This window comes from Petaurus breviceps, unplaced genomic scaffold (genome assembly GCF_028583685.1).
Source record: "Petaurus breviceps papuanus isolate PSGF00001 unplaced genomic scaffold, PetGlider_PUasm1.0 90696, whole genome shotgun sequence".
NCBI classification, from domain to species: domain Eukaryota; kingdom Metazoa; phylum Chordata; class Mammalia; order Diprotodontia; family Petauridae; genus Petaurus; species Petaurus breviceps.
In genome coordinates this window covers 9,594,561-9,738,739 of record NW_027187314.1, presented here as the reverse complement: position 1 = coordinate 9,738,739, position 144,179 = coordinate 9,594,561, and the positions used below count along the sequence as shown (strand labels likewise).

The window sequence follows — 144,179 nt, the reverse complement described above, 5'->3', positions numbered from 1 at the left end:
GAGTCAAGAGAGATTTTCATTCTAAAGCTATGTTTTGACACTAACTGTATGTGACCTTGAGCTATCCAGTATCCTAAGCTTTTGTTTCCTCTTCTGTAAAATGGAGATAACTATAACTGTACTACCTACCTTATACAAAGACTATGAGAAATTTGTAAACCAAAAAAGCACATCACAGAAACAAAAATACAAACCTGTCAGTTCAATATTCATGACCTTGGGGGAGAGGGGAAGAGCACAAATAACTGGTAGTGATGGGTAGGAAGGAATGAGGAAGTAAGAGGTGGCACTTGAGCAGAACCTTGAAGGGAGATAGGAATTCCAAGAGACATAGGTAAGGAAAGATAAAGCATTGAAGACAGAAGGATAACCTGGTGCAAAGACACAGACGTGAGAGATGAAATACATATGGAGTGAGAAAAGCAAGTAGACCAGTTTGGCTGGAATAAAAAGCATATGAAGGGGAGTTACATGAAATCAGTCTAGAAATGTGGGTCAAAGTCAACCCGTGAAGAACTTGGAATTGCTCCAGTCATATTTTATCCAATAAGGAAGTAGAAACCATTGAAGCTTCCTTAGGAGGGAGGTATAGTCAGGATTGTATTTTAAGAATATCATTTTTGCAGCTATATGAAAGATGCATAGGAGAGGTGGGAGCAGACCACTTAGGAGATTATTTCAGCAGGAAAATGAGAGATGATGAGGATCTGAATTGGCTAAGGGTGGCCCTGTAAATAGAGAAAAAAGGGGGACTGATAAGGCAGACTTTGTAGAGATAGAATCAGCACCTGGAAGGATAATGGTATTATATCACTGGGTTTGAATCCTTGCTCTGATTCTTGCTATTTTCAGATGTTCCCTATGGTCTCAAGGATAAAATGCAAACTTAGCCTGGCATTTCTGACCCTTCAGAATCTGGGTCCAATTTACCTTTCCAGATGTATTTCATATAACTGTCTTTAATGCCTTCTACCTTCTAGTCATTCAGCATCACACATTTCACATCACGCATTTGCTGCGTCTCAGACCTAGAATGCCTTCTCATCTCTATCTCTCAGAACCTTTTCCTTCCTTCAAGGTCACCTCATATACCACCTTCATAATTTTCCCCAGTTATTATTCACTCTCCCTCTTTAAATTATCTTGTATTTATTTATCTATGTATCCCCTTCAACAGAATATAAGGTACTTTAAAAAAAAATTTCATTTTGCCTTTGTATGCATGTCACCTAGAACCATGGATCTCATAGAGTAAGCATTTAATAAATGTTTGTAGAACTAAAGTTGAATTAACATGATCCATTTAACTGAACATAGAAACCACATATTTATTCATTCACACAAACATTTGTTGAATAGCTATTTTAACAGTATTTTCTAGAGGTTGTAGGAAATACAGATAAAAATTTCTGAAAAGAAATTGTTCTTGCCCTGAAAGGGGTCTAATGTTAGGGATAATGTTGGAGATAAGATGTGTATCTACATAAATAACTGAAATAATAAAAAATGAAAATCTTAGTATTCAGGATTCAATGTTACACATATACTAATGAAATACAATTCTAATTATATAGTGCTACTTGCACTGACTCTGTAGATTATGCAAAATTCCACAGTATTTAGAAATGGTAATTCTACATTTATGATTATTATACTCCTTGTACTTTTCAATGTGCTTTAACATATATTCTCTAACATTGCTAAGCTATAAAATATCTTTTATTGAATAAAAATGGGTAACTAACAAATGGTCTCGTCTTTCTCCCTAGGGACTTAAAACCTCCTCATACTGTGGTTATAAATACATGTGACAAGATATATATATACCCAGTTAATATTGCAAAAATGATTATAAAAAATGAAAATTTCATGACCATTAAATTAGAGACATACCCTTCTTTAGGGAACTTCTGTTTTAGTTCCACTTGATGATGACTAAGTAGTTCAGCTGTTTTTGAATTGAAAACCTGAAAAACACATTAAAAAATTAGGAAGAAGATGTGAATAAATACCAAAATATAAAGTTAATCACAAACAAGATGAACTGTTAAAATTCTTTCCAGTTCTAAATCTACGGTTCTATGAAAACATATTATTCAGAGATGAGAGTCGAGTAGGTCAAAATTTTATGCTAGATACAATTGCTTTGCTGTGGAGAGAGGGTGAAGGGGGAAATATTGATGAACTTATACAGCACTATCATTAAAGAAAACCAAATATATCAAGTTAAAATATGGTGAACTTTCAGAAATACTACTGTTTGTAAACTCATGACTTAATAACATTTGGAATATCTTTAAAACATTTTTTAAAGATAGGACTAAATCTGGCCTCAGAAATAACTGCTTAGAGGCAGTTAGGTGTCACAGTGAATAGAACACCAGTCCTGGAGTCAGGAGGACCTGAGTTCAAATCCAGGCTCAGACACTTAACACTTACTGGCTGTGTGACCTTGGGCAAGTCGCTTAACCCCAATTGCCCTGCCTTCCCCCCTCCAAAAAGACAAAAAAAAAAAAAGAGTAACTGCTTAATTACAACCATTTAAAATGGGCCAAAATTAAGAACAGGAATATGTAGCAAATAGGGGATTTTTTCCCCCTTTTCCTTTCTCCCTAGAACTGGGACCAAATATGGTCTGTTCAAATGACAGGGATAAAAGTAATATTTAATTTTAAGTTTTGAGATGGGAAAGATTTTTTTTTTCTGATCATTAGTTCCTTTTAAAATTTACTAGACAGCATTAAAGAGTGTTGTGCTGTAAGGGTCATAAATTTAACTTCTACATTGCTATAACACCTCAGTCACCAAAACACTTAATCTTCTTGCCAAGGAGAGAGATACAGTATCCAAAGGAAACAATTTAGAGTAAAAGTTTATTTGTAAAAATATTACAGAAAACAATGGTACAAGATTATGATGGATATTGCCTTACAAAATATACAAAATCAGTTGAGGGTGAAAAAGAGCCCACAAAACCTTGTTACAACTGAGCTAAGTGGATCACCTCAAGGGCATTTGCAGATGAAACTGTTAAAACTGAGAACAGACATAAAATGGAAGTTTTACCTGACCAAATGCATATAATGAAGATATTTATTCTTAAGCAAGAACAATTTTAAAAGCATTCAGGAAACACATGATACCTCAAGAAAAGGAGGATTTCAAAAGAATAGGGAAAATCTTAAATGGTTCAATAACTCAACCATTACAACACTGCCAGCCAGGAACACAAACACCTATTTTCTCATGTCTAAAAGACCTATCTGTATGCAGTCATTAAGGATATTCTTCATTAAAACCTAAACTGGGAACAGGCAGGTTTATGCATATTAAATTCTAAAGAAGACTACATATTCATAGTCATACAATTAACTAAGGAGTATAGAGAATAAGAGTTCATTGCATTTATGTCATATACACATGTCTATCTATACATGCAAATATACACATATACATACATACAGTAGATAGATAGATAGATAGATAGCAATTTGCATCACTAGAGGGAATATCCACATTGATGAAATCACAGATTTTAGCATTTATAACTTTACCTCTTTCATAAGATATCAAAGGGCATCCAAAAAAGACCCAATTTAACTGATACAGAGATACTGAAAACAAATGTACTAATCTGTAAACGTAATTATTTTATGAAAAATTGTAATGTATTGACAATGGAAAGGGCACTCAACTTGGATATCAAAGGACCTGGTTTCAAATCCTGTCTCAACTATTTAATCCATATGTGACCAAGTCAAGTTTCTTAACTTCTGTAGGCACCTTAGTTTCCTCATCTTTATTGTGGATGGGTTAAATTAAAGCTCTGCTGACTCCTTTAGATCTAAACTAAGATCCTAAAATTTGGTTAACAAATACACAAATACACACATATGATGGGGTACCTGGGGTCTAGGTCAAACCAACTTGTAAAACCAGTCTGTGAAGTTGTAACTGCAATTTGTCCTTTCCCACCCTTGAGCTCTGCCCCTTCTCCCTATCCCACAGTCCACCTAGGCAACACCCTGTGACTCCTTTTGTTCTTACTTAATCTCTTCATTTCTTCTCAGGCCTGGCCCACACCCTCCTTTGTCCTTGCCTTTTATCTCCTTCAACCTGGCCCAAATCTTATCTAAACTATCTATTCACATGCTCCTCTTGGTCAGCTCTGACCTTTGTCTATGCACTGAGGCCCCTCCTGTCTGGTCAGCCCTACCCTTTAAAGGTAAAAGCATGTACCCCTCTCACTTGCAGGTCCCCTAAAGGACTCTTGCTGCTTCTCATAAACTTCTACAACTCTCACTCCAATTAAGCCTGAGACCTTGAAATCTTTCCAGACGATATTGCAGGTTTTCTGGTCTTAGATAGGATCAGAATTCCTGCTGAACCTATTGGGATCCCGTCCTCCATCACATACACACACACACACACACAGCTACTATATGAAAATGATACAATAGCAAAGTATATGTGTCATCTACTGCAGATACTGTTGCTCTACTTCCTTAAGGGTCTCAGATTCAGAATCTAAAGATTTTGGTCCATACATTTGACCCTATACTCATCCTAATCATTTGTCTTAAGGAGTAACAACAGTAGCATCACCACCTCCACCCCAACCTACTATTTACATAGCTTTAAGTGCAAAACACTTTAAATATAATCTCACTTGAAAAACCCTTGCCATCTATCCCTTTGCAGCTAGCAACTCAGACTCCTCTTTTTCTTCATTAATTACACTGTGATGAACCAAGGTCAACAGGAATAATTGGAATCATCATAATTATAGTTTTTGTGAATACTTGAGTCTTCTTAAAATCTAGCAATATTTTCTGTACATTTTCTGTAACAACACTGATCGCAACTACCAAAATCTTTCTTTCCCCCAAAATACAGACAAACCTTACACAGCTCTTTTAGATGAGGTATACAAAAAAGTATACAAACATCACTCCAAGACAGCAATCCTATAAAGTCACTTTTAACACATATGCTATACATAGGTGATATCTAGAACTGTATTTCTCAAGTTCATCACGTAAAATCTGGATTGTTATGGTAGTTTTCTGGTTGGACTTCCTACCTCTCCTCAATCCAGTCCATCTTCCATTCAGCTATAAAATGATCTTTCTAAAACACAGGTCTAAATAAGCCACTCTCTCCCTACTCCCCCATACTCAACAAACTCCAATGGCTCCCTATTACTTCTAAGATCAAATATTTAAGTGAGAGAGGGCTATACAAAATCACCAGCCTCACTCTCTGGGCTCCAGAACTATAACTCTCCTTCCCCTCCCTCTGTCCACATAGGGTACCATACCCTTACCTGCAGATGCTCTGCCTAAAGGAACATAAATTTTGATCACTGAAACCTCAAGATGCCTTGATGTTTCCAGGCGAGTTTTCTTTCACAAGGACTATGCCTTAAACCCAAATTACTCTGGCTTTCATAGACTGGCCAACAACAAGTCCCAGCCCAAGCCTCACTTGGGGTCCTGAAGGCTCAGTTGAGTGTCAGCAGCAATTGTTTCTGTTTTGGCCAGAAACCCTGAGGGCCCTCCCTTCCCAGAATGATTTATGTTTAACTAGGTGAAAGAGGTTATTCTTTACCTCATTTCTTGCCTAGCCTTAATCACTGAATGAGGCCTTGCCTCAAAGTGAGACCTAGGGAAGACCTTAACTTGAAAAAGGCTAACATCTCCCACTGCATCCAGATCCATCTCTAGTCATCCTGATCTACATCTTGTCACTGGACCCAGATGGCTCTGGAGGGGAAAAGTAAGGCTGGTGACTTTGCATAGCCCTCCCTCACTTAAATACAATTCACTTGTATGTCATGGTATCACATCCCTGATGTCATAGTCCTCTTTGAGAACAAAGGACAAACAAGAAGATCAAATATAAAATTCTATTCTTGTCTTTTAAAGCCCTTCGGAACCTACCCCCTTCTTAGTCTTACTTTTCCTTTCTGACACCTTACTCTCCTCTCCACATACTTTGAGATCTAGTAACAATAGGCCTCTTTACTGTTCCTCCTCCTAAAGGACACTCCCCTTTCCCAATATATATTTTCACTAGCTATTCCTCATGTGTGAATTTTCTCCTTCATCATCTTCATCTCTTTGGATTTCTTAGCTTAGAAATTTTGAAAAACGTAGGAAAGATTAACAGAAACAAAAGCAAAAAGAAAACAAATCTGCTGGAAGTGAATAAAATTAGAATTTTTTGGAGAAAGAAAAAAATAATATATATTATCTTATCATTTATAACAAATGAAGAGGAAAAAGGGAACTATCAGAAACAATTTTGCCTAAACATATTTAAACAAAACTGATGATAACCTACAGAATTAGAAATAGTCCAATCTCAGATAAAATATCAGCTGAGAGGCTACAGCACTACATACACAATGAGAATATTTTACACTATGACCAGATTGGATTTATACAGTAAGTGCAGGAGTTGTACAAGTGTAGGTTGTTCAATATTATAAAGAATATAAACATAATGAATATTAATGCAAAGTAATAAAAATCACATGACTTTATCCAAAGACACATAAAAAGGCTTTTTACAAACCTCAACCCCCATATTTCCATTCATAACATTAATAAAAAGGATCTTTATTTAATACCTTGAACCAAGAAATAGCATTATTTGTAATGAATGAATGCTAGAAATCTTTCCAATAAGATCCATAGTAAAACCCTTCATTACCAACCCATTAGTTGAAAAAAATCTAAAAAAGTTAACTTTAGCAATAAAATAAGAAAAAGATATTAGAGCAATAAACAAAAAAAGAAAATTATCACTTTTTTGCAGATAATACAATGGTCTACTCAGTAATTCAGCTAAAAACTAACTGAAATTATTACTGACTTCAGCAACCTCCCAGGATATAAAATACTGCCCAAAAAGTTTGGCAAAAAGAGGTAGAAAGGGGCGGCCAGGTAGCACAGCGAATAAGAGCACCGGCTCCAGTGTCGGGATGACCTGGTGATTGAATCCCGGGCTCAGACACTTAGCACCCACCCAGAAACACCTGGCCGTGTAACCTTAAGCAAGTTACTTAACCCCAATTGCTTAAAAAAAAAAAAAAAAAGAGGTAGAAAGAGAATTTCCATTTAAAAGAACTACAGAATTTTTTTAAAAATAGGAATCTAGCTACTGAGACACAAAATAAACAGGAATTACATGAATACATCTATAAAACATTCTTTACAGAAACAAGGAGCCCTAAAATAATTGGAGATATTAATTGCTCATGACTGGACAATGCTTATATAATAAAAATGGCACTACCTAAATTTACTTATTTATTCAGTGAACTACCAAACTACCAAAGTTTACTATCTGGAGTCAGAAAAAAATAACAAAATTCAATTAAAGGGGAAAAATAGGTCAAAATTCTCAAGGATAATATTTTTTCTTTAAAATTGAGAAGGAAGAGACCCTAATAGGATCAAATCTCAAACCATACTACAAATTAGTGATCAAAATTATTTTGTACTAGATTAAAAAACAGTAGAATAGATTCTGTACATAAGATTTTTGGAGGAAACAATGCTAGGAACATTCAACAAACCCAAAGAATCCAGTTAGTCTTTCAAGTAAGGAATCAGAAAGAAAAAAAAAAACTAAAGTGAAAACTGGAAAATTAATTAGGTCACAATCTATTATCACTATACATACATATATATATATATATATATATATATATATATATATATAATAAGCTCTAAATAGATACATAAACTAGCTATTTAAACAAATAGAGAACTGGGGAAGGTGATATTTTTCACACTACAGAGAAGGGAGGAGTTCTTACAGAAAATAAAATGGGCAATTTTGATTATTTAAAATTGAACATTTTTTTGCACAAAATCATGCAGTTAAACAGAAGGAAAACAGTTAATTCAGGGGAAAAAAATCTTTGTAGCAAGTTTCTCTGATGAAAGTCCAATAAAAGGAACTGGCTTGAAAGGATTCTGGGAAGATAGCAGAATAAGTTTTGAAAATTCCAAGTTCCCCAGATTTTCCCCCACAAACAAGACAAAATAGTGCTTCAGGGCAAATGTAGAGCAGTAAAAATAAATAAGAGGCGGGGCAGAACAGCAGTCCTCCTGGACAACTTGAGAAGATTGGAAGAAAGATCCCAGGACCTAAGTTTGGTCCCCTTGAAGTGTAATTACCTCCATGCTACCGTGTTTCCCCGATAATAAGACCTATCCCAAAAATAAGCCCTCCCCTTACTGTGTAAGATTCCTCTAAAATAAGCCCTCCCCCGAAAATAAGCCCTATTGAGATTGCTACTGTAGTGAAGGTGATCCCCTGCGCTACACGCTACATTACGGTACCCTCTGTATGCACCGTTCCCCCCCACGGTGAAACGCACGCCGCGCTCCGAGCTGCATCCAATCAGAGCTGCAGCAGTGAGCGCGTCATCCTGTTCTTCCCCAGTGATTTGCTTGCTGGCGCCATTGAGAGCAGTGCCGCGGAGGAGAGCTGAGGCAGGACAACATAAGCCCTCCCCTGAAAATAAGCCCTCTGGTGTTTTTCTTTCCAAAAAAAAAAAAAAATAATAAGACAGTGTCTTATTATCGGGGAAACACGGTAGTTACACTGAAACAGCAAGCAGTGAAGCCTGGGGGTAGCTGGGTTGGGAGGTAGCCTTAGAACCTTGCTACAGAAATTCTTACCTCTAGGTGTGGTGATTCAGTGTCTGAATGGGTAAGATTGAGTGGACAACAGGCCCAGCTGTGCTTCTGAGACAAGACACAGGCTTGGGTGAGAAGGAATGAGCACATGATCCAGTGAATGCAGAAGCAGTAGGATGGGGTTGCCACTGGCTGTAAACACTTACAGGAGGATGGAGTTCTTGTTTCTGTTCCAGGCCAGAGGGGAGAACTAAGGGAGAATCTAAGGTCAGAGGTACCATGCTCCATACCACACCACTAGGTAATTACAGTAATGAGTTGCTACAAATAAAAAGAAAATGAGCAGGCAAAGGAGAAAGAACCCACTTTAGAAAGTTACTATGGGAATAGAGGATACTGGGGTTCATCTTCAAAGGAGGATACTAAAGCAAAAAAAAAAGTCCCTCCTACCCCAAAAAATAAGGTCAATTGGTCACCAAAAAAAATTCATAGATGAACTTTAAAAAGACTTTAAAAACTAAATGAGGGGAAGTTAGGTGGCACGGTCAGACACCTGAAGTCAGAAGAACCTAAGTTCAAATATGGCTTCGGGAACTTTACACTTACTAGCTGTGTGACCTTAGGCAAGTCACGTAACCATGACTACCTCCTCCCCCCGCCAAAAAAAAAATCCTATGACAGAGATTGAGGAATTTTTTTTAATAAGAACAATCCAAGACAGATTATAAAAAGACAGTTAACCAACTGGAAAAGGGGAGATCAAGAGTCTTAAGGAAGAAAAACACTCTTTAAAAATCAGAACTGGGCAACAAGAAGCCTGCAAAGTTAGAGAGACCAAGAAATAATAAAACAAAATATAAAGAATGGAAAAAATAGACGTGAACGTGAAATATCTCGTAAGAAAAACAACTGATTTAGAGAACAAATCAAGAAGAGAAAACATAAGAATAACTGGACTACACTAATTGGGCTACAATAAAAAAAGAATCTTGTTACAATAATACAAGAAAAAAATGAATACTCTTAAGATCTACTGTGTACATGGCAATAATTTTCTCTTTTCTTATTTTGTATTTAATTTTAAAATAAAAAAAGGAACTGGTTCAAATATATCCTCAATAAAAATTCTCTAACAGATAAATGGTTAATGGATATGAACAAGCCATTTTCAAAAGATGAAAAGCAACCAACCAACAATCATATTAAAAGATTTTAATCACTAATGACAATAAGAGAAATACAAATTAAAAACAAATCTGAGGATCGATTTCAACCCTATCAACCTGGGAAAAGATGACTATTATTGAGACAGGAGAAAGGCTATACAGCTGAAGAAGCACAGAATACACTGTTGATAGAGCTACAAAATGGCCCAGTCATTTTGGAAAGCAATTTGGAACAACACCTTTAAATTAAAAATTTATGAAAACTAAATTCATTAAAATGTACATACCCTTTGAATTTTTCATTCCTCTAATAACATCATGGACACTGGATTTTCCCAGATCAAAAACTTGAAATCAAAATAATATTTGACCGATGAAGAGTTCAAGAACTCGCAAAACACTCAAATGCATTCAATATGTACCTGGCTTGCAGTAAGTCTTATATGAAGGCCTACTTCTGTATTCTAGAAAAGTAAAGTAGATATGGAGTCCAACAACAAGTTTTCTTTGAATAAACATGGATGTTATGAAAATAAAAAGTCAGAGGTAGAGTTGGTAACTTTATACATACACACACACATATTAAACACAGACATACTAAGTGTATATACTTGGAATATAAAAAATACTGTGGCATTTGGGTTATTATTATATTAAAAGGGATGTTTTGTAAAGGGATGTATGTAAAAGGAATGTTCAAAGCAATAGTTATTTCTTTCTTTCCCCATAAATATACTCTCACATAAAATAAGTGGGTTATACCCATCTAAGAAAAAATTTTATCAGAATATTCTTAGACAGCAGTTTTAATCAGCTAGCTAACTTTACTAATAGAGAACACTGCTTCCTCTTCTTTCATGCCTTTAAGAGCTTTTGGACATCATTCATTCATTCATTGCAAGTTCTTATGTTCCTTCAGAAAAGATCTAAGAGGAGAGAAAATTATTTTTAGAGTTCTCTAATTCTAGTGTAATGAATTTTTTCAAAGTAAGACAAAGCATATGTATAGAGACAATAAGCTGGAATTGGAGAAAAAAAAGTCCATTAACAAAATTTACATTGCATAAGGAAGGTCCTGAATTTTTCCAAGCCATGGTAAAGGTGAAAGAGATGTTTTTAATATTCAGCATTCTATATGCACTGTTCAATATGCTATAGAAGCCCAAACAACAGAACCTAAAAATAATAAACTATCAATCTTTTCATTAGTACATAACAGTTATACTGTTAAGGCAAGAGTTAACATAGTTATACTTCTATTTAGTACAAAAAGCCAGGACCAAATGAAATAGGAAGTAATAAAAACAAGGTATGAGTGATGTTTTGAGAAATTATATAATGTACTGGTTTCATACCATCAATAAGTAGGGTATGTCAGGAATATACACATTTACATGCTTGGCAAATGCTTTTGCTCACAGTTACCTGCTAATCAGAAGGTTGCTTAGAAGTAATATCTTAGCATTAAGTTGATGAGGAAAGAGATCACTACATGCTTGACACACACCAAATGCTTAATAAAAACTTTCTGATTAACATGATAAACTTTGGAAATGATATAAGTAGTTGGATTCTTCTGAGTTTTGATTTAATCAGAAAACTGACATTTATTTACCTGTTTTTATTTCCATGGCTATCCCTTGGGATAGAGTAGGGGGAGGGAGGTTCCAAGAGTTAATAAAATAAATGATAATATATTAATATGGATACCATTTGATTAAGAAGTTTCCCAATTGAATCTAGAATTTAAAAGAATGAAGAATTAAGTTTGATCTAGAGAACACAGATAAGCAAATCCCAAAATTAGTATGGAAGGAGGAATAGTGCTGAAAGTGATTATAACTTGACAAAAACAGTGCCTTCCACCCTTGAGAGGACCATAAATCAGCTAAGGCTAGAGAACTTCAGCTAAATTCCCCTGGGTCTGGGATTGGACAGTTTATTCTTTTATCTTGATGTACAGTCAGAAAAAAAGAAATCTCTTTGTTTGCATAAAAAGGAAAAATGAAGGTTTTCATTCTAGAGTATATGAAAGACAAGGTATAAAAGGAAAAGTGGAAAAGAGATGCTTAAATCTAGATATGGTAGCAAGAACAGAAGAAGAGGGTCAGTTAATTAGGATTTGCTCTCTGACTCAGAGCCAAATCAGATCAAGAATCAGGACAAGGCCCAAGAGGCAAGATGCTTCAAGCTGGAGTTCAGTATCAAGGAAGCTTAGAAAGTCAGCCAAGGTGAAAAGCTAGGGGCCAAAAGGCAAATATCACCTGATCATCTACAAGAAAGGTTGCCACTCTTGCAAAACTGACCTTAGGTCAGTGATGCCAAAGGCCCAGGGCTGGATTCTTTACAGGAATAACAGTGCAAAGTCTAATTCTAGGCTATCAGCCTCAGGAGCAGGTGTGGTTTGCTATTATTGCCATCACTTAAAAGATTTTGGGATTTAGATGGCATTTGGGATCACCTAGTGCACGTTCCTCCTTTTTAGAACTGGAAATTTTCACTAGTTGACTTAAGTATAAACTGGTTCTAAGTAAACTCTAAACCTACTCCTACCCATCTTATCTAGATCATGTGGCTAACTTATAGAAAATAAAAGAAAGACTTTATGTCACTTAGGTGACAACCCAAAAAAGAACAACAACAAAAAAATAGATAATCCATAAAGTCTACATCTGCCTACAACCCAGAAAGCTGTAAATATATCTGATACACAGAGATAACTCCTAACTTGATATTTTGGTCAATGTGTGATTTCCTCAGATTTGGTATTTACAACAAAATTACCTATCATAACCTTTCCATGACTTTCTTTGTTGGGGGAGGGGGGAAGGCAATCAGGGTTAAGTGATTTGCCTAGGGTGATAAAACTAGGTAAGTGTCAAGTGTCAGAAGTTAAATTTGAACTCAGGTCCTCCTGACTCCAGGGTAGGTGCTCCATCCATAGTACCAACTAACTGCCCCCTTTCCAGAACTTCTAGTCATTCTTTTCCATAGATCCTCCAGAAAAATATAATAGGGTGGAGGCCTCCCTCCAGTGAAGTGGGGGGAGAGTACCATTGTAGCATTTAGTCTGCTTCTGTCATTTTTCATGTTCACAACATGAGTAGCCCAACTCTTTTTCAGGTCAAAATGTCCTTGATAACATCTCATATCATTCTATGGACCACTTACACAAATTATGCACCTCTTCATATTGTTTTTAAGATTTCCTATAGTAATAACTATTTCAAGACCATGATATTCTCTAAGTCACAGCCAAGTAGTATCATCACATCTACAGAGATCATACTCGAAGCCTCAACACGGCATGGAGGTGACTCTGGATTCCGCAAACCTATGACAATGGAACTTATGTTTCAACAGATTCTCATACTGAGGGAAAAATAGTTAACCCATCATCATTGTTCACTGTGATTATAATGCCTGTGCTTTGTATGACCTACTACAGCAGTGTGACTCATTGATTTGTCAAGAGTAATGATTAGAATTAATAATTAGAAGATTTGGAGCTGGAAAGGACATTAAATGTCTGGTTCAACTTCACAATTCTACTTATAAGGAAAGTAAGGCCTAAAGAAAGTTAAATGCCTGACCCTTGATAACACAGGTAATTAATATATAGAGCCGAGATTGGAATCTATATCCTCCTATTCCTCATCTAGTGCTCTTGCCATGCCACCAAATAAATTCATCAATGTGTATAATCCCTCTATTATAACACACCCATGCCTTTTCACCCCCTGCTTTGGTCCTCCCAGATACTTCATAGTATCTTCAAGCAAAAACAAAAAAATCCCCATAAAAGAGAGGGATTCTGGTTAGAGAGAGCTTTTCTTCATGTTAAAGATTCACTAGACACAAGCTACATCTAAAAATAATATATTTATATTGCTCTTTACAATTTATATACAGTATCCAATTTCAGAAAAATCCCATATGGTAGAATTATTGTATTATTGCCATTTTTCTGAAAAGGAAATAGAAATGAAATCTTACACAAAATCATCTAGCTATTAAGTAGTGGCAGGAACAAGGCTCCAGTTCTAGATAGCCTGACTCCTAAGCCAGTATTCCTTCTTTTGCACCAAACCACATTATTAACAGGTAGATCTAGGCAAAATTGCAAAGCAGGCTTTTGTTCCTGTCAAATTTGGCACAATTCTCCTCCCTACCCAATCTCACTAAGTAAGTATCCTCCTACTGCAACAATCTCTCTGCCTCTCTATATATAGTTAAAATACTACCTCTAACCTCCCCCCCCCCAAAAAAAAAGGAAAACTCATCTTCCCAGTATGCTACTCTAGGAAAGTAAAGGACAATGGTAGGAACAATGTAATACCATGATGAGTATGATGGACCTCCATGCTAATAATGTGTTAATCCTAGTTCTGATGGCCCTCCCAAGTAACAGATACTCTGTAACTGTGGCCTGTTATAATTCTAGATACTTTAATCTAGAATCCATACTCTTTAATTATGACAACATATACCATAGAATGGGACAGTGAGGATTTTAATTTTTTTTAAATGAAGCTCTGACTACACTTTGCACAAAAGCTCCAGTCCTGAAGAGAAGGTTCATGGAAATAGAATGCTTAAGAAATATGGAATAAGAAAGGAAAGAGTAACAACGACCAGAATAGAAAAAAAGTACCATTATACAAAACAGCAACTAGAAAAACTTGTAGACAACTTTAGTCTACAGAGTGGTTAAAAAAGAATACTACAAAGCCACAAAATGCCACCAAAAACAAATGACTCCATACAAACAGTCCCATCTGTTAATGCTTAAAGCTTCAAACTATAATAAAACTGACTAATATTTTCAGCAAAGCTCAACACAAGTAATATTTATACATCAAAATTACAAGCACATGTAATTTAGTGTATTTCCTTTAACAATGCAGCAAAACCTTAGGACTTTTACATAAGACATCTTCAAGAATTGCTTTGACTGAAAAAAAAAAATTTCCTCACCCTGAAGTCAACCTGCTGAAGGGATTCAATAAACTAAGATATGCAGATCTTCAAATGATAGGCACACACTTTGGAGGCTGGTAAGCCATGCCAGAATTTTAAAGCACAAAAATGTAACCCATAAGTAATTTACTGGAAGAACTTGGTTAATAACAACAACAAAAACCCCACACAATTAAGTGACCAAAGTGAATTGAGGAAGTTGCTAAAACAATGATCTATGTCAACTGAACCCATTGGTCCCAACAACAACAAAATAGTCCCTCCCTAAAACCTATACCACTAAATTCTTTTCCAAGAAGTTTATACTTTACATACCAAACAGATGTGTGCCAATGCTAACTCTAAAGATAAAAGAATAGAATAATAGAATAGAACAAACTGAAGATGAGAACTTACTGATATTATCAATTTTTACATTTCTCTTTAGTAATTCAGCTTTAACACATCTAATTAGAGAGTACAAAAAGATTTCCTGAGGTGATATAAAAGAAATAGAACTCGGCCTACATGTGAAATTTATTTGACCCATAAGAAAAATTAAACTACCTTACAGTTACCACCATGTTTTCAGTCTTCACTAGTACAAAAACTCAAAAAAACTGAATCCAAAAAGTAGATGGAATAAAAATTATAATCTTTGATTGGCAAATACCTGAAATTTAAAAGCTTCCTTACACATGATTGTTATTACTCATTTCATTCTTAACAGGGGAATAGATTAACAATTATACTTTGAGTTATGATTGCATCACAGGACACTGAATGCAATAACTTCTGGGAATTAGCTCAAGATTCAATATGTGTTAAGAAAACAATTCAGCATATAGAACTTTGTCATAGTTGTACTGGTAGGATCTTGTTTAGGGGACTGCATATCACTTTTTAAGCACCATCCTCACCTACTTAAAAATTATTCTACAAGGGCTCTAAATCTTCTCATTAACTATATCAAAAACATATTGAGATTACAGGACTGCAAAGCACTATACAAATGGCATCTTATAGTTAAGCTAGGAATTTTGAATCCATCTTCCTCTCTGAAAACCACTTGCTATATTTGTGAAGACACAAGTCTTCCTCATGTACCTAAAAATTTCATCTTCAATAGATCAGATGAAAAGAATTAGAATGTTCCCTTCTACAAAAATACTCAAAAATGACAGTTACTCTGAGAAACAGAATGATTTTTTAATCAATTAAATATAGAAAGTGATTCAGGTTTTCTTCTAACAATATGGTAAACATTGGGAAGTTTAGTTAATACAAATGATGAATCTAAATTTATGCATCACTGAAATGCTGCACCTGATTAACATAAACTTAGTAATCATTCATCAGAGAAGATAAACATCAGGTTCTGACCAACAATTTCAATTCAATATACATTTGACTGTAAAAGTATATCTTATTTAAAGTATGAATTAGGATTGTATCTGTATATGTAAAAATGAAAAATTAAGTTTATCTTACCCAAAGATTAGATTACCCAAAAGATACTGGAGAAAGCTGGAAAGCATTACAACTATTTATTGGTAGTTTCAACATGTCAAACAAAAACTGGACTGAAATTCACTATTAGGATCAAACTAGAGATTAGGGCATGAGGCTGATCTTTGAATCAAGAAACTAACTGCAAATTCCAATAACAAAGCAAATAGTAATGTACAAAAACTTTTGCTAATACTTATCTGTTGCAAAAATCACCTGTGGTAGAGGAGGAAATCAACTAAATGGGGAGGTTAAAAAATAAAAGATATTGAATATCCACACTTTAACTTGCAGGTTTTCAGACAGTTATCACTGAAAGCAATTTCAAACAACTCATCTGTATAATAAACTTAATAACATGGATACTAGTTCAGTTTTAAGGCATTTAAGACATGTTACCTTACTGCATAAAACTTAGGTTAACCTCAGAGTGGGTAGGACCATAAAAATATCATAAACGCTAAATAAAATATTTATTTATTTGCGTTGTGCTGTCCTGAGTAGAGGGAAATCATCTGTTCCTAGCAGTCAAACTAAAGGAACTTAAGTGTCAAGAGTTTTCTTAAAAAGTCAGACATAAATAACGCACAGTAATAACCACTGACCAAATTCGTATTTTATTCTCTCTTCACATCCCTTCTTATCGTTAAGGATGACAATGCAATAATGATTCTTTCTACTGCTCTTAGGGGAGCACCGTATTAGGCTATCACAGTCAATGACACAGTTTTCATTCACCCCCAACCCAAGGACATCCAGAGACCAAGAAGCCAAATTTCCCTTATGCAAATCTCTTTCAGGACAACCCGCAGGTCATACATTGGGGCCCAGGCAGTGCAGAAACTCGGGATCCGGGTGCAAAGTTCCCTTACACGCCACCCTGAGAGATTCCCTCCCCCCCTCCCACACATTCATACAGCCTTTCCACACTCCGGGGTTCCCCGTAATTCTGTGTTTCCCGGAGCCAACAATGCAGCATGGGGGCATAGGGGTGGGGGGCGCGCGGGGGTGGTGGTGAGAAAGTCTTATTTCACAAGGCCCCTTTCGTACACAAGCGTGCCCAGGCGGGAAGGGTGTCCTATACAAGTCATGCCCGTGCAGGAAAGGCACAGAGGTGGTGAAGGGGGTGGGGTGGAGGGGAGTGATAGGGTACGAGAGCACGAGGTGCGGGAGCAGTGAGAGTCCCAAAGGGTCAACTCCTCCTTGCCCAAGGGTAACCGCCTGTCTCTTGGCCCAGCTGGCGCGGACCCAGGCTCGGGGTCAAGGGTGGGATGGGGGAGGCTGGCGGTGAGCAGGAGGTCAGCTGCCCCTGCGCCCTCGCCCTTCCTCCCCCGCGTCCCTGTCATTCTTCCCGGCCTCCAAGGCCACCTCGCCCCCACCGCCCGCTTCCTCCCCCAGCCCGGGCATCCTCTTAATGTCATCCCTGGGTGCCGGGGCTCACCAGAAAGCGCGTGGAGCTGGTGCCCTGATCAACGGCCCCGACCAACGGCCCCAAGACCGCCTTCTTCGCGGCTGCCATGAAGCCGGCTCCGACTCGGCCGGCGCTCGCGGCGTCTCCCGGGCGACAGGGGTGGCGGGCGAGAGGAGGGGGAGGTGGAACGCGAGAGTAGGCGGCGGCCGCGGCGGTGGTGAGCTCTCAGCCTCTCCCGCGCCGGGCGGAATCCTGGGCCGCGGCCGGGACCTCCCCCTTTATCCACGAGGTCCACTCCCACCCGTCTGCCCCCTCCCCGCCCCCCGTGGGCGCCGGGCTACCCCCTTTCCCTCCCCCTGCCCCAACCTCCCGCTCCCTGAGGTGGCTCTCCGCTCTCGCCCCACCCCTCGCCGCCCCGCATTCGCCCGGCTGGAGGCGTGACTGGGGGCGCTGTCAGCGCGGTTGGCCAATCGCGTGGCGGGGCGTGAGGGAGAGGGGCGGGGACGAGGGGAAGCTCCTGCGTTCCAGTAAGACGTCATGGGGGCGGAAGGATTTTGTGGAGGAGGCGTGGGAGGGCGGGGGAAGCGCCTGAGCGACTGGGGTGGCGTGGCGGGGGAAATACGAGTGGCTTAGAAGAGGTGTTTCTTTGAACTGTAGGTGAGGGGTCGTTTGGCCTAGGGGATATGGCTTCGAGGATAGGAACATGTTCCCCGCCCCCCCACCCCGAGGCACCCGCTGTACTAGGAGCTGCAGGCATCATCCACAGCTTGACTTCCAAAGTTCAGAACGAGTCGTTCCCGCCGCCACGCTGTGCGAGTCCACGCGTGGGAAACCGCTTTGGTGGCCCGGAGCACAAAGCAGAGACCTCCCAGCCACCTTCCCTCTCCCCTAAATCAATTCTGTGAACTCTGAATTAGATCAGGGCGGCTGGTCGCCAGCTGCATCCTTCCCACTTGCACACTTGTGATGTTTAAGCAACAGAAATGATTTTTAAAAAAACCTCATTTATGTATCACTCTATGTTTTGCAAAGTGTTACATATAATCTCATTTATGAGCCCTTATCTTTTCACACACTCAGTTTAGCCGTCTTCTCAGAGACAACATTTTCCAGTGTTTTCAAGTCAAGAGGGAAGTGCACAAAGATAAGTCCTTTCCCCAAGAACCAATAAAGGTCACAGAAAACAGGTAATAAAACATACTTTAACACCACCACCACCACCCCCACTATCCCCAAGAAGAGAGATTGGGAGCTATTAAGATAGAATATCATATACATTGATAGATTTTGCTAAATTACTTTTCTTCCTCACAACAATGTAGAGAGTGTGTTCTAAATGCCTTTGGTGTAAAAGAAGTTAAGCCCTTTCAGACCCCACCCCAACCTGTGCAAAAACCTTTTATTAACTGAAAAACTGTTTGGGCAACTTCTTATTCCACAGGTTTCCTTCTCTAATTCTTCCATCCAAAAGACCTGAATCTTAGTACTTAATAAATGTTTATTGACTGACAGTTCAAATAAGGCCTCCAACACTTCCTAGGTGTATGACCCTGGGAAAGTCACTTGCCCTTATAAGTTAGGTCTTAAAGTTTTCACAGCTGTAAAATGGGGATTGTAATAATTGTGAAGACCAAATGAGATAATATTTATAAGGTGCTCAGCCTTTATTAATACTTATCAATATCACCCTCTACCCCCCCCCCCCCCCCTTATTACTATGGTTTTCAAGTTAGTGGAGGCAGAAGAGATTCTCATTTTGCATTCATCCAATGGTTTAATCTCCCTTCTTGGAGCAGCTAGGTGGCACAGTGGATACAGTACCAGGCCTAAAGTCAGGGATTTAGGAATCTTCCTAAATTCTGGGCAAGTCAATTAACCCTGTTTGCCTTAATTTCCTTTTTTGTAAAATGAGCTGGAGAAAGAAATGGCCAACCACTCCAGTATCTTTGCTAAGAAAACCCCAAAGGGGTCATGAAGTTGGACGTGACTGAAATGATTGAATGACAAAAGCAGTAAAATTAATGTTTATAGATGGTTTAAAAACTGTGTGATCCTTAACAACCTGTATCCCTTTTCTGCCAGATATTTCTGCCAAAACTATAAAAGAAAACACAGAATTAAAGACAAAGACTTGGACATGACTGAACGACTAAACAACAAGCACATCCTTTGTTTATCCTCATCTCCTTAATCTCATTTAATACCATTTGTTACCAAATCTTGTCTTCATCTATTTCCTATGAATCCCTTTTTCTCTCCATTCATATAGCCACCACCCTCATGAAGAAGGTCCTCATTATCTCTTGCCAGGACTATTATAATAGCCTCCTAGTCTTCATATTAGTGCCCCCTGTTTACTCTCTTTCCATTCCAATCCATCCTGCATTTATCTTCTAAAGTGATTCTCCTAAATAGGCCTATCCATACCACTCTTTTCCACCCCCACTCAGTAATCTACACAGTTTCCCTATTACCTCTAGGATCAAATATAAAGTTCTTTGACATTTAAAACACTTCACAATCTGGACCCTGTCTTCCTACCTTTCCAGTCTTCTTATATTTTATTCCTAAAATACAGGTAATCTATAATCCACTGACTCTGACCTACTTGCATTCCTAGTAAAGGATGCTTCATCTCTGCTTTGGGAACCTTTGCATTGCATTCCACATCTCAACATTTTGGAATCTCTATTCTATTGGGCTCAAGTAGAATCTTCTGCAAGAGGGCAGCTACTACTGTTTTCCTTTCTAATGTTATTTTATATTTACTATATGTATCCTGTATATGTTCATGTATATACGTACATATATGTTTGTATATGTATGTATATGTGTGTATTAAGTCTTCTCACTTACAATGTGAGCCCCTGGAGGGCAGGAACTGTTTGTGCCTTCTTTTCTATCCCTATCATTTGGCAAAATTGTTGTTCAGTCATGTCTGACTCTACATGACTCCTTGATCTTTGTCCATGGGGTTTTCTTGGCAAAGATATTGGAGTAGTTTGCCATTTCTTTCTCCATTTTACAGATGAAGAACTGAGGTTCACATCTTCCTGATTTTAGGCTCTTTCCATTGCACCACCTCTTTGTCACATTATTTACTGCTTCCAGACTCTGACCCCAAAAGAAGGAAAAAAAAAAGCTTATTTCTTCTTCCTCCATTGATTGGCAGCTTTTTTCTCTTGCTTTTCCAGTTCACTGAATATAATAGATGCTTGGCCAATGTTTTATTTAATTAAAGGTCCTGTTTCTTATTGCTTACCCCCCTTGTTCTCTTAACTAATTTTCTTGAACAGTGTGCTCTATGGGAATTTCATTCCACATTCCATGTGCAATTGCAGAATGTACCTTTAGAGATGGCAGATTTGGTATGATATTGAAATGATGGGTCCCACATTTCTCTATTTCCAGTTTTGTGCTCCAAATGGGAGAGAGTTAACCAAAAACATTAGATTGACTTGACCCTTCAAACTTCAAAAGATCTTAATCGTAAAATTTACATAGAAAAAGATTACTTGGTCCTGGGAAATACTGGAAGAAAAAAAAATGTTAAATCCAGTACATTAATGTGGTGTGCTATAAAGCACTCTGGATTTGGAGTCATAGAACTCGGGTTGAAATCTCAGCTTTAGTACTTCTCTAGAACATGATAGTCTATCTCCCCTCTGTGATTTTTCATAGGCTGTCTCCATACCTACTCTTTGCCTCCTCAAATCCCTTGCTCCCTGAAAACTCTCTGTTCAAATGCTGCTTCCTACAAGATGCTTCTCCTGATCCATCCCACACTTTCCCAATTGTGACTGCCATCACCGCACAGTAGAAAAGATTTTGTATCTACTTTTTATGTATTTTGCTTTTAAGTATCTTTGTGACTTTGAGAAAGCCCTTTAAAGAGTTTGACCTCCATTTCCTTATTTGTAAATTGAAGGGAACCATTAATTTGAAATTGAAAGGGACCTTTATAAATCATCCAGCCCAACTCCCACGTTTTAGAGATAAGGAAAACTGAGACCCAAGGAGGTTCAGTGACTTTCTAAGGTCACCAGTAGCAAAACTGGGATTCAAATACAGATCCTTTCACTCTTACAGTCTTCTTTCCACTACACTATGCCCCATATAGTATTAGGATCCCAACAGTATTATAAAGCTCAGTGAGTTCAAACAGACCCTATTACTTTGTTCTTGACAATAATACATTTAAATTTTCAGTGAAGGGAAGTTATTCCCTGTATAGCAGATCACAGTACTTAGAAAGGAATTGTAGAACCTGTAAGGATAGAAATTGTAGCATTTGTGAGAAATTAGTTGGTGAATATTTCTCAAATTTGATCTTTTGCAATTTTTACAACCCTGGGCAAGTCATTTAACCCTGTTGGCCTCAGTTTCCTCATCTATAAAATGAGTTGGAGAAGGAAATGGCAAACCCCTGCAGTATCTTTGTCAAGAAAACCCCAAATGGGGTCGTGCAGAATCAGAGACAACTGAACAGCTTCTGACTTTAGATCCATTGGTGTTACCACAACAGCATGGTGACAATCCATATTTTTTCAATCGTTTATATTCTGTTTCACATAGTAGAATATGAACTTCTTGAAGGCAAGTATTGTTTTAGGATAGATACTAACAGGAAAATATTAACTAAACATAGGTATAGAAGTAGAAGCAATTATATAGCTAAGTATTGCCTGTATTATTAAGCAGTATGGCACAGAGGATTGATTGGTTGTTGAACTTGGAATCAGGAAGGGTTGAATCTTTTCTTGGATACTTAATAATTGTATGACTCAGAGTCAATCATTTAACCCTTTGGGCATCATCTCAGTGTTCTCATTTGTAAAATGAATGGGTTGGACTCTATAATGTCTAAGGTCCCCTCTGACTTGAAATCTATGCTCTTACAACATTCATTTTCATTCTCAACTGTGTGGCAGACAAGATTATCTTTTTTTTTTTTCTAAGTATAAGCTAAGGAAAGACTATCAATGACAAATTTATCAGTGATAGGGAACCAGGAATTATACGAATTATTATTATTTTTAAAAAGATAAAAGTGATTTTCCCCAAACTCCAGTACCTTCAACACCTCCCTCACACATACACACACACACATACACACATACACATTTCAAAGTTTGTATGGTTTTCTTTTATTCAGTTTGGGTAATCTTTTCCAGAGTTAATTCTGCTTTAGTTGGTAGATGATTAAATGAAATGTATAAATATTCACTGTGGGTATCTCTTAATTTAAGGAACTAAAATTTAACTAACAAGTAATCTAATGCCACACAATAACCTCTATGGGAATCCTTGAGGGACAGCTTAAGAAACATTAGAATAAAATGAATACTTTCAAATGGATTTAAATTAATTTTATTTTACACAATGTACATACTTTTTCAAAACAATACCTCTACTTCAGATAAGCCAAGATTAAAAGAATAAATTAGAGAAGGCATCAATCCAGGTTTGTCTAAGTGCTGATTATTTATAGATGACAAAAACAGCAGATGGTAACGATTGCTGATCCAAAGTTTATCAGCCAAAATTGAATCCATTATTCCCCTTCCCATCTCTCCCTATTTCAGGCTTCCCTCTTACTGTTGAGGGCACCACCATCTTCCAAATCCCTCAGCTCACAACCTAAATGTCATATGCAACTCTTTACTCCCTCTCACCCCCCATATCTAATCAGTTACCAATTCCTATTGATTCTACCTTCTCAGCATGTCTTATACATGTTCCCTTCTCTTCTCTGATATTGCCACCACCATCTTGCAGGCCCTCATCACTCAGGCCTAGACTATTACAGTATCCTGCTGGTTGGCCCATCCTCCACTCAGTTGTCAAGTTGGTCTTCCTAGAGCTCAGGTCTGCATGACAACTCCCCTCCCCATTCAAATAAACTCCCATCCCTCCTTTATCACTTCCAGAATCAAATAGAAACTCTTTACTTTGGCATTTAAACCTTTCACAACCTGCCTCCCTCCTACTTTTCCAGTCTTTTTAAACCTTATTTACCAATCCCACGTTTACTCTGTGATCCAGTAATATTAGCCTTCGTGCCATTATTTGTGCATGACCATTCATCTCCTGATCTTATGTATCTTCACTGGTTGTTTCTCATGTCTGCAACTCTCTCCCTCCTCATCTCCATCGCCTTGTATTCCTTGGCTTCCTTCAAATCATATCTAAAATCCCACATTCTAAAGAAGCCTCTTCCTGGTTCCCTTTAATGCTAAACCCTTCCTTCTGAGATTCTTTCTAACTTATCCTTTGTATATCTTGTTTGTATATATTTGTTTGCATGTTTTCTCTTACATTAAATTCTAAGCTCCTTGAAGGCAGGGTCTGTTTTTGTCTTTCTTTGTATCCTCAGTACTTAGCACACAGTTCCTAGAAAACAGCAGTTGTTTAATAAATGCTTGTTGATTTGACTTAATGTTTCTTCATTTCTAAACCGTCCTTAAAATCATGAATGGTTGTCACAGCATTCTCCCAAACAAGCAGGAATGAGAAGGCTTCTACACTTGCTGTGACATTATGGGGCTTGAATCCCTACCAAGATCCCTCCTAGGAAAAAGTCACAATCTTCCCTAGGCATGTCAGATTCCATTCCAGAAAACTGTCAGATGCTCCAAAGGCATTTGAACGTAAAAATACTTATTCAGAAGGGCAATGAACAACAATGGGGCTTCTCCTCTGAGTAAATCAATAGAGAACAGTAATAGCCCAGGAGTCCTGTAATTAGTACAATAAATCTTCATCTCCCAAGCTATTCCTGAATTTTCTGGGTAAGCAATAACAAAACATGAAAATAAAAGTAACAATTCATACCTGCATAGCACTTTAAGGTTCATAAAGTACTTTCTTCACAACAACCCTGTGAGGTACAAGTATCTATACATAAAGGAACTGGGACTCTGAGGAGTTAAGTGACTTACTGTTAAGTGTCTGGGTGAGATTTAAAAATAAACACAATGCCAATAAGGGAAATTAATGCATTGACAGCTCTTGAGGCAGCGTCTCTGTCTCACTTCCTCTAGTAGATCACAGTAAGATAGCACATCTGAGCTCCCTTGGTTCTGAAAGAAAAGTCAGATTGTCTTTTTCAGTTTGCTTATCTGCCCCCAAATCCAGAGTTCCCAGCTAGGAATCTCAATTTTACTTTTAATTTTAATTAAAATGAATTAATTTGACCATTTTTATTAATTTGAAAGTGTTCAACATATTGTCTGTACAAATGTTTGCTGAATTTTTAAACCAAAAGTTTCCTACTGTGTTTCCCCGATAATAAGACCTATCCCGAAAATAAGCCCTCCCCTTACTGTGTAAGATTCCTCTAAAATAAGCCCTCCCCCAAAAATAAGCCCTACTGAGATTGCTACTGTAGTGAAGGTGATCCCCTGCGCTACACGCTACATTACGGTACCCTCTGTATGCACCGTCCCCCCCCATTCCTCCCACCCGTGAAACGCACGCCGCGCTCCGAGCTGCATCCAATCAGAGCTGCAGCAGTGAGCGCGTCATTCTGTTCTTCCCCAGTGATTTGCTTATTGAATAAAGGTACATTTTTTTGTTCACATTTACCTGTTTATTAAAATTGCTGTCAATGTTCATTAAAATAAGCCCTCCCCTGAAAATAAGCCCTCTGGTGTTTTTCTGTCCAAAAAAAATTAATAAGACAGTGTCTTATTATCGGGGAAACACGGTATTGCATGAGACTGGGAGAATGGAAAGCAAATGTCCTACATTTCTTATAATGTAGTTCTTTTAGTTTTCTATGTCTCATTAAAATCCTATCTATATAATTCTCTTTAAATTTCATATTTGTTTAAGTTCCTCTTATTCTAACTCACCAAGAATCTACTTTTTAACTTAAATATTTTATTCTAATTATATTATTCTTTAGTCAGAGGATATCAGCAAACATTTCCCAAAAGGAGAATTGAAAATGTTTAACAACTGCAAAAGAAGATTGCTCGAAATCACTAATAATAATAGAAATTCAAATCAAAATAACTCTCAGGTTTTAACTCACACATAGCATATTGGATAAAATGATAGAAGATAGAAAGAATACATATTGTGAGACTGTTGGAAAACAAGTACATTAAGGTACAGCTGCAAATTGATCAGCCACTATAGAAAGTTATTTGGAATTACACTTAAAAAAAAAACAACTAAAATGTCCAAATGTTTGACCCAGAGATCCTTTTATTAGACATACACCCCAAAAAGGTCACCTTAACTTTTGAAGTGGCAAGTATTTCCTCTAATTAAGGCTTTTTGTTTAGCTAGGCTTTTTTTTTTTTGTTCATTCTCATTAACAGAATGAAGACTTAGAAACATTAACAGAAAGAAGGGATTAAGGGATCAGCATTTTAACTAGACTGAATGACCATGACTTTGCTCAGGATGCCATACCTCAGGATACTCTGTCTTTCCCCTCTCTCCATTTGTGGTTCTGTGGTACAACTGTTTCCATTCCTTTTCTCTGGCTTTTTGTTTACCTCCCCAACTCCCATCCTTTACCCTATTATATCTGTTTTCCAAGGTCCAATGAGTTATTGTCATATGCGCAACACATTCTTTTTTTAAGATTTATGTTTTTAGTTTTTACCATTCACTTTTTTAAAGATTTGAGTTCTAAAGTTTTTCCCCTCCTTTCTCACCCCCCACCCCAAGATGGCATGCAATCTGATATAGGCTATTAGGTATTAAATGATATTAAACATATTTCCACTTAGTTATATTGTGAAAGAAGAATCAGAACAAAAAGGAAAAACCATGAGAAAGAAAAAAAAGACAAAATAGCATGCTTCTATCTGTATTTAGTGTCCACAATTCTTTTTCTGGATATGGATAGCATTTTCCATCATTAATCTTTTGGAATTGTGTTAGAGATCATTGCATTGTTCAGGAAAATGTTCTTCTGGTTCTGCTCATTTCACTCAGTATCAGTTCCTGTAAGTCTTTCTAGGTTTCTCTGAAATCTACCTACTCATCACTTCTTAAGGAACAGTAGTATTTCATTACATTTATATATTTTATATTCCATCCCTGCTAAACTCTAGGATGTAAGGGCCACCTTTACCTTCCCCAACTTCTGCCTGCTTTTAGGATCATACATTCTAGAGAATTGGCTTCCCCTTTTCTAGGGGCAACTTCACCTGACCATATGATTTTGGTGAAGGTTGATACCTCAAAGCTACAGGAGGCCACTGGATAGAGCTACAGACCTAGAATCAGGAAGACTTCAAATCTGGCTTCATACACTTGCTAACTGTGTGACTCTGGGCAAGTCATAATACTATTTGCTTCAGTTTCCTCATCTGTAAAATGAGCTGGAGAAAGAAATGGCAAACTACTCCAGTATTTTTGCCAAGAAAACTCCAAATTGAGTCACACAAAGTTGGACATGACTGAAATAACTGAATAACAACAAAACAGGAGGCCAGGGATTTTCTGCACCCTAGTCAATAGTAGGCTCTCAGTTATTCACCAGGTCTCTTCCACAACCTTGCTTCTGGCCAAAACACTGGAATTCCTCTTTGTGGTCTTGGGAAGAATGAGTCCCTTAATTTCAGTAGGATGGTGATAACTTTGTATTTGATTAGTCTCCTTGCATTTTTTTGTCTTTTTTCCCTAGCATCCTGGTTTGCTGGGCTCAGATACCATCCCTCTGGCCCAGGAGGGGCAGGCATTATGGAAACTCTTTCCCCCAATGCTCTTCTTGGCAATGTTCCCTTTCTTCTCCTCACTGGACTCTGACCTCCCATCTTTTCCTGGATCTCTCTCTACTTCCCAACAGTGGTGGACTGGATGTATGTGGTCATTCACTTCCTTTGGATATATAAGCACTGAGTCATCAACTAAATGCTTCCTATAAAATGGAAAATAACTAGATCTTACCCTCTGCTCTTTCTTCCTCTGTGTCCTAAGGTCTACTGGGCCTTAACATATGTCCTACCAATTCATCCTCTAGAACCCCAGGCACCTTTCTCTGACCTGCTGGCACATCCTAGTGTTCCCTGGATCTTGTCACTGTCCTTGTGGCTGTGCTCTTACACCCACCAGGCCTTTCCATATACCCTGCAGCTTAACTCTCCTAAATGTCTCCTTGTCTCCTCCAGAAAGAATGTGAATTCTTTCAAATCAGGCTTTGATTTTTATTGATTTTCATTTTCTTGATTTTTATTTCTCTTATTTTTAAAGTAAATATTTATTGATATCTTTTAAATCTGCATTGCCTAAAGTTATCCTTGCACCCCTCCCTTCCCTTTCCCAGAGAGCCATTTCATACATATAACATTTTTTAAAGAAAGCGAGGAAAAATAGAAAAAAATCAGCAAAATCAGTCAATACCTCAAAAAATTATATATCTGACAATATATGTAGTGTTCTACTTCAATAGACCCCCCTCTCCAATACTGCAAAGGAAGGGGTGTATCTTTTTAGAACTCTTCTTTGGGACTAAGCTTATTCTTTATAATTTTGTGACATTATTTTCTATGGTTTCATAGTGGTTCTTTCAATTTATGTTATTATATACATTGTGCATGTTGTTTTCTTGGCCCTGCTTACTTCACTTTGCATCAGTTCATTAAAGACTTCTATGCTTCACTGTATTCATCATATTTGTTATTTCTTATAGCACATTAATAGTACATGATATTTGTGTGCCACAATTCCTGAATCAATAGGTACTTGTTTTGTTTCTAATTCTTTGCTACCACAAAAAGAGCTGCTTTTATTTTTATAATATTTATAAATATTACACAAAATATTTTGGTGTAAGGGGTGGCCAGGTGGCTCAGCGAGTAAGAGCACCAGCTCCATTGTAGGGATGACCTGGGATCAAATCTAGGTTCAGATACTTAGCACCACACCCAGAAATAACTGGCTGTGTAAACTTGAGCAAGTTACTTAACCCCGATTGCTTTTAAAAAAAATAAAAAAAATATTTTGGTGTATACATAGCCTTCCTTTTCATCAATGATCTACTTAGGTTATATGCCTAGCAAGGGACTTCTGGGTTAAAGAATATGGTCTTAATTAACACACTTTATTCACACAATTCTAAATTGATTTCTAGAATGGTAGTAGAAAAGTATTGCCTTTCCAACATTAACTATTCCAAGTTTTGTTATCTTTGTCAATTCACCTATTGGTTATTTTGATTTGTGTTTCTCTTATTATTGGTGATTTGGACCATTCTTTAATGTGCTTGTATTAGTTGACAATTTTTCACTTCAGAAATTTTTTTTCACATTCTTTGACTACTTATCTATTGGAGAAAGGTTTTTCCATCTTATTGTCTTCTATTACAATCTCTATTGATTAGCACAGGACTTGGAACAGAGTAAGCACTTTTTTGTTCCTTCATTCATTGTTCTGCACAGTTATTCTTTTGTCTTTTCTTTTGTCACTCTGTGTAACTTCATGTGAGTTTTCCCACTTTTTTTTTTTAATTCTTTATTTGGATTCAAATTCTACCTCAGACATTTTTACTTTTGTGCCCCCGGATAAATCCCATCCTCCCTGAGCCTCAGTAGTTGTTTTTTCCACCTATACAATGAGGAAAAAGGAACATCTATATCACAGTGTCATTGTGAAGATAAAGTAAGCTTATATATATATATAGTATTGGTAATTTTATTTCCACTTCAAATAAATCTGATTAGCTAACAGCTTATCTACTTAATTAGTTATTTTAAAAATAACTTCTAATTTTAGTTTTCAATTTTTTATTTTAGATTTTATTGCTTATCATTGAATTTCACAATATCTATTCTTGTACTTGGTTGGATTCTTTTATTTGTTGCTTTTCCAATTTTCAAATTATGTACCTAGTTTAAGTATTTTTTCTTTCTTCTGTTGCATGTGTTTAGAAATATACATTTTATCCTAAGGTGGCTTTGGTATATTGTTGCATTATATCATTTAATGAAATTGTTTTTCCATGATTTTTTCTTTGACCTGTCAAGTATTTAAGTAAACAAACCAAATCAAAACAAAATACCCTCCAGATATGCAAAGAGACCTAGAAAGTGTACCAGACTGAATCCTGGTGGAGAAATCCAAGAAAAAGTGACAGTGAATAATTGTTTCCTCCCAATTTTGCAGAGAGAGGGAAAAGAGAGAGAGAGAGATTGAGAGGCAGAAAGAGAGACAGAGAGACAGACACAGAGAGACACAGAGACAGACAGACAGACAGAGACAGAGAGAGATGTCTATGGACACTGAGAAAGAGCTCTGGGGTAAGCACTCTAGATCAAGAGAGAGGCTATGCACCAGGGCAAGAGGAGGTCCCCCCAGTCATGCTGAAACGTTGCTATGGGACTAGAAGTGCTTTGCTTCCCACTACCTTCTGCATCCTAGTGTGCTCAGGGATGGTATTTAGAGTTATACCATGTTGACATTGAACCATTAACAACTATACTTTTTAAATTCAGACATCCAATCAGTTCTGGTTCCCTCTGATTGTATTGTTGCCTAATCTATGCCCTTACCTCCTTCATAAGAAGAGTATGAAATACTTTATAAATTTTTTTTTGCTAAAATCTAAGTAAATTCTACAGCATTTCCTACATCTGCTACTGTTAAAAAATGGAAATGAGATTAATCTGGCATGACTTGTTCCTAATAAAGCCATTCTTGTTCTTTGTTTCCCTTTCTCGATGTTTACCAACCATCTCTTTAATGATATGTTTCAGAATTTTCCTAGGAAATAATTCAAGATCCCTGGACTAGTTTGTAGACCATTTTCTCTGATATTTATTTTCCCATCTTGGGGCATTTCTCCCATTTTCCATGCTCTTTTACATATCATTGACAGTAGCTCAGCAATCATATCTAGTCCTTTTAGGACTCAAGGATATAGATCATCTGGGTCAAATGACTTGAATTCATCAAGAATAGCTATAGCTCTATTCCTTTTTTTTTTTAGCCATGTTTTAACTTATCTTGGGTATTACCTCTCTGTTAGTTTTGTTCTGTCATTTCAGTGTATAGCTCATCCTCCTTTGCAGAGAAAACAAAAAGAGAATTAAACAGTGATGTATTCTCACTGTTGTCAGTTATTATCATCTCCCCCCTCAAAAGAACCTATCTTTGATCCTCTCTTTTGTCTCAATAGAGCTAAAAATGAACAAAAAGAAAGAAAAAAAAAGCCCTTTTTGTTACCCATAGCTCCCCTAACTAGCTTCAACTAGCTTTTACTATTCCAAAAATAGTTTCAGTCCTGATGCTATTTTTGTTGAACCATGCCATGCTCTTAGATTCATCTTCTATTACCTGGCTCACTTCATATTCTGTTCATTTCTTTTTAAAAAAATCTAAATTGATTGGTGATTTTTATACAAATTGTTATTTTAAGACAAATCCCATTTTCCTCTCACTGGAGCTGTTTCCCTTTGCATCTTCAGAATTTCATTCTTGAGCATATCTAATTCTTCTTTGCTTAACTCCCTCTGAAGCATTTTAGTTCATGGCTCCTACCTATCTTTCCTCTAAACCCTTTGAAATCTTCTTTCCCACAATATAGGTTGTGTGTCAGACAGTTTCTAGGATGGCATAGTCATTCCCTCCAATGTTACCAGTATATCCATTTCAGGAAACAGAGAATCCTCCCTGTTAGTGACAATCAAACACAGAAAAAAAATTTCCCCCTTGTTAGTTTCTCCAACTTTTGAAGAATGAAATCATCACTAAGATAAGCTAAGAAGTTATTAACTGCCCTACTTTTGTCAGAGAGCTTCTAGGTATCTGGATAAATGAGGTTAGCCATCCCTACTAGGTCATATAATTTTGTCATCTCTTTCCCCGATTCCTTATCTCTTTCTTCTTTCAATAAACTTCAGCGACTCCCTATTACCTTGTTATAGGAATGGGATGGAAATTTAAGATCTTCCCTGCCCCTGTACACATGGAGCCTGTGGTGGGAGGCTTGTTTTTCAGGAGATACTTTGTGATTGGTCAGTGGGGTCAAGAGGGTTGTTACATTCTCTGAGCCAGGAGAAGGCTATATAAACCCTGATGTAAGACTTTGTTTTGGGGCTCACTTTGAGTGAGAAATTTGTGTGATTTGACCAGACAAGACTCTGGGCAGTCGTTGAGAGCCCCCTGGCTTTGAAAAACCCAGATGTTGATGCTTCCCTCTCTGGTGACTGACTAGGTATGGATGTAATGGTTGGACAGTTGAAGGCCTGTCTACTTGATCTATTTGTTTCTCTGTCTTCTTGTAATTTCTGCTTGTAACCTCTGTATACTCTGAAGTTCGGGGTACTGACTTTTTCCCCTGAACTAGGTAAATTATATGTTTGATTGATTAAAGCAATATTGTTAACCCATTTTGAGTTGCTTTCCTTTAGAAAAGCAGATCTAAGAACCTGTGTTGGCAGCCACCACAGCCACCACATCCCACCTGGGGATGCTGGGGTGCTTTCTGCAACATACCTATAGGACCAAATATAGAATCTTCTATCTGGTATTTAAATCTCTTTACAATCTTGTCTCTTCCTATTTTTCTAGTCTTCATATATAGCATTATCCTCTATGCATTAAGTGGTCTATACATATTGGTCTACTTGCTCTTCCTCTTCCGTGATGCTCCGTATCCTGTCTCTCTTCCTTTGTAGTGATTTTTCTCCATGCTTAGAATGTCTCCATCCTCACCTGTTCTTTTTAGAAGCTTTCTTTGCCCTCAAGATTCAAGTTGTGTCAATTTCTGCTAGAGATCTTTCCTAGTATGTGTTAGTGCCTTCCCCTCTAATGTTACCTTCAATATGCTTTCTGGTTTGTTTGTTTGTTTGTTCATTTGTTTTTTGTACATTCCTCTATCTCTTTCACTTTGTCTTCTCCATTAGGATGTTAGCTCCTTGTGGGCAAGGACTGTTTTCACTTTTCCTTTGCATCCTCAGCACTTAGCACATAGTCTGGTATACTAAGTATTTGACAAATGCTTGTTGATTAATTTAATGTAACAAACATTTATTGCATATTTATTAAGTAAAGGGCCCTGTTTTAGACAACAGGGAAAGACAAAACAAAATGTTTTGCTTATCTTTATATACCACTTTATATTACAAAGCAATTGTCCTCAAACAAGCTTGTAAAGTGTATAAATCAACTGTTATGTACATTTGATTTTAGTTAGATGACACAGTGGATAAAGCACTGGATGCTTATTAGTTCTGTGACCCTGAGGTGGAAAAAGTGTGATTAGAATGTTGAAATTATAGTCTTACCTCTCATACATATGTGTGTATATATATATATAATATATATGCACATACACACACATATACATTGTAAATTTAATTCTCTTTACCAGGATTTAGTCCATTATTGAACATTCAACCAGCCAAGTAAAAGTGCTTATGAGAAAAGACTTATAAAGCATATATTTTTAATTTGTAGAGACTCCACATCATTATAGAAAGGGCACAATAATTAGAGATACATGGCAGAGACATAATGAAAGACACTGCCCTCCACATTTACATGTATATCACAGTTTTATCTTTCTTCAATTGTAGATTATAGATTACCTCATATACTTTTGATGCCAATAAGAATTTTGAGAATGCTTATGTGATTGGTCAGAAATGGATTTAGAGGGAAGAGAACAATGATCAGAGAAACAGGCTTTTGGTTGGAGAATGGCTGAAAAGGCTTTAGGATTTTAAGTGTGAACCTAAATAATGAAAGAATGAAAATCTGAGTGAGGAAGTTATGAAAAGGGAACCAGAAAAGTTACTGAGTTAGTCAGAGCAAGAGATGTATAATTTGACATAGACTGGAGACTAGGGATTGAATCAAGGTCAGAATATTCTTAATGTGGGACCAGAGCATAGAACATTAATATGCTGAGAGTTTCAGAGTGATACATTTTCACTTAAATGTCACCTTTTATGTGAAGCTATTCCTGATCCCTTTAGTTGTTGGTGCCTACTCTTCTCAGATTATCTTGCATTTTAATTCTGTGCTATGTTTTATAGTCTAGGACATTTTATGTCCTAAGTGTCCTTCTGATTTCAGAAAAATATGCTTGTCACACAGATTCTTATTATCAAGGTTGTTCTTCCTCTTCATTATATACTTATATATGTAAATGTTGTCTCCTCTAGTAGATTAGATTATAAGCTCCTTTAGAGGAGTGACTGTTTCATGTTTGTCTTTGTCTTAGTATCCAGCATAGTGCATGGAACATAGTAGTGCTTAATAAATAATGGTTGATTGTTGACTTTCAGGTTTCCAAAAAGTCATGACACCTAGCAGCCCTGTGACATAGGTATTTTGCTGCCATTCCTCCCCCTACCCCCCATCCTCTGGCCATTTCACAGATAGGAAAGCTGAGTTTCACTAGGTCAAATGCCAATGCCAGGGATCTGGGCTACTGAAATTTGTGGGAAAGTTCAAGGACCCTTTTTTGGTGGTCCTGTTGCTCCATCAGTCCCATGATACTCTCTCAAACAAATGGAACCCAAAATCTTTTGGGATAAGGGATGAAGATCTTGGCTTCTGAAACTGCTTCCTGCTGGTAAGGGCCATAGAGCTGTCCCTGCCTCAAGGGGTTCCCAAGGAGGAGTTCCCAGGGGACAATGGGTAGATATGGACTGATACCCATCGTTTGACCATTTACTCTGATTATAGATATTTGCTATAAAAGGATAAAGCAGGGACAAGATGTATACCAAATATGTCCTGAAAGAACAGTTTGAAAGGATTATACTGGGATGGGCCAGATATCTCAGGCAATTGCCAGGGATATCAGCTGCTGAAATTTGTAGGAAAGTTCAAGGACCTAAAATCTTTTTTATTTTTTCAAAGCAATTGGGGTTAAGTAACTTGCTCAAGGTTACACTGCCAGTTATTTTGTGTGGGTGCCAAGTATCTGAGGCCGGAACCAATCCCGGGTCTCCCAACGCCAGGGCCGGTGCTCTTACTCACTGTGCCACCTGGCTGCCCCTCACCCAAAACCTTTTGGACTAAGGGGTAAAGGCCTCATCTTCTGAAACTTCTACTTGCAAAGTGTTGTTACTTCCCAATAGTATCTGATCCTTCTAAACGTAAATGTCGAGTGATTAGTGAACTTGGACCTTTGCCTGAAAATCATTCTTCTTTTGAACTACATTTATACCCAACTTGAGGTGAAAACTTATAGAAGTCAGATGACAGCCTCCACAATGGTTTTGTAATTAGAATCAGAGGAGGAAAACAAACAAATAAATAAAACATTAGCCATTGCTTCCTTAGTTCTAAGGGTATAGATGAGGGATTTTTCATTGGACAAAGTCTCATGTCTTCTTTTTTTTTTTTAGCTTTTTTTTGGAAGGGGGAGGACAGGGCAATTGGGGTTAAGTGACTTGCCCAAGGTCACACCACTAGTAAGTGTTAATTGTCTGAGGTAAGATTTGAACTCAGGTCCTCCTGACTCCAGGGCTGGTACTCACTGTGCCACCTAGCCATTCCCTCATGTCTTCTTTAAGGACTTTATGTCACCTTAGCTTTAAAGGATTAGGGGTGAGGAGAGGTGATCACTTCCCCCTTCCCCAAGAAGACTACTAGTAAGAAGGCTATTCATAGATTTGTGCACGGTCTCTTTTATTCTTTTCTCTCTTTCTTCCGTGCTTTGTATTCCAAAGGAAGGAAGATTTGGCTTGATAAACTCTCTTAGTGGGATAAAAATCATACTTTGATCAACAGAGAAAAACTACCAAGCAACTTTTGTGCTTGGTGAAACTTTTGATAACATTGATGATATACCAGGAAAAGAGTTAGTGGTTATGTAACCCAGATTGTGAAATCTAAGAGAGAAAGTTAGCAATTTCACAATAGATGTGTGTACATATCATTTTTTTTTCCAAAGGAGTGACTGTAGCTAAACCTGTCTGTCAACTTTGGAATCCATATAAATGACAATGATATTAATACTCAAGTACAAGGTGGGGAAGTTTTTTTTATCCTATATTAAAAATCATAAGTTCAGCAACTTGGAGAAGGCTACATATATCTCCAAAGTGCTTGGAAAAAAACAGAAACAAAACCAGACCAAAAAATCTAGTAATACACAAGGAGGCCTTTGAGAGAAAAAAATTTCTTTTTACTTTAATTAGTCAGTCATTTCTTCAGCACTTATGTGACAGGCATTTTGCTATGTGTTAGGGATGCAAATAACAAAGAATGAAACTGTCCCTACCCATAAGAAGTTTACCAGTTATACACCATGGTTTCTCCTTCATATCTATGAAATTCTCTGGTACCTCAGCATGACATGGAGGTGAATCTTGGGTTCTCAAAGGCCATGTCAGCAGAGTGCAATCTGGAATGTTTTAAAGCTAAAAACATTGGATAATGGATTGTATATGTGTCTTTTGAGGACCAGTTTGGAGGGGCTGATCATCAGATATTTGGCAACCAGGTAGAACATTTTTTGGCCAACACAATTTATGAAACTGTCCATTAGGCCAGCTATATGTTAAAGCAAATAGAGTGCTGGGTCTGAAGTTGGGAAAATCAGAGTTCAAATCTGGCTCTGGACATCTATTAGTTATGTGATCCTGGACAAGTCACTTAATCTCTGTTTGCTCAGGTTTCCTCATCCAGAAAATAGGAATAAAAAGAACATATACCTCACAGGGTTGTTGGGAGAATCAAATAAGAGTATTTGTAAAGAATTTAGCACACAGTGCCTGGCACATTGTAGGCTCTATATAAATGCTATCATCATCATTCTCACCAAGGTGTATGGAGTGGTTGTGTTTATGACAACTGTAGGAAAATCTTATCTTTATGAAATCATAAATCTCTAGGTATTGAAATTTTAACATATACATACATGTGTCATCACTAAGGGTCAATACAAATAATATCCTGCTCTAAGGAAAACAAGTTGGAAAATCCTGGATTACTGATGTTTTCACTTATAATAAAGCCAAAATTTGTATTTGTTTTATGTAAAAGATTCTATTTGCTCTATGCCTTCTTCTCCCTCAAAGCTATTTCATTTGATGATCTCATCAGTTCTGATGGTTTCAATGATCTCAAAGTAGATGACTAGATCTACTTGTCCAGCCCTAAATCTCTCTCCCACAGTCTTACATCTCCAACTACCTTTTAAACATTTCAAAGTGAATGTCCTATAGACATCTTAAACTCATCATGAATTCATTTTCTTTTCCCACAAACCCTCTTCTCTCCCTAACTTCCCTATTATTGTTAAGGGTACCACAATCCTGCCAATCACTCATACTCTCAACTTAATTGTCATCTTTCTCATTACTCACACTCAGCACCCATATCCAATCAGTGGTAAAAATTTTGCCATTTCTATTTTCTTAACATTTCTAGAATACACTCTCCCTTCTCTCTTCTGACACTGCCACCATCCTGGTTTAAGCCCTCATCACCTCCCAACTAGACCATTGCAATAGTGTGCTACTTAGTTGGTCTTCCTATGTCAAGTCTCTCCCAACTCTGGTCCATCCTCCATTTAGCTATCAAAGTGATCTTTCTAAAGCACAGGTCTGATCATGCCACTCTTGCCTCCATTCAATAAAATTCCAATAAATTCTATTATCTCCAAGATCAAATATAAAATCATCTTTTGAGCTTTCAAAGCCCTTTATTACTTGGCCCTTTCTACCTTACCTGTCTTCTACCAACTTATTTCCTTCCATGTTCTCTATAACCCTGGAATTTTGGTTCTCTATAACCTCCTTGCAAAAGTCACTACATCTCTTGGCTCTATGCACTGTCACTAGCTGGTCCCAACGTCTGGAACTCTCTCCCCCATCTCTGCTTCATAGATTCTTTGGCTTCTTTCAAATTTCAGCCAAAATCCCCCTTATATAAGAAGACTTTCCCAGCCTTCATATCTTTCCTCTGAGATTAGTCCCGATGTGTTGTGTTGAAATTTTCTTCATAGATGGCTAACTTCTTAACTCAACTGGCTATGTGCATTCACTGTAGGTTGTCTAGGGACTTCATAGTGAATTAAGCTTTACCTATCCAAGCTGAATTTCTTAGACTGTTTTGGTACTCTCCCATGAGGGTATCACTAGATGTGTGTGTTGTTTATACTTGTTTACATGTTGTCTCCCTCATTAGACTGTTAACTCCTTGAAAGGAAGGATTCCCCTACCTCCCCTTAAATTCTCAGAGTTTAGCACAATGCCTGACCCATAACATATATTTAATACACACTAGTTGATTGACTGTCTTGATTAAGGCAATTTGACAACTAGGAGTAAATCAAAATCTTTGAATTTCATTGTGGGAGCTCAAACTCAGTCAACATTTTCACTTGCTGCAAGCAATAAATCGATAATTACTTATTTAAACAAATAAACAACTATCCTCTTACTTATGATACAATAGACATATGAATTGAACCACAATTTGAGAACTGGTGAATTAAGCTGAGACTGCTTGTGACTTATTCTTATATTATGTCAGTTCGTCAAGCACTAATATTGTTGAATTGTGCTTATTTTTAAAACTTAACCAATCACTTAGTTCTAGGAAGATGGGAACATGCATGCCCCCCAGGTCATAATAAGTACTCTATGGAGGGTCATGCTGATAAGGCAATTTCACTTATTAGTAAAAACAAAGGAAGTGATATCTCTTAATCTCAAGGCAAGGACTATGTGTACCAACAGATGGATACCACTAATTTCTAATTGTAGTTTCTGTGTGTTCTTGGCCATCAGACCTTTCTCAGCTTACTCAGTATGTTGGCACTGAGCCTGGACTTTGTTTGTGGTGTTATTATTTAGTAGATGTAGATTCCTGCAGCTTTCATAAGCCCATCTCTTTTATACCAGTATGTTTTATGTGTCCAGAGATTGATCATTGATTTGGAGAATATTATCCAGTTGCATGTATTCCTTACAGGATGGGTTGTAGACCTACTGAGTTCCCTTGGGGAGGGGGAAGGTGATAACCTATGGGGGCTAGTCTCTATTAACGGAGTTTTCCTTCCTCCTACAAAAAATTGGCAACCTGTGAAGAGGATTGAGATAGACCTAACTAAGAATTGAGAATAACTTGAGAATTGCTACCTATTTGTCTCGGGAAATGAGGGAATCAGCTTATTATGACAAAAGAATTAACAATGGATTGTCTTTTCCTTTCTCTTCCTTGATTAAGTTGAAGGGTTAGAACAAGTTCAAGACTTCCAGAGCTTTATTGCATGGCTATAATGCCTAAAAGGATTGGCCACTTCAGGTTTACTATATCCCCTCCCCTGTGCCAAGGCAAGTGATTCCCTGAGCTAATTATGTTTCTGAACCTAGGTAAAATTTGTAGGGTTTAGGGGGGCAATCTGAGTTGAAATTTTCTTCATAGATTGCTAGCTTCTTAACTCAACTGGCCATGTGCATTCATTGTAGGCTGTCTAGGGACTTCATAGTGAATTAAGCTTTACCTATCCAAGATGAATTTCTTAGACTGTTTTGGTACTCTCCCATGAGGGTATCACTAGATGTATTGAAATGTCAAGGGCATTTTCCAAAAGAAGCAGCCATTATGTTAGGAGTCTATCAGTAGATGATAACTATTGCTTGAGTCCATCATTAAGCTCTTCCAGATCTGATTAGTCTTTCAGTGGCAGTCCTTTGTAATACCATGAAATACTGCAATGGGGTGGGAGTGTGTGTGTGTGTGGGGGGGGAGGACTCATGGAGCACTTGCCCATATACTTGATTTTTTCCACTTTTCAGTAGCTTATCAAATTGGCAATGAATTCCATGAGAGGTTTCATAAAACTCAGCAATTTAATTCAAATTCTATGTAGACCACAAGATGCTTTATGCATCTCTATCTAGTAATCCCTGAAACCAGATCTTGGGGTGATCCAGAGACCGCTGTCTTTGTAGTTGAGATTTTTTAAAAAGTTTTTGAACTTAAAGAACAAGCTTCAGCTCTCTGGAGAATTCATGTGAGTTGAATAAATTCATTCTTTGACTAAAATAAATGCATAAATTAGAGGTTACTGTAATGATTGTTACCCATTTGTAACCATGCAGAATGAGTTAGGTACAGTCCCTTCTCTCTAAGAACATTTATGACATTTGTATCTATTAAAATATGTTGTGATAGGAATTTAAGATAATAGAATCAGATTTGAGCAGGTTTTGAGATGAAAGAGAACTCAGATGTCATCTGGGCCAACCCCCTCATTTTACAGATAAGAAAACTCAGGGAAGTTGAGTGACTAGTTTGAGGTCATAAAAGTAGTAAGTGCCAGATACAAGATTTTAATCTAGGTCCTTTGACTCCAGAGTTAGTGTTCTTTACATTGTATCAGGTAATCCTGTCTTTAAATTGAACATGTTTGCAACATATGATCAGGTTTGGGCTTTTGGAAAAAAACAATTTTTTGGTTTACTAGTAAATCCAGATTTTTGTTACTTTTACCTTGCTAGATAAGAATACCAGGAGTTATGGAGTTAAGCAGAGTCTGGGACTAGTTTGAATTTATAACTACCTGGCTGGGTCAGAGAGGCAATAGTAGTAACAATTTCCAAGTACAGTTGTTGAAAACAGCACAATGCCAAACTGGTTACATAACCCTAATTCCAAGGTCAGCACTTGAAGAGAGAGACTGAGAGAGAGAGAGTGTGTGTGTGTGTGTGGCATTTGTCCACTTGAGGCCTATAGGGGGCTACCAGATTCAAAGGAACAGAGTTTATAGCACATATTTTATCCATAAATGATGAAACTAAAAATGTAGGGCTAAGCTGAGGTGACTAATCCAAAATAGGAAATATTGAGTGAAATGTGAAAATCAAAAAGCCAAAGTCAAAACTATAGTGAAACTAGTGTGGGTAAGGAATACTGTCAGGACTTTTTGTTGTTTAGTTGAATCCAACTCTTTGTAACCCCATTGGGGATTTTCTTGGCAGATACTGAAGTAGTTTGCTATTTCCTTCTCCGGACCATTTTACAGATGAGGAAACTGAGGCAAACAGGGCTAAGTGACTTGCCCAAGGTCACACAGATAGTAAGTGTCTGGGTTTGGATTTGAATTCGGGTCTTCTTGATTCTAGACCCGGTGCTCTATCCATTGTGCTATCTAAAGGAATTATCTTTTGCTAGTGTTCTGTTGTTTAAAGGTGGTATTTGACCTAGAGGAATAGTATAGCACAGACTTGTACAGCTTAGCAGTAGGTAGGGGCCAAAATTAAAAAATAAACTTCTTCAGGCAGCAGATAGGTTAGACTGGAGACAGACTGACAATGGTTGGTTGCCATAGGTCACAGGAAAAACAGGAGAGAGTGTGCAGTGGCAACCCTATATTTTTCATGGGCTACCGAAATCCTTTGACAATCCACAAGAGGCCATCGGACCATGTGTTATACAGACCTGGCATAGCATCTGTTTATCCTTTGGCAACCTCAAAGGCTGATTCCTTCCAGGGTCCTCCTTCTTAAAACTAGCAGCATGGGGGTTCTCTTTCCCATGGACACCTCCATCTAAAATTTAATGAAGGAGCCTAGTTATCTCATTGCCCTTATAACCAGTAAACTACAAATTCACAGACTCCCAGCTCAGAGGCTTTCAGATGCTAAAGCTGGAGTGGAACCCCATTCTTTCACATGCATTGCAAATGACCTGCAGCTGTACAGGTGAGAAATCCCTATTAGAGCTAGAGAAGGCATCTTTTTGAACATCCATTTTAAATAGAATTTGAAATCTTGATCCAGGTCAATGCTGCTGACTAAAATTCTCCTGGTAGCTAATTAGCTGAACATTTGTTTTTGTTAACCCAATTTAAAGGCTGAATTTCAAACCCTGTTTAGGTAATTTCTTTCTATTTGGGAGAAACTATTTAAAAAACAAATATCATTTATCTACCCCCTTCTCAGTGAAGTATTCCACCTCCAGTAACTACCCAAATTTCCTAGTTTTCTTCGTAGATTAAAACCCTTGATTGTGGGTTTCAAGGAATTTTGCCAGTTGGACCCTTCCCTGTTTTCATTTCCATCTGCTCTTTTGCATACACCATCTGCTCCTGCCAGACAAATTTCTTTACCACCATCCTACATGTAGTTCTTTCTTTTAATAGCAACCTTTCACTTCTTACATTGAGAATTAGAGTCAAAGAATATATAAGCAATTAAGTGCCTACTATGTGCCAGGAATTGAACTAAGAGCGTGCTCTCCTATTATATATAATACATAACAGTTTGGGAGGCAATGTGGTATGGTTGATAAAAAGCTGGAAAACCTGGATTCAGGTTCTGACTCTGACACATGTTGTTGTATTACCATTCAATATCCCAGGCAAATAGTGTTATCAACTGCTGAGAAGGTGATGATCTGCATTGGTAGAGGCAATTTCCTTGTAGGGAGTACCATATGCCAATGAAACTGAAAGTCTAGACACTGACCCTATCTCATAATACTTAGGAGGTTATAAAATGCTATTCATACATTATGATATTGTTTGAAGTTCCCTACACTAGTATAGGGCAGCTAGAAGGCACAGAGGACAGATTGTCAGGCCCAGAGTCAGGAAGACTGATCTTCCTGAAGGAAGTTCAAACTTAGCCTCAGGTACTTACTAGCTGTGTGACCCTAGAAAAGTCACTTAACCCTGTTTGACTCCGTTTCTTTATCTATAAAATAAGCTGGAGAGGAAAATGGCAAACCACTCCAGTATTTTTGCCAAGAAAGCCCCAAATGGGGTCACCAGGAGTCAGATATGACTAAAATAACTCAACAACATCACTGTAATGTAAGTATGACAGAGATTATCATCCAGATAAGAAGTTAAGTGATTTCCTTCAGGTGACACATCTAGTTATTGTCAGAGGTAATCCCTTCTGACTTTGAAACCAATGCTCTTTTCCTTTAACACTGTCTCTCAACTAACTGGCTTACATTTAGGTTTTTTATGTATTTAAGTGTGTACTTCTCTGTTTGGACATGCTCTTTATCATTTAAATATTTCATAAAGTATAGTTCCTTTTAGGAAACATTTAGGCCTTTGAAACCTATCATTAATTCACCTTTCCCAATGCTCCTTCATAAATGTTGTCCAAGAAAAATATTTTTAACCCTACTTTTGTTAACAGGTGGTATTTTCTGTTAAGTCTGGATTGTGAGGTCCCTTGAGGATTTGTGTTCCTAAGAAAAGTGAAGGGATAGTGTTAGGCACTGGGTCTATGATTTCACTGGTATAGGGAACTTTTTGGTGAAGAAACTTCCTCTATTAATACTAATTGGCACCTTCTCTGAAACCTCTCTTAGAGAGAGCATTGAGTGGGTAAGTGATTTTCCAAGTTATACAACAGTAGGTGTCAGAGGTAGGGCTTGGACCAAGGTTTTCTTGGTTTTAAAGCTGACTCTCTATCTAATACCATGTTGCCAATCTTTCTAAGAAAGTAAATCCTAAAATATCTGTGTATTATTGAGGGATTTGTTCTGAATTAGACCATAAAAAACTGTATTTCTAACATAATCCCTTATTCTTTTGAATAGGAATTTATTTTTGTCCTTTGTACATTTCAAGTTCCTCAAAATCCTATTTTTCCTTCTTTTCTTTGAACATAATTGAATGGAAAAGGATTTTTTTTTTCTCTCTGTGATTTTCAATAGTGTCACTAGAGGGCAGAAACAATTAAGAAGGGGAAAACAGAAACCAGAAATACAAAAAATCCAAATCTATCACCAAAATGCTGGAGCAGAAAATGGGAGATGTGGATCAAGGAGTAAGCTATGGGTGGCTGGGAATCACAAAGGAGTAATCTAACAATAAAAAGGGCTATATGCCTGTTTCCAGCTTGGGAGTAGAACAAGATAACCGGAAAGAGAGTAGACAGAAAAGGACTAGAGAAACTGGAGAGACAAGAGGAGAAATAGGGAATGCATGGTGGTTATTAAAAAATTACGAATTCCTTAATTTTACCTTTATCTTAAGGCATACTAATCTTATAGATGAGTTGTATTTTGAAAGTTTACAAACTGATTGAACCTCAGAAATCATTTTAGAAACAATGTAACTGACAGTGAGTCAATCACTTAGTGCAAGGCATGCTCCATAAACTATTTGATGTGTGTGTGTGTACACACACATATACACATATGTATATACAAATACATGCAGAGAGAGAGAGAGAGCTTGTCACCATTTATAATAGTGTTTCATGTAGAAAATGCATTTGGGATTCAGATATGAGACATAGCTGGAGGACTAGGCAGAGTTGCTTGTGACACTTTTGGGATCCAAGTCATGAGGATGGCTCTTGTATCACAGGGCAGGGTCTGGGGAGAAAGATGAACTTAATATGTAGGGACAAGAATTCTGATATAAGGAATTGGTCAGGGACAACTAGGTGGTAAAAAGCAAAAATTTGGGCTGGGGTAGAGGTTGAATGGCAGGAATTTGGGGTATGTGTTTCTCTGAAGAATGGAGTTGAGGAACCCTCGTAGGAGTTGAAGGGTTCCACTTCTTTATTCTGGTATATGGCAGAGTTCACTGTAGACATAAACTGAGTTAAGATAATCAGGACCCATCCTGTGGTTGAAAGTCCCAAGTAACATTGGGATGTCATTAGCACTGGGGAAAAGAGAGAAGGCAGAGTGTATAAAGGGGACGGGGGGGGCAGAGCCAAGATGGTGGAATAAAAGCAGGAACTTGTTTGACCTCCCTCTCCAACCACCTCCAGAACCTGTAAATAATTACTCTGAACAAATTTTAGTGCAACAGAACCCACAAAAGTGACAGAAAGAAACAAATCTCCTGCTGAGTGCAGCCTGGCAGGCTGACAGGAAGGGTCTATCACACCCAGCTGGGAGCAGAGAACAATCCCACATGAGCTGTGCTGGCCCAGAAGACCTGCAGCACAGAGTGCCCACAGCAGGATTCAGGGGACTGATTCACTGGCAGCTGTAGAGGCATCCAGACTTCTCAACCCATAAATGCCAAAGAGAAATAAAAGGTCAGTGAGGAACTCTGTAGGAACTGGGTGAGAGAAGAGCACAGTCCAGCCCCTGTCCCTGGGGCAGTGGAGGTGGTGGCAGCTGCAGCTGCTGTTGCATGGCTGCCTCCTGAGGTCCAGGCCTACAGATAGTAGGGGGACCAAGCACTGTTCAGAGGGTAATTGCTCTTGTTTTGACATGCTTGGATCTGAGTTGCAGTCTTGGGTGGTGGTTCTGGGGTGAGGAGCACTGGCATGACAGAGCTTGTGGTGGCTGTAGAGAGGGCATCCTTCTTATAGTTCTGAGGCAGGTACCTGGAAGAAGCTGTGACAACAGTTGCACAAAATTCCAGAAGTTTGGGACATAGCACTTACCACTCTGGAAACAGAGTTCTACCATGGCAAAGAGCTCAAAAAAATTAAGCAATTGGATGGTAAGATAAGCAAACAGAGGAAGGAAAATCAAAATATAGAATTGTTTTTTTGGCAACAAAGAAGATCAAAACATAGAATGAGAAGAAGACAACAAAGTCAAAACTCCTGCATCAAAAGCCTCCAAGAAAAATATGAATTGGTTGTAGGTCATGGAGGAGCTTAAAAAGGATTTTGAAAATCAAATAAGAAAAGTAGAGGAAAAATTGGGAAGAGAAATGAGAATGGTGCAAGAAAATCATGAAAAACAAGTCAACAGCCTGCTAAAGGAGACCCCCAAAATACTGATGAAAATAACACCTTAAAAATAGACTAACTCAAATGACAAAAGAGGCCCAAAAAGCCAATGAGAAGAATGTCTTAAAAAGCAGAATTGGCCAGAAGGAAAAGGAATTTCAAAAACTCAGTGAAGAGAATAATTCCTTTAAAATTAGGTTGGAGCAAATGGAAGCTAATGACCTTATGAGAAATTAAGATGCTATAAAGCAAATCCAAACAAATGAAATAATAAAAGGCAATGTGAAATATCCTACTAGAAAAACCACTGACCTGGAAAATAGATCCAGGAGAGATAATTTGAAAATTATTGAACTATTTGAAAGCCATGATCAAAAAAAGAGCCTAGATATTATCTTTCAAGAAATTATCAAGGAAAACTGCCCTGATATTCTAGAACCAGAAGGCAAAATAGAAATTGAAAGAATTTACCAATTGCCTCTTTGAAAAAGATCCCAAAAAGAAAATTTCTAGGAATATTATAGCCAAATTTCAGAGTTCCCAGGTTAAGAAGAAAATGTTACAAGCAGTCAGGAAGAAACAATTCGAGTATTGTGGAAATACAATCAAGACAACACAAGATCTATCAGCTTCTACATTAAGGGATTGAAATGCTTGGAATACGATATTCTGGAGGTCAGAGAAGCTAGGATTAAAACCAAGAATCACCTACCCAGCAAAACTGAGTATAATATTTCAGGGGAAAATATAGATATTCAGTGAAATAAAGGACTTTCAAGTATTCTTGATGAAAAGACCAGAGCTGAACAGAAAATTTGACTTTCAAATACAAGAAAAAGAAAAACATGAAAAGGTAAACAGAAAAAGAAATCATAAGTAACTTATTAAGGTTGAACTATTTACATTCCTTCATGGGAAAATGATATTTGTAACCCATAAGACTTCTCTCAGTATGAGGATAGCTGAAGGGAATATGTGTGTGTGTGTGTGTGTATGTGTGTGTGTGTGTGTATGTATAGTGGGCATAGAGGGCACAGGATGAGTTGAATATGAAGGGATGATATCTACAAATAAAATTAAGAGGTGAGAGAGGAATATATAGTTAGTCTTTCACAATTTAAGTACTATGGAAATGTTTTGCATAACTACACATGTACAACCTATATTGAATTGCTTGTCTTCCCAATGGCGGTGGGTGAGGAGAGAAGAAGGGAGAGAATCTGGAATTCAAAGTTTTAAAAACAAATGTTAAAAACTGTTTTTTACATGCAACTGGGAAATAAGATATACAGGCAATGGGGTATAGAAATCCCTCTTGCCCTACAAGAAAGTAAGGGAGGTGAGGGGGAATATATAAGAGAGAGCAGATTGGGGGAAGTATGCTTGCCATCTTAGGGTGGGAGGAAGGGGAGAGACAGGCAAAATCTTGTCAAAATGAATGTTGAAAACTAAAAAATAAATAATTTTTTAAGTGTTCAAAAGTAGAATGAGCTTTTTGAGGTAATATGTTCCTTCATCCTTGTAAGCTTTCAAATGGAGATTTCATGTCCACTTGCCAGGGACATCACAGGTTGCTATTTAGTTTCTGTGCAGTCTAGATGACTTCTATAGCTTCTTCCAATTCTGAGATTCTATTATTTTTTAGGAAGGAAACTAAATGATAATAAGGAAAAAGGAATTTCCTGATGCCATGTATGACTGGGGCAGGTGTTTGTACGTAAGAGAAATATAAATTAGATACTCTTTATGTGCTTTATAAACATCAATCATCTTCAATATTCAATATAAACACTTTATTTCTAGAGAAAGAGAATCTAATGTTAGGTATATAACAGAATTTATTACAACAAAAATATCGGTTTTAGCCATTAATGTAGTATCTAGCCATGACACATAGTCTTTGTCTCCTTTGAAAGAGGAAGTGAATCCCTTAATTCTGACTAGTCGCAAACCTGCTAAATAAAAAGAGGGAACAGAAATGGTTTCACTGTTGTACCAGTAAACATATTCCAATGCCTTGTCCTCTCTCTAACATGTGTCATTTTTCCTTTCGTGCTTAATTCTAAGTGCATAATCACATTTTATTTTCTCATACATTGATCACAACAGAACGCCCCCCAGTTTTTCCATCTGTAGATTATAGTACCACATATTTATCCTGAAATAATCTGATCATCTTTAATTTAGATATGAGTTATTTTAGCTTTCTATTGTCTGAAAGTTCTGATGTTATTTTTGAACTTTTTTCACACTTATTTTCCAAAATCTTGAAGAAATATTACCCATATTTTTTTGCCCAGTATATCTAATTAGGTTATTATCAAGAATAAAATAAATATTTCACAGTATCTGGTATCTAGGACATGGTACCCTTAAGTGTCTTTTGCTTTAACAAATTTTTATATCACCGTAAAAAACAAGAACTGAGAAAACCAAAACCTTTTGTTGATTTGGCATAGAATATGATTTAGCAAAATTATTAGGCATAGATATTTCTGGAATTTAAGGAACTTTTCATTTAAGTGACAATATATTTAGTCATAGAACCAAAGAATATTAGAGTTGGAAGGGCTCTCAGAGACCATCTAGTACAACCTGTACCTGACCATGAATCTCTTTTACATAATATCCAATTATGGTCATTTAGTTTTCCCTTCAAGACTTAAGGAAGGATTATCTCCCAAAGTAGTTCATTATACTTTTCATTGAACTTTGGTGAGGATTTTACTTCTGTAAACTCTTAAATCTTTTACAATTGAAGCTATATTAGAAACATTATCAATGCAAACAACTAAACTTTCTTACTATTTATATTTTACTAATTTCAATACATAATTCAATCCCTTCCTCTTATTTTTAATCATTTCATTCATTTTCATTTACATTGTCTCATATATACACTACATCTTCACCTCTGAAACCTCCACTTATTGTACCTAGTTTTGCCTTCTGGGGCCAAGCAGACAAGTTTGATTCTTTTTTTTTTTTATACCAGCCCTTCAAATACTTGAAGACTATCATTTCCTGTCTCCCAAGTCTTTTCTTAACCTGACTAAACATATTCATTTCCTTCAAGTAGTCCTTACATGGCATAGTCTTGAGATTTCTCACCATTTTTGTCTTTCTGTTCTGAATGGTCTCCAGCTGATCATGTTTCTTTCTAAAAATAACTTCCTGAATTGAAAAGAGTGCTTCATAATTGGTCTGATCAGGGTCACAGTGCAGTCCCTTACAGCTCTAAGAGGTTACAAGGTATCCCAGTCAGAATACTTCCTTCTTTTGAGCATAGGTATATGCTCTTATAACTTAAATTATTGCTATTCATCCAAAAGGCTGGCTCACTACAAATTTGTGAAGTAGACCAAATCAGTCTTTGTTACCTTGTCACCTAGAATTATTTCCTTGATTGCAAAGACTGTCTTGTTTTTCTATTTACATCCTCAGTGATTAACACAATGTTTTGCATAATAAGTTCTTAATAAATGTCTTTTCTCCTGTTCATTCATCCATTCCCTTCTTAGTGCTCCCACCTACCTCAGAAACCTACATTGTGTCTCAGTGGTGTTTTTAGCTAATTCCTAACTGGGGTGTAAATTGTAATTCTTACAATTTCCCCAGGTAGTTGCAGGAGCATTTTTGAGCATATAAAAGCTTTTAAGATAATCGTGCCATGTAAGCAGCTGCATACTCATAGAACCAGCCCTGCTACACATACTAGGAAGAGCTAATTCTTTTTTACTTTGTGTATCATTTACCTGGAACAAAAAAACAAAACAACTTTTTTTTTTCTGATGATTTGGCAGAGTAAAGACAAAGCAAAGGAAGAAGTACCATTGGATTTGGTAGCCTAGGAGAAGTGGTTTATGTAAATCCTAGTGAAGAAATGAAACCTGACAGAGGACAATATATCCTCAAATCTCACGTTCTTCTTTTTCTGTCTGAGAAAAAAAAAATATTGTGTCATTAAAAAACTGTAACTTCCTACCTATGTCATGCACAGTTCACTTGAGCTGGGAAACACTTTTCTCACCCAGGACAGTGTGGAAGCTCCTTTGAAAGCAGCACAGTGGTTATTTGTGTTTAAAGGAAAGAAGCTGAAATACATTAAGAACTGCTTTCAGAATATGCTGTATCATATGTTCTGTGTTAGCTATACTGGGCCTGAAGTCAGGAAGACCTGAGTTCGGATCCAGTCTCAGATATTTAATAGCTGTATGACCCTGGGCAAGTCACTTAACCCTCTTTGCCCCAGTTCCCTCATCTGTAAAATGAGATGGAGAAGGGAATGGCAAACTACTCCAGTATCTTTGCCAGGAAAACATCAAAAGTGATCATGAAGAGCCAGGCGTGACTGATACCATTGAACAACAACAGCAACAACAAATGTTCAGTACTGCTAAAACACTTGAACTTATTTTAGTATTAGAAACAATGCCACTGATAAAACTGTTGACTTTTAAACTTAGAATCTAAGAGTTTGAAATCTGGAAGGAGCTTTGGGTCTTATATGAGTCTTATATACTCCCCTAGCACTCCCTTAAGGCTAATTTTTCTTTTACTGGCCACTTTTGCTCAAACTGGTTTCCCTTAGAATATATTTCTCCTCCTCATATCAAATTTTTGCTTTTTCTTTAAGGTCTAGTTCAGTATCATTTCCACAGTCTTCTTCTATTAATCTAGCCCAACTATAGTTCTTCGTTCTGAACTTTTCTGTGGCATTTTTTCATAACCTTATCTGACACCTAGGTTATGTTACTTTATGCTGCTATTTCTCTTTTGTGTACGTGTCCTATTTCTTCAACCCCAATTAGATTTTTAGATACTTGAAAGCAGGAGACCATATTACATAACTATTTACATCTCTCACAGTACCCTCTGCATAGCATATATAATAAATATTTGGTTGTTGATGATAATGTTGATAATGCTCTGGAAGTGAGGCCCGCTCTCACCTCATTTTATTCCTATAGATCAGACCTGCACAACTTGGCTATAGGTAGGGCCAAGATTAAAATAGGCTAAACTTCTTTGTACCACAGATAGGTTTTTAGTGGCTCATTTTCCAAGTATAATTAATGATTAAATTATTTTGCAAATAAACCATATTTTTAAAAAGGAAAATTTCTATTATTATCAGTTAATTATATTTATTAGGATTTTTATTTATCATAAAATTACATTAATATTAAAAAATTATTTTGCTAAGCAGTGCAAGTTTTAATACATTTTTCAGGTTTTTTTATTGTTTATATTTAGTAACAACCAAAAACACAGTGAAAAGATAGGACTCTTGCTGTTCCTCTTAGACTAGAGACAGATTGACAATGGTTGGTTGCCACAGGTCATGTGACAAACAGGAGAATGTGCCCAGTGGCAACCCACCCACCAAATTACATGGCCGGCACAATAGTGACTAGTGGGAAGTGGATTAACTGGGGCATGGGTTAAATTTTTACTTTTTTTTTACATCATCTATATTTTTTGCAGGCTCTCTGAAAACCTTTGGCAGTCTGTGAGTAGCCTGTGGGCCGTATGTTGTGCAGGCCTGCTCTCTAGATCTATAATCTCAGTAATGTGGAAATTCTCACTAATGATGCAGATTATAATCCAATATATGCCTAGCAATCTAGGACTCTCTTCCATGTCCTCTCATACATTCCTGTTGGTGGTCATTGTCATAGTCTCTTCATGGCTCCCAGTGCTATCCATTGTATTTGCTACGTGCCTGACCATTTTTTTTTCGTGGTTCTAATATCCTTTATAATACTTTTTCCCACATAGAGCCTTATGCATAATGTTGTAAGTCTGCATATTCCTACCCCATTTTACAGATGATGTAAACAGGAGGCATAAAACCATACAAAATATATGTTAATAACTTCTAGGATATCTTGCTGATGTTACCTACTGGACAAAAATTTTACCTCACATTTTCTAATAGGAATCTCTATTAAGTGACCAAAATGAATCTGCTCATAAATTATGATTGGCACTACAAATCTCTCATTAGTAGAGTTGGAAGGAAGACATTTTTGTATAAATTTCAAAATGCATGGATTATTCTTTACTAAGTGGAAATTTGTGTGAGGTTGTGTGTGTGTTTGTAATGAAAAATTTTGAAACAATTTTCATGGCCTCTAATCTCACAGGAGTTGGAGAGGATGAAAACTCTTTTGTTGATCAGCGACTCTACATATATAACATACTGAATTAATTGAATCACCCAACAAGAATATATGTGTATGTGTGTGTGTATATATGTAAGTGGGTATATGTATATGAACAATTAGCCTTTTTTGCTATTAAATATTTTGAAACAGTTTTCATGGTCTCTGATCTCACAGGAGTTAGATAGGATGAAAACTCCTTTGTTGATCAACTCTACTTATAGAACATACTGAACTAATTGAATCATTCAACAAGAATAAATGTGTATATGTGTGTGTATATATAAATAGGTATACACATATGGACAATTAGGCTTAAACTGATGTCACAAATAATCTTCCTTGGCACATTATTATTGGTCCCTTGTTTGTTGAAGAATGTTTTCTAGACCAGAATTCTTTTTCTTTTCCTAATCCTCCCTACCCCCACCCCCAATTAATTAGCATTGTAACTCTTCAATAATAGAACACTATGATTAATAAAGCATGAAAAGAGGAAAATATCTCAAAAGTTTCCATGATTGTGTAACATTTAACAAGATTCAAAAATTCAATCTAGGGCTTTCTTTGTGGTGTTTGAAACTTGCTTACTTCTTAAATGAACAGCCCTTATTCCTCAATCCTTACCTCTATATCTGTAGGAAAGGGTATCTAGGATACTTTGTAAGAGAATAAGATTTACAGAATGATGGAAATGAATTAATTACTACAAGGTGCTACGTCAGCCCAGTGTGCAAGGGCCATTGCTAAAACTTTTACTGAAGGAGTTCCAACTGTATGCACCCCAAAACTGTGTGCAACAGAGATCCTTACCCAAATAATACACAGAGGCTTTTAAAGGTAGAAAGCAAAAAGGAATGGTTTATTACAACCCGAAAAAAGGGCAACAAGCCCTTCCTCCCTATTTCTCCCCCCCAACAAATAGCCAGGGAGGAGAAGCAATTTGCAAAAGGAAATGGCAAAGTTACATAGCCGTAATGTGGAATTCTCCCCTACCCCACTGCTGACCCTTTTCTTCCATTGGCTGGAAGTCAGGTGCACAATCTAAGTGTGGCAATCTACCCCAGGTACTCAGAACAAGGAAACAGTAGACCACCCAAAGCACTTCTGTCCTTATTTGGCATATCTTATGCTGACGCAGCACTGAGGAGGGGGATGACTCCCTACCACTCTGAGTTTTGACTCCTTGTAAATCATGTGATTTCTGGTAAAGGGGATACAGGCCTATTCCCACAAGAAACCTTCCTAGATTTTTGGGTACAGTCTGTGAATTTTTCACCTCTCTGTGATAGTAATGGCAATTAAAGATTCCCCTGTATTGGCTTGGTTTTCAAATTGATTGTGTTAAAACCCAGAGTTTGTTAATCCCACCTGTGGGATGGGCTTGTTGATGTGAAAAGAAAGTCCTGAGCTGGGAGGAGCTGGTGAGGTAGATTTGGAGAGACACTAGAGAGAGGCGGAAGATTTTTTTTGGTAGCATCACCTTGTGGAGAGAGAGAGGCTAAGAGAATTGCTGGTGGCCGCTTTGAATTGCCCTGGACTTTTGAGACCTGCCCCCTGAGCTGCCAAGGACTGAGGAGACATGGCTGTTTTGCTGGTACTTTGTCTGTCTGTTTTGATGTTATTTTGCCAGATTTGTCCACTGGTGAAAGACTGTCCTTTTGTTGAAGAAGTCCTGGAACCTGGCTGTTCGCTAAGAAGGCCTGCGACTGTCCTGCAGACAGAGAGTGAATACTGTCCACTGGTGAGGGACAGTACTGTTGTTGCAGGGGTCTGGAGACTGTCCTGCAGACAGAATGAATACTGTCCACTGGTGAGGGACAGTACTGTTGTTGCAGGGGTCTGGGAGCCTTTCTGTTGGTTCAGAAGCCCTGAAGAAGGATTTTCTTGTTGTATGTTTACAGAAATCCTGGGACAGGGCTTTGCTAATGTGTTCAGGGGTTCTAGGGCTGTTCTACAGACAGAGGATAAATTCATGAAGGGACTGGCAATGTATCTTATGGCCTTGCTAAGCCTTGTCTCTCCAGGAACTAAGATTGCTGAGAACTTGCCTCGTGTCAAGATGAAGAAAAGACCTCCATTTGGGTATTAAGTGCTGTGTTTAAACTTGATGTAACTCTGGGGTAGATTCAATTGTGATCCAGGAGGTGGGGAACTTTTGACCTTATTGTGCTCTGTGATTGACAAATAAAGGTACTTTACCTATGTTTGGAAACTAATCTCCATTTGAGAAGAGGGGTTTTGTGGTGGACTAAATGAAGGTATAGCCTAGGGGTGGAGTAGTATTTAGAACCGGGACTTTGTAATTGATTGAATGATTGGAAGATCCTGGGGTGGGGTAGTCCTTGGAGATTATTTAATCACACTTAGTAAATGCTGTATTTTGAATGATGTCATGTTCTTGGTTTGTCACTGAATAAAATAGAGAGCACCTATGCTGGTATTTTGAACCTGGGAAGTTGCCTTTGCTTGGTATTATATTACACTCTCTCACTCACAACACTTGTCATTGTTGTTTGTCCTTTGTTCTCAAAGAGGACCATGACATCAGGGAGGTGATGCCATGACATGCAAGTGAACTGAATTTAAGTGAGGGAAAACTGTGTAAAGTCAGCAGCCTCATTTTTTCCTGAACCATTTGGGTCCAGTGGTCAGGTATTGATCAGGACAACTGGAAATAGCATAGGATACAATGGGGGACCTCGGCCTTTTCAAGCTAAAGTCTTTAACAGATCTCAGTTTGACTGAGGCAGAGCCCATTCAGTGATTAAGGCTTAATAAGAAATTATACAGAGAATGGTCTCTTTACCTAGTTAAAAAAAAAACAACAGCCAAAAACCCTGTTTGGAAGGGGGGAGATCCTCAGGGTTTCTGGTCAAGACAGAAATAATTGCTATTTACATTTATTCTGAATCAGAACCCAATCTGATCCCAAACAATGACAGAAGTAGGGCTTGGCCAGGGACCTATTCTTGGCCAATTAATGAGATCCAGAGTGATTTGGGATTAAGGTTGGTCTTTAAGAAAGAAAAGTATGGTTGTGGGACAAGAATCTTTTTGTGCTATTACCTGTAGATACAATATGAACTCTAATCTCTTTCTTAACTTTTTTCTTTGGCAGGAACCATAAACTAATTCACACAGGACTTTTGACCAACTGAGATACCATACATACCAGCACACAGATTGTTCATTACCTAAGAAACCAGTGTTAATTAATTTTCTGCTGTTTCTCCTCTCTTTTTTTCCCATTGCCTACTTATATCTATTGAAGTAAATATCAAGTTAGAGTACAAGAAAAAAAAAATCATGGTAAAGGTGCTCATAGGAGATTAAAATTCTAAGAAAGCAAGCAGTAGTAAAATCCATGGTCTTAGTGAAAATTCCCACAGTAAACCAATGAGATATCCTAACAAATGGAGGCGAATTAGTCTTAAAGACTGAAATTTATTGATAAGAGTTTTATGCCTTCACTGTCAGTCTATAAAAGTATTCTTTATTCAAAAGTAATTTGGTATTAGAACATAGCAGTAAGAGCTAGAAGGAAATTAGAAATCATCTGGAATAATCATTCTTAAGTGTGATCCATGGACTCCTAAGATCCCTGAGACTCTTTGGGGGTTTGTGAAGTAAAATATATTTTCATAATAATATTAAAACATTATTCACCTATTAAAATACACTTCCCTTTTCCAACTACATAACTATGTGAGGTAGGATTGTCATGTACTTCAGTCATAATAATGTATAGCAATAGATTGAATGCAGAAGCTGATAGGAGAATCCAGATGTTTTCTATTAAGTCAGACATCAAATAGATTTGCAAAAATTCATAAAATGATGCCATTCTTCTCACTAAAGTTTTTTTTGAAAATAGTTATTTTTTCATAAAATATGCTATGTTAGCATGTAAGGTGTTTATTATTGCTTTAAATGAACTAATACATATTTTTTAAAAATCCTCATCAATAAATACTTATTATTGGTTTTTATGTTTAATATGATAAACATTCACAAACATAACACATATAAACAAAAATTCTTTGGGGTCCTCAATAATTTTTTTGTTTTCTTTTGTTTTGCTTTTTGGAGGGCAGTTGGAGTTAAGTGAGTTGCCCAAGGTCACACAGATAGTTTTTTTTTGTGTGTTAAGTGTCTGAGGCTGGATTTGAACTCGGGTCCTCCTGACTCCAGGGCCGGCACTCTATTCACTGTGCCACCTAGCTGCCCCTTAGGTCCTCAATAATTTTTAAGAGTGTGAATGAGGGGCGGCCAGGTAGCACAGCAAGTAAGAGCACCAGCCCCAGTGTTGGGATGACCTGGGGATTGAATCCGAGCTCAGATACTTAGCACCACACCCATAAATAAATGGCCGTGTAACCTTGAACAAGTTACTTAACCCCAATTGCTTAAAAAAACAAAAAAGAGTGTGAATGGGTCCTGAGACCAAAAAGTTTGAAAACTAATGATCTAGAAAACTTTTCCATTTTACAGCTAAGGGGAAAGAAGAAAAGAGGAATAAATAAAAACAAATAAAAATAAAACAAAACTAAAATGTTGAGTCTAGGCTTTCCTTCCCCCTTTTGGAAGGAACAAATCTTAAGTCTTTTACAGGTTAATCTTAGGATGAAAAATACTAAGGGGAAAAGGAGGAACAGAAACAAATGAAACAAAAATGTGGAAGAATACAAAAGTCAAAAGTTCTAATGCTTCCTTCTTTTTTTTTTTATTAAAAAAGATTATTTTTCAGAGGAAGAGATATGACTTTCTGGCATTGTTAGGCTGAAAACAGTTCAGTTAAGACATAAAATGTATCACAACCAATTTTTGATTCACAATAAAATAAAGTTTCAAAAATGTCCAAAAATCCTCTTATTGCTATGATATATAAGAGATTTATGGCACACAAGTAGTTATCCTAATGCCTCAGCCTCAGGTTGTCACAATTGAACTAACCAAAAATCCCATTCACAAAACCAGCATTGATCAAGCATCTCTCTTCCCCAACATTTATGGGAGTCCCCTAGTCCCTCTCCAAGCTTTTCTTTCCTCTTTTTTTTTTCAAATGCTTTATTCACTTCTAGTTTACACCATTCATTTCTGCAAGATTTTGAGTTAAAAATTTTCTCCCTGTTTTTTTCCCTACTCACCACCCCAAAATAGTGATCCCACTGGTAACCCCTCCTCCAATATGCTCTCTCCCATATCTTCTCCCATACCCCCTCCAACTTTCCAGTAGGGCACAGTAGATCTCTATGCCCCAGTTCCTGTATATCTTATTTCCCAGTTACATGTAAAATAATATTAATAATAGTATATATATTTATACCTATATATTTAAACATTTGATTTTAAAACTCTGAATTCCAGATTCATTCCCATCCTCCATTGTTACGCACCCTTACTGGGAAGATAAGCAATTCAATATAGGTTGCACATGTGTAGCTATGCAAAACAATTCCATAGTGGATATATTGTAAAAGACTGACTATATTTCCCTCCCTCCTATCCCACCTCCCACTTGTTCTATTCTCTACTTTGATCCTGTCCCTTTTCAAAAGTGTGTGTTTCTAACTACCCTCCCTCAGAACTTTCCCTCCCCTCCATCATCCCCCCTCTCATCCCCTTCCCCCCTACTCTCCTGTAGGGTGAGATACCCTATTTAGTGTGTATGTCATTCCTTCCCTAAGCCAAATTCAATGAGAATAAAGTTGACCCATTCCTTTTTGCCTTCCTGTTCTTCCCCTCCATTGTAGCCATTTTACTTACCTCTTCTATATGAGATAGTTTACCCCATTCTGTCTTTCCCCATCTCCTCTTATTATATTCCTCTCTCATCTCTTAATTTCACCTTTTAAGTATCATCCCTTCCTATTAAATTGGTCCTGTGCCCTCTGTCTATGTATACCTGTATACATATATATGTCTATATACACACACACACACATTTCTATTCCCTTCAACTATTATCAAACTGAGAAAAGTTTCGTAAGTTAGAATTATCGTTTTTCTATGTACGGATTTAAATAGTTCAATTTTGATAAGTTCCTTATGATTTCTTTTTCCTGTTTACCTTCTCATGCTTCTCTTGCTTCTTGTATCTGAATATCAAATTTTCTATTCAACTCTGGTTTTTTCATCAAGAATGCTTGAAAGTCCTCTATTTCGCTGAATGACCATATTTTCCCCTGAAACATGATACTCAGTTTTGTTGGGTAGTTGATTTTTGGTTTTGATCCCATCTCCTTTGACCTCTGGAATATCATGTTCCAGGCCCTTCGATCCCTCAGTGTAGAAGCTGCCAGATACTGTGTTATCCTGATTGTGTTTCCACAGTATTGAAGTTGTTTCTTCCTGGCTGCTTGTAATATTTTCTCCTTGATCTGGGAACTCCAGATCCTGGCTATAATATTCCTAGGAGTTTTCTTTTTGGTTTCTTTTTCAGGAGGTGATCAATAGATTCTTTCAACCTCTATTTTACCCACTGGTTCTAAAAAACATCATGACAATTTTCCTTGAGAATAACTTGAAGGATAATTTCTGGGTTCTTTTTTTGATCATGGCTTTCAGGTAGTCCAGTAATTTTTAAATTATCTCTCCTGGATCTATTTTCCAGGTCAGTGGATTTTTTCAGTGAGATATTCCACATTGCCTTCTATTTTTTCATTTGTTTGGATCTGTTTAATAGTATCTTGATTTCTCATAAAGTCACTAGCTTCCATTTGCTCCAATCTAAGTCTAAAGGAAGGTTCTCTTCAGTGAGCTTTTGAGATTCTTTTTCATTCTGAAAAATTCAGCTTTTTAAGGCATTCTTCTCATTGCCTTTTTGAGCCTCTTGTGCCATCTGAGTTAGTCTATTTTTTAAGGTAGCATTTTCTTCAGTCAGGTTGTTGACTCTCATTTCATAATTTTCTTGCATCATTCTCACTTATCTTCCCAATTTTTCCTCCACTTCTCTTATTTGATTTTCAAAATCCTTTTCAAGCTCCTTTATGGCCTGTAACCAGCTCATATTTTTTCTTGGAAGCTTTGGTACAGGAGTTCTGACTTCACTGTCTTCCTCCTGTTCCATGCTTTGATCCTTTTTGTCCCCAAAATAGGAGTGTAAAGTTGGATTGCTCTGCTTGGTTTGCTTTTTTTGCCTCCTCATGACTTTTGGGCTTTTTGCTGTGGCAAAAAGTAGGACTCTGCTACCAAACAGGGTAACTTTATACCAAACGCTGGGGTTTTCTCAGCTGCTGGAGGTATTAGTTGGTTGCCCTCTCTGAAGCTTCCACAGGCTCTGGCAAACTGGTCACACATCCCAGGACCTCCAACCTAGACCGCTATCCAGATCCAAGCAGTTTAAAACAAGAGCAATTACCCCTTAGACTGGTTGCTTGGTCCCCCTACAATCTGCAGGGCAGGAGCTAAAGCTGCCATGTGGCCATGGATTCATGGCTGTGGTGCCTCAGTGGCTTCTCCCTCCAGGGGATTAAAGCCTGACTGCACTCCCATACTACTGGATCTCGAAGTCCACACTGCACTGACCTCTCACTTTGTCCTTGGCATCTATGTGTTGATAATTCTGGAAACCGCCTCAACTGCTGGTGATCTGAAGTGCCTCCAGCTGTTGGCTGGAGAGGCCCACTCCGGGGCTAAAACCTCAGGCTCGCAGGGGGCTGAGCTTGACTCCCAGAATACTGTGCTGGCTGCTTGCTGCCAGCCTACCAGGCTGTCCTCAGTGGGAGATTAGCTTCTCTGTGTCATTTTGTGGCTCTTGTAGCTCCAAAGTTTGTTCAGTCACCTTTTTCATGAATTGGGGGAGGTGTAAGCCAGAGCCCCATAGAAGTCCTGTTTCTACTTTGCCATCTTGACTCCTCCCCCAAGACTCAAGTCTCACAGTCTGGTCCATGTATGACTGATGCCACATCTTTGAAGTTCACTTTTTATGCAAAGTGGTGATGATGAACCAGAATAGCATCAAGAATATTGGAGCCACAGAACAAATGACGAGATCTTTATTATAGTCACAGATTTCATCTCTTGATGTGATATGGTGATAATAAACAGGATCAGTTCCAGGAACATCAGGATCTCTGCATGGACACTTTTGGTAACAATTCTTTCTGCATCAAGGTCATAGTAATATAACAAGTTTCACCTTCCCTTTGCTATTAAGAAGCAAGATTCCTCCCAACAATTCCATCTCTTGGTCCTCCAGGTCCTTTCTTGTAAGGCATTCCTTGAACCATCCCAAAGAAAGGAAGTCTGTCATTTGAGGAAAGCATAAATTACCTTTTCAGGATGTATGCAATTCTCTGAGGGGGCCAAAGATCTTGTTTTTAAGGCAAGTCTGTGCTGAGGAAGACATGAAGAAGGGCCAGAGTAGATCAGCCAGAACTATGGCCCAAAGTGGTCCATTCTCATCATATAAATTTTTTTGGGGTTCAAAGAAACCACTGGAAAAAAGAGCCCTTCCTCTTTCCAAGGTAGTGTTGATTTGTCATAGATAGGGTTTCTGATAAGTTGGACAACTGACATGGGCAGTCACATGCATAAAGATGCAGCTCTTCATGAGTAGGGGGTAACCTTTTACCTGGAGATGAGAGAGCTCCATTTTGCCATTTGGGAACAGGTTGAGAGCCTCTTGGGTTAGGAATAGATGTCTTATCTTTAGTGAGTGGAGAAACTATATGGTCCTGTGCTCAGCATAGCATGGTATTACCACCTAAATGTCCAAAATTAACACTGTACCTATTCTCTAATTTCTACCATTCCAGTAACAGCTATATCCTGATTGTCTAGCATATGTTTCTGATGGATGCTGACATGCACTCAGAACCACTGTATACAGTGGGAAATATCAGCAAAATTCTCTTATTGAGTGACCTCAAAGGGGAAAGTTGTTATTCCTGCAGTTTCCAGGCTCCAGACCATTTGAGGCAGACCCAGGACCATTAGTATAGGAGCTAGTATAGATGAAATCTCTGCCTCATCTCTCAAGGCTCTCTCACACATTGGCCATGTAATCTGAAGTTCAACAAACTGGAGGGACTTGCTGGTACCCTTCCTTACTCCCTAGGGTATCTCTTGTTACCAGATTAGTAGTTGTTGGAGTCCAGTTGTGTAAGCCTCCATTGTAGTGGAAGTAACCATAAGATAACCAGAAAAAATGGTGTTGCCACTGGATCATCAGAGGAGGCAGGGTTCCAAGGATCTACTGTAGAGGCCCCAGTCACCACCTGTTTTTGAAGAGCACTAATAACAGAGGAACCCAGGAAGGAGTGATTTCTAATGTACTATTTCCATTTAGCAGTAAGAGCTTCCTGTGCTCTACTCATATTGCTAGAGGGACTGTCTTGTATCACACAACCCATAATAGGTAAAGGGTGATTTGTGATCATGTGTCATCTGATCAGTAGAAACTAAGGCCCAATAAGAGGCAAGCAACTGCTGTTCAAGGCAATATAGTGAATATAAGCAAGCTCTCGTGAACTTGGAGCTCCAGATGCCTAATAATTGACTATTCTGGTTACTCCTTGGTTCCTTCCAAAGGCTCCACCCAGACTAGTCTTTATGGACAAGACCTCCAGAAACATGAGCCGTGAAGGGTTTTGAGGTCTCAAAGGGGAGAGATTGTTTGATATACTGATTTGCATCTTTCATGGATGTAGCCTCTTCTGGCCCCACTTAGAAAATGCTTACTAGTGAATGATTCAGTAAATGGGGGCCACCAAGATATCCAGGTGAGGAATTTGGGTTTTCCAAAATCTAGAGTCCCCTAAGTTTTTGAACTTATGTGGACTTAACACCATACAATATTGGGTCTCTGGGGGATGAAACCCATTCTTCACTAGTGGTGGAGTTGAAGGAGGCTAGGATATTTCATTATACCATTATTCCCTTTAAAACAACCCACTGTCACCTATGATGAAGAAACTCCTGGGAAATGTCTTATATGATGAGGAAGCAAGTGTCAGTAGCTTATTCTGGACTTTGCCTAGAATTCTCTAAACTTACTCTACCCATTGCATTCCCTAAAACTTGACTGAGCAGGGTAGACTCTGAATTTCCCACCCCTTGTCTTTCAAATGGGTTGCCAACTGATCTGGGGCCTCTACCACCATGGCCTCATCTAGCCTGGTCAACATTTATGTCATCAATGTCGTGGTATGCACCATTGCCCTTAGGAAGGGAGACCTCTTTCTCATATGTAACCTAGATGAGGGACAAGGGATCAGAAATCAATCCCAAAAAAGTCCAGGGTCCAACCAGCTCAGTCAAGTTTGGGAGAATACAATGCATGGGGAAAGCCCAAAGGATTCCAGGCACAATTTGGAATAAATTGTGAATTGTGGCCCCATGAAGGAGAATTTGGGTAGCCCTGGGGAAAGACAGTGAAGGCATATTGGACTCCTTAGGTGGAAGCAAAGTGTTCCTGACTAGTCTCAGACACAGAAATAGGAAAGAAAAAAAGAAAAAAAAACCAGCGCCTCATACTCAGTCTGGGCCAGAATATCTAGTCTACAATATTAACAAGATCAGGAACAGCTGTAGTGATAGAGTTGATGACTGTTTAACTCCCTGTAGTCTGCTGTAAGCTCTGTCAAGTCTGAAAACAAATGACCAAAGAGTCACAGGGGTTATGCACTCTCTGTTAACTCTGAAAATAACAAAAGGCTCACACAGGTTATCACAACTATAGTTAACTCTAAGAAAGAAAATAAAATAAAAACAAAGAGCTAACAGTGATCATAAGTGAAAAGCTTTCTTTATTCCATTGGAGGAGGTAAACTAGACACATGTTCCAGGGTCTTCTCTAGGAACAGCCTCTGCTTTAGTGAGGCCAAACCATGATATACATAGAAATGGCTATGCAATGGGCTGTAGCCTTGACAATGAAGGGTAACAGCAATAGTGAGACAAGTTTTGATTTACAGCAGGGCTTTATGACCAGAACATGATTCCTGGAGGTATTTGTCCAAGCTCAGGGACCACCTGGTGCTAGTAAAAAACAATTCTGTGATTTTACTGTGCCTGAGTTCATCCAGGGGGTGAGTGCAAAGGATTGTTGTTATGCCAAGATCAGGGCACAGTCTGCTTGCTGAGCCTTAGCTCTGAAAAACAAGGTGTCTCCTAGTAGTAAAAAGAGAGGGGTGGTTTTGGCATGGGGATCTCTACATTTCCCAGGTGTTTCTTCATCATAAGTGACAGTGGTTTTTTTTTTTTTTTTAAAGCAATTGGGGTTAAGTAACTTGCTCAAGTTTACACGACCAGTTATTAACAGTGGGTTGTTTTAAGGGAATAATGATATAATGAAATACTCCAGCCTCCTTCATCTCCACCACTACTGAAGAATAGGTTTCATCCCCCAGAGACCCAATATTGTATGGCGTTAACTCCATGTAATAGTTCAGTTAATTCTAGGTGTTTCCATTTGATTCTACTCACAGTAACATGCCTAGAAATTTCTGAAAGAGCTTGCATAAAAATATCAGCACACAGTCCCCCTTCCTTTAATGGACTGCCCTCTGTAACCTTCCCTGAATGATCCAAATGCATGAGGGGCTTTGGAAGATGCCTCAGGCTTAGATGGGGCTGAAAGCCCTAGTGACTATCTTCCTAATTTCCTGGTATGATTTTATAAGCACATCCATGGACTGGTCCTCACTTAATCCTTGCTTAACCCCTGATTTCAGTGGAATGGTCTCTAATTTTTCTTTATTATAAATAATATTTGTTCTTGGATACTATTTACTATGTTAGGAAAAATGTATTTGTTCCTATGGTTTCTAGAGTTTTTAATAGAAAAAGTATTGAATTTTGTCAAAAGCCTTTTTAGTATATATTCAGTTTATATCATTATATTATACATTTTGTCTTTTATGATGTTTTATTTTATATATGTGTGTATACACACACACACACACATATAGTCTTCCTTAGATTGAACTCTGCAATCCTTGAATAAGTTCAACCTGGTAATAATGTATATTATACAACATATTAGATATGTTGTAGGTTACTTCCTAATATCTTATTTAAATTTTTTTTGTCAATGTTCATTAAAGATGTTGGTCTGTAGTTTTTTTATCTTCTTTGTCCCTTGAAAGAGGTATTAAGATCATATTCATATTGTAGAATGAGATTGGAAGGATTCCTTCTTTTCTTATGATTGCATACTCCCTCACATACTCCCTCAACTATTTCCCTAGTTTGGGAGTTTTATTTAATTCAATGATTTTTTTCTTTCTTTTATTTATTAAATAATCTATTTAGGATTGTAGTATCATAGCTATAGACCTGGAAAGGACTGTAGGAGTCTTTTTGTTTGACTCCTTTATGTTACAGTTGATAATACCAAGACTCAGAGAAGTTACAACTTGCCTTAGGTCTCAGGGAGAATGTGGCAAAGCTGGAATTTGAACTCATGTCCTCCTACTCCTAATTCAGAACTTTCCACTGATCTGTGGTGCCTCCCTCCCATATTCTATCTTTTTTTCCCCTTCAATTGAATTGTTAGTTCAAAACTCCATTCTCTTCACTTCGAATGTCTTTTGTTAGCTTTTTTTTCTGCTTCCTTTTCTAAGAAAAAAATTCTTCATTTTATTTTCTTCATTAGTTCCCTTCCTATCTATTCCAAAATTTCACTCTTTGACTTGTGGTCTGTATACTTATTTATTTCTTCTTTAGTGTGTGTGTGTGTGTGTGTGTGTGTGTGTGTGTTATGGAGTTAAAGTTTCTGAATTACTGGATTTGAGCTTCTTCTTTTAACCAATTTCTAAATTATGGTCATTATACATCTTTTCCCATTTTTCTTTTGTGTCTCACTCTTAGAAATATCAATTCACAAAGGAAATAATGTAGATAGAATCAGCATTTCATAGAAGACAATAACCAAACATGCAGTCTAATGCTATCCTTTTCCCCATGATCATTCTCCATCCCATTGACTATGCAATTTCATCTATAGATTGCCCCATGTATGACCATTACCTCTAAGAACTTGTTGTCCATGAATTACAATATTCTCACAGAAAGTGGTGGTATCCTGATGTAATAATTCCCCCTGGATTAAATTCACCATTAGGGCCCTATTTCTCATCATGACATATATCTCTTCCCTCATGTCAGTATTCTCCTGTAGGAGCTCTTCTCCCTTACTGGATTTAGACTCCCTTCTTTCATCCACCAAGTTTCAATTTCTTCCTTATATTTCCTCTCCCATTTTCCTGCAGCCCCTTGCTGAGAGGCTATGTAAATCATCATCCTTTAAATGCACACCCATGAATTTACTAAAGTTTTATCATCCATTCCCTTCTCTGTTTATGTACTCTCTAATTCTATAAATGTTTTCCACAAGATTCTTTGATTTATCTAGAGTTGGCTGTTGGCTCCTCAGTTTTGCTCCCCCTCCTTCACTTGTATTTCTTGAAATTCCACTTTTATCTTTAATCCCTTATATGCTTGTTTATCCATTTACAGGTCTTCTTTGTTTTGATTTTATCCCAAAGGTCAGTCTTTATATTTCTTCTCCATAAAAATTCCTTCTAAATCTGAGGTACTTTATTTCATTACTTATTTTCCCCTTGGTAGTAGTACTTATTTAACTTTTGTTGTTGTTGTTTAGGTGTTTGCATGGCAAATAGTCTACTCGTATCTTTTTAAAAAAATTTCTCTTTTCAGAAATGACCCTTGTTTAATGCCTGTCTTCTGTGCACTATTCACCTTTTAAGTGAATAGTCTTAGGTTTATAGATTATGTCATTTTTCACCTTGAGTTCCTTTGCTTTTCAGAATACATTGCAATCTTTTTTTTTTTTTTTGCAATTTCTAATATATGCCGAATAGTCCATGTTTTTTTAATTTCTTTTCTTTTATATTTGAACATCTTTCTGCTCATGTGCAAGAAATGCTGTTTATCACTGGAATTGTTAAATTTAACTATAATATGTCTTTGATTTTGAATTTAAGTTTTTTCCCCCTTGGCAGAAATCTATGGATTTTGTATGTTCTCAAAACTTTGGGGAGTTTTCTTATATCATTTACCATTTTTGAGTGTGCTACAATTCTTCCAGTCACTATGCAAGTAACCCTTGGTGTCATCCTCAATTCCATATTCTTTTACACATACCCACATAGCCAACCAGTTATCAAGTTGTATTGAAAAAAAATCCAACTTTAAAAATTATTTTCATTTCCAAATCTTTCTAATGACTCTTATATATGACTACTTTTCTCTGATACTATCATCATTCAGGTATAGCTTTTCATTACTTCATATCTGAACTATTGCAAAATCCTGCTGGTTAGCCCCCCTGACTAAAGTCTCTCACTTCACCAATCCATTGTCCATTCAGCTATTAATCTTCTTATGTACAGGTCTGATCATACTTGGATTTTTATTAAATTTTCCTCCTTTTGAACTATTAGATCTCTCAACTATTTTTTTTTATATTCCTTCATCGCTTGCTTTCTGACTTCTCCCTGCTCAGATGCTGAGCTGCAAAGGTTCCTCATCTTTCCTCTCACATTAGGGGACTTGGTGTTCAGCAACTAAGGTTCTTGCCCTAAATAACCTCTAAAAGGACTAAAGGGGACCTAGGTAGATTTTAGCTCCCTTTTCTTCAAGCCCATTGTAGTCACTTATTCCGGATCCCTGCCTCAGTTCTTTCCTTAGATGTCATACTTTCTTTTTCTGGGCTGAAGCAGTATCTACTATTTTTTTTGCAGTGCTGGTGGAGGTTGGTCTGGACAGAATATCTGTAGCCTTGTATATCCCTAGTCTAAGGGCTGTAAAAAGCAATCTATTTCTTACCCACTTCTTGTCATGTGACTGGGTATAATCAGTGTATTCTGTTTGTTTCAGGTTGGGGAATAGTGGGGTGAAGTGTGTTAGAAAATCTGTAGCAGGAGGGGGTCTCAGTGTAGTTGTCAGGCACAGGACTTTGGGTCAGTTTGTGTATCCCTGCCAGAAGTGTGGTGAGATAGAGGTGGTCAGTGACTGCTCTGTGGATTAACATTCTTTGGTGCTAATTCTTAAGGATTTTGACCTTGTCAGTGTTGTCTTTGTTTTGTCCTTGAGATTCGTCAGCAATTGTTCTATATCAGGCCCATAATTCTCATTTTATTTTTTTAAAGAGTTATAGGGGACTGGTAAAAGTGTCTAGCTTGTCATCTTATTTGTTTCATCTCCTAGATGTTCTAAATTCAATTCAATTTCACAAACCTTTGTTAAGTGTTTGCCATATGCCAGTCATGGAACTCAAAACTAGGAATGCAAAAGCAAAAATGGAGCTGAGGAAGCAAGGAATTCCAGGCATGGTGGACAGCTTGTTCAAGGGCATATAAGTAGTTAATGGAATTTCTTCTACAGAAAATCATTGTCAGTTTTGAAGGAATTGTAGAGTATGTGAAGAGAATAAATATGGCATTGATATAGAAAGATAGCATGGAGCCAAGTTTGTAAAGAACTTTGAATACCAAACAGAAGAGTTTGCATTTTGTCCTATAGGTAACAGGAAGCCCCTGAAGTTTCTTGAGTCAGTTCTGGTCCTTCTTAGGAATATTAATTTGGCATCTTTGTGAAAATCGAGGAAATAGGACCGATAGAAGAACAACCAATTAGGAGGCTATTGTGCTAGTGTAAATGAGAGAAATTAGGAGGTCTTGACCTAGGTTGGTGGGCATATAGAGAAAAGCACCCCTGTGCTTACCCAGGTTCACAGATTCAACATCACATTCCACTCCTCACTCTTACTCATTGTATAAATCCAATCAGACAACAAATGTTGTTTGTACCTCCAAAACAACTCTCTTATCTCTCCTTTCTTTCCTTCTACTCTTTCTTTCTAATTCTTTCTTTATACTCACACTGCAGTCACCCTGGTTCAAGGTCTTATCACTTCTTGCCTGGATTTTTGTGATGGCTTCCTAATTGTCCTTCTTGCCTCAGGTCTCATTCTGCTCCAATCCATTCTCCATACAACTGCCAAAGTGATTTTACCAAGGCAAAAGTCTGAATATATCACTCCCATACTCAATAAAATCCAGTGGGTTCCCTATTATCTCCATCATCAAATACAAGCTCCTATGTTTGGCATTTTAAAAGTCCTTTACAACATTTAAAAGTCCTTTACAACTTCCAGTCTTATTACACTTGTTCTCTTTTATGCACTCTATGGTCCAACCAAACTGGCCTTCTTATTGTTTCTTATACATGATACTTCATCTCTCAATGTACGTTGTCCCCCATACTTAGAATATAATTTCTACTTTCTACCTAATAGAATCCCAACTTTTGGTCAGGACTTAGCTCATATTTACATTGGGAATTCTTAACTTTTTTGTGTGTGTCATTGACTGGCCCCTTTTGGAAGTCTGGTGAAGCTTATGGATTCTTTCTCAGAATAATGGTTGTTTTTTTGTTTGTTTGTTTGTTTTTGGAAGGGGGAGAGCAGGGCAATTGGGGTTAAGTGACTTGCCCAAGGTCACATGGCTAGTAAATGTCAAGTGTCTGAGGCCAGATTTTAACTCAGGTCCTCCTGACTCCAGGACCAGTGCTGTATTCACTGCACCACCTAGCCACCCCAGAATAACGTTTTTAAATGCATAAAACAAAATAGATCAGATTACAAAGGAAATAAAATATATTGAAATAGTTATCAAAACTTTGAAAACAATAAATGGGATGTAGATTAAGAACCCCCAGGTTAAGAACCTATAGTCTTTCTTGATTCTCTCTGGCTGTTAATTCCTCCTACTAAAATTTATCTAGAAACATACATACATACACACATGTATGTGTACATATATAAATATATGATACATGTAGGTGTATGTATGCATATGTGTATATATGTGTATTTACCTACTTACATTATATATCTGTGTGTGTGTGTGTGTGTGTGTGTGTTCTTCTGTAGGAAGATGCTCCTTGAGGGCAAAGGAAAGGTCTGTTTCATTTTTGCCTTTGTGTCCCTATTACTTACTAGTGCAATGCATAACACATTGTAGCAACAAGCAAATAAATGTTTGTTTGTTGATTGATTAATTTGGTTCAGAGAGATATTGTGGAGATAGAGTATACTGATTGTATAAAAGGATTAAATGAGAATAAAGAGTAAAGGATGACTGCAAGATTAGGGATCTGGGTGACTGAAAGAATTACAGACAGAAATAAGGATTTACAGACAGTAGAGGGGTTTCAGTAGGAAGTTAATGAGCTCAGTTTGGATATGTTGAGTTCGAGACATCAAGGTGTCCAGTGGGTAGTTGGTGGCAAGGGACCAAAGGTTAGGAGGCAGATAAAGGCTGAATATATATAAACTTGGTAGTCATTTGCAAAGAGATACTAATCAAATTCATAGGAGCTGATAAGGTTACTAAGGAATTAAGTTTAGATAGAGAAGAAAAAAAGGTCACAGGACAGAGTCCTGGGACATACCTATGGTTAGGGGACAGATAAGGAATGATGATCAAACTAAAGAGACTAAGAAGTAGCTTAGATAGGTAATTGGAGGAGTACCAAGAGTGTTTTGAAAATCCAAGGAAAGGAAACTATATCAGAAATGGGAGTAGTTAATAGTGCAAAATATTGTAGTCATCAGGTTATAGGAGAGCAATTAGACTTAGCAACAAAGAGATTATAGGCAACTCTGGAGAAAGATGATTATCAGAAGCCATATTGCAGTGTTTGATTGTCAGGTGAGAAAGTGGAGGCAATGAGAATAACAGCTTTGACCCGCCACACACCACCTCATGGAAGATTGGCTGTGGGAGAAAGGAGAGTAACAGGATAATAGAAAGATGGTATGGTCAAGTGAAGATTGTTAAAGCATGGAGGAAATCTGGATATGCTTATAGTCAGCAGCAAAGGAGCTAGTAGGTATAGATTGATGGTTAGAAAGAGAGAGGGATTAATTGAAGGAACAATGTTCTGAAGGAGATGAATGGGAATGAAATCAAGGGAATAAGTAAAAGTAATTGCATCAATAAAGAGCAGAGTTATTTCTGCCTCAAAGGAGGAGAGAACAAGTGATGATACTGAGAGAATTTGAGGTATAGAATTGGGGAGAAAAGAGTGAGCCAATGATGGATGGATTCAATTTTCTTATTTATTAAAGTATTAAGCGTATAAGTATTCTCAGCTGGTGGGGGTAGGGGGTCAGTGGAGGTGGCTTGAGAAGCATTTTGAAACAGGTAATCAGGGCAGTGTAATAAGAAGTCAATCAGGAAGGAGTAAAGGGTTTGGTGGCTAGTTGTGAAAGCTCAACTGAGATTAAATAACATTTGTATTTCCTCATTTGGCCAAAGTTGACAGCTACTAGAAGCCCTAAATAGATAAAAACAAAACTTTCAATGGGCAGAAATGGCCTTCAGTCTAAGGAATTCATACCAATATATCTTGTTAATTTCTTTCTTAAACTTTTATAAGCTGTTGTGTTTCCCTAACCAAAACCATAGGTCAATATACAGTGACACGATTACTTCCACCATAAATGGTGAAGAAACATTATTTGCAGGTGTAATGACCCACAAGTAGAAATTATCTGGAATGGGCCCATCAATTTTGTCCAAATAAGGACCATTTGTAACTAAATGAAAAGTCAACATACTTGGAATGAATTGTATTAGTGATAAATCCTCATAATTTTTCCTCAAGAAAGATAAATAGAATCTAAAACCCAATTGAAGGAACTTTTTAGAATTTCAGAGTTGATAAACTAAAAAAGAAAGAAAGCAAAAATAGGTAGCCCTTGGGTGGGGTAATTATTCTGCTTTCCTAAAGTCTGAGTTAGCAGTCCTAATGATTTTGAATGATATTCAATGTTTGTCTCTGTTACCCAGCATAGGTCACAGTGGAGGACAGGTTGAATGAGGAGCACTTTTCATTTTACTTAAATTCAAGGAAAGTGGGTAGAATTGATTATGCCTGTCTTTGCTCAATGGGGCTGTCCCAGGGCCTGTCTTTCTTTTGAGGTCTTCACCCTCCTCCATATCTTTAGGTCAAAGGGCAGAGTTTAGAGAAATTCAAAGGCTTTTGGTACACTTCAACCTGTCTTCTTAGAGTCAATGTGATTGGCTCATAAGAGTTTTAATTTAGGGCATTAGTGTCAAACTCAACAATGGGTCATTACATTATACATAAAGATCTCTACAGACTGAATATTGACTTAGTTTGGCTGCATGTGGCCATCAAATATATGTTTGACACTTCTGATGTAGGGTAAAAGTCCCAGTTCCCCATGGCTTCCTTTATATGAAAAGTTTATAAAGCTTAAAAATAGATAAATTTCATAAAATGCATTGAACATCCAGGCAATCTATTGATTACTAAGCAGGAAAGATGTACTTTTAGTCAGTTGAGTTTGATGACCAATTATCCACAAGATATCTCTCCTACTTTCCCCTAACTCCTTCCCCATTATACTCTATATAACAAAAGCTTTCATTCAGGATACAATTAAAATTATCTTATATTTAAGTTAAAACCTAAATAACTAGTAAATATAGTTTAAAAACAGCAGAGAACACTTAGTAATGAACCATGCTGCCCACTGAATGCAGCAATAAGACAGAAGGGAGAAAAAGACAATAGATTAAACTCATTATTCCATTTCTTTCTCTGAGTAATTATAATTCAGTTATTCTCTATTGGATTCTCTTAATAAAATGAGCGGGGAGACAGGGAAAATAAAGAAAAAATAGCTACTAGAATACTTAGACTCTCAGTCTCCCAGAAAACATCTGCTGCTGATGCTCCTGCCACAGCTTTCTCTAATCTTTTCTCCTCAAGTTGTTCTCTAGAGGAATTAGGAAATTACTGAAGACATAGAAAAGCTCGACCTTTCAGTTCCATTCCTATAAAAAATTCTTCTCTTCCAAAGGGCAATATATTACAACCAGGGAAGTAATATAATTCCCCATATAAGGCAGCCTGTCCAAACCTTGTCAAAATAATGATTGCATCTGCATTTGACTCTTGCTGATCGGTCTATTTCTAGACAGACTTATCTTTATAACCTTTCTTTTCCCTACTTTGGGCTATGAGGAAATGAATCATTCTGCTTATTGGCCCTATTTTTCTGTGTAGGAATTTATATATAGGAATGTTTTCCTAGAAAATTAGTATTTTGTGGAGATTGGTTACTTTGGATATGAGGTTGTTGAATGAATGAAAACACGTTTAATAATAAAACTAATTATAGCATTTATATAATGCTTTAAAGTTGCAAGGCATTTACAAGTATTATCTCATTTTGTCCTAACAACAACCCTGGTATGTAGGTGCTATTAGTATCTCCGCTTTACAGATGAGGAAACTGGGGAAGGTAGTGGTTTGCTGAGGGTAACATAACCAGTAAGCGTCTTAGATCATATATGAATTCAAGTCTGCTTGACGCCAGGCCTAGGTCTTATTATGTACTATGCATTGATGAAACAAATAGAAAAAGCAAGACAGCTCACTTAAGTATAAGAAGATATCATCTATGGAGGTTTCAGCTATAAGGAGGTTGGGAAGGCCCAGAAGTCTTGAAGTTTCATTGAAAAATCTGATTGCATTGCACAGAGGTGTGGAGGGCACAGAAGCAAGGTGCACTGGAAAGCCTGGAAGACCTTGGAAAGCAGTGGTGGATCACATATTTGGGCCTAGTAATCTTCCATTTTACTAGAAAGATTTTGATCAGTGACTTCCTGGTCCTTCATGGTCTTAGAGGGTATCCCCATCATGATTCCAAGGGAACAAGTCCATTACCATTTGGAAGCAGGGAGAAAGCCAAATGGGTCTTGGATTAATGAATTTAACTTTATCTGATTTGGATATGATGCTGTTTTCTTGATAATTTGTCTTCATGCTTTTTAGATGAAATGGTGCTCATGGATACTTACAAAATGTTTTTCAATAAACTATTTTAGCAAAGATAAGTTTCATAGATGAGTTTCATTTCACCAAAAAGAGGAAGAAATACTTTTGTGTGGCTAGACTTAAGTTCTGTCAGTTACTACCCTCCCAACCACCCACCAGCCTGCCCTTGGGACTTCCCACTGCTGCTAGAACACAAATCAAAATTAGACACCAAGAATTATTTCCATGTGGGCAGTTACTAAAAGAGGACGAACATACTGAATAACTTGAATTTCATTTTTTGTTTTATTAGCAAAAAAACAACGCAAGGAAGGCATGCAAAAATTTAGGGACAAAAAGAATAACTAAACTTGTTCTCTCCATGGTCAACTGTTATGTTTCTGCGGTGCCTCAGGAGCCATTAGACTGGAAAAGGTAAGAAAAAAGGAAGAAACATAATGTTATTGTGACAATTAGCATCTTTTTCTCACCACTTTTTTTTAATCACTTGCTTAGTATAATTTAGATCCAGGCCTTTGATAATGAGAGGCAGTACAGTACTGGGGAAAGACCTTTTGAGTTTAGAGTCAAAGGATTCAAGTCCCACATCTTATAGTTCCTATGTAATCTTTGCAAATCACTTAAGCTCCTTGGGCCTGTGTTTCTCATTTGTAAAATGAGCAGGTCAGACTAGATAGCTGTTAAGGTCTTTTAAGGGCTATAAAACTATGACCTGATTACTTTTAAGAGGTTTCTTAGACTTTCTCAGGCAAATATAAACTAAAGGGTGGTGGTAGATCAAACATTTATCCATTTCATTAGAGCAATGAAGGCAAATTAGACCAAACATGCTTTAAAAAAATCTTAAGCCATGCACATGTTGTGCATTTCCAAAGTCCTCAGCCACAGTTATCTATATGATATGTTTTGGGGAAAGGAGAAGTTGGGACAGGACTTAAGTAATCATTAGGCTTACTCAATCTTATTTGCCTTTGTATTTGTGTTGTCTGTCTTAGTTCTCCAAATTTACCATAAAGTCATTCTAAACGGAATGATTTAGTGCCACAGACAATTTATTAAGCACCAACAATGCAGTAATTTCCTGTGGTCCTGTATGTCTACATATGACTTTTAAAGAAGATCTACAAATTCAAGAAAGAAGTTTGCAGGGATTGTACATAGACTTTAATTTTGGTTTAAGGAACAACATTTTAGTAAAGAGGAACAAAAAAGAGCATTGAAATGAAAGTCAGGAGATCTGACTTCTACTCCTGCTTCTCTGACACTAGTTAACTGAATCTGTTCAGTGAGGGGACTGGATTAGACTATCTCTAAAGGCCTACCTAACTCTACCACTCTGTGATTCAGTGATCTATCACATCAGGCATATGGAAAATTCCAAACTACTGTGATTTTTAATAGAATGTTCATAACATTGAGTTTATGGTATTGGCTAAATTACAAGGTACCACAATGTAATTTTGCGTTGAACAGAATGTATTTAAGTGAATGTAATCTGTTGTGATAATGCTTGTTTATTTAGTAAGACATATGTACATAGTCATAGTTATCTGGGTATTTTGAGGCTGGAGTAAGAAAAACAAGTGCTTAAATTAGTAGCCTAATTGAAAAAAATGGGTGTGTTTATGTACAGGTAGATGTATGTGTGATTTGGCTAAACAACTTAAACTTGATTTTTCATTTTCCACAGTATGTATGTATTTGTGTATAGTCTTACTCTTCTTGGAGTTAGTGGGGTTTTTTTTTATCTGTACAGAAGCTATTGCATAAAAATCAGTCTAATGCCTTCAAGTCTAAGAATTCTTAGAGAGAGTAAAAGGTGTTTGAAATTAATGTAAAAATGTCATTCATGAAAGTTCTGAATGTTCATTTATGTATGCATACATTTATTGAACCAATTTTATTCCTTCAAAGTAAAAAAAATATGTAATTGAATAAAAGTCATCATATCAACTTTAGTTACATAAATGGTGAAGGTTGAATATTTGAAATCATTTTATTTGTGTATTTGAATTTGAATCTCCATGGGTGTTTACAATTAGGTATAGATTTTGGATACCTATTTCCTTGAAAAAGCAGATGGCATGGTTAATTGAAACGTTACATAAAATTTTTCCTTGACATCATATTTGATCAGAATATGGTCATAAATGAATTCATGACCATACTTAAAAAATTTTTTTTTGAGAAACTAAAACAAAAAATACCAAGAATGATCATTCTCAGGAAGAAAGCCACAAGAAAAGCCAAAAAGGTTTCTGCACAAATTTTTTATTTTACCTCTCTTCTATCCACATTGATTTTTTAAAGGAGGTTAGTTATACAGATTTTAGTGTGCTTACTTAAAAAAAAAGAAAATTAAGAACTCTAAGTGTATTTTGAAATTCATTGATATTCCACTATTTTAAGAAGGGCTCAGTGCCTGGGTTAAAATTATATTAGCTTTTACCCTTAGACCACAGTGACCTGGTCAAAACAGACCAGAAGATTCCTTCATTACTTCATGGAGTTGATGCTGAAAATGATCAAAAATTGTGATTTGATCATCTAAATTGCCATGTTAATTTGTTATAAATTAAAGAGTTAAGTGAGCAAGCCTTTCTTTTTATTGTGTTGATTTAACCTGGAGAATCAATCAGTCAATAAACATATATTAAGTGCCTATTCTGTACCAGGAACTTGTGCAGATAATTGTGGTTTAAATATTTAGTATCAGAAATTTAAATACAGGCACTTAACAGAAAATTCATCAGGAAGTGACATGAGAAATGAAATAAGGAATCTTATAGTATATAATGTAAATTGTTTTTTTCTATCTTTTACCTAAATATCTTTTTAGCATGAAAATTAAGAAAATTAAGCTGCTGCATTAGTAAAAAGAAGATTTGTATTCCTTATTGGAATTAGAATAAAACACTGAACCATGTATTAAGGAAATTCTTAGAACATTGATTTAAAAAACAAAACAAGACAGAAGCTATACATATTCTCATGTATTTGTAAAGGAGAAAAATATGCTTTGTATATGTAGTTGTAACTCTGTATATATATTTTTCATATACTTTCAAAATATATTTTGAACTTCACTTATGCTCCATTATTTCCAGGTTGTCTTAGTGGATTTTTAAATGACTTTTAAGGGCTAAAAACCTAGTAAGGTGGTATGTTACTCTTAGAATAAATTCTTAACCTTAATGACTTAAAATCCAAATGAAATGGAAAAGATAGAAATATGAAGAAAATCATTCCAAAGATGTTTTATGTATTTTGCCACTTTGTTATCAAAACATCACCATAATCTCAGTAGAGTACCCCTTCTTTACCATAAAGTAGAGGTACCTTACATTTATTCTAAGAACTTTTCAAATTTTTAGACTCTAAATGTTAAAATGAGAATATTACTTGTACACAGAAGCCCTTATAGTTTGGCCTCATACTCCTTTTATTAATCTTTTATCAAATCTACTTGTATTCCCAAAGCTTCCCTTAAGCCCCTACTCTACACTTACTCACTTCTTCCTCATTCTCAGCAAGTGACCTTGCTTCCTATTTTAATGAGATCATTTAATATAACACTCTCTTGATTTTTTTCTACTGCTTCTTTACATCCATTCTTTTTTCTTCCCTTCCCATTTTTGAGGGGGAAAAGTACTCTTCTTGCTGATGTTGGTTTTGTCCCTTTTTATTTTCTACCATGCAATTGATACATTTCTCATCATTTAATTTTAACTCTCTTTGTTTCCTTCATCCCCTTAGCTCAGAAACATGCTATCATCTTATCTCTCTTCCCTTTTATTATCAAAGTTCTAGAGAGGATAGTTTGCCTCCATTTCTTCCTTGTCCACTTGCTCCTCAAATCCTTGCTACTTGGCTAATTTTCCTACCACTTTACTGAAACAGCTCTCCAAGATTCTAAATCATCTCTTCATTGTCAAATTTAATTGTTATTCCTCAGTTCTCATACTTTTCCACAGAGCTAGATCTTTGACACTACTCAATCTTTGTCATTTATCAAGCTCCTTTTCTTGGGCTTCTTTCAAGATTCTCCTTTGATTCATTCATAATTATCTGGGTTTTTACTCTTCTGGTTGACCCTCTGGAGTTAGCTTCTAATCAACCATTCTTGCAATGTTGTATATTCTTCTTCTTCAGGTACTCTGTGCTCCTTCCAAAGTAGGCCATTAGTTACATTCTTTTCTTTCCTATATGCCTTTGTTCATGCTGTCTCCATGCTTAAAATGAATTAATATTCTAATTGTTTCAACATTTTTGAAATTCTTTCCTCAAAACCCATCTCAGGTGTGATTTATTCTATGGAACTTTTTCTGTTTCCTCTTCCTCATTCCCCCTCCAAAAGTGCTCATGCTCTCCTCAATTTTTTCCCAGCATTTTAATAGATCTCTTTTACATTTATATATTGCCTTGTATCAAAGTTGTTTTATGCATATTTTATCTGCTTTCCTATTAGATTATAAACTCCTTGATGGCAGGGACAGTGTTTTATGTTATTCTTATAGAAAGGATGGAGAGATTTCTGTGTGGGAAGTTAGAAAGTTTCAGTACTAGTTGAAAGACCAGGGTGACATAGTGTGGTACAGTGGAAAGGCCATTGGTTTTAGAATGAGAAGATGTAGGTTCACATCTTCCTTCTGTCATCTGGGGCAATTAACTTTACCTTTCTGGGTTTCTGTTTCCTTATTGTAAAATGAGAAGGTTGGATTAGATAACCACTATTCTTTTTCAGCTCTTGACCTCTGGTCAAGAGTTTATGATCTTTTATTCATTCCTTTTTCAGTTATGTCTGACTCTTTGTGACCCCATTTGGGATTCTCTTGGAAAATTGGTTTGTCATTTCCTTCTTCAGTTCATTTTATAGATGAGGAAACTGAGGCAAACAGGGTTAAGTGACTGGCCCAGGTTCACACAGCTAGTAAGTGTCTGAGGCCAGTTTTGAACTCAAGGTGAGCCTTCCTGCCCGGCATTCTATCCACTGTGCTGCCTAGCTGCTCTATATGGTATATGGTATACACATTAATAATGTATTGATGTCAAGTTGGAGGAAGGTCTTGAGCAGAATACCTCAGGATATGTCCTTGTCTCTATTCTGTTCAGAATTTTTAAAATCAATAATTATGATGAGTAATGTTATGCCTGTTAAATTTGCAAATTATGCAAATCTAGAAGGGTTAACACACTGGATGACAGTATTCACAGATTCCAGCACTTTTAAATGACAGGTAGGATCTAATAAGACATTTCATAGAGATAAATGTAACAGCTTATACTTGTGAAGTTGATTTTTTTTACATGAATCCATGTGTATATCCAAGTTGAATGGAGGGCAGGGTAAGTGGACTGAAAAAAAAATATAAATCAACAATGTGATATGAGAGTTAAAACAGCTAAACCTATCTTGAGCTACATTAAGAGGTACATAGGGTTCAGAATGAGGGAAATAGTAGTCCCACCTTTCCTGGTCAGATCAGCTGTAGAATCAATTGATCAATCAATAAACATTTAGAATAGTGAGTTAGGCTATGGGTGCCATGTTTTAAGAATGACGTTGACAAGTAGAAACGTATCCAGAGGTGAGAAGCAAGATGCTGAAGGAGAAACCAGGAAGTGTATGTTATTTGAAGATCAGCTGAAGAAAGTAAGGGTGTTTAGCCAAAAGAGAAACCTTAAGAGGGATGAAAAAATTGTTTTGTTTTATCATTTTTCAGAAGTGTTCTATTTTTCATGGCCCCAGTGGGTGTTTTCTTGGCAAAGATACTGGAGTGGTTTGCCATTTCCTTCTCTAGCTCATTTTACAGATGAGGAAACAGAGGTAAACAGGGTTAAGTGACTTGCCCAGGGTCACATAGTCTGTGAGGCTGGATTTGAACTCAGGTCTTCCTGACTCCAGACCTGGCACTCTATCCACTGTGCCACCTAGCTGCCCCATGATACAATAGCTGCCTTAAAGTACTTAGAAGATCCTTACGTGAATGGGGCATCAGATGTTTTCTGTTTGTTCCTAAGTATAGGGAAGTGGAAGTAGCAGAGAAATGTATTTCAGTTCAATTTAAGGAAAAACTTCCTACCAATTATGGCTATACAAAAAGTGGACGAGATTGCTTTGGAAGTTGGGTCCCCATCACTGGAGATCTTTTAGAGATCACATGATTACTTAACAGAAATATTTTAGAGGGGATTCAGGTACAGATCTGACTAGATGATCTCCAAGATAATTTTCAGACCTATGGTTCTTATTTCAAATCTGTATCTCAATCACTTAACATGGTGCTTGCCTAGCTAGTGTTTGCTTGCCTAGCTGTTTAAACTGAGTAATGACTTTCTAGCTTACATGGCTAAGCAGTACTATTGAGCAACGATGGCTAATGTATTTAATCTCCTTGGCCCAGACTCTCACAAAGTTGCATCTTTCCAAGGGTTCAGAAGTTAATTAAAAATATTAAGGAATTATGTGCTTGACTTTTCCTTTGGTCAATTAAGAGTACTGTTCTGTGAAGGATAGTCTTATTATTCAAACTGTAGGGATCTCTTGACTCCTTAGGAGATTGTCAATGCCAGCTGGGTGAAGGTGGTTGTAGCTCTCCAGTATGAATAAATCATCTGAACTCTTTCCCACAGGAGGTCTAACCCTCAAACCGTAGCTCTATCTATTGCTCCATCAGTTATAATAATGTACCTTTGGGTAATCCAAAGGGCCTCCCTGCCTGTAGGCTCCCCAGCAAGCTCCCCTAGGGTCTAAGTATTTTGTGAGACAAAATCCATTCTAAACAATAGCTCATGCACTGCCACCATTATATTTTTACTTTTATCAGTCATCCAAACAATACAGTCAGTTCATAACAAAGACATTTTGTTTAAATAGCAATGTAGGTGAAGTAATAATATAATATTCTTTTATCTTATAACTTTTCAAGTGACTCATTTTGAAATATATTTCCTTCTCTTACTCTCTTTTGAAAATGGTTAATGCAGATATTTATATTGTATTATACATATTTGTGATAGGTTTTGTTTTTCTAGCCTTCCCAAGGCTGGGGAGTGAAAGAGATAATTCAGAATTGCAAATAAAATAAAATTGGATTAATTTTTTTTAATGAAAGCAAGTGAATCATTAACTTAGAATTACTGTTGTGAAACCATAACAAATCATTCACCCCTTTCTTTGCCCAAGCCAACTAGGGGCAAATTTAGGACATTGTTTGGGTGTCTTTTTTTGGCAGTTACTTGACTCTATTCTTAATGCAATCAACTCAAAAGGGAGAAGTCTAAAGGGAACCATTTTCTTTTCAAAAAAATTTTTAATCAAAACTTAACAGGCTGTAATGCGAATGTAAATTTTAAAGATCTTCCCTGCCCCTAGGCTAAAGTGCACCTGAAGCCTGGGGTGGGAGGCTTCTTTTTCAGTAGATACTTCTTGATTGGCCAGTGAGTCAATAAGGTTGTTACATTCTCTGAGCCAGGAGAAGGCTATATAAGCCCTGATGTGTAGCTTTGTTTTGGGACTCACTTTGAGAAGTGTTCTGTGATTTGATCTGAATTCTGGGAAGCCATTGTTGAGAGTCCCCCGGCTTTGAAAAACCCAGATGTGGAAACCCAGATGTTGACTGGGTATGGATGTAATGGTTGGACAGTTTGGAAAGCTGTCTACTTGATCTGTTAATGTCTTGATAATTCTGTCTGTATATTTTGAAGTTTGGGGTGCTGACCTTTTTCCCCTGAACAAGGTAAACGATATATGTCTGACTGATTAAAGTAAGCTTGTTAACCCATTTTGAGTTGCTTTCCTTTAACAAAGCAGATCCAAGAACCTGTGGTGGCGGCAAACCCTGAGGACGCTTGGGGTGCTTGCTGCTACACAGGCTTCGAATAAAATAAGATTTTTCAAATATAAAGAACACCAAAAAGATCATATATGAAATTAGAAATTATGTTACACATATTAATTGTAAAAAATATTCATCATGAGACTTAAAAAATACACATATTCATTGGAAAAAATATACCTTCATGGAAATTAAAAGTGTTTTACATGGAGAACATGTGATTCCACACACAAGGGATGCACACACAGGAAACATACGTAACTGGAACACATGCATTTGTATCTCCAGGACTTAGCACAATTTCTGGCACATCATAAGTGCTTAATAAATATTTGTTAACCTTATTCACACTTCCAGCACTGCAAAGTTATTGGTGTTTTCTGCTAATTCAATCTCACTACTCTCTGCCATTCTCCCTCCCTCCAAGTGTTTGTCTGTGCTGATCCATAGTGACAACTGATCTTTGCTGTTTCTTCACCAAACATTCCTTTCATTCTACCTATCAGCTCCATACATTTTCAGGGTAACCTGTCCAGGCAGGCACCTGTCAGATTTCTCCTATGGATGTTGTTGATAGAAAATAGGATATAAGCTCCTTGAGGGCAGGGATGGGTTCATTTTGTCTCTGCCTAGCACAATATCTCCTACATGTTAGAAATTTTTTTAAAAAGTGTTGATTGACTGGTTTAGCTCTTTCACTAGCTCATTTAGCTACTATTACCATCCACTGGGAACTACAATAATTAATAAGTGTTTCTGTTGTAGAAGAGAAGCTATATTGTTTTCTAGACTGCTCTCCATAGCCTGCCCTTCTTTAGTGTTTCTGGGCACATACAGACTCCTCAGCTAAGCTACTCTCTTCAGAGGCACTTCAAAATTCTACTTCTGATATTTACTACTTTTGTGAATTTGTCACCTGTGTGACTTTGGGCAAGGCAATTAACTTCTCTGGGTTTTAGTTTTTTAATACAAAATGAAGGGATTATACTAAATGGCCTCCAAGACTCCTTCCAACTCAAAATCTGTGGTCCTAAGAACTACTGTAAGTTTTGTAATTAGTGAATTATTTTTTCTTTTCTTATAAAGGAGGTAAAGGTTATATTCAATCAGAATTCTCAGTCAATGTCTATGAAACACTCTGCATAGTCCCCAGTCAGCTCTCTCAGCCACACTACTCCAAAGCTTTCTTCTCCTCAGGCTGCCTGCATAGCAAATCAAGGCTGAGATTAGGTCTGCCCTTTGAACTCTTTATACAACTTTTTTTTTTTTGAGAATCTTTTAACTGAATTGTTTTGGCTCCCCTGGGTCTTAGTTCACCTATTAACTAACTTGAAGCCAGAAATACATTTTAGATTTTAAGACTTATCATACCCCCTTTCTGAGGTAAATTTCCCCAGGGCTCTATTTCATCAAACACAAAATGGATTGAATGGTACTATGGCAAAAAAAATAGTTTCAACCTCACCTCAGCAGCCCATCTGTTCTATATAAATAACAACTGCTAGCATTGAGGAATTCTGTCAGGCTTTGAACTTTGTCTCTCCCATGAAACATTCTTGAAACATTTCCCCTTTCTCTTCTCTGCCTCCTAGTTTGGCTGACTTCTTTCAAGTTTTAGATAAAGTCTTACCTTGTGCAAGAAGCTTTTCCCAGTCCTCCTTAATCTTTTTTAAGTTTATCCCCAATTTATCCTGTATTTTTATCTTTTTTATACATAATTGTTTGAATGTTGCTGTACCCATTAGATGGTGAGCTCATTGAAAATGGGAAGACTTTTGCCTTTCTTTTTATTTTTATCTCTTAGCACAATATTTGGTACATAGTATGCATTTAAGAAATGCTAGGGTGGAGCCAAGATGGTGGAGTAAAAGCAGGGCCTCACCTAAGCTTTCTTCCAAAACCCTCCAAACACCTTTCAAAAATGACTCTAAACAAATTCTAGAGCAGCACAATCCATAAAAAGATGGAATGAAATAAATTTCTAGCCCAAGACAACTTAGGTCATTGAAGTTAATTAGTGTAACAGACCAGGGAAAACTGCCCTGATATTCTAGAACCAGAAGGTAAATAGAAATTGAAAGAATTGATCATCTTCTGAACAAGATCCAAAAATGAAAACTGACAGAAATATTATAGCCAAATTCCAGAGTTCCCAGGTCAAGGAGAAAATATTGCAAACAGTCAGAAACAATTAAAGTATTGTGGAGCCATAGTCAGGATAACACAAGATTTAGCAGCTTTTATATTATAAGATCAGAGGGCTTCAAACATGATATTCCAGAGGCCAAAGGAGCTAGGATTACAACCAAGAATCACCTATCCAGCAAAACTGAGTGCAATCCTTCAGGGGTAAAAATGGATATTCAATGAGATAGAGGTCTTTCAAGCATTCTTGATGAAAAGACCAGAGCTGAATAGGAAATTTGACTTTCAAATACAAGACTCAAGAGAAACATAAAAAAGTAAACAGGAAAGGAAATTATAAGGGACTTAATTAGGTTAAACTGTTAACATTCCTACATAGGAAGATGATATTTGTAACTCATAAGACCTTTCTCATCATTAAGGTGGTTAGAAAGATTATATATAGACAGAAGACATTGGTATGAGTTGGATATGAAGGGATGATATCTAAAAATAAAATCAAGGGGTGAGAGAAAAATGTACTGGGAGAAAGGGAAAAGGAGAGGTAGAATGGAGGTAAATTATCTCACATAAAAAAGGTAAGAAAAAGCCTTTATAGTGGAGGGGAAGAAGGGGGAGGTGAGGGGAGTGAGTGAACCTTACTCTTATCAGAATTGGCTCAAAGAGGGAATAACATACACAGGCAATCGGGTATAGAAATTATCTTACCCTACAGTAAAGTAGAAGGGGGAAGGGGATAAGAGAAGGGAGGGCAGATTGGGGGAAGGGATAGTCAGAAGCAAAACACTTTTGAGGAGGGACAGGGTGAAGGGGAGAGAGAATAGAATAAATTGGTCTAGGAGTAATAGGATGGAGGGAAATACAGTTAGCAACAGTAACTGAAAAAAAAATTTGAAGCAAGTTTCTTTGATAAAGGCCTAATTCCTCTAACATATCGAGAACTGTGTCAAATTTATAAAATTAAGAACCATTCCCCAGTTGATAAATGATCAAAATATTAATCAATTTTCAGATGAAGTAATTAAAGTTATCTATAACTATATGAAAAATATTCTAACTCACTTGATTAGAGAAATGCAAATCAAACAATTCTGAAGTACTACCTCAACCTATTAGATTGGCTAATAAGACAAAAGGAAAATGACAAATGTTGGAGGGGATGTGGGAAAAATGAGACATTAATGCACAGTTAGTGGGGTTGTGGACTTATTCAACTATTCTATAATCAATTTGCAATACCTCAACTAGATCTATCTCCCAAAAGAGATCAGAAACAAAAAGTAAAAGGACCTATAATGTACAAAAATATTCATAGCAACTCTTTTCTGGGAACAAAGAATTAGAAATTGAGGGGATGCTCATCAATTGGGGAATGACTGAACAAGTTGTAGTATGTAGTTATGATGAAATACTATTGTACTATAAGAAATGATGAGCAAGATGCTCTCAGAAAAACCTGGAGAGACTTACATGGGCTGATACAAAGTGAAATATATTGTGTACATAGTAACAGTAATATTGTAGGATGATCAGCTGTGAATGACTTAAGCTATTCTCAGTAATGCAGTGATCCATGACAACCCTGAAGGACTTATGATGAAAAATGCTATCCATCCCCAGTGAAATAATTGATGGTGTCTGAATGCAGATTGAAGAATATTTTTTTCACTTTTATTTTTCTTGAGTTTTTTGTCTGTGTTTTCTTTTACCACATGACCATTATGAATATATTTTGCATGACTACACATGTATAACCTCAATGGGGTGGGGGCAGGGAGGGAGGAAAGCAGAGAATATGGAACTCAAAGTTTTTTAAAGACAGATGTTAGAAGTTGTTTTTACACGTACCTGTGGGAAAATTAAATGCTAAATAATAAAAAAATGCTAGTTGACTGACCCATTTCTCCCAAGAATCCTATCACATCCTGGTCTCTCTCTGACCTCTCTGTATCTATAAGAAATTAATTGCATTATTGATCTTCTTTCTTATAGCTTTTCTTTTTGACTGCATAGTCTTTGTGATAAAAACTGAGAGCCATAAGAATTAGTTCTCTGTTAAAAAATAATTGGCAGTTAGGTGGCACAGAGGATAAAGTGCCAGGTGTTTATTCAGGAAAATTTATCTTCCTGAATTCAAATCTGACTTCAGACACTTACTATCTGTGTGACCCTAGGCAAGTCATTTAATCCTATTTGCTTCAGTTTCCTCATCTATAAAATGAACTGGAGAAGGAAATGGTAAGCCACCCCAGTATCATTGCCAAGAAAACCCCAAAAGAGATCACAGTCAGACACAGCTGAAATGATTGAAGAACAGACATAATTATCATAGAACCACCAAATTTCAGAGTTAGAAAGGCCCTCAGGGACCATCTAGTTTAACCTATACTTGAATGAAAGTCTTCATTACAACTTACCTGACAAGCAATCATCTAGTTTTTGCTTGAAATTTTCTAGTGGGGGGTTACCCCTTTACCTGACAAGGCACCCCATTTTACTTTTGGATAGCTGTAATGATTAGGAAGTATTACATTAGTTAACATTAGATGTCACTGGGACCCTCCTGCTCTTAGTGATTCAGACATCTCAGGTACTGGACAAAATAACAGGTTAACCTTGTAGTCTGATGCAGACAAATTAAAAGTGCATGGTTCATATTAATTCTGCCCTTGGGGGTTTTAGTTATGAAACATATCAATGACTAATGGTTATTTCCCCAGCTGGAGAAAGGTAGTCTCTAATAATAGGTTAGAGGTTGAGAAGCGCTGTCTCCATACTCATAGTTCACACTTAGTGCAGTACCCTGGCACAAAGTAAGCTTAATACATGTTAATAGACTGGTTGTCAATCTCATGTGATATTATGCATGCATAGATTGACCACAGAAAGTAATGAGGAAGAAAACTAGTTCTGTGTCATAATTTATAGTAAAATTAAGAAACAGAATTAGGAAGGGGTGGCACTTGCCCTCAACCACAGTAGTGGAGATCAGGAATAGTTCAGTTTGTGACTGGCTGCTATGGATTAGAGCAATGTACATTTCTTAAGTTATTCCACATCATCTTGCTTTGGTTGATTGTGACTTGGGAAGAAAAAACAACATTTAAGCTGATGTTTAAAACTGCCCTAACAGTCCCAGCTGTGCATAGACACATCTGTTGCAGCTGCTCAGCCCCTCCTCATGGCTGGCCATGGCTGCTTTTGCCACAGTGCTGACAGAAGGGACTTCTCTTTTTTTTAGTGGTACTTCTTGGTTAGCTATATGGGCCCGAAATGATCAACCATAGTATGCTTGGTGAGGGTCTAAACTACTGCCCCCGTAAGATCCTTAGTACAGTACAGCTCCGCCCTGCCCATCAATGGTAGTTTAAAAATGCAATTAAGCAATTATGTGAAGCTGGGATTTACATTTTTTAATAGTCTTCCCCTCCTTGCTTCTAGACCTACTCTTTTGGAACTAAGCAGAATATTTCCTGTCCCAAAGTGAAAACTTAAATGTTTATTGACTCTTGACTCTTCCACAGAATACATTTCATATACTAGAAGACAGCTGTCATCTTTTATTCTGGTTAAACATCTCTGGTTTGTTCAATTTATATTCATATTGCATGGACTCCATCCTGTTTCACTTCCTCCTTATTTTATTACTCCTATCATCTTTGTTGTTTAATCAAACTTTTAAATCTATTACAGGTTATTTTTATGGGACATGATTTTAAGAAACAAAAATTTGGGGCTGTTGGCCAGGGACAGAGAACATTTCATGAAATCTGAGATGTATCCAGTTCATCAGCAGCCTTTCTAAAATGTGAAAGTCAGGACTGACCACAATATTAGAGATATAGCCTCACCATGTCAAAGTACAGTTGAATGATCAATTCATTAATCCTAAAAGTTATTCTCTTAATGCAACCTATGATTATAGATATTTTATATTTTCTTCTACTACTATTTTTTTACTTTGTTCTAATATTTCTTTTTTCGTATAGAATTATTGAGTTCTGATATCTCCATTATATTTTTCAGGGTATCTCCTTTTGTCATAAGATTTTCCATCTGTCCTAAGCTATTTATTCTCTCTCTAACTTTTTCTTCCATCTTTCTTAATTCACCATTTTATCTCTTGCTTCATTTCTTCCAAGGTACTCTTATAGTTCTAGTAGCCAGGACAATATTTTCTCTGAGGCTTTACTTGAACTTGGTAAGAAGTTACTCTATTCTTCTGGGACTGACCTCTTGGGTTTCTCTCAATCTTTAGCATTTGACATTTTCTTCTATTTACTCATATCTCTAAATCTAGTTTCTGGGTTGGGATTTTGTGCTTGTTTTGGACTCTATTCTCTCCTGTACTTTTGGATAAAGTAACTAGATCCTACTTGGTCAATCCTGTCTTTCACCAGAATGCTGCTGCCTCTGCTGTAAAGAGTACAACTCTAATGGGCTGGCCATATTGTTAGAATGCCAAATGTACTCTTGGCTAAAAGACTATTTTATGGACAACTCACACAGAGCAAGTACTCAAAAGGTGGTCAAAAGAAATGATACAAGGACACTCTAAAGGTCTCTCTTAAGAACTTTGGAATTGATTGTGTAACATGGACACAGGGCCACCCAGCACGGCAGGTGCTGTGCTCTATGAACAAAGCAGAATTGAAGTAGCTCAAAAGAAATGCAAGATGGGTAAATTTAGAGAATCCATCCAGAATGTTCACGTGAGCTATTTGTGCCCGACTTGTGGTAGAGCATTCCAAGCTCACATTCGTCTGATTGGCCACAGACAGATGGATTGTAACTTGACTCTAACATCGTGGTAACTGTAACAGTTTGGTCCTCTTTGAGAATGAAGGACAACAATTAATCAACCAGCTGCCTCTGCTGTTCTGGAGGAGGTAGCTAAGATAAGTCCTGACCCTTTTCAGAGATCTCTGGCTTCTAGTTCGGTGATCAGGTGGTTCACTTAGGTCTTAGTTTAAGTCATGTTTCTGTCTCTTCCTTGCACAGATGGTGGTTCTATCTGTTTGCTTTGGCCCTGACAGGCATCAACTGGACGTTGTTGATTGTTCTGGAAACAGGTCTACAATAATACACCAGATATATTTTTCCTGAAATTCTTGGGCAGCACATCTAGGTACCAATCTGCCTGTGCCTCCTGCTGTGACTTTGTCACAGGGTATCTAGAATTTGCAGTCTGGATGTTGTACTGGCTATGTCTCCTGCAGTGACTGCAGCTGAATTGCCTGGGTACTGTGGCTTCTCCATCCCTTTGTTCTGTAGGCTTCTGAAAGTCTTCTTGTGTAGCATTCAACCATAAAGAATGGCTGAGAGTCATTTCTCTCTCTTTTTAAAAAAGCCATCATTCCTTCTGGTACAGTTTTCCAACTTTAATAGAATATTTACAGAAGTTCCAGGCTCCTTTGTGTCCTTTTATGCCATTGTCAACCTGAGATCAATGTGGCCTAAGATTACTTTGGACATCTCAGCTGGACCTGTTGACTGAAATTGAGTTTTCGGTTCATTAACCCTTCCCTTCCACCCATTTCTTTATCAGATGAAATGCTGTCTTTGATTCCTCTATCTTATACTCTGTTGGATTTTTTGAAACCAAGGAAAAGACTTTATGTTTATTTCCATTAAATTCCATCTTATTAGATTTGGTCCAGTGTACCAGACTGTCAAGATTTTTTTGAATTCTGACTCTATTATCCCCTCTATAGTTTGTATTACCTATAAATCTGACAAGTATACAATCTTTGCTTTTATCCAAGTCATTGATAAAAATGCTAAACAATACAGGGTCAAACAGAAATCCCTGGGTCGTTCCACTTCCTTCCAAGTTTTTGTCAGACTATAAATGACCTCTTTAGGTCTGACCATTTGGAATCTACTTAATTATACTATCCTCTGACCAACATCTCACCATCTTTTTATGTAAGCATGGTACAATTTTTTTTTAAATTACTGAAATGAACACAGACTATATCTATGGCATTCTTCAAATCTAACAGTTTAGTAATTGTTTAGCAGTCCTGGGTTCACTAGCTTCAAGTCCCAGCTAAAATCTTGCCTTAAAAAGGAAACTTTTCTTGATCCCTTAATGCTAGTGACATCTCTTTGTTGACTACTTCCATTTTATCCAGAATATATCTTGTTTTTGCATACTAGTTTGCATGTTGTATTCCCCATTAGACTATGAGTTTCTTGAGAGTAGGGCTATCTTGTACTTTTTTTTTTTTTAGCATCTCTAGCATTTAGCATAGTACCTGGCACATAGTAAGTACTTAACAAATATTTATCAATTGACTAACTGAAATAAAATTGTTCTAGTATGACCTGTTCTTGATGTTCATGATGGCTCTTGATGATTACTTCTTACCTTTTTAGATTCCTTTAATATAAAACATTCTTAAATTTCACTAGACTTTGAGATCATTGACCTATATTTTGCAAGACTACATTGTTTTCCAGTAAAAATCGTGGTATGTAAAAGATATGTAGATGCCTCCTATTACATAATACCTTTAAAATATTATAACTCATTCTTTTAATATCAAAGTACTAACAGCATTAATCATAAAGCAAGCTTTTCTTTCTTTTATTACTCATATAGTCTCTGTTATCTAGCCCAACTTTTAAATCAATTATAGTAGACTTTATGGGCCATGGTTTAAGATACAAGAATTATGGGCTCTTGGCCAGGAACAGAGTGCCTCTCATGAGACCCAGAAAGAATGCATTTTCCTGGAGACTTGCTGATCTCATCAAGAGGACTTTAAACTGACCATGGAGAGGTAGAGAAAAAACTTACCATCTATAATTGATAAACTGAATATAGAATATCATAGAGATGATGATAGGGAAATAGGACTTAGAGATGAAAGACATTTTAGAGATAATCCAATCCAACCCCTTTAATCTCAGGCAAAAAAACTGAGGTTTATAGAGGTGAAATGACATTCCTAAAATTATGTAGGTTATAATTAGCATAAAAAGGATATGAACCCAAATTCTATGACTCCATATCCAGTAATAATTCTAAAAACAAACACCTAGAATTTATGAAGTATTTTAAGGTTTACAAAGTGCTTTACATCTGTTATCTTATTTGATTATCAATCCTGGGAGGAAGGTGCCATAATTATCTCCATTTTACATATGAGGAAACTGAGGCATACAGATATTAAGTGACTTGTTCAGGGTCACACAGTTAGTAAGTATCAGAGGTTGGATGTGAGTTTCTTGAAAGTAGGAACTGTCTCTAGCCTTTCTTTATATCCCTGGTACTTAGCACAGTAGACACTTAAAAAATGCTTATTGACTGAATAAGTCACAAGTCCAACACTCTATCCATTTTGCCACCAAACTGCCAATACTGTCTGTGCCAGCACCCTTGGTACTAATACCCTATCTTCCTCTGCCAGGCTCTGTGCCAGCAGTTATGACACGTGAAGTTGCCATGACAGGCAAGATGCCCTATAATCTTCAGGACATAGTTAAAGGGAGAAGGGGTTGTAATCTTACTCATGGCCTTAGTTATTTTTATAGAGCATATTAGTAGTTAATAAATGTTAACACAAGTAAGTAAAATGACCTCATAGGTATCACTAACCTGTGACAAGATGTCACTTATAATGGTTGAATGGCAATGGAAGGGCATAAGTTTGTTCAAAAAACAGTAGATTAGGGGTGGCTAGGTGGTGCAGTGAATAGAGCACTAGCCCTGGAGTCAGGAGTACCTGAGTTCAAATCCGGCCTCAGACACTCAACACAAAACTAGCCGTATGACCTTGGGCAAGTCACTTAACCCCAATTTCCCCTCCAAAAAGAAAAAAAAAGAAGAAAAAAACCAATAGATTAAATAGTTGGGGCAATGGAGAGAGAGAGAGAGAGAGAGAGAGAGAGAGAGAGAGAGAGAGAGAGAGAGAGAGAGGTTGCAAAAATGACAGAGGAAGGATTTTGTTTTCATGAGGAATTCAAGTACTTGGTGGCTTGATAAAAACAGACCAAATGAGAAATTCCTTACTTGCCTTATTGATAATTTTACCATTACAATGTAGAAGAATTGATATTGTATATTGAGTATCTTTGTAGGACCTACTTTGGGCAGATGCAAAATATGAGTCAAAACTTAAGTCATAAGCAATTTTTCCATAGGACCCTGGAACAGGGGACATAACAAGGCCAAGAGTGTGAGAAAAGAAAGTCTAACTCTCATTAGAGGCTGGGCATCCTTAGGACTAGAAGCAGTTCCATTCCTGAATGCCTGAGTTCAGTGAGGGCTCCCTTTGAGAAGAGGCAGAGAAAGAGTACACCTGTTTTCCTGGGCCCAGCAGTGATGCTTACTGTTAGACAGAATTAGACTAATATCCTATACCGTATGCCATAATATCTCAAAATGGATACACAATCTGAATGTAAATGGTCACTTTGTAAAAAATAGAAATTAAGAGAGAATCCAGCATGGTCTAGTGGATATAGGACTACCCTTGAAAAAAGGAAGATCTATGGTCAACTTTGACTGGTTATGATGTCCTTAGCAAGTCACTTAACCTCTCAGTGCTCTAGGCAACTCTATGACAATAAATTACAGAGAAAATGCCAACCTGCCTTGGTAGAGGGAATTTGCTCCTTCAGGAATTCCCTGTACCAATGAAATAAAATCTCTATCCATAGAGGAGAACTACAAGAGGTACTTTTCCCAAATATGGATGAGAAGAGCATTCTTACCTAAATAAGTGACACAGGAAATCCTAAAGGACAAAAAGAACAATTTTTTACAACATAAAATTAGAGAGATTTTTATAAACAAAATCAGTGAAGATAGAATAAAGAGAAAACGCATAAAGTAGGAAGAAAATGTTTTCATCTAATATTAGATAAAAGTCTGATATCCAAGATATATAGGGAATTGATAATATTTAACACCAAAGTTATTCTTCATTACAAGGATATAAACAGTTTTCACAAGCTAGAACTACAAATGACCACTGGGCAATAGGTTCCAAATCACTTATAGTAAGAGAAAGACAAATTAAAACAAAACTCTCCATTTTACCTTACTCACACTGCAAATTGGCAAAGATGCCAAAAGTGGGAACAATCAATATTGGAAAGGTTGTAGGAAGACAGGTATAGTAATACACCATCAGTGGAACTGGGAAATGATTTCACCATTTTGGTTATCAATTTTCAGTTATGCAAGAAAATTGAATAAATGGTCTACACCTTTTACCTAGTGATCACAGTATTGACAATATGCCCCCAAGTCAGAAACAAAAGTTCTGATGAGATTTCAACAGAAGCTAGAGGTTTAAGTGATGAAAAGACAGAGACATTGCAATGTAAAGGGAAAAGTCTTCATATCTAAAATGAACATTCCACCTGTTGGAAGGGGTTTGTTGCTGGAATAGCTCCATTGCATATAAAGAGTCCAGCAAAGATAATGCTTATAAATTGCATTCCTACCTTTGTCCCTAGTCAACCATCTGGCCTAGGCCCCAAAGGAATTTTGGTGATTGTTAACAATTAAGTTACAATTGGAACTGAGTTGGAACTGATCACCATAGTATTAAGGTAGGAGAACTTAAAGAAGAAACTAGCTTTGAACTAGGAAGAATCGTCTATAGAGATGGTACATTTAAGGGATCTGCCTATAGGTGACAAACTTCAAAACAAAGACTCTGAGCGAGTTAAAGAGGAGATTCTTCTGTTAATCCTAAAATAAGAATTGTTATCCTAGCTAAAAGACAGAGTAGGGCTCTAGCTGAAAAGACCACTGTAGTACTTTAGCTAACAAGAACACAGTACTACCCAGCCAAGTGTAGGATTGAAGGTGGTGAAAGACTATAGATATTCTTTGAAAATCAAGCCCAGGGAGTGAGTGGACCAATTCATTAGCAAAGACCTGTGCCCCATGATGAGCTTAATGGCCAAGAAAACTATCTAGTCCAAACCAACCAAAGTTGCCTTGACCAAGTGACTTCCCTGGTTCAAGCTGAGTGATTTCCGTGGGCCAGCTTAGTAACAGTCAAGGCCAATGTAGAATCAGCTAAGTAGCTGAACCTGTTTGACGCAGCAAGTAGAGGAATGACTTACCTATAGGAAACACTTTTCCCTAGACTAAGTAAGCCCAGTTGAGTAATCTCAGCTGGTAAGCATCTAGATCTAGGGCAATTTTCAGAGAAAAAAAAGAGAACAATGTGGGATTGTGGGTTTAGAGTTATTGATTGTTTCCCTATAATCGTGTCTCAGTCCCATTATGCTTTAAGTGTGTGCCCCCTCTTCCTTTCTTTTCTACCCCCATTAATGTTGTGTGTATTTATGGGAGAGTAAACTTCTGGTTTAGGCAAAGTGATCACAGAGGGGAGTGCTACCTGAGTATTTAGAGAGACACTGGAAGATTTATATGTATTGATATAGAGTAAAAGAAGAAGTACCCCCCCCCCAAATATACACAATGACAACATACATGAAAAATCAATAAAATAAGTTGAGCTCTTCAGTGATAGGAAACAGATAAATATAACTTTTTACCATAGAGAGGCAGGGGACTACAGAGACGGAAATGTTGCATGCATTGTCAGATGTGATCACTATCAGATATTTTTGCTTATTTTTTTTCCCATTATAGTGGAGAGTGATATGAAAAGCAGTTTCAAATAGAATATGGAGGCAGAGTACTCTAACATTATATTTCTTTTTGGTTTGTATAGTTGGGATAGTGTGTGTTTTCATGACTGTGGTATATTAACAACCCTCAGATCTTTCAGCTCATTTATTTAATTGACTTTTTTTTTGTATCCCCAGCACTTCACAAGCAAAAACTTAATAAATGTTTATTGATTAATTCTTTTACCTTTGTTATTTTGACTATATCCTGCTAAGAATTTCTGTTCTCTGACACTGTGGAAGAATGGAAGTTGAAACTTAGGGCAATTTGCTAAAAAAAACACACACACAGAAGGGAGGTCTTTATTTTACTGATGTAATTCAGTAAGCACCAAATTAATGTAACAAAGTGTTATTCTTTAGCAGTTTTTCCCCCTAAATTGTGAATTTGCAATTCGAGTTGATTTTGATTTTCTCTCATCTGATATAAATTCACACAAGGTAAATATTCCAGAGCACCTTATCTACAAGTTGAATTCATTTTCTGAAAGTGGAATTTCAGAATGGTGGAATTCGATTTCTGAAATATCCTCAAGAAATTTTTTTAAAAATCAAGTAATAAGAATTCAGCTCAAATAAAACAGTTTATTGATTAAAATATGATTTTGTAGGTGGAATGAACTTTATTTAATGAGCTATTATTTTTCTGAAATCTTTTAAATGGCACAGAAGAGGAATAGAGTATCATGATGATGAAAAACATGTCTTAACTCTTTAAAATATTTAAATGCTCAAACAAATAAAAATATAAAAAGATATCAAAAAGCTCATAGAATGAACCAAAATAATACATTTAAAATATATATATATATATATATATATATATATATAGTTAAAGAGTTAACACTACATAGCATAGTATTTTCTCCTTGATAATGCATACTGAAACAGATTGTTAGTGTGCTTTCTTCAATTTATATGCTACCATAATTGTGCTTATTGCTGCCATCTGCTGGTTTTTATGAGAATTTCATCTCTATTTTAAGCAGTTTCTTTTAACTGGAATGTGTTTCTTTTCTTGGGAAGGAACTATAGAATATTTAAGCTGGAAAGGACCTTGGGAATCCCCCAGTATAATAGGCTGGATTTTATGATGTGGAAAACTTGAATCTCAGAGAGGTTAATAACTTGCTTAAGGTCACGAATGAATTTATGGAAGAATAGCTAAGAGAATCTAGGTCCCCTAACTCCCAGTCTCTCTGCTTCATATTCTTAATAATAACTATTAAGAAATAACTATATAAGCTAAATACATATTTTACATTTTTATAATTATATATATATATATATAACATAACTGTATAGCTATATAAGTAAGTACTTACTATGTGCTGGGCACTTTATGAATATTATTTCCTTTAATCCTCACAACAATTCTGGAGGTAGGTGCTATTATTATCCCCATTCTACATATGGGAAAACTGAGGCAAAAAGAGGTTTGAGTGACTTGTCCAGGGTCACACAGTTATTAAGTATTTGAGACTGGATTTGAACTCAGTCTTCATCACTCCAGGTCCTATACCCTATGCATTGTACCACCCAGCTGCTTCTGAATTCACTAATTAAGTATGCACTCTAATACAGAATATGTCCTTGGTATTATAATTGTTATTGCATTATAATGCACTTTCCACTACCTGCAAAATCCAAAGTTTAATGATTATTCTACTTAAAGAACAATTGATTAAATAGAATCAGAAAACACTGTAGCCTGCTCATAACAGTTTATGTGAAAGCGATAATACTAGTTGTGGATATAATGCTTTAGGGTTTGTTAAGAAAGTCACAAAGGTAATTCCATTTGATCTTCATAACAACCCTGTGCTTTTTTATAGTTCTGGAACCTGAGGCTCAGAGAGGATAAATCACTTGCCTAGAGTCATATCGCTAGTAAGTACATGGGGTGCGATTCACACTCAAGACTTTCTCACTCTTATTTACAAGGCTATACTGCTGTTTTGTTTTAGTTGGAGGTCAGACATCACAAACTTTTGAAATTATCTGTGTTAATTCACAAGAATATTCAGTTATTCGTTTCACATCTTCTCTGTTCTTTACATGTCCCACCTATTCCCCAAGCTTGCAGGAAAACCACCTCCTCTTCTATTTTACTTAGAAGATCAAGATTCATTTCCCCTGCTCTCTCAGGAATGATATCTTTATTTCTACATCTGTTTTTCTCTCCCTTCCCGTTAACCCAGAGGAAGAGACATTGCACATCCAAAGCTAACTTCTCTATTTTCTCTGTGACTTTCAGTCTCAGTTTTAGCCTTTCAGCCTTTCGGTTTTGTTTTGGTCAGGAACCAATTTCATCAGTGTATGGAGTTTTCATTGACATACAGAATTCCCTGCATTAATACAGATGGACAATACTTCTGTAACTTAGAACATTTAGAGAGTTCCCTGAGGCATTGAGAAGTTAAACTTTGAATGTTGTAAGTAGAGGAAAATAGATTTGAATATAATTACAATTATTATGGCAACAACATTTTTAGAGTACATACTTGAGTAATGAATCCAGCAGTGCTAAAAATTTAAGGGACTTGCCCAAAGTCACACAGCCAAGATGTGTCTAAGGCTGAATACAGGTCTTCTTGAAACTGAGACTGGCTCTCTTTCTAATACTCCATCCTTCTTGTTAACTTTAGTTAATCCCTTTCATTTCCATCTTCAGTTTCCCTACCTTTATTAGTTCCATCTTCTTGGCCTTTGAATATGCACAGATTTGCCCTTTTAACAAACAAAGCAAAATGAAACCTTTATCTTCACCCAGATTTTCCCTTCAGCGATTGTTGTCTCTGCTTTTCATTGCCACAGTTGAGAAACATGTAATTTACACTTGTTTCTATTTTCTTATTTGCTTCTTAACCCCCAGTAAATTGCTTTTGCCCCACTCTGCCCTGCTCCGTGAAATACAATATCCAAGTACTGTTTTTTCATTAAATCACTTTGATTTCTGTACAATGTTTAATACTGTTGGCCACTACTTCCTTAAAATTTTTTCCTCCTTTGGTTCTTTAGAATCTATATTAACCAGATTCTCATACCATTCCTTCTTTTTCTTCTTTTCTGCATCCTTTGTCCTTCCACACACAAAATGTGTGTTCTCAGCCCTTTATGCTTCTCTTTTTAATCCTCTCTGTCTCTGTCTCTCTCTCTCCTTCTCTTTCCTCTTTCCCTCCCTCCCCCTCACCCTCTCATCTTGCTTACTTAATAATTCCTTCATTCCAGATAATTTTCATATTTTTCAAATCCAGAACTCCAAAGTCTTAATCTGTCTTAAATTCTAGTTCTGAATTCCTCCTGTTTGCTGGATATTGTACACTTGTATTTGGATGGTGGTCATCTCCTGAAAAACCAAATATCACCTATTCCAATAACTCAGCTGCCCATCCTAACTTTTTCTTTTACTAGTAGCATCATTCTTCTAGTTAAAATGAATAATTCCAAATGATTTATTAATCCTTTTTGTGTATGTGCAATATTTGTGCAAGCCCATGGACTTCTCAGAATGTGTTTAAATGCATAAAAATTACATAGGATTACAGAGGAAACCATATATATTGAAATATGGTTATCAAAATATTTTTAAAATTAAGTTCTTGGACCGTAGGGTAAGACTCCCTAATTTATATATAGAAGGGATGTCATAGAGGCCATCTGGTTGAATTCTTTCATCCTACAGAAGTGTGTACTGAGGTCTTGAGAGATTAAATGACTTGACAAGACAGTGTGCTGTCAGTCAGGAGATCTTTATTTGAATATAGGCTTTGATACCCTCTATCTATGAGTGACTCTAGGCTAGTCTACCTGAACCTTAGTTGCCACATCTATAATACTGGCATTATTGTTGGAAAAATGTTTTATAAATTAAAACACTGAATAAGTGTGAGCTTTTATCATACAATCACATAGCTAGTAAATAGCAGGGCAAGGATTAAAATGTGGTTCCTTTAGACAAACACAAAATTTTGTGTTCTTTTCATTACACACACAGTTGCCTCTTTGAAAATTAGTCACATTTGATTCTTTTTTCTCATTCACCCTATGTCTAACCCATTTCATTCCAATGAACATTTTTAAAGTTCTTTTTATGTGGCCAGGAAATGCTAGGGTGCTGGGGATACAAAGACAAAGATGAAAACTGTCCTTACCCTGATTGAGCTTACAGTCTGTTGGAGGGATACAAAAACATAAGTATATAAATGTTAATTTTAGAAGAAAAGAGTATGATTAAAACTCCTATAGATTTTTTTCCCCCTTAGTAATGGCTACCTTTTAATTTCTACTGCTATTGCCAAAATGTCCTAAAATACCTCATGCCTAGACTCATGCATGAGGTATGTATCACCTCCTATTAGGTGGTTCCAAAATGCCTTGTATATATTTAATTTTCATTTAATTTTTAAGGAATAACTTTTGCTTTTTCATTTACTTTTAAAAGTTTATTTAAAAAAATTTCCAAGTATCTATTTTTTCTTTTTCTTTTTTAAAGCAATTGGGGTTAAGTAACTTGCTCAAGGTTATACGGCCAGTTATTGTTTCTGGGTGTGGTGCTGAGTATCTGAGCCCGGATTTGATCCAGGTCATCCCAACACTGGAGCCAGTGTTCTTACTCGCTGAGCCACCTGGCCGCCCCTAAGCAATTGGGGTTAAGTAACTTGCTGAAGGTTAAACGGCCAGGTGTTTCTGGGTGGGTGCTAAGTGTCTGAGCCCGGGATTCGATCTCCAGGTCTTCTCAACACTGGAGCCAGTGCTCTTACTCGCTGTGCTACCTGGCCGCCCCCTAAGTATCTATTTTTTTTTCTTCCCTGATTCCCCATCTATCCCCCAACTGTAAAAACAACAACACTCCTAACAAATAAGCATAGTCAAGGAGGATGTATTTCCATGCTGGTTATATACAAAGTGTATGTCTCATTCTATATATTAATCCATTACCTCTCTGACAAGTGTTGAGTAGCATTCTTGGTAGTCAGTCTTTTAAAATTATGTTTGATCATTGTGCTAATTAGAGTTCTTAAGTCCTCTAAAAGTTGTTTATTTTTACAATGAAGTTATTATAGTATAAAATGTTTTCTAGTTCAGTTCCCTTCACTCTACATCATTTCATGAAAGTCTTCCCATGTCTCTTTGAAACTGTCTTTTTCTTTACTAACCATATAACCTTGGACAAGTCATTTAACCCTAATTGCCCTTCCAAAAAGAATAAAAAAAAACTGTCTTTTTCTTCATTTTTTTTTTTACTGTATAATAACATTGTATTATACGAATACGCCATAATTTGTTCAGCCATTCCCCAGTTGTTGGGCACTCCGTTAGTTTCCAGTTCTTTGCTGTTATGAAAAGAACTGCTATAAATACTTTTGTATATATAAAATATTTTCCTCTTTCTTTGATCTCTTTGGGGTAATGGACTAAGAGTAGTATAGATGGATCAAAGGGTATATACTTTTTTGTAGCTTTTGAGCATAATTCTAAAAGGTTTCCCAAATGAATGGACCAATTCATAGCATTGTGCCTGTTTTTTTGTTCTACAACATTTTCCTTTGTTGTTAACCTTTACAGTCTTATGGTTGGGAGGTAGAATCTCAGAATTGCTTTAATATGAATTTTTAAAAAATATTAGTAATTCACAGTATTTTTTCAAATGACTATAAATAACTTAGATTTCTTTCCTCATGCATATGTTCCTTTAAAAATATCATTTTATTTATTTCATTAAATATTTCCCAATTATATGTAAAACGTTTAACATTCATTTTTAAAATTTTGAGTTCCAAAATTTTGCCTCCCTCTTGCTCCTCCTCCATTCATTCAGAAGAAAATATGCTTGTGCTCTAAAACAATAATAAACCCCAAATTTCTTAGCATTGTCTTCAGAGTCTCCTGCAACTTGCCTAGCTTTCCAGCCTTACCTCCAGTCAAACTCACCTACTCCTGCCCTTAGAACATATCTCTCAACGTTATCTAACTTTGGAGTCTTTGTTAATTCTTTTCTTCACTGAATTTTTTTTTAAAAAGGTCTAATCAAGAAATCAGAAACAAATCAATTAGTGTTTTTTTCAGTCATGGAAATTCAATTCAATAAACATTAGTTAAATCTATTATGTGTAAGGCACCGTGCTAAATACAAGGGAGTAAAGTGACAAAAATGACAAAAATTGTCCACAAAAACTTCTATTCTACTAGAAAAAAATTAATTCTACATTAGAATTTTCTCAAGTTAGATATTGTAGACAAAAATATACTTTTGAGAAATGTTTCCGTGACTTCAAGCAAATATATCATGGCTTAGGATAGGAACTAGACCTGTGATTTCATTGATGTAGGGAATGCCCAGTGAAGAATTTCCTCTACCATTTGAGACCTGCACATTCTCTACAATTTCTAGCTTCAGATAATTGTTACCTAAAGCACTGAGATGTTTTGTCCAGGGGAAAACAGCAAGTGCGTGTCAGAAGTAGGATTTGAACTAGGTATTCCTTGTTCTGAGGCTAGCTCTCTACCCATTTAGTTACAATGATTCAGATTTATTTAAAGGACAGTTGCCTTTTTATTATTATTGCATTTCTGATATATTAACTATAGAGTTTTTATGCCCACCATTTTTTTTTTATTTTAGCAGCTCTTCCTAGGAATGCTTTCAGAAGCATATCTCTTTGGAATTGCCTACTGGTCTGACAACCACCTCACTTATCCTTCTAGTGATGGACAGGTTGCTGAGGAAAAGGCAATGGAGATGAACTCTAACAGTAGCGTGCCCTGTTCATCTGCAGGTGAACCACAAGACAAAAGTCTTCATTGGAGAAGCAAGCCTCCTGGAAGTTTTATTTCTTCAAACCATTCAAAAGAAAACCAACATAGCAGGAAACAAAAAGTTACAATGCTGGAATCAAGTCACAATCCTCTCCTTGAATGTCAAACTTCTGCTGGGGTTGAAGAATGTGGAGATTCCAATGTGAGCAGAGAAACGTATTTGGTTCCTCCTTCCTGTAAAAGTATTTGCAAGAATTATAATGATTTACACATTGCTGGGGGCCAAGTCATGGCCATCAACTTAGCTGCAGCAGATTCCACCTTGGAAAGCAGCTTTGAATTTGGCCCACTATTGAAATCTTCAGAAATTCCTTTGCCCATGGAGGAATCTATTTCAACTCAATTGAGTGATTTGCCTTGTAAACCCCTTCAAAGACACTCATCTTACTGGAGAGTAACCAGCATCAAGGACAAAAGTATTATGCCGCTTCAGAAGCCTCTTTCCAATGCCATGCTGAATGAATATTTGGAGCAGAAGGTAATGGAGTTGTATAAACAGTATTTCATGGACACTGTATTTCATGACAATGCTCCTATTCAGATTCTGGGCTCAGAGCTCATCATGACAAGTGTGGATCAAATTAGCCTACAGATATCTCGGGAGAAAAACTTGGAGGCCATGAAAGCCAAGGATATGGTTATTAACTGCCTCTTACGACTAGTCTCCTCTGAAATCAGTACTCCTAGTTTGCATATTTCCCAATATAGCAATGTGAGTTCATGAAAAAGATATCTTGATTCCTCTTACAGTCAAACTCAAAGCTGTATTCTATTTAATTTTTTTTTTCTGAAGGAAGAAAACAGGCAGTAGGAGTGTAAGGTTCAAATCATGGAATAGTTATGTATAATGTGTCTCAGAGATGTGGAATGAAGGGCAAAAAGGATGACAGGAAAATGAAGAAAGAATACCAGGAAAGTATAATGAGCTATTGTAAAGAACAAGGGCCGCAACCAAACACAATAAAAACAACTGAACAAAAGAGAAAATAAACGTCAAGCTTAAATACTATTTCAAGAGGAAGAAAGTAACAGTTCAAGGAAAACAAACAAACCAAAAAAAAGTGTTCTCAATTTCCAGGTTAAAGGATTATCTGTTTGTATTTTGCCTGGGAAGATTTTCTGGTGGGAAGGGGTGTAAGAGAGGGCGTGGGGGAGCATAGAAAAGTACAGAAAACTGCTAGCAAGGGAGTAGGGTAACACTGTATGTATTGCAAAAACAATAACAACAACAAAAACAGAGGAAGAAAGAAAAGGAAAAAAGAAAGAAAAGAAAAGATAAAAAAGCACTCCTTGGTAGATTCAAATTTTCCAAACTATTAGAATGGGTATATTTATATTTGTGCTTGTGTTTTTTTTTCTTTATTTTATCAGAAAATCTATTAAATGACCAATCATCTAGAACATAGTTTTTAGATGAAGGGAAATTTCTGTGGGTTTTTTTTTCCTCTATATGGGTAATTACTTTGGCACAAGAATGTGAGTAAATCATGTTCCCTTATCTACAAGTCTCTGAATAAAACAAAGATTATCAAAAATGAAAGAAACTATGACAATCTGAAACTTCAGTTTGACTTGGATAAGCAGATTTAGAGCTGAAAGAGTACCCAGCAGTCATGGAGTCTATTGCTTGCATTTTGCAGATAAAGTAACTGAGGCCTGGAGAGGTTCAAAGACTTGGCTAAGGTCTCACAGGTGACAGTTTACACACAATGGTAATGTTTGGATTTGAACCCTGGCCCTTTGACTCACGATCCCATACACTTTCCATGTACCACATTGCCTTGGGAATATTATGCTTTTATTAAAGAATATAGCTGGTTCTATTTCTCACCTTTGTACCCCTGAAATCCTCCAGCACACACACACACACACACACACATACACACATCCCACAGTAGCCAAGAATAGATTTGCCAAACCACTCTTCTTTGTAAAGCTATATATTCTAAAATTAAATGATATCCCTGCTGGTTTAAGCCTGACCCTGTCATATGTAATTGCTATTTTTTTAAACAAACATACAATTTTGTATAATGACAATAATGGTTTGATTTGAAATCTATGTCTGAAATATTAAATATGGCATATCTGTAACTCTTCCCTGTGTAACAATATTGACTGTGTATTTTAATGATACTTTCAGAACTTTTATCGACACCATATGTTAGAAAATCATGTGAGAAGCATTTCTTTTACACACACAACTCTCCTTTTGATGAGAGCTGTGCAAGAGCTGTGGTTTATTTTCTAGTATACCAGGAAACAGCAGTCAGTGTAGATAAAGATGTTGAGGCATCAGACCTCTTAGATATAAAGTATCAGAATTACTTTTATTTAGAAAATTTTAAGGCTAATTACTTTTATGAGACAGAAATATTTATAAAGCTATGTAAAAAATCTAAAGCATGATGGTCACATCACCTGACAGCTACATAAAAGAAATTGTAATGTTGAACAAAATTCACTTAAAATTACTCTTCCCTAGTGGGAGTCACAGAGTTGGACCTGGTGACCTGGCAACTGTAATATCAAATGGTCTTGTCTTAAGCTTAGGGAAATACATATCAAGGCTACTTCAAGAAAGTGAAGAGAAACCTATAAAATACTCAGGCATATATATATGATTTTTCTGGCTCCCTATTTGATCCAAGGCAACCTGGCTCAAATTCTGAACTATCATTAGGAAGTCATGTTTACCTCAGGGACTCCTAGAGCATATCATTTCAAGTGGCAAGTAACTTAAGAAGAAAGTTATGACTCTTTCACCTCTGTAAGAATCCTATGACCAAAGCTGAATTGTATGTAGGTGATTAAAGGGATCAAGGATGGAGGAAATTGTTGGATAGTCCCAGATCTCTCTGCCATTGCCCAGGGATGACTTTGAAGAGTGGAGATAAACACTATAAATAAAGGACTACAGAATCAAAAGGGAAAGGACATTGAGATCCATAGCAAACCAAGGAATTTCCTAATGGACCAAGGGTATTTGGAGACAACTCCCCTAGTATTCTAACCACTCCAGGGGTCACCATAGAAGGATGAGAGTCATATGGTTGTAATAAAATTTATAAGATGCTCTGAATGCTTAAAGGTTTCAGGGACATTGCCACTTTGTTTATCCCCTACATCCCTACCCCCATCTTTTTTTTTAACTCAAAGTCCCAACCTTGGAGCAGATAATTATTTCCTCTCCCTGGCTCCTTAACCCTCCTGGAACAAAACAGTATTTGTGACTGCAGCAGGACAGCAATAGTAATATATGGTTGTGGCCCAGTGACAGCTTAGTTAAGTTTGGAAAAGATCATGATCAGGCCACAGGATCATGAATTTTTTCAGCTACTCAAATTAATTAAGACCCTTAAAATAAGGTGTGGAGAAGTTGGGATCTAAATCAGTGGAAGGAATGCTCACATCAGTGAAATAACAGATTTACCTTATAAGTCCTACTGTAAATGATTTTTATAACATATAAAAATATATAATATATTTAAATATATTTTACACATACATACACATATATGTAAGTACTACTTCCAAACTAGGCCCAATCAATCATTCAGTCAATCAACAAAGATTTATTAAGAACCTAGTGTCTTTGCCAGGAAAACCCTTAATGGGGTCACAAAAAGTCAGAAATGACTGAAACAACTCAACAAATTTCATATATATGTGTATATACACACATATACACACATGCATGCATACATACATACATATGCATGTGCATAGATAGTTATTATTAATCTAGAAATATCTATATATCTACCCCTCTATCCCCTTTAGTTCTGTGATTTCAACTGGATAAGGAGTTATCAGAGAGAAACTCCCTCGATCAATGTGGGTTGGCATCTACTCTGACAGTCTTATAGAATTACTTAAGTTAAGAAACTTACTCAGAATCACACAACCAGTATATATTGGAGGAAGTCCTTCTGACTGTTGTTGTTCAATGGTGTCTTACTCTGTGATGCTATTTGGGGTTTTCTTGGCAAAGATACAAATAGTTTGTCATTTCCTTCTCTAGCTCATTTTATGGATAAGGAAGCTGAGGCAAAGCAGTTTAAGTGACTTGCCCATGGACCCACAGAAGTTCAGTGCCTGAAGCTGGATTTGAGTTTAGGTCCTCCTGACTCCAGGTCCAGAACACTTTCAACTGCGCCACCTAGCTGCCCCTCTTCTCCATCACCTTGTGACTCACACTAGGCTAGCTCCCTATTGCTACACAGCTACTTGACCAACAATGAACCAACCATGTCAAATATGCCAAGTGTGCAAAGAAGATGCTAAAAACCTAACTTCAGGAAAGGTATATATTTTGAATTTGTTTAGTACCTGTAATCAATCATGAATCAACCAAATAATCAGCAAACATTTATCATGCACCTCCTATGTGCTAGGCCCCAGAAGGACACAATGAACAAAATGAAAATAGACCCTGCCCTCAAGGAGTTTAAATCCAACTGGGGTGGGGGGCAGTCAGGTAGCACAGCGAGTAACAGGTGTAACCTTGAGCAAGTTACTTAACCCCAATTGCTTAGGGGCAGCCAGGTGGCTCAGCTTGTAAGAGCACCAGCTCCAGTGTCAGGATGACCTGGGGATCAAATCCAGGCTCAGATACTTAGCACCACACCCAGAAATAACTGGCCATGTAACCTTGAGCAAGTTATTTAACCCCGATTGCTTTAAAAAAAAATCCAACTAGGGAAAACAACATGCACACACCTAAGTATATATGGAAAGTACACACAGTGAATTTAAAAAGTATTTTTTTTTTATTACTAGAATGAGCAGTTATGGGGATCAGGAAAGGCCTCAAGTAAGAGTCAGTACTTGAGCTAAGCTTCAAAGGAGGCTGGAGATTTAAGAGGTGGAGGTGAGAATGGTGATAATTAGCAGAGAGTCACTGATGTTATGTTCTTGTGGAGAGTAGCATAATTATTTGGGGGTACCTAAGATAATAGATTTAGAACTAGAAGTGAACTCAAAGGTTATCTAGCCTAATCTTATTTCATAGGTAAAGACGTTAAAGCCTGGAGACTTACTAGAGGTTACACAGTTAATAAATGGCAGACCTGAGCTGCAAAAGCAAATCTCACTCTGAATCTAAGGCTGTTTTCACTATCTTCTGCCCCTAGGGGTGAGATTAGTATAGTTTGTAGTTATGGAAGAAAGTACAATTTAATCCCTATACTAATATCAAACTTGTGATCTCTCACTTTTCATGCAAACATCTGTTGCCTAAATTAGACCTGCACAATTTGCCAGTGTGTATGGGCCAAAATTAAAGTAGACTAAACTTCTTTGGGCCACAGATAGGTTTTTAACAGCTCACTTCCCAAGTAAAGGTATAATTGATGATTAAACTATTTTGCAAATAAATAATGTTTTAAAAAAAGGTTAATTTCAATTAATATCAATTAATTATACATATAGCAATATGTACATTTTTATTTATCATGAAGTCACACTAATGCTTAAAAATTACTTTGCTAAACAGTACAAGTTTTAATTCATTTTTCAGGTCTCCTTATTTTTTACATTTAGTTAATGGGACATATTATACTTCTTCTCAGCAATCAGTTTATCAGACTCTAGAATTGGTTGAAACTGATTTCTTTAGAAATTTGAAGACTAACCTTAGTAGCCGCTTCATTTTCTGAGTTTACTTTCTTGAAAAACTGTTGTTCCCAAATGAGATTTTTCAGCAATTTGGATGCTTTAATCTGTTTTTCATTGGTGTCCAATTTGCTTAAGTCAGGATATTTTGATTCAAAATGGTGATGAAGACTGTATTCTTTCAGAATGACATTACTTCTCAGCAAACAAGGCATAATATTTTATCTTTCATGTAAATAAACAAGTATCTACTTGTCTACACTGGATTAAATGCTTTATGTTCTCATTTGATCTCCTGTTTCTTTTTTTTTTTCCTTAAGCAATCGGGGTTAAGTAACTTGCTTAAGGTTACACGGCCAGTTATTTTTTTGGGTGTGGTGCTGAGTGTCTGAGCCCGGGATTCGATCTCCAGGTCGTCCCAACACTGGAGCTGGTATTCTTACTCGCTGAGCCACCTGGCCGCCCCTAAGCAATTGGGGTTAAGTAACTTGCTCAAGGTTACAGGCCAGGTGTTTCTGGGTGGGTGCTAACTGTCTGAGCCTGGGATTCGATCTCCAGGTCTTCTCAACACTGGAGCCGGTGCTCTTACTTGCTGTGCTACCTGGCCGCCCCTCCTGTTTCTTTTTATCACCCATTTTACTAAGTCACTCCCAAAACTATAATGTTAGAACCAAAAAATTTCCATAGCAACTGCTTATATACAAAGAAATACTGAATTGAATGTCTGACCTTGGAGAGAGTGCCGTACACTCATGTAACCTGGGGGGCGGCCACACAGTGAGGGAGTGGAAGAAGCCCTTGCATTGTTGCTCATCAAATAGCGGGGGGTCAGCTGGGTTGGCTAGTGATTGCACTCAACTTTGTTGCTATTCAATATCAGTAACAACCAAAAAACAAGGAAAAGATAAGACTCTCTCTCCTTTCAGACTAGAGACAGTCTGGTGATTGTTAGTTGCCCTGGGTCATATGACAAATTGGAGAAAGTGTCCTGTGGCACCCCACCTGCCAAGTTACATGATGGACAAAATAGTGACTAGTGGAAGGTGGTTTATGTGGAGCACAGACAAAGCACTCATTTCTTTCTTTCTTTTATATTTTCTACATTTTTCATGGGCTACCCGAAATCCTTTGAATGGCTGCAAGCAGCCTGTGGGCCATATGTTAGGCAGGCCTGGCATAAATAAAAGTGCAGATTTGGATTTCAGAGGACTAATGAAGAAACATACTCCCTGCCTTTCTAAGCACCACTTTAAGAGTGGACCGCAGGTGTGGGAAGCTGCCTACTCTCACATATTGTTGTTGGTTTGCTTTAAGCGTTTCTTTTTCTTATGAGGGAAGATTTTGTGAAGTAAGGGCATTGGAAATTGATAGTAACATAAACAAAGAATTATTAATAAAATATTTTTTAAAGAAAAATAAATTAATTAAGATATAACTTTGCAAAAGGTCACCTAGCCTCTGGTAGTCAAAGTAAAATTTTGGAAATTGGAAAACTGGGCTGGGTCAGCAATTTGTTGTGGATTTGATATCAAAGAGTAATCAAACAGTGGAATAAAAGGAAACAGTTCAGTCTGTCTTTCCCAACAACTACTTTGAAAAAGATTTCAGATGAGCCCAGATCCAGTAGTGATAAGAAGTCTAAGGAGAAACCATGGAAGTCATCTTTCTTAGTACAAGGTCACAAACTTGAAGTTTATATAACAAGGCAAGAGTGGGAACCTGATCCTCATTTTTATCTAGTAAAAGGAGGGTAGAATTCATACACACATATACCTAAATGTTGGTGTAGAATTCAGGGGTGGGGACCTGTGGCCTGGAGGTCACATGTGGCCTTCTGGGCCCTTGGGTGCAGCCTTTGACTGAATCCAAGTTTTACAAAACAGATCCTTTTATTAAAGGGATTGGTTCTGTGAAGTTTGGATTCAGTCAAAGGCTGCACTATACTCTAGATACACAATTTATTCAGCTTGGAAACAAGAATAAATAGGGAAAGGGAGAAAAAGACTGGGGTGGGAGGGTTTATGAAGATGGGAGTGTAACAAAGAAAGGAAAAATACAAGAGAATAGGATGGAGGATAACATACAATTAAATGATCATAACTGTGATTGTGAATATGATAAGCATCCACAGAAGGGAAGAGGATGGCAGAATGGATTAGAAAGCATAATCCAACAATATGTTGTTTATAGGAAACATGCAGAATAATAGAAGGTTAAAATAAGGTGGTAGAGCAAAACTATGACTAAGTTGAATTAAAAAAGCAAGGGTGTCAATCATGATCTCAGACAAAGCAATAACAAAATGAAAGACCTTTGAAGAAACTATTAAAAGTCAACCAAATAAACCATTCATATCCAATTTATTGTCATTTGGTTTTTTTGTTTGTTTGTTTTTGATTTTTGGAGGGAGGAAGGCAGGGAAATTGGGGTTAATTGACTTGTCCAAGGTCACACAGATAGTAAATTAAGTGTCTGAGGCCGGATTTGAATTCAGGTCCTCCTGCTCTATTCACTCTGCCCCCTAGCTGACCCCAAAGGTTGTCATTTGTACCTTTACATCATATCTATTACAGGTGTCTTTCTCTCCTCTCCCAGAGTTACTACTCTAGATCAAAAAGGCTTCTTTTAAAAAATAATATATTTTTATTTAAAATTTCCCCTGAATCCTTCTCTCTTCTCCCTTCCAGAGAGCCATCCTACACAAGAAATAATATTTTAAAAGGACTAGAGGAAGAAGAGAAAAAAAAATCTGATAATATTTGCAATGTCTCACATGATATACTTCCCATTTCTGCAAAGGAAGGAAGGAAGGTGTCTTTTCACATCTATTCTTTGGAACCAATTATTTTCTTTGTAATTGTGCAACATTAATTTTTTGATGGTTTTGTGGCTGTTATTTTCATTTACATTGTTATAGCCATCATGTATATTACTTTCTTGGCCTTTCCTACTTCACTCTGCATTATTTCATGTAAATCATTCTGGGCTTCTAGTATTCACCAAATTATTCATTTTGCACAGCATAGTAGCATAATTTTATTTTGCTACATTCATGTACCACAATTTCCTTAGTCGTTCCCTAACTGATGGTGTAGACACCTACTTCATTTCTAGTACTTTGCTACCACAAATAGGGCTCTTAGAAGTATGTTGGTGTATATATAGGTACTTTCTTTTTACCATTAACCTCTTTGGTGTATATGTGTAGGAACAGAATCTGCTTTATTCCTTTATTTATTGGGAGAGATTGTAACATATCACTATAACGTGATATTTTTTGTTGGTTTTTCAATTGATACTTATGATATTAAGGGTGGCTAGGTTGGTATAGTGGATAGAGTTCTAGGCCTGGAGTCAGAAAGTCTTGTTATCTTCCTGAGTTCTGACCTCAGATACTTACTAGCTGTGTGACCCTGAGCATGTCATTTAACCCTGTTTACTTCAGTTTCCTCATCTGTAAAATGAGTTGGAGAAGGAAATGGAAAACCGTCCCAGTATCTTTGCCAAGAAAACCCCAAATGGGATCACAAAGAGTCATACATGACTCAACAGCAACAATGATATTTTTAAAATCCCTCTACTCTATGCTTGTATGTTTTTAAAGACAAATGAATATTATGCTTTGATAAAGACTTTTTTTTCTGTCATAGTCTTCTACTTAGTCCCCTGCCTCAGTTCTCTTCCCACTCAAATCTATCTTCCATTCACCTGCCAAAGTGAGATTTTCCTAAATATACCTGCACTTATCACCCTCCCTACTCAAGAAACTTCAGTGATTCCTTATTACTTTTAGGATGAAATATGAAGTCTTTTGGCATTTAAAACCCATTAAAATCTCACTTCTCCCTTTCTTACCTTTCCAATAAAACTATACTTTACTTCTCTCCACACACTCTACAATTTTATGGACCGGCCTAATTGCTGTTCCTAATAAACTACTCTTCATCTCCCATATTAATGCCTTTGCACTGACTGTTTGTTCCATATGCTTGGAATGCTCTCTCCCTCATCTCTGACTCCTGGTTTCCTTCAAACCTTAATATACACCTGTATATATTTTGTATCCATGTAACTATTTGCATATTGTACTTCCAGTAGAATATAAGCTCCCTGAGAGGCCGTCTTTGCATTCACAACAGTTAGCCCAGCATTGGGCACCTTGTAGTTCAGTTGTTCAGTCATGTTTTACTCTTTGTAATCCCATGGACCATAGCGTGCCCATACTGTCCTTGGAGTTTTCTTGACAAAGATCCTAATTTGCCATTTCCTTCTCCAGTGGATTGAGGCAAAGGTTAAATGACTTGCCTGGGGTCACACAACTAGTAAGTGTCTGAGACTGGATTTGAACTCAAGTCTTTCTGGTACATAGTGTCTAATAAATGTTTGTTGTCTGGATATTAAGACAATTTTCCTAAATAGAGGGATTATATTAAGAATTTTTAAACCTTTGATGTGTTTAGGAGAATTTCTTTTGGCTGTTGGCTGGGATTTTGTTAGAATTGACTATTACCTTAACTGGAGTTAAGATAAATATTGTACATATATTATGTGTAGGACTTGATTTATGCATACACACTTTTTAAAAAAAGGTTAGACTATTTTTCTTTATCTTTCCGTGAAAGTCAGGAAGGTGAAACTTAAGCTCCCATCATTAAATAAGAATTCCTAGTCACTTAAAATCTCACATATTCATTCATTCATCCATTCAAGAAATATTTATTGATAGTCTACAATATGCAAAGCTTTATGTATTCCAGGTGTGTAGGCTTAAAGCAAGGTTGGGGAACCTCTGGCCTCAAGGCCACATGCCTTGCTCTAAATAGTTCTATAGGAACTATTTAGGGACATAGTTCTATGTCCCTAAGAAATTTGCAACATACAAATAACAGCTACATGATGCTAAACATGAGATTAAATTGAGAAGTATTTAGTTCTTCAAGGTGAAAAATACACGCATTTTCTCATTTGAGTCTTATGTTAACCAAGTACTGAATGTTGAAATTATTACTATTCCCATTTATACATGGGGACCTAAATCTCACAAATATTACGTGATGTGTTCAAAGTTGCAAAGCTAGTCAGCTTCAGAGATGAGTTGGGAATCCATATCTTGCTACTTCAAGTCATCACATACTCTAGGTGTCATCACATCATATCAAGCTGTCTCTAAATGCAGCTAAGTGACGCAGTTGATTGAGTGTTGGTCTTAGAGACACAGAGATCTGAGTTTAAATCTTAAATCAGACAATTACTAGCTCTGTGACCCTAGGCAATTCACTTAACCTCCCTCAGCCTTAGTTTCCTCATCTGTAAAAAGGTGACAATAATAGCACCTACTTCCCAGGGCTATTGTAAAGATCAAATGAAATAACATGTGTACAACACTTTGCACACCACAAACTATATATAGATACTAACTCTCATTTTTGTTAGTGGCACAAACCAACAAGTATAAGAGACCAGAGGAAGGAACTTAGACCAAGGTGGTTGTGTAGGTGTTAGGGACAGCTTTGGGGTCCTTCAGTTGGAGGTAAATCATAAAAAAGATGCTTCAATGAAGCTTTGTTTTCTCATTATAAATGAAATTTTAAAGGGAATGATTTTGGAGAAAAAGTTATATAGAGTTTAAGATGGAAAAATAACAATTGTCATTAGCTGAATACATTTAATGAGGACAGAAATAGTGGGCATAATATTACCAGAGCATAGAAGACATTGTTACACTGGCATTTCATCTCCTTGTATGACAAATTCTCATATTCAAGAAAGTAATTTTAGAGTTTGGAAACATTATGTTTAAAAAGCTACATTTGCTCTAAAATACTGAGATATTACATATGGAGAACCCAAGGTTCAGAGAATCTAAGTACCTCACTCTTGGTTAAATAAAGGACGGAATGATGAAACCAGTGTAACAAGATATGGCGGAATAGGGATCTTTGGGGAGAAAGAAGAACAAAAGGATGCACCCTGGGTGCTAGGACCATTATCCCTTGACTCTCTCGCTCACATGACCATTCTCATTCACTTCCTCTCAAAGCTTCTGAGGTATCTAAGTGGCACATCAGATAGAGTTCTGGACCTGGAGTTAGGAACCTGAGTTCAAATCCAATATCAGACATTTATTAGCTGTGTGACACCGGACAAGTTATTTAACCTCTGTCTGCCTCAGTTACATCATCTGTAAAATGGGAAAAATTTCAGGGTTGTTATAAGGATGTTATGAGGCTCAAATGAGATAACATATTCATAGCACTTAGCAAATTTTAAAGTGCTATATAAATGCTAGTAAAAAAATAACAAAATTATATATATGATAGACATATAATACAAAATGATATAATGTGATACAATATGATGTAACATAATAATAATCTATGGTTATTATTGTCATTATTACAGAGCTAGTAAGTGTCAGAGGAAGGATTTCTTGACTTCAGTCTGGTATACTAGTCACTATATTAAGTTTGCCTCCAAGAGTAAAAAGTCATGGATTTAGAGAAGTAATATAAATCTTATATCTAGCTCAAGATGCCTAATATTTATTTTCTCACTCTGAAATCATGAATATCTTTCATAGAACTGACACCAAATTCAATATATTTAGTTGCAGGGAGATTTCCAGTTAATAGAATTCATTCTCTTCTTAGTTTCTGATTGATTTAACAGAATTTTCAAGTCACTTATCTATGTGTGACCATCTAGGTCCTGCTCCAGGTTTAGCAAGGTTTATTCCATGGCTTTTCTGTGCTTCTAACAAAAGGACAGAGTATTTTCTCATGGAGAATCTGAAATCACTAGATGACTAGTTTAGAGCAGAAACTTAATAAATTGCACAAGACCTATCAAATGAGTACCCCCCAAATCGCTCATATTTAAATTAATTTCTATATTGAACCTGTGATGAAGAAAGGTCACTCTTCTTTTTCTCTTTCCTTATCCTTACCAAACTACCCCCTTTTCCGGGAACATTTAAGGTCAGATCTTATGGAGTCACATGAGACAAAGGCATTGTGAATAATCCCTTCATTTAGCAAATCTCACTCATTAATTACTTTTCAATACAGGAGAAGCTGAAGCTTTGAAAGTTCTATGACTTTTTCAAGATCAAGTCAGAGAATCTTCACGTTCCATTCTCTATGAAATATAGCCTCTTGAGAATCTGAATAATGGAGAAAAATGAATTGTAATGAACATATTATAGATGAATATAGAGATAAATAGAGTACTGTGCAGATGACTAAATAGGAACAGTCCTGAATAGAGAGGTCTATTTTTAGTTCTGACACTGTCCTTGGGAAAGGAATTCATGTCCCAAGTTTCTAACTGGTGAAACTTAGGTAAGTATGGACTTAAGGTGTTCTAAAAAATAACCAAATGATATTTTTAAAATTGAAAGAGTTACAGAAATACTTAAATTATTTTTAATCTATTTTCCAATCAACTTTGAATTCATGTGGATTCAATTTGATGATGATGATGATGATTCATGCCACTTTCCTTGAAACAATCCCCCAATCACTAGGAAACTTGTAAACACCATTTGAATTCTATTTGCACCTTACAAATAGGCAGAAACCATATATTGATCGACTGAAGTATTTCTATGAGAAAGTATTATAAAACAAAGCAAAAGAAAACTATTCCCAAATGATGCCATTCTTGAAAGAATTCAACCTCATCTCTATTTTCTAAGACAGTAGTCTGAAGAAAGACAGTTTCTCAGGAACTCAAAAGTCCAAATTAGGGAAAGAATCCTCTTCCTCTCAAGATTCAGAAAGAATCAGGTTGGTAGATGCCCTCAGCATACTGGTAGATCCTCACTTGGGAGCTGTGTCTTCTAGAATCATCTGACTCCAGCTTTTGGCATCTTTGTCTTGGCATCTTTGGGGAACTTCTCCCAGTGAATGACCACTCTCTTTGCTCAGGTATTCTGAGAAATGCACTATGTTCCAATTGGATGTGATTTCATTAAATTTTTGTTCTTCATAACCAGCAACCAACAGATTTAGAGGTAATATAAAGATATGAATATATATGCATGAAAAAGTAAACACCATATGGAGAAAAGCTTTATGTTTTCAGTGTTAGTTGTTGCTTATTCCTTAGTCTGAACACCATTTGCATCAGTGATGATTTACTCTTTTGCACTTGAGGATAAAATTGAAAGGTAGAAAACCCCCCCAAAAGGGCATCATGATAATTTTGGTACTTGAAGTTTGTAGAACATATGCAGACACACAGCAGGAATAACAGAATCTAGAGGGGATAGAGCACATTTCCCAGGAATCAAGTCATAACACAGAACCAAAGAGCTACATTTAATAAGCTACTTGAAGATAGTATGGCAAATTCTTTACTACTGAGGTAATGGGAAAAAAACAAGACTTCCTACTGTGAATGCTAGCTCATCTCTTAACTCCCAAGAATTTTCTTAAAATTCATCATGTTTCTCTGACAGCGATGAGATTTAGAAGTGATTTTTAAAGGAAATCTTGTCACATATTGGAAAGAGCATTGGATTTGGAGTCCAGAGACCTAAATTTCAATCCTAGTTTCCTATGCATTCCTTCTAAAATCCAAAGTCCTCACTGTAAGAGCATGAATTTTACCCAAGCCTCCTTTGCAGTGGAGAGTCAGTGAAAAAAGTGTGCTATAGAGCAATTATCACACCCTTACCTGTGGGTGCTGTCCAAAGAGAATGTAACTTTTAACCTCTGAAACTTTCTTTTTTAAAGACCAGCCTTAACCCAAATTCCTCTGGCTTTCATTGATTGGTCAACAATAGGTCCAAGCAATAGCAATAGCAATAGCAATAGGATCAAACCCTGCTTGGTCATCCTTTTTAGGCTGATTGTCTCAGAATGAACGTAAATAACAGTAATTTGTCTTAGCCAGAACTTCTGATGACTTTCCCCTCCCAGATCTCTCTGCCTCTGTCTGCCTGTCTGTCTGTCTTCCTCTCTTTCTCTTTCTCTGTGTGCCTAGGTAAAGAAGCCTTAATCACCAAATGGGCATTGCCTTATTCAAAGGGAGACCTGTTAAAGATCTTAAGCTTAAAAAGGCCAGTGTCCCCCACTGAGCCATCTCCAGTTGTTCTGATCTATATCTGGTCACTGGACCCAGATGGCTCCAGAGGAGAAAATGAGGCTGGTGACTTTGCACAGCCCTCCCTCACTTAAATCCTAATTCACTTGCATGTCATGGCAACCCCTCAGGGAGGTCCTGGTCTTCCTAGAGAACAAAGGACAAACAACAAGGGTCAAAAAAGTGTCCTCCAAGCCATCACTAAGATCATAAGAGGTATTTTAGTAGAGGGAGTATCCTCATTCAGGAATTCCTTCTATCAATGGAACAATAAATGCCTTTTCTATCTCTTTCTGTGTACTATCTGAGTGACATTGGGTTGTCAGTTAATCTTTGTCAACAAGTATTAATTAAATTCAATATGTGACCAGAACTGTGCTAAACCCTGGGCATATTAAGAAAGGCAAGAAGGCAATCCCTGTTCTCAAGAAGCTTACATTCTAAAGGGGAAGGAAAGAAGTAAAAAAAGGAGGAAAGGAAGAAATAAGCATTTACCAAACATCTACAATATACCAGGCACTGTGCTGAGCATTTTACAAACATTATCTCATTTGATCCTCACAACAATCTTGTGAGATAATTGCTGTTATTACCCCCATTTTACAGTTCGGGAAACTGAGGCAGACAGAACTTAACTTGCCCAGGGTCACACAACTAGTAAACGTCTTGAAGCCATACTTGAATTCAGGTTTTTCTGAGACAATATATAAATAAATAGGTACATACAAGGTATGTGGATAGTTGATAGAGGGCACATTGACAAGGAAATTAATTAGTAGCTGGAGAGACTCCTGTAGAAGGTGGGATTTGGGCTGAGTCTTGAAGGAAGTCAGGAAATCCAGGAAGTAGAAGTGAGGACGGAAAGAATTCTAGGCATGGGGGACGGTAAATGAAAAACAGCTCTGCTGTGATTTCAGGAAAAGTTGAAGAGGACTGTGAAAGGAAATTATTCCAATTGGGTGAGACTGACTATAGGAAATTGGAGTGATGGAAAAGAAAACAGCATATTTTGTCATTCAAAATTTGGGCTATGAATTTAAAATTACATGCATGCATAGTTGTATATGTGTACACATCTGAATGCATTTATACATATAAATTGTCTTTATGTTAAAGATGCCTATGTTGTGAAGAACTTAGACAACCTTTAAAATATAGTTTTGACTTTAAAATACTTTATTGTAGCATTAATAACTGTAGGCAAAAATAAACGCATGAATAAGTAATATAATCATATGTAAACTCAACCTATTATGCTACATATTTAGCAAAACACATTAGCAAACTACAAATAAAGTATTCTTTACACTTTAAAAATATTACTAAGTGATAATGATGGAGGGGGCTCAGGGATAAGTGGCAGGTACAAAAAAACGATGGCCATAATTATCAGATAATTTTGAGTTCAACTTCCAATGAATCTACTTTTTCAAATAATAATGATAATAGCTAACATTTACATAGCATGTACTATGTAGCCAAGTACTCTGTTAAGTTCTTTATATATTATTTCATTTGATCCTCACAACAGCCCTGTGAAGTAGGTGCTATTATTATCCTCTTTTTATAGTTAAGGAAACTGAGTCAATTATAAATTAAGTGACTTGCCCAGGGTCACGAAGCTTCTAAGTGTCTGAAGTCTTCCTGACTCTAGGCCCAGTGCGCTATCCACTTTACTATTTAGCTACCTCTATGAAAGAAGCTTCATTTTATATGAAGCATATAATTATGGCATTTCATTTTATAGATGAAAACAAAATTTAAATTTAAATAAACAAAAGTGAGACTAGCATGACAAATTTACTCCAAATGATAGCGGATGGAATGAAGTAATTATTTATTATTGCATGTGCAAAGAAGGTAATTAGTCAGCTCATGTTGACTCTCAATGCAGCTGCTATCTGTCATCATCATAGCTCCTAAAGCAGAATTCAATGTCATTAATCTGGTAAGTACAATATAACTAGTTGTTTAAAAAAAAAAAAACTACAACTTTAAAATATTGAAACAATGGGAATGGCTATAGGTAATCATTTAAATTGTAAAACAATTATATTTAAACTCTTAAAATTTCTGTTTAATTTTTTAAAGGGATAAACACATAATTTGAATATAAATTCCCCTGGACTAGTTTGAATGAATACAAGACAAAACAAAAGAGGCCAAAAATTTAGAAAGTAGAGATAAATACAAAGTAAAAAGCCAAAATCCAGAAAATATGACATACGATATTTAATTATGAATTACATATACTGTGATTGATAGAGACAAAATACCAGTATGTTCACTTTGTATGAGTTTTTTGATTGAAGCCAGTAAAAAAAAACTCAAAACAAACTTTTTTCCAAAACCAAGTCCAAACCATCAAAAAGGATGATTACTTACATTGTAAGATGTTTCTTGCAGATTTGCTAAATGTTAAAAGTTTTATTTAACTGAAAATGTTGGTGCTACCAGTGCTTGTCATCTTACATGCAAAACAACTTGGAATGGTTCCACTTGCAGATAATACTTTGGGAAGAATAATTATCCATTGGTCTGAAGATCTTTGTAATCAATTAAATGAAAAATGCAACTCTTCCTACTTTTCCTTGCAAATGAACAAAGCAAGGGATGCAATTAAAAATGCACATGTGATTACAAGTATAATATGTGCTTGAAACTCTTAGGGAATATTTATTGCTTTGCATAGAAGTGGGACTTTGAAAACTCAGTGTGGGGTTGTAGCAGCAAGCACCCCAAGCATCCTCAGGGTGGCTGCCAACACAGATTCTTAGATCTGCTTTGATAAAGGAAAGCAACTCAAAATGGGTTAACAAGCTTACTTTAATCAGGCAAACATATATCGTTTACCTAGTTCAGGGGAAAAAGGTCAGCACCCCGAACTTCAGAGTATACAGACAGAATTATCAAGACAGAAACAGACCAAGTAGACAGTTTTCCAAACTGTCCAACCATTACATCCATACCAAATCAACATCTGGGTTTCAAAGCCGGGGGCCCTGGACAACGGCTTCCCAGAGTTTCATTTGATCAAATCACAGAACATTTCTCAAAGTGAGCCCCCAAACAAAGCTACACATCAGGGCTTATATAGCCTTCTCCTGGCTCAGAGAATGTAACAACCTTATTGACTCACTGGCCAATCAAGAAGTATCTACTGAAAAACAAGCCTCCCACCCCAGGCTCCAGGTGCACTTTAGCCTAGGGGCAAGGAAGATCTTTAAATTTGCTTTTCCATTACAGGGGTGGACTGAGTTAACTCCAAGAGCTTATGTTATTGACTTTTTAGAGTCCTGTCAGAGCACAGATTATGTGATGCTGAGCTTGGCACAGTGCAAGTTCTGCTGATGCAGACTGGACCTGGGTGAATCTGATGGCTATGGTGAGACTGACACTAGAGATTTTCTTGTGCTTCCTCCAAGATCCTCACTTACTTGCCCAAGTATACCTTCTACCTTCATCTATCCTCACATGCAGAGCAGGATGGAGAGGAATGGCTAGCCAGAGTCACTTCCCTTTTCTCTTCTGGATGTACCCTAAGCACTACAACTTAGAGCTATCATTACTTTTAATAGTACCTCTGGGTTTTGATGGTTTTTTGAGAATTGCTTTAAAAAGCTTGTTCCCTTGTCTGTTACTTGTGCTTATCTGAATGCATACAAGGGATTGGGTATAGTTAAAAAAAAAAAGCCCAGAAGAGAAGAATTTCTTTTTTGTTCTTTTTGGAGGGGGTAAGGCAGGGCAGTTGGGGTTAAGTGACTTGCCCAAGGTCACATGGCTAGTAAGTGTTAAGTGTCTGAGAATACATTTGAACTCAGGTGCGCCACCTAGCCTCCCCAAGAGAAGAATTTCTAAAGAAGATATAAAATATTGGGGTTTACTTCTACAAAATCTAAGTTAACCTTGCCAGAGGAAGATTCCTGACTGAGAGTTCGGGAAGCTAAGAATTAAGAGGTATGATGTTTTATTTAAGGAAGAAAGAGAAGTTAGTCCTTGGGACAAGATACTCCTCACACATTCCAGTTGATAGCTACAGGAATGGGTAAGCAAGTAAAGTGACAATTTTTTTCTCCTTTGTCCTGAAAGATTCTGCTAGTTTTGAAATGGAAAACCATGTCTCTGAATGGGAATGTTTACTGGAGATGCCAAGTCCATAAGAGAGAGGGAATAAGTTGTAGGAACATGCACAATAGATCTGGGGGCTCAGTGGATGACTTGCTATGGGAAGTATCATCACCTTTACTTTATTAACTCAACCTATCCATGCACATGGGAGACTGCTAGGTGGATACAGTGGATACAGTGCTGTGCCTGTAGTCAGGAAGACCTGAGTTCAAATGTAGCTTCAGACACTCACTAGCTGGGTGACTTTGGGAAAGCCACTTAACTTTTGCTTGCCTAATCTACTAGAGAAGAAAATGGCAAACTGCTCCAGTATTTTTGCCAAGAAAACCACATACAGGCTCACCAAGAGTTGGACACAACTCAACAACAACTTCCATGAACATTAAATATCATTTCAATTATTTAATTCTTTCTTTGTGTAAAAAAATAATTCACAGTTGACTTTACTGCATATTTCTTAAGGCTATATCTTTGTTCAGATAAATGTTTTCTACTATGTTAAGGACAAATCCTTAACATTCCCATTCTTTTTAGGGTTCCCCTTCCCACAAATGAACTTTTATATCGCAGGTTTTTTCCTGTATCTTTTGATATAATCAGATATTGTTTGTTATTTTATTGTCAATATTAAGTCTTATGTTAATAATTTCTCTAATATTGAATCATCCCTGTGTTCTTGGTGTAAATCAGCTAAAGAGATAGAGTGGATAAAGAGTGCCTTTGAGTCAAGAAGGAATGAGTCTGAATTCTTCCTTAGACACTGATTAGCTGTGTAACCTGAGCAAATCACTTAACGTCTTTCACCCTCAGTTTCCTCATCTTTAAAATGGGAATAATAAAAGCATCTACCTTATAAGATTATGAGAATCAAGTGAAAAAATATATTTAAACTTTGCAGACCACTAGGCGCTATATAAATGCTAGCATTCATTATATCACTTGACAATAAATAACTTTTATAGGCTACTGTATTTGTCGATATTTATTTAATATTTCATCTCAGTATCCATACATGATATGGTCCTCTAGATCAAGAGAATACTTTTCTCATAGAAAGAACTCAAAAGAGTTCTTTCTCTGCTTTTGGAAATAATTCACACAGCCTCTGTATTAGCTTTACTTAAAGTACTGATATAATTCCTTTAGAAATCCATTGGGTCCTTGTGATTGTTTTTTTTTTTTAATGCTAGTCTTTGTTAATAATTTATTCAATTTACCCTCTCTTGGTCACTATATCCTATCTTTCCATTACAATTGCTTAAACCAAAGCAAATCCCTAGAGCTGTATTATCCTAATTGGGTGTTCAAATCATCCCCTTCTGCCTTTATAATAGCCTATGTCAATAGGCCTCTCTGAGTGTGGTAACCTAAATTCTTCACACTTTTCCAACTAATTTGTTCTTTGGTGCTTATCTTGTGCTCTCAGGTTGGCATATCTTTAGCTCTCTTCAATTTGTCAAATTTGGTAGCTGTGTTTGTTGGTTTTGCTGAACTGTATTTTTAAAAATTCTTTGTTGTAAGGATAACTTTGTGGGTGGTGACAAGGAGGAACATATTTAGAAGTGAAAGTAATGTAAAAGCAAAAAAAGAACAATGACAAAAGCTAAAGAAAGTTGGTGGATGAAACGAAGTTTGAGTTTTTAGAAGAAAGATAGGACACGTTTTACAATATAAATATTTTAGTATACAAGTAAGTAAAATTTTGAGCACCAAGGAATAGATAGGAGTCTGTTAAAATAACCATTTAATTCTGATTGAGTCATAGGACTCTTTAATGCTGAATGAATTGAATGTGTAATCAAACTTGGTTTTAGTTCACATGAATTTACTTATATGCAAACATATGCAGAGATAAAATCAGACTGAAGCAATAACAGAATTTTGTCACAACAAATGCCATAGACGCCTTGACATCTAGGGAGTTCAAAGCATGGAGAAGATAAAGGGGAGGAGGGCACTTGATATTCATGATTGCATAATTATTGCAATAACTATGCTAATTTAAAACACATTATAATAATAATCATAATAAAATTACTTTGAATGAAGGTGTCTTATGGAAAGAAATGGTGAAAGATTAAAGGCCACATAATGGCAAATGCATAAGTAATTTCAAATGAGTGCTGAGAAGATTCACTTGTACTTGGCACAAACAGCTAATCCAAAGACCTCAAGCTTTCTGGAGAGAATGACCTCATTACATAATAAAAAAAAGCCCACAGGTTGCAATATCGTCTTCTGATTAATTCAGAACAGCTTGTAATAGAAGATAAAGAATGGGCCACAACCCGTTTTCCACGATCTAATAACCTACCACTAAAAGTCTATCTATGCTTCTCTACCATTCAGGCTATTGCTAAATGATACTAAGCCTTCAGATCAAGAATTTTTAAATCTAGTAGCTCTGGGGTCATGTAGACAAAGTTTCAGGCTGCTTTACCCAGCTAAAAACACATGTAATCAAGTGAATTATCTAGAAAACTAAAGATTTTTTAGAGTTACTTCTTGCTCCCAATGTTTCATTATTTGAACTTCAACATCTTCATTGGTCAAAATCATGGCCAGAAAAGCAGCTTGTCTCATCAGAAGGGCAATGTCTTGTGTTGCAAGTGAATTGGATTTAAGTGAGGCAGGGCTGTGCAAAGTCATCAGTCTCACTCTCTCCTCCACCGTCATCAGAGTCCAGGGGTAAAACATAGGTCAGGATGCCTGGTGATGGCCCAGGATGCAGTAGGAGACCCTGGCCTTTTTTAAGCTAAGTCCTTTCCCAGGTCTCAGTTTGTCTGAAGCAATACCCATTCAGTGATTAAAGGCTAGGTAAGAATTGAGGCAAAAGATGGCCTACTTGATTTATTCCACCGATGTATGTCCTTTTAATGAACAATTATATCCTACTGTCCCTTCTGTCTATTCTGTTCCTTTTCAATAACGTCTATATACCTAGATGTACACCCTTACACAAACATATTCTAAGCATGAGTTCCAGTCTACCAAATCTCAGTAATAACTATGGGATCAAATTTGACTCTTTGCACTAAGATCTAGTTCAGCATTTATTATTCATACTACGTGTACTTGGACAAAGACTTCCAAAATCATCATACATATAATGGGTATCATATTTCTTGTCTTCTCAATGGTTGGAGGGAGGGAGAGAATTTGGAAATGAAAATTTAATTTAATTTAATTAATATAAAAAAGACTTCTGAAGTCATTGGTTTTATGAGTGAATTCATTTTAGGATACTGGCTTATATGAATCTCTGTTCCTTTCTTCTGGTATTATTCGCCTTATATTGTATCTGCTAGTCTCTATACTCATGATTGCACAATTACCGCAACAATTATGCTAATTTAAATCGCATTATAATAATCATCATAATAAAATGACTTTGAGTGAAGATGTCTTGTGGAAAGAAGTGTTGAAAGATTAAAGGCCACCAAATGACAAAAACATAATTTCAAATGAGCACTAAGGAGAATCTCTCGTACCAAGCACAAATTGCTAATCCAGAGACCTCAAGCTTTCTGGCTTGACAGATCTATATGGACAATATTCTCTTTTCATGCTCTTTTTTTTGTTGATGTAAATACCTCTTGAGCAGCTTCATAACAGATTTATTTTAACCAGCCCTTTTCATGTGCCCTCCATCCATACCCAAAGCAATTCATTTTGTTTGGTTTGTGTGTAGTATAGCAGGAGAGGGAAGGCATATGCTAATTTAATGCATGTTAAGCATAGCATACAAACAGGAAGGAGAAGTACTTTTGTAAAAAATATGCAGCTGTAGCATAACATTTCGTAGATATATAAAAGGAAATGGCCTGTCTCATTACTCTTGTTTCCTTTCTGGCCTCTGATCATGCAGAGCTGTTTCAAGATGCATGAGCACCTGTCCTGTCCTTTGCAGAAAAGCCTATGACTGGATTTGGTTTGGTGCCTTTATTTTATTTTATTGTGTTTGCTTTTTTCTTGACATCAGTTTTGTTTTGTTTTTCCTCCAGATGGACACATCTAGAATTGGAGGTGATCCTGGGAGCTTGAGAAGTTCAGAGGCCTGGGTCCCCTCAGATTGGATCTGGCTGGTGGGAGGGAAAGCTAAGGAGAGGATGGCCACTGACAAGAAAACCGGACCAAGTCTGACCATTTTTATTAGCAGATATGTACTGATGTTTGGAATAAGATCTTCCTGAATCCAGGGCTAGCGATCTATCCACTGCACCACCTAGCTGCCCATATTTCTCTAGGTAAGTCAAGTATTTTCTGTCTCTTTACTTTGATTTCTATTCTATTCCAAGGTAGTTTCTTTAAATCTGTCATTCAATGAGCATTTATTTATTAAGAACCTAATATTCAGAACATTGTTCTAAATACTAAACCACTTATAGCATTTAGGGAAGGTCTATGCCTTCATGGAGTTTACAATCCAGTAGGGGGATGAGACAGAGTGGCAAAAAGTTAGGAAAAAGAGAAATATTTACTTCTTTTCTTGGACTGCCAAATTGCCGAAGGATATACTGTTCATAACTGCTCTGGCAGCACAAAGCTAGGTAGGAGGTAGGATTTTCTGATATTTTAAAATTCAGAGAGATGCTGCATAAATCATTCTAAGAGGTGACCCAGAACTGGTCCATAGCACCATCTCTGAGAGGGTCGTTAGAGGAAAGGAATCTACTTTAAACTCAAACTGACATGGGAACAGTTAAACCTGATTTGTGAGCTGTTCAAGTGTCATCTTTTATTCTTTCCAAAGACCTTAACAACTTGAAGGTGAGAACAAAGGAAGGCAGAGAAATGGAGAATCATTTATTTTTTCTGATGTACAAATTAATGTTAATCAAAATACTCTCTCTAATGATTTCCTCTGGTCTACTAGGTAGGACATAAAAATGCTCAGAAAAGTTTTGACATATTAGGTCACTTTTTTATTTCTGCACTGAAGAAAATAAGGAGTTCTCTGCATTCCATTTGTGTTTACTGGCCCTGCACTTGTATGCTTAAAAAGGGACTTAGTGGCTTTTCACAAACATCCTCAAATGTCTGGAGTTAAATCCTAGAGGTGAAAAGGAATGTAGAGATCATCAGGACAGTTTCTCCAATTTACACAAGAGGAAACTGAGGTCCTTGGAGGGGAGGTGACTTGCCTAAGGTCACACAGTTGGGATAGCTAAGAAATAGAAGCAGGCAATATGCACTGGCCTTCATTTTGACTTTCAGTTCCTTCACAATGCCTCATGACTTGCTGTCTTTCTCAAGATTTTTCCTAGGTTTATTTCATATTGATAAATAAATACATCCTAATATCTGTTTACATTAAAAAAGATCCCTCTAAGTTACAAAGGCAGAATGACAGTATATATTCTTCTGTCTGGATTGAAAAAATGCTCTCAGTTCTGACAGGCCTGAATGCTACTTTGAATGATGAAAGTTGGAAATGAAGGTAGGTAGGGAAGCCTATGGAAGGTTAGGATTAAATTTATTTTTCCTGAAGGCACTACATGGAAGGAGGTCATTAACTTTTTGTCCCTATTTCATGTACTCATATATATATGCACATACACACACAAATACACAAATACAGGTATGTGAAAGGCTTATGGAGATTAGAACAGTTTTCTAGACAGCCTACTTCTTTTCTGAGCCACTGAGTAATCTTGCTTCTTACAGCAGACTTTCTAATTTCAATTTGGAAATTCATTTTTTATGTTTGATTTTTATATATGCAGATTTTCCCCCCATAAGATGTTGATTGGGGGAGTTCTCTGCTCAACTGGATGAGGTTATAGGGAATGAAACTTTGAGACCTTGATTCCATCTTCCTTTTGATGGTGTGGGGTCTGCCAACTGGCACCTCTGAGGATGGGGACATCTTCTTAAGTTGGCTTTGACTGCTGTGTGGTAGGGTGAACCCTTTGTATCATGCTTCAAAAGTTCAGGATAAACATATCCTATGTCCTGGATAAAGGACATAGGATTTCTTAGACATGTGCAAGTTACTGGATAGTTCTGGAACTTAATCTCAATAGAGAGAAAGTGGGGAATGGTGAGAATTCCTGGGTAGTAACAACCTCCTGGGGAAGAGAGGATAATGCATATGACACTGCAGAAAGTAACAATAGAGATAACTATGAACTGAAAAGGGAGCAAAAGACCTGGATTTTGCCCTATGCTATTCCTGTGGGTGTGTGTGTGCATGTGTGTGTATAATATGTGTGTATAATATACATATATAATGAATGTGTGTACATATGTGTCCAAACATATATACAAGGCACATATAACATACAGGGGTGTCTGTGTGTGTGTGTGTGTGTGTGTGTGTGTGTGTGTGTGTGTGTGTGTAATGCCACAGAAGCTACACTTTTGAATTGTGATGCTGGAGAAGACTTGAGAGTTGCTTAGACAGCAAGGAGATCAAATTAGCCAATACTCAAGCAAAATTAACTGTGACTATTCATTGGAAGAACATATACTGAAGTTGAAGCTTAAATAATTTGGCCAAATAATGAGAAGATTGGACTCATTGAAAAGACGCTGATGTTGGGAAAGACTGAAGGTGGAAGGATAAAGGGACAGGAGAGGATGAAATGGATAGATAGTGCCATCGAAGCAATGAACATGAACTTGGACAGACTGGAACACAGTGGAGGACAAAAGGGCCTGGCATGCTATGTTCCATGGGGTCATGAAGAGTTGAACACAACTGAATGAGTAGACAACTCCTGTTAGTTATTTGTATTGTTAAAAAAGAAACAGGGTTGCCTCCCTAGTAACATCAAATTTGTTTTCATTCTGGGGACATGGGGAGATGGGGAAGATCCAAGTCATTAGTATTGTATCATAAGCCAAGAAGCCTGTGGTGATGAAGAAACTCACTAGAATGTTGGGGGTTTGGCTCTCCAGCAACCCCACAATTATTTCTTCTCCGTGGATCTTAGGACAACACCTTAAGTCTGGAGGTCTCAATATATCCATGGGGTGAAAGTCAAACTCATTGGAAAAGGAGGAGCAATATATTGTTTATGAGCTGCTGTGAATCCTTTGCTTTCAGAATTCAGTTTGTGGGGCAAAACAGAAGCTGTCCTGAACGCAATTTACATTGTTATCTTGAGTTCTTGCATGGAAAAGTGATCTTTTTAGAATTTAGATCTATTGATACCTAGACACAAACTATATTTGAAATCTCTTCTGAGATTTATCAGGGAAATCCTGGGTGAGTACCAAATGAGCCCAAGAGACATGATTTGGTGGGAGGGGGAAATTCTCCTAAGGCTGAACTTGATGTAAGATCTGAGCCTTGCATATTGCCTGTGATCAAGGAGGTACACATCCAATATACTGTTCCAGTGCTCCTACAAAATTGTGTTTTTCTTTATGTTGAATTTATAATGTTCACCTACAACAAGGTGACACGTAGACCTTCATCATAGTGTCTAAAAATTGAAGACTTAAAATCAGCTTAGATTTTTCTGCTTAACCATCCTGGAAGAGTAGCTATTTCAATATTTCAACAATGAGTTTCAGGGGCATATAATGCATTTAGGGTTGAGTATGACAGGACTCACAGTTTATCTCTGATAGCTGCTGAATGGCTTACTTCTGTGAAAAGAGATCTTTCCATTCTTTTTTCATAGAGGTAGGTGTCAACATCCTTCTCCAGTGCCCAGCACCATAACAATTAGAAAATGCTCAAATGTTTGAAGAATCTGGAATCTTTGATATATTGCCATAAGAAGAACTACAGAACTCCAATTTTCAGTACATGGAAGACATGCTACTACTAAATTTATGGGAAGAAAACTATTAATCCTTCTTTAATTCTTGCACCTTTAAACTGTCTTCATTTAAAAACTCTGCCAGAAGTCACTTGGGCTCAATTCCATGAGTAAAACAATTCCATATATTATAGACTATTCATGCATTGAGATCATTGACCTTCCCTGATGCCACAGTGCCTTGTGCATTTAATAATTCTTAAAGGAGATTTCATTAGTGTAGACATTTCTCTGCTGGTTCTGATCATAGCTCTCTCTGTACCTTTGTAGGCAATTTCTGTTGGATGCTGGTGCCAAAATAATGAACTACCTGGCAATCAACTTTCACAGGCTCAGAAATGTAGACTAAGCAGTCATTCAGTCCAACTTTCTTGTTTTACAGATGAGGAGGCTGAGGCCAACAAAGAGTTAGTGACTTGCCCAAGGTCACAAGGTATTATGTGGTAAAACCCAGGTCTCCTAACTGCAAATCTAGATTGCTTTCTATTGTACCATATTGCCTTTCATTCTTCTTCTTGCCTTTGTTATATGAAGGAATTTGCTGAGCATCTCCAAACTTAGTTATGTGGATTCTGGGTTCACAGAGAACCCATAAAACTTTGTGCTTTTCCTCTGCTTTTGAGAAAGACCTATACCATAAAAGAGCATCAGAATAGGATTTTAGCACAGGACCTCATTGTACCTGCTTTAAAGATGCTGAGTTGAATAGTCCTAGACCATCCTATGGTGCTTAATGGCGTTCTATGTGTTTAGTCAGTATTCATTAAGTTTAATGAACAAAAAGGATGCTTTGAATTACAGCCACCTTTATCAGTACTTTTAAGTAAACACACACTTATTATGTATCTATTATGAATAAAAAAAGTGTAGGTAGCTCCTTTCTAATGACAAGGATTTCCAAAACTCTTCTTCCAATATCCACAGAAAAAAGGTAGTCCCTTTAAAAGAATTCATGCCAAAAACAATCCTGATGATCTGGATTTCCTGCCAGAGACAGACAAGGGCTGGGTTTGAATACTTAGTTCTGTGACCTCAGGTAAATACATTTCCTCCATGAGCCTCAGTTTTCTTATTTATAAAAAGAGGATATTAATATCACAGTATCTTATTTAATCCATATGACAGCTCTGCTATGGTTGTTTTCCAGAAAAGATGAGATAATGAATGTCAAGCATTTGGAATATATTTTAAAATTTATTTGTTTTTAGATTTCAAGATTCACTTCTATCAGATTTTGAGTTCTAAATTTTCCCCCTCCTTCTACACCTCCTCCCCAAGACAGACAGCATGCAATCTGATGTAGGCTATGCATGTAGAGTCATATTGAACTTATTTCCACATTAGTCAAGTTGTAAAGAAGAATTAGAACCAGAGGGAAAAACCATGAGAAAGAAGAAACAGAGGGAGAGGGGAGGAAGAGAGAGAGAGAGAGAGAGAGAGAGAGAGAGAGAGAGAGAGAGAGAATAGTATGCTTCATAGTTCTTTCTCTGGATGTGGATAGCATTTTCCATAATGAGTCTTTTGAAATTGTCTTAGATCCTTATATTGCTGAGAAGAGTTAAATCTATCAAAGTTGGTCATCACATAATGTTATTGTTAATGTATACAATGTTCTCCCGGTTTTGCTCACTTCACTCAGCATCACTTCATGTAAATATTTCCAGGTTTTTCTGAAGTCCATCTCCTCATCATGTCTTATGGAACATAAGATTATGTATTATTCCATTACATTTATATACCACAACTTGTTCAACCATTCCCCAATTGATGGCCATCCCCTCAATTTCCAATTCTTTGCCACCACAAAAAGAGCTCCTATAAATATTTTTGTACATGTGGGTCTTTTTCCCATCTCTTTGGGATACAGCCCTAGAAGTGGTATTGCTGGATCAAAGGGTATGCACATTTTTATAGCTCTTTGGGCATAGTTCCAAATTGCTCTCCAGAATGGTTGTATCAGTTCACAACTCCACCAATAATGCATTAGTGTTCAAATTTTCCCACATCTCCAGTATTTATCGTTTTCCTGTTTTGTCATGTTAACCAATCTGTTAGGTGTGATGTGGTACTTCAGAGTTGTTTTAATTTGCATTTCCATTTGGAATCTTTAAAGCATTAAATAAATGTCAATTATTCTTTTTTCTTAAGCAATTGGGGTTAAGTAACTTGCTTAAGGTTACACAGCCAGTTATTTTGTGTGGGTGTTAAGTATCTGAGGCCGGAACCGAACCCAGGTCTCCCAACTCTGGGACTGGTGCTCTTACTCACTGTACCACCTGGCTGCCCCAAGTATCAATTATTCTTATTATTATCCTGTCACCTCTCTTTTTTTCTTCTTCTTCTTTTCAGTACACTCCCTCACTCCAATCAGTTTGTGAAGGCCCAGACTTCCCCAATACAGTACACATTTCTGTCCTGTCCTCCCTACGTTATTAAAGTCCCCATCCTCCAGATCTTTTTGATCTATTTCCAATGAAAGCTTCAGCTTATAGCTCCTAGACCCTCTAAAGACTGATTTGATAATTTCTGAGAAGACAATTGATGCTCAGTTAGCATTAAATAAATGATATATTGCTTTAAGTGATGTTTTCAGTTTCAAGGGGGACTTCTAGGGAAGACAATGCCTTAACCCAGTAATGTCTCCTCTGAACATTTCAGCACCTATAGCTGGACAGTGGGGAACGATACTTTTGATCAGGGGACATTTCTTTTGCCCCTCTACCCTTATAGGTACTGAGCTTAGAATAATCATACACAGGTAGAATTGTCTGTCAGTAAGCATTTATTGAGTACTTACTTTGTGTCAAGCAGCATGCTAAATGCAGGGTATACAAAGAAAGGCAAAAATAGTCCCTGCCCCCAAGGAGCTTGTGATCTAGTAGGGGAGATAAAAAGCCTCCCTCCACCCTAATATGTATGAACAAGCTATATTCAGTGCTATATAAATTAGGTGCTATATAATATATAATATAAATTCAGTGCTATATAAATTCAAGCTATATAAATTAGGAATAATTGAGAGGGAAGGCACTAGAATTGAGTGGTTGGGAAAGGCTTGCTGTAGAAGGTGGGATTTTAGCTGGGTCCTGAAGGAAGACAGGGAAGTTGTAGTTACCTACTCTGTGTAATTTGAAGGCCATTGTCTGGAAATCCTACAATTAATGCTTCAGACCTTTGGATCACGGCTTCATATTTCCAGGATGCAGTTACCCTGTAAAAGTGCAAATAACCCTGGAAGGGGAATACAAAATTGTCAGCAGCCATTAATATCCTATCAGTGATTATTATTTTCAGATAGCTAATAGCCCTTGAAAAGCAGAGATCAGGAATAGATCAAAGGGCAAAATGATTTCTAAAGAGATGAAGGGGCAGCTAGGTGGCACAGTGAATAGAGCATTGGCCCTGGAGTCAGGAAAACTTGAGTTCAAATCCGGCCTCAGATACTTGTCACTTTCTAGCTGTATGACCTTGGGCAAGTCACTTAACCCCAATCACCTTCCATTTCCCCCTCCATAAAAGAAAAAGAGATGAAGAAATGAATGAAAGGGTAGAAATATTGGAAAAAGAAATGCTTGAAGAAGAGACCATAGAAGACAAACCCCAATGGTGCTCAACCAATTACTCTATAATTTGCCTGGAGGTTAAAGTATCTAGATCTAGATTTCCAAAAGCTATAGGAAGCTTAAGTATCTATCATCTTTTGATCTGATGAGACCTAATAGTTTGGTATACTGGATTATAGAATCTAGAGATGATTAAAACTTTTGAAAACATCTAGTTCAACTCCCCCATCTTATAGATGAGGACACTAGAGACCTAAGAGGAATTAAGTAATAACAATAGCTAGCACTTACATGGCATGTTGAGTATTATCTCATTTGAACCTTACAGCAACCCTGTTATTACCTAGTATCATCCTCCTTTTATAGATGAGAAAACAGAAGTTAAGAGATATTAAGTGACTTTTCCAGTGTCACACAGCTAGCAAGTTTCTTGGGAGCAATCTAACCACAACACCCAGTTAAGTGATTTGCCAGGATTTGTACCCAGTTGCACTCAATTCAAATCCTGCCTCTAATGTGTGTGACCTTATATAAGTCACAACTCTCCTTTCCTCTCAATTTCCCCATCTATAAAATTAAGTATTTGGGTTATATGGCCTCTGAGTTATCTTTTATCTTTAGATATGCAATTCTGACAGCCTATAGTGGCATTCTCTTCTCTGTCTCCATTAAGTGACCATTTTTTGAGATTCTGATTAGTAACTAATATCTTGCTCATAGGCTGTCAAATTGACCCTACATCCTGCTTTCCCAATTCATAGACATCTTTCTCAAATTTGCTTTTAGAGAATATTAAATGCTATATCTTTCAAAACATATATATTGGGGCGGCTAGGTGGCACAGTGAGTAAAGCGCTGGCCCCAGAGTCAGGAGGACCCGAGTTCGGTTCCGGCCTAAGACACTTAACACCCACAAAAAAATAAACTAGCCGTGTAACCTTGGGCAAGTTACTTAACCCTAACTGCCCTCCAAAAAAGGCAACCCCCCATATATATTTATATATGTATGTACGCATGTGCACTTGTGTGCATGTGTGTATGTATACACATATTTATGTACACACATGTACACAGAAACACACACACACACACACACACATATATATATATATATATTTGTAATTCAAAGAGCACTTTGTTCATTTATAGGCCTAATGAGATTTTGCAGTCATGAATGACCTAGGAAAAGTGTGAAGTTTAAGGTAACTGGGTATTAGATTTTTTTTTTAAAGGATAAGATGATTAAACAAAAGCCATTTATTGCTCTAAAGCAGAGTACAGATAAATCTGATTTCTTTAGTTTAATGACTTTTAAATAAGCTTCACAAATTTACAACCCAAGAGGCTAAATTTATGCATCATTATGTTTTGCTGTAATTGGTTTGGCTATGGATTACCTTAAGAGGAAAAAATACTCACGTTGCTTGATATATAATATGTGCTATTAGTCATATGCCATAGCAAGTATATTTGACTCGTTTGTTGTCTGAGAGCTCAGGTGAATACTACTGAAGATTTATTTTGCAATTTTCAACATGCCAACAGAAAACAGGCTTTTCACCATCTCTTTGCCATCACATTGGAATAAATTGCCTCTTGATGTAAAATGGTTGCCAAGGATTGAAACTTTCCTATGATTGATGACTAAAGTGTTAAACACACCCTGTGCTCCTGTCTATTATTTCTTGTATATATTGTGCAGATGAACATCAAGGCACTCACTCTTTTACTTGTCTTTTGGTTAACCTTGGAGTTGAGAAGTGTTATACTACCATGTATCGACTGTATGAAACAAAATGTTATGAAATTCTAAAAATAAAGTATGAAGTCTTAATTGCTGGATTTTCAAATATAGTATTTGAATAGGAAATTTCCAAATTCTTTATTTTAATAAAACAATTCTTTTAAAAGTTATTTTATTTTTAATTTTTGGAATAAAACAAGCATTTCCATAACATGATAAAAAAGATGATTGTTCATGAAACTGCATGTCTATTACGTACAACTTGCTATTCCTTTTAAATATATAATAAAGTTCTCATGTAAATTTCTGTTTTCCCTGTGGTTTGGCCTGAGTGAAGTGCAGACACCTCCAGGCCAATTCCATTGGATCAACAGACAGTAGGCCCTGAAAGCAGCCCCCTCGGGAGGAGGACTAGCCCTCAAGAAATTTCACCTCAACTTTCACTTCATTTGGGGCCTCAAGAAATTTCCATCTCACAGACCTTAATTTTTGGTACGTTTTTTTTTTTAAATGATGAGGTTAGATGGGTTAACAGTCCTGTGATGAGAAATCCTTTTCTAATTAAGATCATGTCATGTCCCTTAACTAATTGACTGATGAATATTTATTCAACCATTGGTAGATGTACCTAGTAGAAAACACTATGCTATGTCCAATAAATATTTTTATTATTCACCTGACAAGGTTGTTGTGAAGATCAAATAAAATTACATGCATGCACTTGGGCACACACACAGTGCTTTGCAAACCTTAAAGTACTACATAAATGCCAGTTATTATGACTGCACAAAATGAAAAATGATCCAGCCCTTGCCCTCAAGAAGTTTATATTCTATTTATGGATAGGTACTAGACTTGTGATTTAATTGATACTGGTAACTCTTAAATGAGGAAATTCCCTCTATCAATGTAGCTTATAGTCTCCAAGAGTTACCCTGAGTTCTCTGTGACCCTGGGCAAGTCACTTTCCCCAATCCCTGACAAAGCCAATGATTGGCCTAGGTCAAGGCCAATATGTAGTAGTGGCAGGACTTGAACCCAGGTCTTCTTGGTTCTGACTCTATCCCCTTTTCTGAGGCTGCCTACTTAGAAATATATAATCTACTTACTTAAAAACATTTAAGAAAGGAATGGGTAATATACAAGGGTAAGTACAATAAATGGTAACAATTAATCCACAAACATTAATTAAGCACCAGTTATATTCTAGGCATTGTGTTAGGAGCTTGGGATACAATGATAAAGAGAAAAATGAACTTGTTCCTAACCCTCAAGGAGTTTATATTCTTTTGACAAATGCAAGGGAGAAATTGAGATAAAGTACAAGTTAATTGAAGCATTTCTCAGTTTTACCTGGGGGAGATTAGGGAAGCTCTTCAAGAGGAATTCTCCCCTGAGTTTGAGTTAGTGATGGAGATAGAGGATTACTCTCTTTCTATACTGTCCCTATTTCCCCTTATTTTATTTTTTACACCATAAATACCAGCCAAACGGTACTATTAACTTTTCCTCAATCTAATCCTGCACTTTCCTTTGTTGGGGAAGGGGCAGGGTTGGTGGTAATTGGGGTTAAGTGATTTGCTCAGGGTCACACAGCTAGTAAGTGCTTGAGGCTGAATTTGAACTCAGTGAGTCCTCCTGACTCCAGGGCCAGTGCTATATGCCCTGCACCAACTGACTGCCCCTAGTCCTACACTTTCATAGGCCTGCAATGCAGGCCATTCCCCACACCTGAACCATAGTTCCTTCTCATTAATGCCAGACTTAAAGCCTCATCTTCTTTCAAGGTTTGGCACAATGGCTACCTTATCTTTGAAGCTTTTCTTGATCCCAAAGGTAAAAGTTATGTTTTTCCCCGTGTGTGTTTTAAATTTTAATAACTTAGATAATATTTTAATTGTGGCTTTAGCTTTTACTTCACTTATTTCTGAATGTAATTTTCCTTCTGCGACAAGTTAAAGAAAAGTTAGGAGAATGAAAAGTGAGAAAATAAAAACATGAATTTGTCAATTAAAAGCATACAGATAATCTTGGAGATGGAAATTCATTATTTAAAAACGTCCAGCGATTTTTCCATTTATGAAAAAATGTCTAGTGATAACGATTACTGATATTCGTATAGTATTTAAAAGAACATAGTGGGCTCTTAAAAAATATTTATTGACTGATCCAATAAGTGAGATATCCCTTCATATTTTGTGTCAAGTGAAAATTTCATAACCAGCCCCATCTATGCCTTTGTTCAAATCATTGATAAAAATATTAAAAAGCACAGATCTCTACGGCCTTCCACTAAAGGCCTCCCTCTAGCTTTGATTCATGAAGCACTACTCTTTAGGTCTAGTCATTTAATCACATCTCAACACGGTTGTCTAGCTGACAATTGTCTTGTATAAAGTTACAGAGATGTAATTTCTGGGTAATTAATCATTTTATTAATCCTGCTAGCATATAAATAATACAAAGGGTCAGTGATATTCTCAAATGCCAAAGACGCCTCATGAAACCTTCTCAATGATTATATGCACTTGAAAGAGTGGGTGTTCCTGAGGGTGACAATTGACTCTGGTTGGCTAACAAATAAAGAGAGAGAATGAATATTACAATGAGAGGTGAACTTGTTCAAATGAGAGTAAGGGGGACATGACTGATCACTCAGTTTTGGTCAAAGTTACTTAATGATATCCATATCCCCCATCTAGGGTGATCTAGGCAAAAGGGAGAATCCACGTCTTCCCAGACCCGTCTGAGTAAAACACAATGGGTTAGAATTCAATACACCTAAACTAAAATTTCTTTACCTTTTGAGCAGAGCTGAGTTTTCTCTCTCATTATTAATCCTGCACTTCAAAGGCTGATACAACCTACAAGGGCTGATTTGAGAATGAGGAAGTAGAAAAGGGTAAAAACCTTAGCCCTAATTCAGTAATTGGTTATTAATATAGGAGAGAAATGATAATTTCTCTTTGTTTTGTCTAAAATGATTTCATGAGAAACTTAAGGGTTTTGCTAAAATCTTAGTAAGCTATACCTATAACATTATCCTGATCTACCAGCCTGGTAATTCCTTGTCAATAAACAGGGAATTGGGCTAGTGTGGCAGTCTATTATGTATCATTGTTTTTGTGTTGGTCCCACAGAACCTCATTAGTATGTACCTTGGGATAGATACATGAACTATGTAAAATATTTCCATTTTTTTCTTGGCTTAATATAAAAAAATTCTCCTATTCCTTGGCCTATATCCTTGAGATTGCTTACATCATGCAGATTCAATCGTTTCAGCATTGCTATTCAATTACATTATGTTGTTGTTGTTGTTTGGTCATTTACACTCATGTCCAACTCTTTGTGACCCCATTTAGGATTTTCTTGGCAAAAATACTGGAGTGATTTGCCATTTCCTTCTCTAGTTCATTTTATAGAGGAGGAAACTGAAGCAAAATAAGGTTAAGCGACTTGCCCAGGGTCACACAGCTAGTAAGTGTCTGAGACAAGAGTTGAACTCATGTCCAGGTCCAGTTTTCTATCCACTGAGTCACCTAGCCACCCTCATATTGTAATAATCAATTCTTATTGGACCATCCTTTCAGTGTTATATGTTGAATCATGTTTCTTGGTGTATAAAAGGCTCCCACCTCCATTTATCTCTTATTTTCTCCAGATACAGCTGTTGACCCTGAACAGTATCTGTGTATTTCCCAGTTGGCAAATGCTCCAGAGACAGCTGTGCCTCCATGTATCTCTAAGGTCAAGTGATCTGTGACCTGGTGCTGACTACATGGGTAATGGTAATTTCATTTCTATGTAGCTTCCCTTTGCCTGTGTCAATGTTAACTGTTCAAAGTAAATGTTCCTTGGTTCAGCTTCCATTCCCTGAAAGAATTTTGGTTCGATTGATACTGTTTGATGGAGTCAGTGTGTTGCTCCTGACGTCTGAGCCTTTATAACGTCCTTTTCTAAATGTTCATTTACCATCCCCTTGGATGATATGTTCTATCATTTTGCTAGGCATGGAAGTCAAGTTCACTAGCCTAGGGTTTACAGACTTCAGTCTCTTCTTTTTTTAATCGAGAGCATTTGCTCTTTCCTGGTCCTGAGGTAACTTTCCTAATCAACATGATCTTTCGATGATTATTGGTAGTGCTTAACAGTAAGCAAAACCTTTTCTTTTAGTATCTTTGGATATAGTTCATTTGTGTCTGGTGAGCTTAGCTCATAAAGAGACCCTATGTACTCACCATTTTCATGATTATCTCTTGTTTCAACTCCCTATTATCCATTTCTGTTCTCTTCTTTCCAGTAGCCAGATCATTGTCTCTGGCAGAGAAAATGGAAGCATATTAAGAGGTATTGAGTTCTACCTTCTCTTCATCCTTCATTTTCATCTACTCTGATCAATGGTTCTATCCCACCTTTGATAGTCCTCTTTCCCCCAGTGTAGCTACCCCACCAAATACACTTATATCCCTTTTTGTTTTTTCTTGTTATTCATCGCTGGGTTTGTCTCGTTTTGAGCTTTACAATTCTTGAAATCATTTTTGTGGTGTTGTTCTATCTTCCCACTCATCCTCCATGTCCTTTTATGTCCATCTTCTTTTAAGAGGGTCTTTCAAAAATCTAAGTGACTTCCTAAATTTCTTCAGAATTCACTTTTTAGTTCTTTTTAGACAATTGGAATTTTCAATCTTCATTACTTGTGCCTTTTTTTCTTTTCCAGGTTTAATTCTTGAGAGCTCTGTGCCTTTAATTATTATCCTCTAAAATAGTAGGCTACTGAATCCTTCTTGCCTCTTCTCTGAACCTTTTGCATTATGTTCTCCTAAAATCTAAGGTGCACGTAGATGATGCCAGACATGCTACCTTTCTCTATCATATCTACTTTAGAAATTAGTGTTGGTTTTTTGTTTTGTTTGTTTTTTTGGTTAGAATTAGTTCTGCTAACACTAGATCTAACTAGGATAGAATTATTAGAATATCAATTCCTCTCAATTGCTTCATTTATTTTTGGTAGGATCAGATTATCATTAAGGCAAGCCGAGAGTATGTTAGTTGCACTGCTTTTGGCAAAGAGAGAAATCCAGTAGAAATCTGGAAGGTTGAGGTTCCTGTATCATTACAGCATTTTATCATACCAGGTTTATTTTAACTTTGGTCCAGGTGGTCTGTATTATGCCACATGATGATATTGTTTCTCCCTGTTGGTCTCCATCCAAATGTGCTCCACATCGGTAAACTTTCTAAACAATGCTAATCTACCCTCCCCCTCCTTTAAATGCTCTATTCCATTGAATAAAGTATGCCCTCTTAGAGCTTTATTTTAGTCCCATCCTCCCAAATCTCAGTATTATATATGAAATTAAATTTGTCTCCTACTTATTATAGCTACTTCATCTTCATTTATATTTTACATACTTGTCTACAGATATCTGAGACCATGGGCTTTATTCCTGACTCTTTCGTTGGATTTTGTCCTGGTAAATTACTGACCATCTCCACTCTTATTTTCCTAATGCTTATGTTCCATCTACTCTTTTTAGGATTTATCTTGGTAGATGTACTGGTAGATATTTCTCTCTCATGTTTTTAATTATAATCCCCTTTACTTAGCTTTTCAAGACTCCAGATAAGTATAATTTTACCACTCCTTATTATATGCACTCCATCCCTGGCCAAAAGTTCCACATTGCTCTGTATTAAGCCATGGGCTGGAATTTGAAAACTTGTTTTCGGATACCATTTTTTTTTTTTTGGCCAGCTGTTCCAGATCTCCATTTCTCTTCCAAAACCCCTGTATCCAACTGGAAGCAAAGATGAAAACACCACCTGTGTCTCTAAGGCCTTTAGTTTTTGCCTTGGACTAAATAATCTTTAGTAAGTATTTCTTCATTCTCTTTGGCAGCATTATTTGACCACTGATGAATCACCCAAAGTAGTCCTCAGGCTTACACATCTTGGATAGTTTTTCTGTCATGTTTTGGCTACATGACCTGGCCAGATAGCAAACTTCTCTATCGCTGAGGTAGAAGAGTAATCTAAATAATGAAAACTATTTACTATGTACATATTTAGGAAGGTTGTTACTATGTACATATTTGGGAATATATTCAGGAATTGAACATATAGGAATATGCAATCTATGCAGTCCATGCCCATGTTGCTGAAGTAAAACATTTTAAAGATAAGCTTTAATTCAATTTATTTAGTTAGCTTATTCCCAACCCAGGCAACACTGATTTCTAGAGCATGTATCTGACACAAATCAGAGAACCTTCCCGAAGCTATGTATACCTAATGACTATTGATCTTCTTGTTGATTCATTTGTGAACAAATGATATTGCCAGAAGAAACTGTTTGGCATTCAAAGTCTTTTTTTTTTTCCTTTTTGGAGGGGGGAGGCTGGGCAATTGGGTTAAGTGACTTGCCTAAGGTCACATGGCTAGTAAATGTTAAGTGTCTGAGGTCACGTTTGAATTTCAGGTCCTCCTGACTTCAGGGCCAGTGCTCTATTCACTGAGCCACCTAGCTGCCCCCACTCAAAGTCTTTTATAATCTATGTCCCTCACTCCCACCCCCCACTTTCCAGTCTTCTTATACCTTACCTCCAACATGTACTCTTCAATCCAGTGACACAGGTTTCCTTGCTATCTTACAAAATAGACACTCCATCTCTAATATCAGAGGAATTTCTCTGGCTCTACCCCATGACTGGAATACTCTCTCTCCATCACTTGACTATTCACCTTCCTCGGTCTCCTTTAAGTCCCAACAAAAATCCTTCCAACTGCCCAATTGTAGTGCTTTTCCTCTGTTAATTGCTTCCTATTTATCCTGTATGTAGTTTGCTTTGCATATATTTGTTTGCATGTTATCTCCAGCATTAGATTGTAAGCACCTTGAGGGCAGAGACTGTCTTTGGCCTCTTTTTGCATACAGAGTGCCTAGAACACAGTAGGCACTTAATAAATGTCTCTTGATTGATTTCATCAGTATAAGGAGTTTTTCTCACTGATGATCTATTCTGCAGTTTCTAGTCTTTGAGCTGGGGTCATTGAGAAGGTTAAATGACTCACCCAGGATCATACAGTCACACTTTTTAATGGAATATTGGGCATAGTAATAAAGAAACATAGTAATACATATGTGATAGGTAAATTATTTCTAAAAAATCTAAATTTATCTCAGTTATTGATTCTCCCCACCCCCAGTTTCCAACACTGGGCTTACAGAATCTATTTTTAACAGGGCCCTGACCTATTTTTCTCTTGAGAGAATTTATATTGAGAATTAAATTCTTTAGTTCTAATCTTTATGGCAAATGTAGTTCTAAGACATCATCCAAGAAAGTAGTCTTCTAGCCAAAAGGCACAATCAGAAAATTCATTTTGCCTGTGAAGACAAATCATTAATAAGAGTTTTCATTTATTTGCCTTTTCTCTCTTAGCTTGCCATAGCTTTAGAGAGTTTCTTACTAATTCTTGCCATAAGATGTCACTATTTCACCATCATAAGATTTGAAATATTTTGCAGCAAGATAGGTTTGCAAAAAATTTCTTTCTGATGTTTTAATAACTTATGGTGGTAACACATGAAGGAGATTAGTATCTGGATTTTGTTGGTGGAGGAAAAGCAAAGATTTTACTTGGCAAAGATCAGGCCACTGAAATTTCAGGGACTACAAAACATTTATTTTCCGTCAGTCTAGGTGTATGTAAGTTATGGTGATTATGTGCTTCATTGCTATAAAATATTTAGTTTACTTACTCAATCTATTTTCAGATTTCTAAATCACTGTTTCATTTAAGTAATTTTAATTCAAAAACAAAAAATTAAAAGTACAGGTCATCATATTTCCAGTAAAATTTTGAATGAATCTCAAATCAGCAAGAAAAAATGTGGTGATATATGATGAATGACAGTGCAGTCACATCATGCAGGTACCACAAAACGGGCTAAGTCTCAGACAGCTGACATCACTTTAGAGAGAACTATTTCAGTCTTTCTATATTATGTATTCACCCAGAGGCTGAATGAATGGTACTGACTCATCCATTCATTTTATTAACTTTTTAACAACTAAGCAATGGCCTCAGTAGAGGCTTCTGCTTGTAGGTGAGGAGACCATTTTCAATTTTTTCCCCCATAAATTTTTAATGTACATTTAGAAGAATTCAGAAGTCAGAGGAAAGTCACTCTGGGAATTGTATGTCACAATGTATCTTTTTTTCCCCTTGTCTCATACATATTATTGAGTTATTTTAACAATGTAGTTTGCAGTGATATTATGACAGTGAATAAGCCAGTGACATTGCAACATTTTCAATGTTAACAAAACTGTTAACTTTAGTATAAGTGTTTGATTCTCATTATACACCTATATGTACACGTAATAGGGATACTGGCCTATGGGAAGCAGTCCACAGAGCATATGCAGAAAGGGGTTTGGTGATCTTGCTTCTGGAAGTGTGATTATGTATAACAGGGGAATTTGTTCCCACTTAAGAACATTTGTGGGTGTTCCTGTTTGCTTTACTGATTGGTTAAAAAAAACATAAACAACAATAACAAAACTATCAATATCTAAAAAAGCTATTGAGATAGAAATGAGAGTATATTACAAAATACTCCAGTGGAGAAACTTAGTCATTCTCTTTCCCAGTGGCAATGAGCGAAGAAATGGTATTAGCCTCTGGTGGGAAGAGAGATTTTAGGTCAACTCGCCTGTCTACCTCCCTCAGTCAACATGTGGCCATGAAAGACATTTCCTTTTCTCTTTGTGTTTCTTCTTTTCAATTCTTATATGAATGAGTATCAAAATGGAAAAGACCAAGCTGAGACCTTGTGAACTTTGAAAACTCAAGAAAGTCACCAGAGGAATAGTTACTGAGCCCAGGAAGGAGTCAGATCTGAAGAGTGACCTAGTCTAGCAATAGATTGATCTCAGGTCTGAGACACCGTATCTTGCAAGCGAGTGACTTGTTCATTGATTATGCCATTCTTGAAAGTGAATTCCAACATGGGATGAATGTTTGTAGCTACCACTGTAAGTTTGAGACCACTCTCTCCTTTATTCAATAAATACCTTTCACCTGTTAGTTTCCTTTCATCTTCGGGGTCAAATATAAACACCTCTGGAATTCAAAATTCTTTACAAGATGATCCTAACTTACCTTCCCAGCTTGGTTATACATTACTCTCTTTTGCACATTTTAAGGGTCAATCAAACTGACCTTCTTCCTGTTTTTCATACCCAATACTTCATTTGCCGTCTCTGAACCCTTGCACTGACTGTCTCCAATGCCTGGAAGATGCTACCTCTTTCTTCACCTCCATTTCTTAGAACCTCTTAATTTCCTTCAAGATTCAGCTCAAGCACCAACTTCTAGATGAATTTTGACTTTTGACTTCCCTTTCACTCTCTCTTAGTTTTAATAGCTCCCTTCCCCAAATTTTTGTTGCATGTACTTTGCACATGCACACGAATGTATAATGCCTATGCATGTGAATGTCTCTCATGATAGAATATAAGTTCTTGGATGGCAGGAGCTATTTTTGCTTTTGTCTTTACATCCTCAGAAAAGTTCCTGGCACATAGGAGATGCTTAAAAATAACTGTTAATCAACCACCAATTCAAAAACAGCCACATGACCCAGCTGTTATTCTCATGCTGGGAGTACTTTCAACTGAGCTTGGGTTAGAGTGTAGGAGATGGTATGGAGGAGGAAAAAATGTAAAGAAAAATCTAAGTATGGGTATACTCATTTTGGGAGAGGGGGGCTGGCATGTAACCCTGATGCTTTCATGGGCATTAGTGAGGAGTTGTTTATACTTCATTTTTGAAGAGGACCAGTGATATCTCAGGGTGATGTCTTGACTTTGCATGAATTAGATTAAATAAAGCAGAGTTGCACAAAGTTGACCACCTCACTCTCTCTTCCAGAGTCGTCAGAAGTACGGTGGCAAGACAAAACTCACAATGACCAGTGTTGGCCCAGGATGCCATCGTGACCTTGGTATCTTTGATATCTGCCTAAACTCTAAGCACTTCCCAGTACCTGCTTCAGATGCCTTCATGGCTATTGGAACAACTTATTTTCATCTTCCCACTCTGCTGGGGGCAGTCTTCATGAGCTTGGGGTAGACATCCTACCCTGTGGGGTTGAGGCCTGTCATTTCCCCTCAACCTGGGTTAGCCCATCCACCAAGATGGTTTACTGGATTATGGCTGCTATGTATGCTACAGCTTCTTAGAGCCAGAGGTGGAGTTAGGTGAGAAGTGGACACCAAAGGAAGATGAGCAACCCTGAAAAGAGCTTGGTAAGCCCTCACACCAGAGGTGCTAGTCCTTCTGGAACATCCTATACATCCCTGGGGAGGAGTAGGCTGTGATGGGATCCTCCTTATTTTACAGATTAGGAAACAAAGGCACAGGGTGATTGTGATTTGGACTAATGGCACACACATAGCAAACATAAGAGGTAGGATTCGAATTTAGATCCTACAGAGATGGTGCTACTACCTTATATTGCCTGTCCTGTACAATGATATTTATAGAAGAAAAAAATCTTTCAAATATGAAGTATAATATAATTGAAAATGATCTCCCTGCATCCATTATCTCTCTTCTCCAAATAATTCTATGCACAACTGCCACATTGATTTTCCTGAAGCACAGAACTAATCATATCACTTGACCTGCTCAATAAGCTTTGGTAACACCTTGTTGTCTAAAGAATCAAATACAAATGACTCCATTTTGCATTTAAAACTTTTTTTTTACAACCCCGCTTTCTTCCTAGGCTGATTTCATGTTATTCTCCTTCACATATGCTACATTCCAGTCAAACTGCCCTACTTTCTATTTCTTCCTTGTACATAATATTTCATCTCCAATCTGCATGTATTTATACAGGCTGCATTCCCCTCCCCCACCTTGGAATTCTCTTCCTTTTCATTCCTGCTTCATGGAAAGCTTAGTTTCTTCAAGGTTTAGTTCAGCCCCTAGAAGAGGTCTTTACTGGTTCACTCAGTTGTCAGTGTTCCCCAAAATAACTTTGTATTTCTCTTTTATATTTATTTATATTTAATCATCTATAAACATTTTGTATCTCTCCCCTCTTCCCCTCCCCCCCAGTAAAATGTAAGCTCATTTGGAGGCAGAAAACAGTCTTTTTTATGCATGTGTACCACATAACACAGTGCCTTACCCATAGTATCATAAATGCTTGTTTACTAATGTTATATTTTTATAACAATGTAAAATATTAACATTTTCCATTTTATCCAATCTTGAACATTCCTAAATCTATTATTAAAAAAACCTTTTCTTTTTAAGCTTCTGAGCCATTTGTGTTTCTATAGTGATTATATTGAAGAGTTTCATTCAAATACTTCAGTCTGATCCTGAGTTACTACATTCTGCAGTTAGGCGATATACAATTAACTGGAGTAATGACACTTGCAGTCTAATGTGTTTATATCATATCATAGTAGATTATACAGCCAAGGGAATTCTCACATATTATACCTTTAATGTGGTAACAAAACTATCTCTATATGTCTCAATCATTTTTGTTTTTTGCTTTTTGGGGCACAATTGGGGTTATGACTTGCCCAAGGTCACACGGCTAGTTTTTGTGTTAAGTGTCTGAGGCCAGATCCAAACCCAGGTCCTCCTGACTCCAGGGCCAGTGCTCTATTCACTGCACCACTTAGCCACTCCAGTCTCTATCATTTCTATGTCTATCTATGTGTATATGTATATATCTATCTAGAGGAGTTTAAGAAAACTGTATTTGAAGACAGGTGGTACAATGGATAAAGTGGCTGGACTGGAGTCAGAAAGACTCATCTTTCTGAGTACAAATATGGCCTCAGACACTTACTATGTGACCCTGGACAAATCATGTTACCCTGGACAAGTCTTTTAATCCCGTTTGCCTCAGTTTCTTCATCTGTAAAATGAGCTGGAGAAGGAATTACCAACCTCTCCAGTATCTTTGCTGAGAAAACCCTGTCAGATATAAACAAAACAACTGAACAACCACCACCACAATAACAAAATATTTGAAAACTGAAGAAACTTAAACTACTATTGGAAGATGACTGTGATATGTTACATATTATCTCACACTTTTCCATTGCCTCTCACAGTATAAAAATGCCATTTACTCAGATTGTAGTAGCTCTGTGCCCCCTGTAGTCTCTTCATTTTATCAAGGGCTTTGACTTGGAACTTGATGTACGGTATCCACAGAATCTTAAAGCTTAGGCTTTAAGTGTCATGAGGGCATGAATTGTGTATTCTTGGTATAAATCTAAACTAGTCATCATGAATCATTTCTCAGGTATTTTTATATAGTGTCTTTGGTAATATTTCATATCATAATTTCACATAAATATTAAATAAGTGATATTGGCAAATGATTCTCTTTCTCTGCTTTCTCTCTCCCCAGTTGTGATAACAGGAACATAGT

General features: G+C 36.9%; 2 protein-coding genes and 1 long non-coding RNA gene across 11 annotated transcripts in view; 2 read left to right on the top strand and 1 right to left on the bottom strand.

The window, feature by feature from the left end:
- GK (glycerol kinase) overlaps nt 1-17,993 on the bottom strand; it is an 88,450-nt gene extending 70,457 nt beyond the window's left edge. For 5 of the 7 annotated variants that reach the window (XM_069065647.1, XM_069065648.1, XM_069065653.1 and 2 more), the window contains exons 1-2: nt 17,733-17,992; nt 1,894-1,967 (exon numbers count right to left, since the gene is read on the bottom strand). In XM_069065647.1, coding sequence (XP_068921748.1) covers nt 1,894-1,967; nt 17,733-17,810 — 152 coding nt within the window. In that variant the 5' untranslated portion in view covers nt 17,811-17,992. Of the gene's footprint in view, nt 1-1,893; nt 1,968-17,732 lie in introns of all 7 variants that reach the window. The other 2 variants (XM_069065654.1, XM_069065651.1) reach the window with 1 other exon arrangement.
- A 54,480-nt stretch (nt 17,994-72,473) lies between these two features.
- Nucleotides 72,474-101,882, top strand: TASL (TLR adaptor interacting with endolysosomal SLC15A4). 3 transcript variants are annotated; one of them, XM_069065656.1, is made up of 3 exons: nt 72,474-72,735; nt 94,805-94,859; nt 99,598-101,882. In XM_069065656.1, exon 3 carries the CDS (start codon nt 99,610-99,612, stop codon nt 100,510-100,512), a length of 903 nt encoding a protein of 300 aa, XP_068921757.1. In that variant the 5' UTR covers nt 72,474-72,735; nt 94,805-94,859; nt 99,598-99,609; the 3' UTR covers nt 100,513-101,882. The 3 variants fall into 3 exon arrangements, with proteins under 3 accessions (XP_068921757.1, XP_068921756.1, XP_068921758.1); XM_069065655.1 differs by having other exon boundaries at nt 99,595-101,882; XM_069065657.1 differs by lacking the exon at nt 94,805-94,859 and having other exon boundaries at nt 99,595-101,882.
- A 20,573-nt stretch (nt 101,883-122,455) lies between these two features.
- LOC138144296 (uncharacterized) lies at nt 122,456-141,905 on the top strand. Its single transcript, XR_011163913.1, has 4 exons — nt 122,456-122,866; nt 132,039-132,193; nt 135,366-135,486; nt 141,644-141,905. It is a non-coding gene; the product is annotated as an uncharacterized lncRNA (long non-coding RNA).
- Nucleotides 141,906-144,179: the final 2,274 nt, after the last annotated feature.

What these genes read in the sequence shown, in the direction of transcription:
- TASL (XM_069065657.1), top strand. Translation starts at nt 99,610, where the DNA reads ATGCTTTCAGAAGCATATCTCTTTGGAATTGCCTACTGGTCTGACAAC.